The sequence below is a fragment of the Pagrus major genome, chromosome 5, assembly GCF_040436345.1.
Source record: "Pagrus major chromosome 5, Pma_NU_1.0".
NCBI lineage: Eukaryota > Metazoa > Chordata > Actinopteri > Spariformes > Sparidae > Pagrus > Pagrus major.
In genome coordinates, this window is record NC_133219.1 from 34,793,846 (window position 1) to 34,923,181 (window position 129,336).

At 41.0% G+C, this 129,336-nt stretch overlaps 2 protein-coding genes and 1 long non-coding RNA gene across 3 annotated transcripts; 2 read left to right on the forward strand and 1 right to left on the reverse strand.

The window, feature by feature from the left end:
* Positions 1-218: 218 nt before the first annotated feature.
* LOC140995703 (solute carrier family 28 member 3-like) lies at positions 219-13,730 on the reverse strand. Its single transcript, XM_073465780.1, has 17 exons — positions 13,662-13,730; positions 13,133-13,218; positions 12,884-12,975; positions 11,338-11,527; positions 8,985-9,129; positions 8,772-8,885; positions 7,529-7,606; positions 7,033-7,113; positions 6,769-6,849; positions 6,512-6,637; positions 5,685-5,815; positions 5,148-5,316; positions 4,829-5,026; positions 2,852-2,933; positions 1,558-1,656; positions 517-631; positions 219-336 (listed from the first exon to the last, which is right to left on the reverse strand). Exons 1-17 carry the CDS (start codon positions 13,728-13,730, stop codon positions 219-221), a joined length of 1,974 nt encoding a protein of 657 aa, XP_073321881.1.
* A 4,866-nt stretch (positions 13,731-18,596) lies between these two features.
* ntrk2a (neurotrophic tyrosine kinase, receptor, type 2a) lies at positions 18,597-106,445 on the forward strand. The gene is made up of 20 exons (XM_073466036.1): positions 18,597-19,106; positions 22,104-22,178; positions 24,351-24,422; positions 24,899-24,967; positions 26,468-26,616; positions 35,788-35,921; positions 37,822-37,954; positions 38,184-38,255; positions 38,438-38,665; positions 39,455-39,481; positions 39,962-39,973; positions 40,827-40,864; positions 41,008-41,107; positions 79,667-79,855; positions 87,036-87,166; positions 91,750-91,922; positions 92,162-92,317; positions 92,637-92,721; positions 102,874-103,032; positions 106,260-106,445. Exons 1-20 carry the CDS (start codon positions 18,850-18,852, stop codon positions 106,443-106,445), a joined length of 2,445 nt encoding a protein of 814 aa, XP_073322137.1. The 5' UTR covers positions 18,597-18,849.
* Positions 106,446-124,262: 17,817 nt separating this feature from the next.
* On the forward strand, positions 124,263-125,929 carry LOC140996514 (uncharacterized). The gene is made up of 2 exons (XR_012178812.1): positions 124,263-125,601; positions 125,692-125,929. It is a non-coding gene; the product is annotated as an uncharacterized lncRNA (long non-coding RNA).
* The last annotated feature ends 3,407 nt before the right edge of the window (positions 125,930-129,336 follow it).

Consider the following 129,336-nt stretch of genomic DNA (forward strand, 5'->3'; position numbering starts at 1 on the left):
TGGAGTACAAAGTACCATATTTTCCTCAAAATTTTAATGCCGTAGAAGTAATGCTACAGTACAACATTACTTTAGTACAAGTATCACAAAAACTTACAGTACTTTCAATTAATTTCAACCAGTGTAAACAAACAAACAATGCAACAAAAAGGAACAACTTCATTGAAAATGCCTTATATACATTACAGATAAAAAAAAATGTTTTTGTTCACAGCATTTCAAAGCACCAAGCTGCAGTTGAAGTGTGTGGGGGGTGTGAGTGAGCAGCAGGATTGCAAACTGCTCTGACTGAATCCTCCTCCGATCGTCACGTTCAGAAGCTCATACACCGTCACACTGCAAATAAAAACAAACACACACACACACACACACACTGAATCACAGCATCGCTCTTGTTTATCAGCTGTGCAGTGACGCTGATGTATTTATAACAGAGACAGAAATATCACCGCAGCTAGGTGAGTGATGCTGAGTACAGAAGCCATGAACAGTCATGGGTCAAACATATTATTATACCTGTTATATAGTTGTGTGCAGCAGGTGAGCAGTTGTGAGCTGCTGGTCAAATTGGTGTTATTGAAGTGTGTGCTCAGGAAATGTGGGCACTGAAGATCAGGGACGTACAACATACCTGAGAACCCAGAGAACAGAAAAACACACGAGTGACAGGATATATGTATTGTGTATATCTAATATAAGGACATTATAGTACACTTTGCAAACATTGCTACCACAATAATTAAACTGGCAATAGATAAGTTGTATGTTTTCTACTTGTCATTGTGAAGTAAATGCTTCAGAATGCACAGTGTAATGGCATAAAGGAAACGTGTCTGCATGTGAGACATTGTTTTCCCCGGTTGCTATCCCCAGGTAATGGTGGAACAACAGGAATAACTGTTGGAACGCTACACTGCAAAAGATGAAGGACCCTGTTGATGGAGGAGGCCAAGAAGGTGAAGAACGGATGGGCATTCACTCAATGGAGGGCACCACATGTTGTGTCAAAGTCTGTTTCCTCGCTGATATGCGTTTCCCTTTACCAGTGGGACCCGAGACATTTATTTCCACAGTAACAAAACCTGCCTGCTTATCAATACAACCGTGTGTTTAACACTGCCTTTTCATTGCACTGAAATCAGGGTTTCCAGGTCAGATTGGGATTCTTATGTTTGTTTTTTTTGCTTTGGACAGTAGCCGGGCTGTTAATGGTAGCCATGTTGCTGGCACCAACAATAATACCGCAGGGACACGCTACAGTAGGAGGGAGGAATTTGAAAAGTTGTCTGTTTCCACTTTAAATCAGTTTTTGAACTAACAGCAGTAACAGAGTGTTCAAGTTAATCTGCAAAATGTCACCAAAAGAGAAGCAAAATGACTACCAGGAGACCTAAAATAGATACTGTAGGAAGGTGGGGGAACCTTTACCGTACATATCTGAGCCCATTATCTCACATGTGACCATGGTTTAAGACCTGTATTAGATATTAAGTACAGTAATGTAACATTATACTTGGATAAATAAAATGATTGAGGCAAAGAAGGGTACACGGTCACCTGCAATACAAGCTGTCATGAAACAGGAGACACTGCCTGCAATCAGAGCTCTGAGGCCACAACTGGAGATGTCAACCCGTCTTTCTGGAGCCATGGCCGCTGGAATGAGAACAACTGTATGCTATAAAACAACAAAACGTTAACAGTCACAGGCACCTAACCGTAATACTGAGACAACAGGAGAAATAGCAATTCATTTATTCATTAATTATGCAATATGCGCATAAAATATGATTCGGTTTTATATATACGAATTAAAAAACAACAACAAATTGACAGTCATGATTCACTTTCCTGGGTTGCATAGAAAAAAGGTAGAATTTTACGATAAAATAATCAAAGATAAAATCATTCTCTTTGCCTTTTGTATCCACAAGCTGCTTTTTGTTTGACATTTTCTTTGGCTTGCAACTATATAATTAACACTTTCCTTTTTTGATTTAACACTTTTTTTCAAACACAATTTTGTGCTTGAAGGAAATTTCAGTTCAAAGCGCATTCATCAAGGACAACCCATTTATCTAACATGTCAAGGGTTTTAAAAATTATGAAAGTCAAACTATTTCATCTTGCTTCAAGTAGCCACAATTGCTACGCTGGAGCCTTTTTATATTCAACTCTCTTTCTTTTATAGCTATTTTGACTACTACTTTCAAATCTTGACCTTGCATTTTGCATTTCTTTGGTTTTTGAATAGACAAAACTTATTTCTACATCCTCTGGGGAGGCTTTTGTTGATTATACAAGGTCTTTTTTTAGTGCCACACTTCTTTTGGCATCCGTTACTTGACATGTTGACAGTTGCGATGAGTGCATTCAATTCAAGTTCTGGAAATTTGCTGATGTTATTTGTGTTTGAGAATTAGGGCTGGATATCTGAGTTCCCTTTTATTTTCCAGGCTATAAGGCAGCCACAGGCTAAATAAAACAGGCTTAACTTCTTATTCAGCCCACACAGGAACTTGCTTAAATGTAACAGATGGATTCCTCATCACTTACTCCCACTCTCGCCAGTCAAAAGAAAAAAAAAAACTCTTGAGTTTTCATCCTGTTTATTTCTACAGTACATGTGTGGCAGAGATGAGATCTCCTGTGACTGTGCTTTGTTTAAAACTGTTTGTTTTTTTATATTTGGGGTGATTAAGTGCTGAATTGTAATGATAACATGTTTACTTAATCAGTTTTCACTACCAAACTTTTGCAGCATATGGCACCAGCCAGCAATTTTCTGCACTTTAATTTTCCTCTTTGTCTCTCTGACATTACTGCTAACAGCTCAAGAGGTGGCACTCACACAGCGCTCCCACCGACATCCCCAGGGAGGAGAAGTTAGAAAATCCACACAAAGCATAGGTTGCAATGGTTTCAGAGTGGACCTAAAAAAGGAAACACATAAGTGGAAAAAACTTTGAAACCAACTTTGACACCTGTATTAAATTATACTTGTCACTGTTTCCTAAGTCATATGTAGCCGTTGAAGGCAAAAACACTGTAAGATGGTTAATTTCTTATGTTATGAGCCAATTTCAATATTTTTCACCAAAGTTGATCATTTCAAATAATATACGTATACCAACTTGTGTCATGCAAGGACTTGGCACATAAGCAATGCTCTAAGTCTTCTCAGATGGCGCACACCACTATCGTTCAAGGTTTAAGGTTCAAGGTTGCTTAATTACTACCCCAAAGATACATTTGTTGTGTCAACATGTGTGTCTCATGTGTGGGAGATTCAGCATTCCAAAGTTAAAAACAAGACATCAGACAATACAAGTTCAGAGGACACCCAGACAAAAAAAACAACGACCTGAGAGAAGGAGCTGAACTTCACTATTTAAAGGATGGGAACAGTCCTAAAATTAGAGCTCGCCTTACTCTTCAGCTGTGAAGAAAAAAAGATCTGATAGGTCGAGTTGAGACTCACCTATTTCTTGCTTACCCACTTGATATTGATTAATAGAGTTTAGACAGTTTCCTAAGGCTGATTTAAAGCAACAATATGTAACTTTATACCTTAAAATAACAGCTTCAAAATCATTCTGATGGTTCAGTGTCTTGTAGTAGGGTGAATGGTGTCTCTGTCTCTGTTCTGCACTCAGAAACTGTGGTGGGCGCCAAATCACACAAAATGCCAACTTCTACACAATGTTGCTTTAATTACCATTTACATACCTCCATTATTTTGGGGTGATCAATACCTCAAAACTTCTGGGAGTAAAATAATGGTGTAGTTACATACCATCAGGAAAGAAAGAAAATAAAGCATTACACAAAGAGAATATGTCTTTTGAAATGTTGGTGATCTGACTATTAAAGTAAACAACATAATATCTTCATGCTTAATTGAAAAACGACAACAAAAGTCAGAACGCCAAATGGCAGTAAGATGAAAATGTCTTATACTAAATTCTCACACTTAACCACATTTTACTGTACAACCTCTTGTAACCTCAAAAGGCTCCCTGTGGAGTTTTTGAGGTAAACAAACAATAATTCTGTTTACATTCACCACCCTCACCACTGTGTTTATCCTTGAGGCCTGACTAACGTGTTGACTGCATTTCTTCCCTCATAAAACATTTCCAGAGCAGATTTTTTAAAAGGTTTAAAACCTGCATTGTTTACATTCATGTTTTCTTACTAACAGTCTTTTCCTTCCATTCCTTTGCCGCTGGATTTCTGTGTTTACTTGTGAGAGTACACAATTGTATTGCTGCTGGCCGTGCAACAAATTGCTCCTCAAGGATAATAAAGATTACCTTGAACCTTGAACCACGTCCATCCTAATGCGCATACATGAGAGCAAACAAATTGGGACACGATCATACCAATATTGCTCCATAGCAATATTAGTGCTCCAAAAAACTCCACAAGGAAGTAATGTAGTGTTTTTCATTCCCGGTACTGGGGCCCTGTTCTATATGTTTAAGATGTCTCTCTTCTGTCTGCTTCAACACACCTAATTCAAATGATCAGCTCATCATCAAGCTCTACTGAAGCCTGATAACGGCCCATTTATTTGAATCAGGTGTGTATGGGCAGGGCAGAACAGGGGAAAAACAATGCTTTAATGGAACAATAAACTAAAATTTAAATATAAACAACTGGCCCAACAATAGTTGATTCTTACCACTAAATAATATTCTCCAAGGGGACCAATTCGTCTGGCTACTCATTTATATCTCATCCGTAAAAAGAAATAAGTAAAAGAAAAAAGACAATCTGAACAAAAACAAGTGTGAGAAAAAAACGTATGATGAGTGGTACTCACAGAAATAAACTGCTTTAAGTTGTTCACATATTCTGGCCCTCCTGCTTTCCGCCTCTTGATTAACTCCGACAATCTCTGATAGGCCACAAACTCATTGAGAAATGTCTTTATGCCGATCAGCTCAGCCACAATGAAACTGTCCTCCCAGGAAACACCCATCATGAAGGAGAGAGGCATGAACACATAAGAACAGATAAGCTGTAGGAGAGACAGAGACATATATGAATCAGTGTTATATATTATATTATAATATTTTTACAGTAGGTATATTAGAGAAAAGTTGGTGTATAAATGCTTTAGTGACAGGTCGTGGCATTACTGAGAAGCTGAGCTGTGGACAGTCCAACATCGCGCCCACCCAGGAGAGAGCAGCATCAAAAAAGGCCAACAGTGCCAGGAAGGCAATGAGGTTGACAACAATGTTGGCCACTAAACTCACAGCACTAGATGCACCATGGGACACTGCCTCTAACACGTTTGTACTCGCTCTGAGGAGAAAACAAAGTTTGAAATGTTATAAATATTTAATCTTCTCAACAGAATCTTATCAAAATAGCACCGTATCATCTGCATACTGGTGTTGATGTGTTAATGTAATTTGAAATATTGACAGTTAAGTTTAAGCCAATCTAGATAATAAAACAAAAATGTATTAAACAGATAACTTTTGGTTCATGGTCAGGTTTTTGGGTGATGATGTTTTGCACCTAAGATTTCTTAACAGTTTGACAGCTTGAAAAGTGTTCTCAAATACATTTGTGGTTTGGAGTCAGTGTGCAGGTTTTACCTTTGTCATCACATTTTGTATTATGTATACGTATGTTTACATATGTGTGTTTATTCTGTCATCTCCTACCCTATGTCCATTTTGAGATCCTGCCTGGCTGTAACTCTGGAGGTCTCTGTTTCAGGCCAGAAAGTTTTGGCGATGGCGAGGGAGGCTGGGGCGGACATCACCGATGCCGTCAACAAGTGTGATGCCTCAACCTCAAAACAGAGGTACATAGAACAGTGTGGTGTAAAGTTTGTTTACAGGTCCTGGGGAGTATGTGAAAAAGTAGCATAAAGCCTTTAGTTGCTCCTGAGGAAGATACATCTAATAAATGGGCTCCAGTGATGTCATTTGGTGGCTAAATTGCATTGTAGGTAATGTAGGCACCATGTTTTGAAAAGGAAGAAGAATGAGTGAATAAAAAGGCAATATCTATGTGTCTGCTGTATCGTTTTTGATAATTTGTTCTTAAATTGTCTATGATGAGTCGAACAGTGTTATAAGAGTGCAATGCTAGATTTGCTACATCGCAAAATTTTCAGGCTATATTTTAAACAATGTTCTGAAAGTTGTTTTTTGTATCATGTCATGCTTATTCTTATTCCTATGGCTTAGGGACCTTACAAATATCCCTGCTTGAAGTTGTGCTTGTTGTCATAACAATTACAAAACAAACACACAAAGTTCATTGTGTGTTGGGTTAACACCACTCAAGCTCTACAGTCACATCACTGACATTCCCAACCCAGCGTTGAAATGGTCACTAAAAGAGCAAATTGTTGATGAAATCAAGCCACAAACTGGACCTCCATCTTTGATATTTAGTATTTTCTTAAAATTCATTCTTAAATACAGGCTTAATTGTGATAACCTCAGTGATAAACCGTCCTCCCCTGCATCTGCCTCCTCACCCCGAAGGAGATGTAGGCTCCTAAAATGGTACCAGAGATGCCAGCCAAACCTCCTGTCATCACAGCATGGATCTCAGAGTGAGTTAGCTCACTCATGTATGGGGCAATCAAGAGAGGAGCCTCTGTCTGGAAGAGAGAGATCAGGACAAGGGGTAGGTTGATTTGGGACTAGTGGATTTACGGATTATTAATACTAATAATAATTGTATCCACCATTGATTTGTTTGTTGTTGTTTATTTTCTAAACTGTTGTTTACCTGTCCCAAGAATATATTTCCAGCTGCAGTCATCGATTCTGTTGGAGACGTTCCCATTGTAACCTGCATTATAAATCCAATCTGAGGAATAAATACAACCAAAATAACCAAATTGTGCACCCTCGTTGTGTCTTTAGAAGTCATCATTTGTCTTTAATTCCTTAATTCCTTTCTTACATCAAAGCTGCTTTAAAAATAAATGGTTTGAATAGTTGATTTGGCTTCAAATATTCCTGTGTGTATTTTATCCTCCCACTTCCTCACCTTGCAAATGAGCCAGGGCATGAAGCCAGTGTAGTAGAGGATGGAGATGACGGAGCTTAAGAAAACCAATATAGGCGTCACCTAGAGAAAGTCCATGGTCATCATCATTATCATCATCATCATTGTAGTCCTCACCATCATCCTTCGTGGTATATTTATATCCCTATACCCATGATTCTAACAGAATCCAGATTTCTGGCAGTAGTCGCTACGCTTCAATTGTTGTGGCACGTTTCCTCAATTTTCAGACTTTCACTTTTTTATTTTGGCGAGTGCAGTTGACAATTTTTTCTAATCATATTTTTCATTTTACCATCTAGTTCTGTTGCTTGAGCCAATGGGTCACCTGCCCCACATAATCTGGATTGTCCATAAACCCAATCAGAACTAAGTACTACTGTCCATGTAGAGCATTTTTGTCCTTATTTTTGTCAGTGCTATCATTTTACTGTTGCCTCAGTCTTGTCCGTGTGCATCATACTGCTGTGTGTCATACCTTGAAGACGAAGAAGTGGTCTGTGTAACTGGCACCAAACACAAACTCTGACCCAGCGTCTGGGTATGACATGAAAATCTGTATGGAGGAGATTTTGATTAGTTAGAAACAGAAAAAAATTGACTGGAACTGATTGTATTTTTTTCAACAAAACTTGTAAATTTTCCACCATTTACATTTTAAAAAATTAAGCCCTAAACAGTCATGGGTCAAAAACATTATCTCCTCCGTTCCTGTGATAACCAGTTAAATTATTATGACGGAATAAGAAATGTTGTTTTCCCAAGATAATGACATAATTATGATTCATAAGAGTGGACCATTACGTACAAACTGCTCTGTGGGGTGGGTTCTAGGAGTTTCAAAGCAAACAATATGAATTTTTTTATGGCTTTTTAGAGACCCAAATTATTTTCTATGTACCCATTAACAACTAAAATGTTCTGCTCAAATCAGTTGCGACACTTGCCAAGAGGCCATGTATGCTTGCTGGCTTGGCACTGCTGATCTACTGAACATTAAGCTATAAGTAATGAGAGGGAACAACCTTTTGTTTTCTTGTGATAACAGATTCATTTAGCCCGTTATATCTGCATAACATAGATCTCAAGAAAATGATCTTGTTATCTCGGGAAAACATTTATTTTTAGAGGAAATAATATGTTTGGCTGCTAATTGTTTAGGGCTTCTGTATACACTAACTGCATTTACCAAAAACAACAGATTTTTATGCTTGCAGAGTAACAGAAAACAAAAGAAGGGCGCAAGAAAAACAAAGGAAGGGAAGAAGAAAAAGGAAGGAAACGAGGAAGAAAACAAAAGAAAGAAATGGACAAACACGGAAGAAGAAATCAAGGAAACAATTAAACAAAAGGAGAAAACTGTCTTAACTCCAGCCATCTTATAACAATCATTCTGCTGCACTTCTACACCACCTGCTGTTCCCCCACCACTCACTCACCTGCTTCCCATTTCCCCTAATCAGCCCAGTACCATACAGTATTCTGGTTCATTTCCACTAGGTTCTGCCAGATTGTCTATTTTGCATCCCCTCTAGCTCTTCAGCCTTATTTATTCTTTCCTGAACCCTTGTCTGTTTCTGTTTTGACATCTTCTCTTTACTGGATTAAATATGACAAGGGTTTTTCGTCTGTTCTGTGCCACGCTCATTACAAATACAAGAAAACAAAACAAGGACAAGCCACTGAACAAAATCTGTTTGTGTGTGACTGTCTGTATGTACCTCTGCTTGTTTCCCAAGCCACTGCAGTCCCCCTAAGCCAAATGTGGTCCTGACGATCAGCAGGCCAAAGATAAACTGTAGCCCGATCCCCCAAAGTAGAGTTCGCCAAGACCACTGCAAAACATATGGTCGAAACACATGTGTATATACATGATCAAAGGTTTATTTGTCAGTGTGTGCGTGTGTGTGTGTGTGTGTGTGTGAATCCCTTACCCTGAATGGGTGTTTTGAGAACAGCATCATTAAGAAGATGAAGAGCAGCAAACCAAAGAAGGACACAAGCTGTCTGGTTCCTCGCTGGGCTGTGTCCAGTGCTAACCAACACACCACGGCCACCAGCAGTAACATGTATATAATCCTGGAGAGGACATACACAGATGAGGCGGGGAGAGGAAGGATGGGATGCAAGTGGAGAAAGGCAGAGAAAGTGTGTACATCTGTCATATGTGTAACATATCGGCAAGAAGACAGCATGTGGTGAAGAAGTTGCAGGGTGACAAACTTCATGTACTCAGCTGCTGCAAGGATTAGACTGTGCAGATACCCGCTCAGTCAACAAGATTGGAAAGATGGTGCCAGTTAGCAGTCGGCTTGGGGCAGCTTTATCAACAAATGAGTCGAGTCAATAAACAGTTTTTGTAAGTTTTGTAGTTGCAATCGCCCTGGTGCGAGATGAGATGCTATAAATCTTTATTAGGTGATAATTCTCGGTGCATTCGTGATTACAACTGACCCCTTTTATGCAGAAAACGTCATGTGATTCATTGTCAGTATGAAAATATTGATTATAGCTGCTTTAAAATTCTCTGTCTCCGCAGTTTAGTTTGTAGACAAATAAACAGAAAGACAGAAATAAAACATACTGAAGGTCATTAAAGGTGCAGTATGTAAGAATTGGCCACCTGTTGAATTCATACTCAAATAACAAGAAGGCAGCATCACCAGACTAACCGCTAACTGCTGCCAGCTGTAGGTTGAGCAGATCGAACCAGACAGGAAAACAGACAGCGGAACGGCATAGTGCATCCGGTCAGTTTTCAAAATAATACACCCGGTGCTGACTCAGGCTCTGCAGCGCAATGAAGTCGGACATATTAACGATAAATCCTTTCCATCCTAAAAGTTTTCCACATTTTATGAGATTTCTTCGGCTTCATCCGCTGTTGTTTTTTCAAAATTTTTATTGGTATATTTCTGTTTTGAGCATAAAACGTTTGAACTTAAAGGATGTACTTGTACTTGTACAGAATGTGAAGGAATGATAGTTTTGACATTATGGTCTCTATATATTGTGTTACAAAGCAAGATAAGCATGCTAACTAGCTAGCCCCGGCTAGTTACGTAGCCTACTCAACCACAGTAGATGCACAAAAATCAAGGAGAAATGGTGAAATCAACACGGTCTGAGCAAGTCAACAGCATCGGGCAGGCTTGACTCTCTGCTTTTGAAACGCTGCCAGTGGGCTATGAAGTCGCACACCAGGTAACAAAGACATGCCCAGTGGAACCGAGGGGTAAGACCGACCATATAGAGCTGAATTAACTGCATAATAGAAAGGCGGAGTTGGCCTTTAATGGCTGCAGGAATAAAAGAAGACTTCGTTTTAAGCATCTTGCGGTGGGGGCCTGAAGGAATGAGAGGTGGGTGAGAATCTTTAACCCCATGGTCACATCTTTATTAACCTAATTTGTTTAATGCTTGTTATATTGCTATAATATGCGTTATGTCTATATTGTGTCTTTGCTTCACCTTTTTACAGAGGTAACTGCCTCTTTAGTGCCCTCGAGCTACTGCAATTACCTAACTTAATGTGCACTGTGGCACACGGCAGTTCCTCTCACACTTTGCCATCAACTGCTCTTGTTTCCTTTTATGCTGCCCTGTTTGAATTCAGTACTCATGCTGGTTTCGCGAACAATGAATTTCCTCAGTCTGAGGACATCGTCGTTGCCAGGAGACCAAAAAAAAAAACTCAAACTGCCTGAACTTTTTTCTCGCAAATTATATACATTAGTTAAAGCTACCAAGAAGGATTTGGTGAAAAGGCTCTCTCCTAACTTTGATAAGGAAGGTTTGGGTCCTGTGAGGTTATATAAATACTTTTGATCTTACAGTAGCAGTGCTTTGTTTCATCTCTCTTCTGATTTCCTGTCTTCTTTCACACATAATAAAAGCACCTGAAAATACTTTAGATAATGTAATCTGTTCATAGTGTCCATTATTCTTTACAGATCCTTTATATTTCTAGACTCTGGTTTTCATGAATACATGTTATATTGCTAATAGACAACCTTAAACTGTAAAGTCACCTTATTCTTATACTGTTACTGCAATAATCCTGATTTTGATTGATAAATGATGATTATATGATGTATTACTATATCTACCTCCACATCTCAATTAGTTGTATCATACTGGCCTAAAAAATAAAATAAATGAATAAGTAAATACATAATTAAATACATAAATAAATTAATCAGACAGGCTCTTGTAAATACTGGAAATCTGTCTGGATGCTATTAAACTGATCATAGTTAATACATTTGAGCGGCGTCTCATTCTCACCATCTCATCCGGAGCCAGCATCTGCCGAGAAGATCTCTGATTGGATCGAGCTCCTCCCACATCCGGTCTCCATAGCGTTCCATCAACCAATCCCAGACCAGGAAGAATATTGTTAGCAAGGAGATGACCAGCAGCACGACGGCCCGGTTGAAGTTCAGGACACATGCTGCTATCACTATGGCAATGGAGCCTAGAACACATTTCGCATTAAAACTCATTATATTCCACTGTGCTGACATCAGTTTACATCAGTGAGTGACTCTAATAATTTATTATTTGATGCTTCACATTCTCAGGTTAAAAATACAGGATGATGTTCGTATTGAACACGAATCCATGAGGAGGTCTTGTGTGTAAAAGGATCATTTCACATTTAAAACTTCTGTTTTTATATTTTGTTTCAAATGAAACTGCGTGCTTTGATCTGTGACTGTGAACGCCCTCTGACTTAAAAAATACTGAATTAAAATAAGAATGCACAATTTTAATTGCAGTCTGTTTTCATGAACAGCTGCTTAAGCTGACCTGAGAATGTTTCAATTCCTTATTTAGTACTTATTTGATTAACAAATAATGAGTTGGTGATTGAGGAATCCAAAAGCATTGTCCTCGTAATAGATCCAAAAGTTGGAATGATGGTTTATTAGTTCCTTTGGCGGAGCCAGCGGTCTGAAAAATTAACTTTTCGTCTTCAGGAGTACTGAAAATTAACAAAACTTTTCACAACGGCGGGACCTGTAAAGATGGTGCAATTTTCTGAAAAGCAGACGTATCTCTAAAATATTTATAAAAAAGGACAAAGGGGTCTCTATTAGACTGACTTCAGAGCAACATACCAAGTTGTGTGAGGCATATCCAGCTGTACTTTCTGTTATTACCTTTGGATCAATACAATAGCTCCATACCACTAATTGCTGCACAAGCAAATGCATCAGTGATGAACACACACACATAGTCCACATGTGTTCTGATGAGCCACTGCTTGATTTTCTAATTAACAATTGTTAATTAACAATTGTTAATTAAAAAAATGTTCTGTCTCTATTTCTCTGTCTTTTACACACACACACACACACACACATCCACACACACACACACACACACAGAGAGAGACACACACTCTCCCTCTAATGTCAATACGCTCCGAGGCACAGAGCAGCTCCGCTATAACCAGCGCAGCTAGTTTGCAAAAGACAAACTTAACAGCCCTTTACAAGCCGCCCCCTCGCAGACGGAAAGTCCTAAAGCAAGAATAGAAATTGATTTTTCACTATAGGTAGATGTGGAAATTTAATCCTATGTGGCTGCAAAATCAAAAGTACCGAACAAAGAAAAATCAATTGTACAAGAACAGAGGACACACTTTTTACTCCAATAAAATGAAAATGTGATGAGAGACTCCTTCATGCTGCACATTTAAGGAGGAAGTTACACTTGCTCAGGTTCATATTAACACACTGTTTAGCATGCAGAGGCCAGACAGAGACCTGCAACCCATTTAGAGCCCCGAGTTACACTTTAACAGATGCTAACAAAGATACTCTACCTGCTGCTAAAACCAGGTGTATAAACAGGCGGATTTGGTCTCTGTGCTCTGCCAAACAGCTCTGGAATGCCTCCATTTTCTTCTCCAGCAAGCTGGGCACACAGAAAAGGGGGAAGATAAGAGGGTTAGATAAGGAGACGGGACGTAAATGTTACATCAAAGGGGACAGGAGAATGTCTGCTGATGAAGAAGAAACAAAGAGAAAACCTGACTGAGGAGTGTGTGTCTCGGTTAGAACATGAAGACAACCTTTTGTTCTGTCGGTCTGTGTTTTTGTGCACATCGTCCGCGTCTTCAGAAGTACTGTCCACATCAATGTGTATCTGATCCTGCTCCTGACACACACACACACGGTAGTATGAGGATAAATGATATTACAACAGGTTGCTTGCACAGTAACACATATTTACTTAGAATCTAAATACAAACTGCTGACTTGAAGCAGACCTTTGTGTTCCTGTGTGCACATGTGTCTCTGTATGTACAGGTGTGTCTGAGGGTTTGAAGCAGCTTACTTATCCTGCTGAGACTGAAGCACAGACCAACAAACTGCACCGTGCTTGTTTGGCAAACAGCTTGTGCAGCAACAATTTAGAAAAAAAACCAAGTTGTTAAAACTCGATTCCCAAAAATATTTCATGAAACTATTTGGATCTTTTTAAATTAGTGCCCTTCTGGACCGCAGGGGTTCTGAAACATTTCCAGTCCTTTTACAAACATGGTTATTCAAGAATACTTTGAGAAACAAGTCTCCACACGATTCACATATTTTGCTTACCTCTGACTCAAAGGCCACATTGTCTTTACCCATTTTTTGACTCTTCTTCTCTCTTTTGTTCAGCTCCATTCTTTTGCTGTTCGCTGCTGCAAGTCTTTTTTTTAAAAGACACCTGTCTGTCCTGCCCTTTTCCCCTCCCATCCTCCCTCCTTCTGTGGCTCTCTTTCCCTCCCTTTCCCTCCCTGCTCTTCTCTGTTAGTTTTTAGGATATGGTGGATTTTCTTCCATGAAAACACACACCAATGATTACAATCTCTGTTTGGCTAATGTCTAACTGTCATCAGGTTAAAGGCCATTATGGGATTAGCTCAACACACACGCACAAATGTAAGTTAAAGTACATAGTTGAGTCATGCAGGGGGGATTCAGTCGCAAACAGGAATTTGTTCGGCACAAACTCTATAAAACTGGTCCAAATAGCAGTCAGAAGCACAAGAATCATTCACCTTTCTATCATTCTAGCCCAGAAGAACCGTCTGTGCCTGTACAATGTACTAATGTTTGCAAGAGTAGAGATTGTCACTCTAAAATAAATTATTTTCACGGAAACCTACTCTCTGGAAATTAGTCCTTCCTCTGATATGGATGCATCTTGACAATTGACACTCTGTAGGCTCATATCCCAGCAGCCACTAGAGAGCACTAGTGTATAATGTCTCAGAACAACATGGCTGGTATGCAGAGGTTAGAACAGGTTCATGTGAGTCCACTTGATAATATTAATATATACTGAGTGACACACCAGGGGGCTATATTTTAATGCTATTATGTCCTTTGTAGTGGAAGATATATTATATATAACAAAACAATCAAGTATGGGAAATTAGACAGTACATGACCTCCAGTCGCAGTAGAATTTGACCTGCTAATCAGGAACACTCCACAGAGATTAATGTCATTTCACTTGCTGAAAATCCAGAGCAAGTAAGAGATGATTTAAGACATCACTCCCTTTCAAATGCAGAAGGACAGTCATCTGTCTTGCATTTGTTCTGTGGGATTTCCAAAACCTTTCCCTCATGGGAGTGCGGTATCAGTTTAGTTCAGACAGAAGACTGTCATTCAGTCATTTTTTAAATAGAAGAAAAATCAAACACCTCCCTTTTTCACTAAGGACTCATGGGGCCCGCTGAAGACTTATATCCACGATCACTTTGATGTAGCCAATCCAGATGTTAAAACAATTACTCAACCTGAAGCCAAGAACTTGAACAAAAGTGAGGACAGAGCTCTGAAGATTTTGTCAGACATTCCCTGCATCTCGAGCCAAAACCCTCACTGTTAGCAAAGGAAATAAAACACTGCACACTGGATCGGCTAGTGTGTTTGTTTTCTGTATACACTCAATGCGTCCAGTGTTTTAATCGTGACCCCATCTCTTTGTTGCTCATAGCTTTGGGGTAAAGCAAGATACAAGCCCCATTGTGTATTTTAGGGGCCCACATGAATACATCATAAAAGTATTCAATAAATTACTCAATATTCCTCCTGACCCTTTTTTGAACCTGAAGCAATTCTCATAAATAAACACGATATGCATATTTTAAAGGTGGTTGTAATTTGACACCAGGTAACTGTGATGCAACAACAGGTGATTGTGATGTTATAACAGGTAACTGTGATGCAACAACAGGTGATTGTGATGTTATAACAGGTGATTGTGATGTTATAACAGGTAACTGTGATGCAACAACAGGTGATTGTGATGCAACAACAGGTGATTGTGATGAAACAACAGGTGATTGTGATGCAACAACAGGTGACTATGATGAAACAACAGGTAATTATGATGCAACAACAGGTAACTGTGATGCAACAATAGGTGATTGTGATGTTATAACAGGTGGCTGTGATGCAACAACAGGTGATTGTGATGCAACAACAGGTGATTGTGATGCAACAACAGGTGATTATGATGCAACAACAGGTAACTGTGATGCAACAACAGGTGATTGTGATGCAACAACAGGTGATTGTGATGCAACATCAGGTGATTATGATGGAACAACAGGTAACCTATACAACAACAGGTAACTGTAATGCAATTACGGGTGACTATGATGCAACAACAGGTGATTGTGATGCAACAATAGGTGATTTTGATGCAACATCGGGTGACTATGATGCAACAACAGGTAACTGTGATACAACAACAGATGACTATGATTCAACAACAGGTGATTGTGATGTTTTGCTGAAATAGTCAAGAAATCAATTAATCAATTAACAAATAATATCTACAAATCCAATTATATTTATTGTTCAAGTGATTCACAAACACAAATGTCAGAAATTCACTCTTTTCATATCATTGTAACTTTAAAACTTTGGCCGTCATCTTTCAACTTTGGTCATCTTGGGCTTCCGTAATGTGTAGTGGCCATTTTCCACAATAATCTAACATGATATAAAACTCAAGCTTTTATCACTTCACTGATTAATTGATTAGTAGTTGAATCCACAGTGTGATGATGACAAGATGATGGTAACGGTAAAAAATACCTGATTGTGATCAAACATAAAGGAACAACGATCACACAGTCAGGGGCAAAGATCTTTACAATAAGAGGTCACGTTGCCAGGGGAACTGAGTGACGTCATGAGGAAAAATATAGCCTGGCCACCTCACCAGAGGAATCAATACAGTTTTCAATACAGAGGAGAGAATTCACCTATGAATTACATCAAACTTGTATAAATTTGTAGTTGTACAACTCAGATTTTTGTTATTTGTGATCTAATTTTATTTTGCATCATCAAATCTTGGAGCTGTTCCATGAAGACATATGACTTCTAGAGGACACAGATTTTCAGTGAGCCACAGCTCATTAAAGAAAAAAGCAACCCATCTTAAAAACTAACTTTGTTTTAATGAAGTCAGTGGATCGACTCCAGGAAAAAGCATCTTGAAGAGCCGCTTGTTTACATTTGCAGATGATGACTTTCTGTACAAACTCATCCAGATATAACACCAAACCCTGTCTATGTCATTTTAAAATAAACCAGTGGCATCAGTACGTACAGGATGCAGAAGCTGTGATTTGTGTTTTGCATTTATCACATCAAACATTCTGCATAATTTGCACAAGAAGCTAAATATGCATGTCATACTATAATATGCTCACAGCGCTGGATAAAACACATTGTGACTGTTGCTTTGTCTGCCGTTGACAGATGGTTAAAGGGGGTGATTACATGTTTAAAATGTCAAAGACCTTTAACGTAGGTTACCACCTCTGTCAGATTTCCGAAGGAACAGAGTAATTGGAATATTATGTTTGGGAGACAATGTTTTTAATTGATACGCCCACTCTGTTCTGTGCGTTCACTCCGGTTTCTGAGGCAGCCGTCCACCAGATTGGTTCAGACACAGACAGGGCTCCATAATTACACTGCTCTATTCAGCAGCACTGCCTGTGCGTCAGCACAAACGTCATATTGGATCTGCACATGGGGACAGGACATCGGAGAGAGGGAGAAGGAGGAGAGAGGAGAGGACTCCTCACAGCTGTGCTGGGTTGTTGCTGCTCACAGGCAGATGTCCTGTCATGCTCTGTCTCTCACATACAAGGTGAAGGATTGAGGAGGAGTAGCTCTGCTCTTCAGTGGCTCTAAGAAGACAGTCACTCAACTGTTGTGTTAGAAATGCAGGAGATGTATAGCAGCGGAGTGACTGGCATGCAGCCGTGCAGCTTCCACTCTGAGATGACAGATTATTGATTCAGGTCGGGTTTGGCTGGGAGCCCCATATGATTATGAAATATGGCCTAATGATTTAATAAGGTGACGCTTCGTCTAGTACACGCCAGCTAAAGACTTGATGATTGGTGATTGATCCCTCTTTCTTTCTTGTTCCCTCGCTCTTTACAGTGGAGGCACCATTCAGCTCACTCAGCATCAGAATAACTATTGGATAGTTAAATATGCTACAACACGTTGTTTAAAGGGAAACACAGGGTTGTTTAGACTGTTCACTCCTTCCTATTCCAGAGCATAAGACTGGAAATGTGGCACTTCTTGACTACCTAAATTCAAGATAAGGGCTCCTTCAGACAGCTTTGTTTTTCATACAGGTCTACTGATGAAACACCCAGCATAACAACCAGACGATAATGATGATTATAATGGCGACGACGGTGATGATGATGAGAATGATCATGGCAATTAGAGCCTGTAAATTGATAGCCCCTTATATCTCATTTGCTCGCATAATCTGAATCCTGCTAGTGGATAAATTAGATAACCCTCCTCATCACAGGAGCCTTCTCCACGTCTCCACCTTCCCCCGGACAAGGACGTTCACAACTAGAGGCAAGGCCGGCAAAGAGGAACTTTAACACTTGAAATACATAAAGGAGAGATGAGGTCACACACACACCACTCCTGTCAAAAGCCTTGCTCAGGTGCCCTTGAGCAAGACACACCTGTGCTCCTGCACCTGACCCTTCACCCAGACCTTCCTGGCAGCAGAGAAAAACGAGCATTTCCCTGAGGGGGGGATCAATGAGGCATCACGTTATACATGATGTGCTCTGCTGCTGCTGCTGCTGCTGCTGGTACCCTTCCTCTCTCCTCTCCCTCCTCATGGCTGCTGCCGCCATCCATGCGAGCTGCGCGCGCGGGACAGGGCGCACGGCACGGCACAGCACGGCGCAGCACGGCTCTCCCATCCTGGCTGTCATTCATGCTGTATCCACCCAAATAGGCTAACCACCACCACCACCACCACCACCACCCTCTCTCGTCCACACACAGAGAACATTGTGTCGAGGAGGCTCCGGTCAGCGCGCGCGTCAGCTGAGGGAGAGAGAGAGAGAGAGAGAGAGAGAGAGAGAGAGAGAGAGAGAGAGAGAGAGAGAGAGAGAGAGACTCCTTGGCACGCACCCGTCAGTGTGGCAGTGTGATTTTGACTGACTGGCTGACTGACGGGGGATTTGGAGGAGGCGCACAGGGAGAGAAAGGGACGACACACATTCTCCTGATTGTCTTTTTTCTTCCTCCTCGCTGTCTGTCATCGCTGTCACGGCCGATGGTTTTCTAGACCGCGCCGCCTGCATCCACCTTCAGCATCGGGATTTTACTTTATTTCTCCCCCTCCTTGATTGGCCGAACCGGGGCTGATCCCAGCCAACCTGGGCCGGGCCGCGGGGCTGTTCAGCGAGCCTTATAGCTGAAGTTGGCACCCGAGATGAGCGCCTGGAGACGCGGGAGCGGGGCTCTCTCCTCGCCGGGGAGAGGGTCTGGGTCGTGGCGGTGCTGCTGGTGGTGGTGGGTTATGGTGGTCGGGGTGGCAGTGGGCTCGGGAGATCCGTGGCTGTCCGCGGAGGCATGCCCGTCCTCTTGCTTTTGCAGCAGCAGCAGGATCTCCTGCGTGGATCCGGAGCGGGGTATCAACGCGTTCCCCGTCCTGCAGAGCGAGGTGGAGATGGAGAACATCACCGAAATGTGAGTGCACCTTCAAATCTTCACATTTATCAGCGTGGTCGCATTTTTCCAACACTTTCCCAATAAAGGAATGCCATCCTCTACCCCTCAGTTGCGTCTGGAGCCCGAACCAGCCTTGGTTTTCTCTATTTTCTGCACTAAAATTTTAATCTCACGCGTCTTTTTGAGGCGAATTCACATGTTTATGGGCTCAGATATAAATATATATATAGATATAATAAAGTGCTACTCATCTATTCGGCATGGGTTCGGCTCAGACACGCAGCATGTGTAACCTACATTGCATAACAGACTTATTGCCATCATGGGGCACATCAGTCTTTTCAGCAGCACGTTTGTGAAATGAAAGCAGCCGAGGTTGATGGAGTTTACCCCGACAATCAGACAAAGCCCAATGTGTGTGCGTGCGAGCGTGCAGCTACGTGTGTGTGTGTGTGCGTGTGCGTGTGTGTGTGGACGGAGACACGCACACCAGACACTACTGTCCAAATATTAGCACAGACACTTCCCAAGATGGCTCATATGAGTGTATTTAAATGAACCACAGACTCGCAGAAAAATCGATGATCAGGTGGGAAAAAAAGCGACATTTTTCTAGTGAGAGTCAACATTTTGGTTGTGTTTGTACACATGACACAAAAAATATATCTCAGTTTGCATTATAAATGTACTGTACCACCTCCTCTCCCCACTGCCGTTTCACGAAACGTCATTTGGCCTCTATAATAAAAATGCAGACGCGTCTTTGAGAGCATTTCTATCAGGGAGCAATCAAAACAGGAGATTAAAAAAAAATTATATTTAATTGCTGCAATATCTTTCCTGGCAAAAGATGAACGGCCTTGTTGATAATGACTTGTCAGGGATGAACTTGGAGAAGCCTTGGACGCCGCTGAAATGAGCACACAGCAATCTGGTGAAAAGCATCCACAGAGTGCTGGGCTAATGTAAACAGACAAATTACTCCAGACGACCTTGCCAAAAAATAAATAAATAAATAAATGGGAAAGATAGAGAGAGGTTATCGTGTCCCCTGTTAGTGTTAATTGGTTAAACGTCCTGATTTTTATGACATCTGCTCTGAAAAACACACACAGACTGAGAGAGATTACACTGGGCTCTCAGTGTCAGTGTAAAAACCCAAACACGGTTGTGTGTGTTATATCATGGATGTGTTTGATATTAAAGTCCAACTAATCATATTTAGTTGAAGAGGTGGGTGTGCTGCCTCATGATGATACAGAGGATTTGTCTGACTGGGTGTTGGCTCTCTAAGAAAACACAGAAAGTTGTTCTTACAGGTAGTTTAGCCTTTAATAATAGTAATAATAATAATAAAATGTACTTCACAGTACTGATATATCTGCCAGAGGCAATCTCAGGAGATTTAGGCTAATGGTGGGTGTAGTAACTCCCAAGATGAACTCCTCCCTGCAGTGAAAGGTTCATCCAGCCTGACCCCCAGAGCTGGATCTGTTCATGCACCCGAAGGCGTCATTATTCATCTTGATCTGGAACGCTGTCCGCTTTGGACTTTATGGCTGATTTACAGATAGTAACCTGCAGACAGTGAAGGAGTGAAGTGGTGATTTATAGTAGAATATGACAGAGATTGTCGTCAAAATGGATTTTTATTTATTTGTGTGTCATCAGAGCTCTTTGTGAGACTGTGTCGATGATGCTGCTCTGAGAGAAGGGTTGAGCTTTAGATGAAAAATGCTGACATTCTGGGTCAGCTGCTTTAATTATTAAAAGGCGCATTTTAAACTGGACTCCTGTTTTTCTTGCTGGCATTTTTTGCTTTATTTGATGTTGACGGCAGAGCTGAGGGGAGGTGATACGTAACAAAAGTCCCCCGCCCAGCTCCAGCCGGGGTCGTTGGTGTAACACAGTGTATGGTGTACGTGGTTCAGCTTCTAGACCAGGGCTGCCGAAACTTTTCTTTAAGGAGGGCCAAAAAGCAAGCACCTATTGTCTTAAGACTATGGAAGCCCTGTGAGGCAAATGAGAAAAAAAAATCTGGTTATCCATTTCCTAATTGTTTTCTTTCTTGTGTGTTTATGACTTAAGAAATGTATTAAACTAAAAATGTTTTGCCAGGATAATCTTTGAAGTTCCTACATTTTTTTTTTTACATTTGTGCCTCGGGGCTTCCTTAGTACTCGGATTCCCTGATTTCCTACATCCTGTGATCAAACTATAAGACATAATTAATAATTAGGGATCCTGCATGTTTAAAGAGTGTTTTAACTCATTTTATCATTTCTTTTTTATTAACTTTTAGTCTTTTTTTCCCACTAGAAACGTGTGGTGGGCCAAATCAAACCTTATAGTGGGCCGACTTGTCCTGGTCTGGACCCCAGAGGCCACCAGGACATGCCTATAAAATATTTTAAATTTTGCAGTTGGATGTTGTCTTTTCAATCCTCATTGGTCAACCTTTGTTGACTTACATTGACTAAAATTGTATTATTTTGGTGTAAATTCAGAGATGAGAGACAGCATATCATCTTGTATTTTATGTCATAATTAGCAAGAAAGAATAATCTCAGACTGACGGCTGTTCACTACGAAGGTCATGTAATGAATCAATAAACCGTTTTTCCTCAGTTAAACTCTATGCGAGAACATCATTTAATGACCTTGTGAGCCGAACAGTGAGACTGAGGACACAGAGCTCTGCGGTGGCTCTTACAGCTCAGACGTCTTCTATGATATTTGAATAGTGCACATAAACATGTATTTTATTAGCCCACAATCATCTCCTGCTGACCCTGTGACCGATCAAATGCCTTGCTCAAGTGCAGCTGACGAAAAGAGGAGAGAGATACCGGCACCCGACCCCCCTGTGTCCCATTTATCAGCTGTGTTTTTTTTCATGTTGAACCCTAATTATAAGGGCTTATTATGTTCCTTTGTCTTGCCCAAATGCCTCTTGTTTGTGCTCCCCTCTGTTTACAAATGAGCCTTCTGACAGACGCTTGTATCTCCCGACAGTTACATCACCAACCAGAGCAGCTTCTCCTCCATCAATGACAAAGACCTGCACTACTACAAGAATCTCAGGAACCTGTAAGTCTTTCATGGCTCATAACACTGTGGACCAGGGTACATATTCAAAGCTTTTGTGTTATTCTGTTGAACTGAACATTGGAAAGAACAGACAGCAAGGAAGAAAAATGAACAGTGTCATTACATTTTATGTACCTTTTCGCCTTATTATAGTCCGCTTCATGAGGAATATTGAATGCCTTTATTGATAATTCTTTGCTCGAGGCCATGCATTGTCCACGTCTGCTGCTTTACCATCCTGCTGTGTTAATGGCACTGTCCCTGGGTGTGTTGTGCTATGCATCTGTGTCTCATTTTATCTGTTAATCTAAAACAGGATTGTCTACCAAGCAGCGCTCTCTTGCAGGGTAATAATGTGTTGGGTAGAGACTACTTAATTTTCCAGCCAATATCCTGTTTGGTAGACAGATCAGGCACAAAGCAAGCTACGCACCACAAGTGTTTATGCTTTTAATTGTAGTTGGACCCCAGCGGGAACGAAACTGGGAAATGTAGGCAGGATGTTTGTTTGAACCCAAAACGACACCTGTCCCATGTGTCTGAGAGGCACTCTGCACACAGTCACACTCGGCGCAGTGTTAATTATTTGAAAGAAAACAGTTTTTTTCGATTGGTGAAAGGGAAATCTTTGCTCAGTCTCAGTTGTGTCAGATGAGATCAATCCGTCACAGAACATCTGTTAAACCAAACTTTTCCTATCAGATGATGATGTCGGCTCACGGCCTCACGTCAGCTGACGAAGGCCACACGCTCTCTGCACCTGGTTCTCACAGTGCTGACTAATGCACAGTATGTAGGAATATTAAAAGCACCTGACTCTTTAAACGTTTTTTCTGCACGTGACGAGCCTTTTTCTATTGAGACATCTGTTACATTTATATATAAAAAGATAAATGCGAAGGCGTCGCACTGTGGCAGAGTTGTGAATGTGGCTGAGCAGCAGACGGATTTTTAATTGGGTCATTTTGCATAAACTCCCCTGGATTACTGAGGGAAATCTTTATTTTTTATGGAAGGACAAACCTAAATTTATCAGATTGTCTAATAAAAAACAACTATGGTTGAGAGCCTTATGTGCAGATTAGTAAAAATTTAAAGACCCCTGCTTGCTGAATTATGTTCAGGTGCCATCAGCTGTAGAAAGGAGCAGGTTTACTGGTCTCACTGGAGAGAAAAGACTTTTGTTATCTGACTTATTTCCATGTCTCACCACTGCAAATGTATTAGTTTGTGTCTTATAAGTGCTGAACACTTGCATGACACAATATAGACAACAATGTTGATATTAACATAATAATCGTTTAAACAGTTACAACAACACGCCCGAAGATAAAAATGAGTTTTATGAAAGGATTTAAAAGAGGAGGATGTACATTATCTTCAGAAAGATGCAGTTTTGGTGGCGTCATTCATTTAAACACTTTAAAAATTCACTTTAATGACAAACCAGATGAAGCAAACAACACATTTCTTATACAGTCATAACCAAACAGCAGCTGTTTGAACACAATGTGTTTGATGTATTACACCATTTACACTACATTTATGAAAGAAGAAAACATTTTATTGATGTTAAACTTGTCAAACTTTACAAACAGCAACCAATATATGCAACTTCTTTGTCACCCTTGGAGAAAGTCCCAGGCTCCCTTAAGAAATCACTCCGTTTTGTGAGTTGTTGAGTTTGGAGGGACGTAATAAACTTTGTGAAACGCTGTTTATGATAAATTCTTAATTATTCGGGTCTTCTGGTAAATCTGGCAAATGTTATACGTTAAGTTCTGTCTTTATTTGTGTAGAAAACATCACGTCCTCTTTACTCACTTATCATTGCTAATATGATATGTTAATTCTGGCTTGTGTAACTATGTGGTACCACTTTCTAAAAAGATGCTTTATACATAAATTATAAGTTAATGTTAAACAATTTATTTATGTGTTATAGATTAGTGATATGAATTTGGGTTGCCACATGATGAAAAAGTAATTTTACTGGTGTTTATACATCATTTACTAGAAACTAAACCACATATGTTTTCTCAGACTTTGTGGAGAGATGATCAGGACCCTGAATTCATGTGTTTGCTGTTGTTGATGTGACAGCTGTTATTGATAATTGTGCTGTTCTTGATGAGCATGACAACGATGCTGCTGTGTCTGTTTTTGTGTCAGAACGGTGGCCAACAGCAGGCTAACATACGTGTCGAAGCTCGCCTTTCAAAGCAACGTCAAACTACAGTACCTGTGAGTAAAAACACGTCCTGTCTATTTGTTGTTTTCCAGTGACATGACAGCCACTGTACGAGTCATCTCGTAAAAAGTATAGCTATGTTTTATTGTATTCTTTAATTGCATTGTTTAGTGAAATCATAATGTAAAGAAGATGTGTTTGTCACATTATTAAGAGAAATGTAAACAAATGCTGTCATGGCTGAGAGATTGACGGAAATGACCTCTAGCTCAGGTTCAGACTGAGCAGGGTTTATAATTGATCTTGGGATCTTGTCAACATAATTAATATTTAATACTGATTATACTGATTGAATGTACCACTTAAGATTAATTATCACTATCTTTAGAGAAACGGAAACTGTTAATGAGAAATAATAACGCAGGCTTATTCGTGCCTTCGTCTGTTGTTTCTGCATCATCTGAACATTTTTCTTGTGGCATACGTGTGTATGATAATCTCGTTCCCTGATGTTTGGTTTAATTTCCAGGAATCTGAAAGATAACAACCTGTCATCACTGTCCTGGAGGATATTCAGACACCTCAACATCTCTTATCTGTGAGTTCAGAGCAGCCTCCTCTATCAGTCTGTCCATCTCCATGTCTGTCTGTCTGTTCTCTCTCTGGTTTACCTCCTGGTTATCATCACAGTCTGTATAAACATATTCATATAGCGTCTTCAGTGTCGCCTATAGATTTCAGATGTGAGGTTTGTAAGTTTGGAGATGGGTTTACTGCAGCCGGCAGCTTATTTATTTATTTATTTATTTATTATTTAGGCAAAAGGATGGAGACCACCAGGGCTCAGTGTGATTGGCTTTGACACATGTCAATAATGGCAGACATGCCCCCCAAACATATCCTTTAAGTCTCTCAAAACTGGTAAAGCGATGAGTTTTGCTTTGCTTTGCTGGATTTATAAAGATCAACAGATCATTGGTTTTATACGCCAACAATTATTTAGTTTCTCTCCTTTATAAAGGTACTTTACAACAACAACAACTTGACCTTACTCTTTGCACGTTAGCGTTACAAGTTCAAACAATATCCACCAGAAATAAAGATTGCAGAGTTAAACAATTACATTCCACCTTGGAGGGATAATAAAACAACAAAATCAGTTTGTTGCAAAGTTTAGTTTCTCAAATCTGTCCCAAGTAAACCCTCTCCCCAAACAAATCAATAAAGGATCCCTGATAAAGAACATCACTTCTGGGAGTGCAGCTGCAGGCTACCAGTATGTGAGCTGAGTCTTTGAAGAGTTTTTTAAGTTTTTCTTTTTTCCTCTTGGACCGCTGGCCTGTGTTGAATGGGGCTATTGCGATGTTGCCTTTGAATTCAGTGATTGAAATCGAAAGCTAATTTCGTGAGAAAATTTTCATGTTTTTTAATGTGGTGATACCGTTTGTCAACTCCAAGTGGACTTTGGGTAAATTCACTTATTTACTTAATTGTGTAGAGTTAGAGGAGAAGATCGATACCACTTTCCAATCCGATTGTTAAATACAGAGCTGAAGACAGGAGATGGTTAGCTTGGTTTAGCATAAAGACTTTAAACGGGGAAACAGCTCGCCTCTTTCCAAAGCTGCCCACCAGCACCACATTGTTTAATCTGCTCAAAAAACTCACGTGTAAAAAAAATGACACATTAATGTTTTACCAGGGGTTATGTGCCAGACTATTTCTTGGCGGAGTGTAGTGACTTCCTGTGGTTACTCCTCCCAGCCAAGTAAAAGTTGTAACAACTTGTTTTTTGGTTTTGAAAGTGAAATATAACATGTCAATAAGCAAGCTTTAGAGTCTCTGGTGGCTGCATTTTGTTGCCTTTGGACAGAGCCGGCTAGCTGTTTCCCCCTTGTCTTCTATCTTTATGCTAAGCTAGGCTAATTGGATGCTGGTGGAAGCTTTATATTGAAAGAGACAGACATGAGACTTGTATTAATGTACATCCCATAACTCTCAGCAAGAAAACAAAGGAGAGTATTTCCAAAAAGGTTGCTCTCTCACACCTGCTACTCACTGTGCTTGACTATGTGTGTGTGTGTGTGTGTGTGTGTAGGATCCTGTCAGGGAACCCTCTGCACTGCTCCTGTGAGAACATGTGGATCAAGCTGTGGTTAGGAGAGGAAGCAGACACTCAGGACCTGCGCTGCATTGAGGATGGAGGTGCACGCAAAATGCTGTCCAGACTGACACTGCCTAACTGTGGTGAGGACACACACACACACACACACACACACACACACACACACACACACACACACACACACACAGTAAGGAGCTGGAAAAGACATTCACAAGCAGAGTAAAGTGTTAAGCACCTGGAGGGAAACAGTAATGGTTTCCAAATCTTTGTTTGGATTGGGCGCGTTCTCATGTGTTTCGCATGTTTTTCCGACACATATGTTTTTACGTAAATGCATGGCTGGCTGTGTGTGAGTGTTTGCATAGAGTTTAACAAACGTGCTAAGTGTTTTGTCTCTTCTCGGGGGATGTGTGGGGGATGAACAGCTGGAGAAAGTGCAGTTTGTTGTTAAAACCTACGAGAATAACTGTACAAAGAACACCATTCATGCATTAACCACAGCCACTGCAGTAATCAGTAATATAGACCCGCCGGTATGTGAACTACAGCGAAAGATGCTGCACACACTGAATTTCACTTACACTGGGCTCTGCTAACCTTGTATATTGTAATTGCCCTCGACACTGTGCACTGCAAGAGGCTACGACGTCTCACACATGAGCAGGCAAACAAACGACCAAATGAACGCATGCATGCACACTCAGAGTGCACAGAGGGGCTTAAAAAATGTAGTTTGTTTTCTGCTCGGTGCCGCGAAAACAGGCTGACGGTTATCTCTGTGCTGCCGGGATTTTTCCTCATATGATGGAGCGATTAGCTGACAGATGGAGGAGAGAGCGAAACGTGTGACATACAGAGTTGTGTGCTGTGTGAAAGGTTATGTCATCTCGTAGGCTGGTTACAGTCATCTGAGACGTTCCCCTGTAGGTCAGTGCACTGGACGTTATAGAAAGCAGGAGGATATGAGGGGGGATTCGACACACGGATGACATCAGCCTCAAAAGATGCTGAGTGGAGAGAATTCACCGCATGCATCTCAGTAAAAATGAAGTGTTATGTTATGAAGACCATCTGCACTGTGTCCTGTAGCACCGGTGACCTGCTGTCACGCAGCAGACTTCTTCTGCTTTTTTCTCTGAATCATCATGTTTTGTCTTCAAGGAAATGAGTCTAGAAATACTCAGCTGAAACAACAATAATAAGACATTTCACACGTTTTATTTTGAAAATGTTGCATGGTGAATTTAGCAAAGAAACAATATTTTGTCTTTCCATAAGGAATAATGCGTCTACCTTTGTAGACCTTTGTTTTATTTACAGCTAAAGCGTAATGTCAAGCTAACCAGCAAGCTCTCCGTCACTCCTCAACAGACAGCCACAGACCACGAACCTTTTATGTACTGGCTTATGAGAGTGTTTATCAAGCTTGAATGTATAAATGTCAGCAGTTAATTGACGCGTTACCCTTCCCTTTTTCTATCAGTCTGTCTATTTTGGACTCTCATCTTTTCATAAACAAGTTCATATTACAGCTCGACCCGTCTGTGAAAGTCTAAGTCTGACCCGCTCTGATTCTCTGAGGAAAAATCGGTCGGAACTCAGCCGGGGTAAACAAATGAAACAGATTTTTCCGGGCTTTGGAACAATGAGTCCAGTCAGATCCAGTTTGTTACTGTAAAGTGAGAACATAAAGGAATCTGCATGTCTGATTCAAATCTATAAAACACACAATAACAACCATCAGAAAAAGCTTTATGCGTCTCAATTGGGATGTAATCAAATTTTTTCCTGGGACTCCATTTCTGAAATAACTGAAAATTGGTTGTTGACAGAGCAAATGTCCTGGTCAAAAATAGCTCAGGGCAGTCGGGACGCACGGGACGCACAATAAGTTAGCTTGCAGGAAGCTAACAATGTCACTGATAACTCCTATTGATCCGTCCCCTCTGCCTCCCTTCCATTAGCAGAGGTTATTTTTGGCATTAGCACAGTTACAGCAGGGCCCCTGGAGATGTGGGCAGGGGACCCCCTGGCAGTGACACACGAGGAGGAGAACATGGTGGAGCGGGGGTGCCAAATAATGCCCCAGGGCTAACAGCGATACACCAGAAGACCTCTCAGTCTGGCCGAGCTGCCGGCCTTTCGCTCCCTCTGTCGTTCTCCCTCACTGTCTTTCACCTCTTCCTCTCCTCTCTCTGTCTCTCCTTCTCTTTATTAGTTGTTTTCCATCTGTCTGTCTGTCTGCTCGCATGCGTGACTGTCTGCCCTTCTGTCTGTCCGAACATTTTCTGAGTGACATATGAGGACGGCACAAAGCAGAGGAAGTGCCCAACGATGCCCTCGGGCTGACACTGATCTCACAGGCCACCCGCATATGTCTCTCGCTCTCTGTTCCTCTCTGTGGACTGTTTACTGCCTGATCTCCACTTGAGAGAAGGGCTGGCACACTGTTCCCACAGCTGACCTACTCAAAACTTTACGAAAAACGAATGCAGTTTCATGTCCGTGCAACATGAAAATAAGTCTGTGGCAGTCAGCAAAAATCCCGGGGTTGAACCAGCTGTGAAAACACTCCCATGTAGTTGATTAAAACACTAAAAACTCTCTTGTTTAATTCTCCTTTACAACTCTTCCTTAAGTTGTCTGATTACTTAAGGGCCATGCTTGTTAATGTGAAGATCAAGAAATGTAAGCTTTTCCTACAATTGCACTCATCACACTTTAAGTTTCTGTGGCTAAAATCGGCTAAACGTACAAGCTGATCCGAGGATAGGTTATTTTTTTCCATGTGGAAATGACAACAGATGGATAATCAGACCTCGGCTGGTCACATCACAGCGCTGGAGCACTCTGTCTTCATCTGTCTCCCTCTCCGTCTTCCTGTCTGGAATATCAGGTTTTATTTACCTTTGTAATCCCCTTTTCTGTCTTCCTGCTCCGATTCATCCCTCTTCTCTAACATCTGTCTCTAAATGCACATATCTGTCGGTGAGCTCCTTCCTTTTAGTCCGCTGTGCTCTTACAGTTGCGTATGTGAAACACAGATGCAGCACGTAGGCACAGACCCAAGCAATAAATGGCAGCACAGAACGACCAAAAAGGCCAGATGGCTCCTGTGTCTGTGGGCAGTAGATGCTATTTACATGTGTGAATATCTATAGTCGGAGGGGGAGACCACTCACTTCACTTGTTAGATAACAGAGAATTAAAACAAGAAATACATAAAAGCTGTAATACTAAACTTTTAAAGCAACACAGAAGTGAGAAAGCGCAAAAGGAAATCAGCACAGTGCAGATGCGCAGAAGCAGATTAGGATCGTGCCCTGCAGCCCGGATGTTTTACGAGGTTGTTAAGTCTTAAAAAGTAATGGACGTGACATTTCGTGGTTTTCTTTCAGCCCTTCTGGATCCCTTTTTTAGGCCATGCTGTTGTCATATTAACAGCAAGGATGCAACAGAGCATAGATTTACATACAGTTCACCGAAACATCTGTAAGGGAAAGGTGGAAGAATTTAAAATGGGGAGGAAAGGTTAAACATAGAATACGGTGTCGTTTTGACTTTTTGTAAATTTATCACAGGTCCTTCATGTGACAAGAATGATGCATAGCTGAGGCAGCTCAGTATCACTGGGAATTACGGCCATGTTAGACAATCCTGCAGCTCGGGATTTACGTTCAATGCAAATGCAGGAGGTAGTGAGTATTTTATGTAGAGAGGTGGAGGGTAAGAGTGTGGAGGAAGGGGTGATGGATGTGTGTGTCCTTCCTGCAGCAAACCTCTAACCCTGAACCCTAATTTATTTAGTTGCCTTGTGCTGATATTGATAGTCAGGATTTTAAACATTGGACAAAAGAAATGTTTACATACCTCTTGATTTTTTCGGGAGTCTCCCTATGCTCACCCTTTTTTTCCTACAGATTTGTATCACTATAAATCAGGAGATTAACGAGAGATATAATCAAAGTATCTCAGTTTTTTGTGGGATGTGTGTCTTCGTACCTGGCAACCCAACCCAACCCAGAGGCAGAGGTCACACTCAGTGACTATTTTGCAAAATTGTTCAATGTCATTCTTGTCCGGCCAGCTTATCAGACACAAAATAGCTGATTAAATACAGTAAATAAACTTAAAAGGAAATAAATGCAGATAAAAGCATGAAATCAGGTTCCACAATAGCTGAAATGAAGCACTCCTTAAAGATATATGTAACATTTCAGCATTAAATGTCTATAAATGACTAAACCTTCATTATATATCTTGTTGAGTTATGTATTTTACATTTTAAATGTTCCCAGCAATGTTCAAACTCAATGACCCAGAGTCTGTTATTTTATTCAAGGTAATGGTTCCTTTCATTCGGTCGCCATGGAGTCACTATTAACTGAAACGGAAACATCAGAGGATGCGTCAGAGAGTGAGGGAGGAAGTCAGCCGTTATGACTTGAAGTAATGTGAATATAACTTAAATACATCCGCTCCTTCATGAAAATTTCTGCCATGGTGTTTTTTTTTTAAATGACGACAACAACTCTGATGATCCCACGCTGCTTATCAATCTACCTCTTTTGCTTTCATTTCAGGGAAATGCTGTTTTACGTGTAAGAAAAAACAAAACAAAAACAGAGTGACAAATTCAGACAAAGCAGATATTGATGGACCCGAGGACAAATTATCTGATGTTACAGTCTGTGCAGACAAGCTGACAACTTGACTGACAGTAATTTTAGGCAGAAAATCAATAATCTATAACTGATTCTGGTCTCAAAGCAGCTCATCCAGTCCTGCTTCCTCCCATTTGTCTGCATTCTTTGAGCAGAAATCACGTCTCGAATCCGTCTCATGATTCATTGACAGTCTTTACTGTGCTTGAACAACAAGAAAGTGAAAAAGCCAAACTCGGGGACATGTTTTGTGTGTTTGTGTCACTTTCCGGCACATTTCCCATCTTTCCCTGTCGTGTATTTTGTCAACGATTTCTTTTTCCGTCTCGCCTGCTTCTACCTCTCCTCTGAAATCACCACATCACTACAAAAAAAAGGCTGGGGCCTTACAAAAAATGTGAACAGCTCTCTAAACACCGATGTGGACGTGCCTATTGTGGCCTATAACAAGAGCTGACAACAATGACACCTCCAACAATGACGCTTAAGTATGCTGTGGCGTATTGTGCAGAGGTTTCAATCCGGAGAGCAGTGGATTTTTTTTTTTTTTTTCACTTTTAAATATGAGCTGTGAGCAGCTATTCAGCTCCACATCACTGCGGCTGATGCTGTGCTCGCAAATCACAGCACATTGGCAACCTGGATTCAGGGAGTCAAAGTATGTCAAGGACTGCTACGATCTTTAAAGCTAGTTTTTCATAGTAAAAAATGTTCTTTTACAAAAAAAAAATCAGATTTGTCAAATATTTGGAATGGCTGAATTTGTCCCCATCACTTTTTAAAAGCAAAAACGGGCAAAAAAATTAGATGCACCAGGTCATGTTATCAACAAATGAGATTAAATTAATTCTGATTTCTGCCATTTTTCCCGCTGTAATTATCTACGCTGACCTCATACAACCGCCCCATTAGATTGCCTAAAATCACATGTGCTGAAGACCATTTAAAAAAGTTTTTTTCTTTTTCCATCTGAGCCCTTATCACCCCACCACTTCGAGCACAAAGAGATGCCCTCGTTGGTAATACAAATTAAGAGAAAGAGATTATGCCTAAACTGTTACTCTGCACCAGAGCCTCACAACATAATAATAATTAAAAAAAATAAACAAGAAAAACAAACAAGAAATCCCTTCTAATGTCATTTAAAAAAAAAAAGATGTTCACATTTTTAAAATTCAAAATAAGCAGTTAAGATCTTTTAAGTGCTATAGATGAAAACAGAAGACTTTGCTCAGCTGTCACTGAGGCTGTGAGGACTGCGTGATAACAGCTGAATGCTAAGTGGACCTTGAGTTGGGGTTGTTATTTATTCTCCTCTTGCTACTTCATTTTTATTTTTTATTTTTTACATTGTCTGGCTTCTTTTCTTTTGTCGTGGCTGTTGTACATAGGGTTGAGCTAGGATTCGACTAAAAGAGTATCATCCAAGTAAAATGTGTCAATATCAGTACAAGGCTATGTTCAAGATTGTAAACAGCTTGTTCTGTGAACTGTTTTTTTACTCTTGTGATCAAAAACATTGTTCTGAAGCTGAATTTCTGAGCTGTTCTGTAGTTTTCCAATTTGTGTCTGGTGAATGTGAACATCAGCAACACGATGGAGATGAGAGTATGTTTAGCTTCTCAAGTTTGACAGCTGGGAAACACTGTACATCAACTTTGACTGCGTTTGAGCACCAAGCATCAATGATGTAAACACAGAGTCCACCTGGAGTTGTCCTGGAGTCGTCCTGCACTCTGTTAGTTCTGAACATGGTTGAGTGCAGCAGCTTGATCAGGGATGTTGTGGTGGAGACAGGTCTCTGTAAAGATGTAGGCACAACAATCTCTGATTTTCTGTTGCTTGGCCAGTCTGAGTCCCATTTGTCTATTTCATTTCCCTGCGACCGGACATTAGCCAGGAGCAGCCTTAAATCCAAGCAGGATTAGCATGACTCCCATCCTGGACCTCTCCCCCTTTCCCCCTGGGGCGGTGCTGTGGGTAGTGATCGTCTGGAAGTCTTCTGTTCTTAATCCAAAACCTGCACTTTCTTTCTCAGTGTTGATGAATTTATTTCTTTCATGCCCACGACACAATCGCCAGAATAAATGTTAGCTACTGTAAGTACGTTCTGCAAAAACCACAGATAAGATAACTAAAAGGTCCCGAACCTACCATCCCAAGGCATCAGTGTTTGACGAGCTGGGAATGAGACTAAAAAATAAAGATTTCTTACAACTAGGACCTTTAATGTTTCTTTTTGTTGCTACTTTAGGTTTGTTTAGGTTCAGTTTTCTATCTCTCTCTCGTTACAACACTGTTCATATAGTCTGCTTAGGTTTAGGCACATAAACCACTCGGTTGGTTGTAGGAAAAACATCATGATTTGGCTTAAATTAGCCTACCGGCTTTGTCGCCACAACAACAGCTGGACGGCTGGGCTGGTAACACAAATACAGATCCAGATAATGGTGTACTCGCTCTTCCCTGGTTGTACAATAGGACGCCACTGTGTTTCCATATGTTTACAACTGGCTGCAGGCGGGCTACAGCATGGGCCAAAGAACATAATACTGAAATCTTTCCACATCATCATGATTCATCTGTTGTCACAGACACAGGCCGGTCTACCATGCTAATTACGGTAAATTCCTCCTCAATCCTACTTGTTGATTCTGAACACATCGGCGCAGCTGAAGGATTACAATCAAACAGAATGTCATGGATGGTTTGACTACCTAAGCTGCGCTCGAACATAATTGAACATGGAAATAATTTCCAGTGTACTGATAGGTCATGACAACTGCACTCACAATCAAAACCACAGAGGTTTCCAGGAGTTTCATTCGGATCAGTAGGTTGTAGCTTCGTGTGTGTGTGTGTGATGTGACCTGCTGATGGCTGTAGTGGCAGTAGAAAGCTGATTTACCAAGAGCCTGTTAAGATATTTGGTTCTGATAGGGCAGCTGGCCTGCCACCAGTGAAATGACTGTTTTTTTGTGCGTCTCACGGTGATTGAGTGGGTTGCCGTGCTGATAAGTGGGTTGCCCTGGTGATAAGGATTCTGCCGACGGACAGGAGAGGAGAGGAGAGGAGAGGAGAGGAGAGGAGAGGAGAGGAGAGGGAGAGGGAGAGGGAGAGGGAGAGGAGAGGAGAGGAGAGGAGAGGAGAGGAGAGGAGAGGGAGAGGGAGAGGAGAGGAGAGGAGAGGAGAGGAGAGGAGAGGAGAGGAGAGGAGAGGAGAGGAGAGGGTTCGATAAGAAATCTGTCCACTTTTATCTGCAGTAGCTGTCGACACCCATTTCTTCTCCTCTCTTCTTTTGGTTCTTGTTTTCTCCCTTTTCATTTTATTCTCTTTTTGTTCTCGTCATCTCCTGTTTTGGTGTTGTCTCCTTGTTTCTTTTTCTTCTCTGCTCTTCTCCACTCTTTGTTCCCATCTTCTTCTCTTCATTGTTATTGTCTTCTCTTACTTGTCCTCTCTTTTTTTATTCTCTTCTCCCTGTTCTTGTTTTCTTCCCTCCTTTTTTGTGTTCTCTTTTCTTTTGGCCTTGTTTCCATTTCTTTTTCTTCTCTGCTCTTCACTCCTCTTTGTTTCATCATCACCTCTTATTTTGTTCTTTGTGATCTCATCTAATTTCTCTTTGCTCGAATCTCTTCTCTTGTCGTCTCCTTGTCTTATTGTTGTTGTCTTCTTCTCTTATTTGCCCTCTCTTTCTTATCTCGTTTTTGTTCTCGTCTTCACTTCTTTTGGTCTTGACTCCTCATTTCCTTTCTCTTCTCTGCTCATCTCCCCTCTTGGTTCTCATCTTCTTCTCTTATGTTGTTCTCGTCTCTTCTCCTTTTGTTCTTTTTGTCCTCTTTTCTTTTTCTTATCTCCTTATCTTCTTGTCTTCTTATTGTTATTGTCTTCTTCTCTTATTTGTCCTCTCTTCTTGTTTTCTTCTCTTGTTTCTTCTTCTTCTTCTCCTCTTCCTTTTGTTCTCCCCTTCTTCTCTTCTTCGTCTCTTATTTATCTTTCTTCGCCGTGGATGCTATTGGACGGGGGACAAGGGTGGCAAGACTTTGATTGAGTCTGATTGGTCATACTCAGGTCACCTCCTGGTCAGCACTGTACACACATACACACACACAAACAGACACACGCGCAAACACACACATGCACACGCACACACACACACACACACACACACAGAGTCACCAGTGTCTTTGCTTTGACAGAGGCTTCAGACTGTGTCCAATCAATTTAGTACTTGGGCTGCTGAAGACATGCACTAGTAATCAGTGTAACCATCACTGTGTTTGAACTCTGTCTCTTTGTCTGACTGTTTGATTGGGGTGAGTGTGCTTAAATGAAAGAGAGAGAGCGAGCGAGAGAGCAAGAGAGAGAGAGAGAGAGAGAGAGAGGGAGATTGAATTCGAGGTCTTTCTTTGTGTGTCTGTCTTTTCACTCGGTGGTAGTGGGTGTGTGTTTGCCTGCTCTTCCACTCTTATTGTCGAGCCTGTTACGTGCCTTGTGTTTCAACTGAAAAGAGTTGGCCATGAAGTTTGCTTCCTTCCCTTTTCTCTCCCTCCCTTCCTCCCTCCCTCCTACCCTCTCTCTCTCTCTCTCTCTACACCCTCCTCCTTTTCTCCACTCCCTGGTTGTATGTAGAGGTTCCCATGGCAACGTTGAGCCCATCCAGAGTGACATTAATGGAGGGGGAGAAAGTGGACTTGTCTTGTGTGACCTCTGGGGTGCCGTCACCTGAGCTGATATGGAACATGGTGTTGGTGTCCAACTACGAGGTTAGGTTACACCACACACACACGCACACGCACACACACACACAGACACACACACACACGGATGAGTAATACTGAATAGTTGCGTCATTCTTAACCTTGACACCTTTTAATTAGAATCCAACATTTGAATGCTGAGCAGCGTTTTTGTTTTTGTTTTTTTCATGTTAATTCATTGTTTAAACCTGGTATTTCCACACAGTTGTAGATAAAGATTAGCCTTCACTAATATTATTACTATTATACTATCTGTAGAATTAGATTTTAGTGGTGGCTGTGGAGGATTGTGTCCGACTGTGATGATCCGAAAACATTTCCTGACTCCTAAATTATTGAAAAAAAAAAGCATAGATGTAATTGATTAGAAAATTCACAGATGTTTTTATTCTAAGTGCTGTATCGTAGGCAATCTTGAAGACTTTTCACCTTTCATCCAAGAGGCGTCTTCAGTTCTGAAGTGAAGTTCATAACTGAAGAAGCCTCTTTGATTAGGAGGTGAAAGGTCTTCAAGAAACTGAAACAAGTCCAGTTGTCTACGATACAGCACTTCATGACCTGGATGACTCTGAACCTTCATCAACAAGATATTATGTTTCAATCAATATCTGTTGGCAATAAAACTTTCAAAAACAAGATTTTCACTACAGTCAGAAAACTGCTTTCTCTCCTGCTTGCCGCACACGTTTTAAGTGCCGACTCGTCAAATACAGCAGCAGCACGGTCAGTGGCCTCAGGCTTCAAACTATATTATCTACGTACACCTCTAGTGTCAGTCTTGCACGTGAAGCACTCCGTGTTCAAGTTAGCAATAATACTTAATATACATCATCCAGTTACACTTTCTAAATAAAGCTTGCTGATGGACATAATATGGCCTGTTATGACTTTTGGACTGTTATTAACGTTTGTCGCGGTTTGGTTGGTTTAGGCACAAAGCTGCTTGGTTAGGTTTAGGAAAAGACCATAAAATAACTACGTTCAGTCTTACTTAACTTAAGTAACGTAAATGACACAACTCACATCGTGTAATGTAAGTGACGTGTACCTACAGAGAACAGGCTGAACAAGCAAACTCACAGAAATGCCCTGACCCCAGAGGGATTTGAACCCTTCTTGCTGTGAGGCAACAGTGCTAACCACCTCACCACCACCACAAATAGATGCAATCATTTCTAAAAATTCTGAAGATGATTTTCTCTCACAAAATAGTATGTTTGGCTCAGTATTTGTTAGCGTTTAAGCTTTCAAAAACATGATTGTAATTGCAGTCAAAATACTGTTTTCTCTCCTGCTTGGCACACAAAGGCAGGGTTGCACCTGTATTAAGGGGGCGGTCTAACAGAGAGGGTTTACATTTACATTTATATGACCACAGCAACAAAACATCTAGTTAAGCTGAATGACTTTTATAGTAAATCGCTTTAGTTGTTAAAAAAAAAAGAGATCCTATAATTCATCAAGCATCAAGGAGTCATCCCTTTCATGCAACAACTGTAGAAAGATGTCAAAGAGTCTGTTGATGAATGCCTTTATTCAAATTCTGTTCAAGGATTTTTAATTTTTTCAGCTTCATTCAAAAACCTCCAGAGAAGCTTTGAATGTAAAAAAAAAAGAAGTTTGGATTATGTATGCCACATCACCACATTACTAAATTAATACTATTAATTGATTGAATTAAGTCTTGTAGAGCTGAACAATTAGTCAAATGATTGATCTGTCGGCAAAATTATGAAAAATAATTGTTAATTTTAGCATAAAATGTCAAATATTTGCTGGTTTCAGTAAAGATTTAAGGTTTTTCTTCAACACCACCATTACAGACATGCAGTAGTGTTGTCTGATCGGGAGATAAGCAATCTGAATCTTCCAGCTGATATATGTGGATGTTTTTTTACTCACTCAGATCGCGACATCGGGCCAGATTTCGGTGCTGCGGCTGTCCAACCTGTCGTCGTTGGACCACAACAGCAAGATCAGCTGCACAGCCGAGAACATTGTCGGAGAGAAAGAGTCCTCGCTGCTTTTGGACATACTTTGTACGTCTGACCTCTGGCAGGCCGCCCGAATTCAGTGTAGTTTATTATGTGAAAGTGAGGTACAGAATTAAAAAACAGGATTACAGGCTGGAGTACCTCATCTTTTAATCAGTGTTTTTGCATGCTCCACTACCTCTGAAACACTCTTTGGTCTCATCTTGCTTTCTGTGTTCTCTCTTTGCGTCTCTCACTGTTAACTCTTAAACTCTGTTTTCTCCACGATACTCAGTTCCTCCCAAAATCACTAAACTGAGCAATGCAATCCCAGACCATCACTGGTGCATCCCCTTCAGTGTGTCAGGTAAGGCCGACCTCCAGATGATGTCCTTCAGTGACACTTTGCTGTTAATCTTATGTGATTTGATGAAGTCACAGGACGAAATACCCCTAAATCTTAAATAGTGTCACCGTGTATGATAATAGCAGCAATGACTACATCAGCATGTGTTTGTGTGTTTATTCCTGTCTTTGTAATCTTCCCAGGAAACCCAGAGCCACAACTACAATGGTTTCTGGATGGTAAATCAGTGACGGAGGGGGAGTACATCATGACCATGATACATGACATCACAGAGAGAGAGTACCACGGCTGCCTGCTGCTGGACATCCCGACACACCTCAACAACGGACGCTACACACTCGTGGCGACAAACAAATTTGGGACAGACCAAAAGGAAGTTGACGCTCACTTCATGCACAACCCCTCAGATGGTGAGGAGAACAGACTTCCATAAACTTGGATGTATAGTGGAGCTTGGCCCAGCATAACACCATTAATCTTTAGTACAGATCCAGATAGAGGCGTCACTTTGTGTTGAAAAGTGTGAGGGACATAATGGCTCAGATGAAAAAAACATTTTCTAAACAGTCTTCAAAAACAATTTTAAGCAGTGTAATGAAAGGGTTGTCTGAGGTCATAGTAGATAATTACAGCGGGGAAAAATTGCATGATGGCGCATCAAAAATGAATGTTGTCAGATTTGCTAAGTAACATTTTAGCACATTTATAAGTAATTATGTTCTTGCAAAGTGATGGGGAGATCATTGATCATTTCTAAAAAGGGGTAGAGATAATCCACAGTGTCCACAGTGCAAGTGACACCCACACATCTGGATAAAGGGACGGATCCAGGGATATTTTCTCACTTTCTTTAACATTGTGAAATGTTTTTCAATATTCTCGTTAATCTCTCAGGGAGTAATGCATGGATCTTGACGAAAAACTCATTTCGTATTTAGGTGACTGGTATCTATGAGTGAAACAGGGCTATGGAGTTTGATATTGGATTAGGTTTGAGTGAATTAAAGGGGTCTGTTGGGCCTTGGTGGAGGTATGCACTCTACTGAGTGCCATTCTAGTTGTTTTAGAGTTGCCGTCACACATTGCAGTGAGTGCTTTAGACCATTTCCTGAAGAAGACAGTGGATAATGTCTATGAAATATTTGATCAAAGAGAACTTTTAATCCAATTAATTTTGTTGTTGTTGTCCTGATGTGCAGGAAATGAGAAGGAGCCTTACTATTATGGTGAGTGAAATGGATTTTAACATCTTTATCATTTGTACAAATCTATCACATCCAGTTTAGATTCATAGTGTATCTGTGTTTAGATATCAGTGTTTTTTCTGTTTAACATTTCATCATTTTCATCCTCGTCAATTGACACAAATTACATTTTAGAAATCTTTGTCTTTCTCTTTTTTCTCTCAAGTTGCTGAGGGTGCGTTACATACCTACACATCCCTAGCTAGGGATTAGGGCTGTTGTTATGTCTGATGTTATTTTTTCTTTCTGATGTTGTGCATGTCAAATATATGTTTTGTTTGTTGGTTTGTGTATTGTGTTTGTGTAGTAGTTATGGTTTTGAAACAAGCTCAGAGAGCAGGCATGACTGACAACATTTTTGTGATATGCATGTCGAATAATATACAGCTTAATTATGTTGACATGTTCTGAACCTAATTTGTCTTTGTCGTCTCTTTCTCCAACACCTCCTCCCTCCTGTAGATGTAAGCACAGGTACTGCCCACGCTCTTATTTCACTCACTCGCAGTTAAATTAATTAGCCAATCGCTATGCCCCACCCACTTTAGTTAACTGTTATGCCACTCAAGCCTTAAATGGGTTCTTGAGTTCAGGCAGAGGTACAAAAAATGAGTTCTGGTTTCTATCTGATGACCATTCATTTTGCCAGCTGAAAGGACACTGGAAGATTTTATCAGCTGTAAGTAGCTAGCTAGCCACGATCCCGCTGCTTTTCTTGCAAGAGCTGCCCTTCTCTACGCTTGACTTAAACCATTAACTACCGTGGTTCACGAGCTGTAGTTTCCCCTGTAAACACACCGACCTCTTCGACCTCCCACCTGGCCTTGCTCCTCTTGTGGCAAGAAGAACAGACTCAGTCCATTAACACTAGATAACCTCTGCACATACAGTTAGTAAACATCATGCTAGCTAGCTAATTCTTGTCTCATTTGTAGTGTGATCAAACAGTATCAGTATTGTGTTGAAAAACTTTGGCACGGAGTACCAGCACCACACAGCTGTCGAGGCTTTTGTCATCTGAAAACAACAGATGCAAGCCAATCAGAGGCGGAGTAGGGCGGCTCTTGCAAGAAATACAGTGGGATTCATTATAATGCTCTACAGACAGTGGCTAAGCTAGAATAGGGCGGTCGTGTTTGGTAGTGGGGTTTAGTGAATGGTCAAAATGCATCATATTTACCACCTTGAACTAAATTCACCCACTGAAAAAGCGAATGTTTGCAAGTATTTATGTATTTACTGTAAAGTGTATGCTATTAGATACTGTCCTTCATATGGCTGCAAAGCACAACTTGCTCTCCTTCTCTATCCATTCCTTCATCAACAGAGAGCCCACCTGTAGACCCACCTGAAGACAGAGTCGCTGTAAGTGTACCGTTGTGCCCCGTCTGTATCTCTTTGCGGATTGCGTCTGACTGTTGTTGACAATCTGTGGTGTAGTGTGGTGTATATTGTGCTCATTTCTTCATTATAGGTAACTTATAACTCTTTTTTTCCTCATTGTGCAGGTGTACGTGGTGGTGGGCATCGCTGCTGTCGCTTTCACTGGTTTCCTTCTCATGTTGGTTATTCTCAAGTTTGGAGGAAACTCTAAATTTGGCATCAAAGGTAAGACTCCTGACTGTTATCTGCGTGTGTGGCCTCCACCCTGAGGGGGAGGATAAATAAATTAATAAATTAAAGGAATTAATCTAAAAGAAATGTGATTTGTTGTTTGTGGATGTCTAGATCAAAGCTGTGGGCTAATAAAGTGTAACATGGATGGCTTCATGGATACATCAAAAACACATTTTGTGTAAAAAAAAATTGACGTGTTTCGGTACAGAGGCCAGCAGGAGACCTTTAACTGCATTGTGAAAAATACATTTCCACTTTCTTGGATTTAAAAATGATGCACTCTATATATATGGAAATTCTTGATCTCAGTGCAGATCGTCATCAGGTATCCATGAATCCATCCTGCTCAGGTTGAAACTGCTGTTTGATGGAGGGGTGCCCAGATCTCAGTGTTGTTGGTGAATAACACGCATGTCGACTTAACTGAACTGCTGTAGTGTTGTTGTGATGCAAAACTGCTGCGGTAGCCATTGTTGAAGCAACCCCTGATGCACACACGTACACACAGTTTGCAAGAACAACACTGTGTGACTTCTGCAGTGGCTACGACTAATCTATTTCCTGTTGTAGAGTTTGTCACGCTGACTTACTAGAACTGATCTGTGTCTGTTTTGCTCGTGTTGACGCTTGGCTGATGTTCTTTCATTCTTTGTGAACTAACGATAACAACACTTACATCAGTCCTCCCGTTTCTACATATATAACAATGTTTATGCTGTTTTTTCAAATATAGACACCTTCAGTTTGCTGTTAAAGAACTGTACACAGACATTCATCTTTTATTTCCATTTTCTTTGTTGAGAAAGTGATTCAAGCTGAGGAGATATACAGTAGCTGGGTGAAAATCCCAAAATATGTAAAATGCGGTGCAGGAACTGTTTTGTGTACTTTCCATTCAGTTGACTTCAGTTTGGTTGAATGAATACAAAGCAACCAAAACATCCAACGTTCTCAGGGAGTCATTTTGTTGCTGTTTAAAGATGCAGTTGTTTTTAGGAATAAATAACTTTTGGCACCGCTTGAATCTTTCGCCTCTGATGCGGTTCTGGAGGTCCACATTTGATATTCAAATTACAAAAACCACGAAAGTGAATGCAAATGTAGAGACTTAATAAATGTTGGCAACCATGTGTATGTGAATGTGTGTGTGTGTTTGACTCTCGGTTGCACTGTTGAAGAGTATTTTGGCAGTGATTGATTTATGGCCCCCCAGAGAGGAGGAGAGCGAGACAGATGGAGCAGCTAGTGTATACATTGTGTGTGTGTTTGTGTGTTTATGGTCTCGTGTGCGGTTTCTTCTTTCTCCAGGAGAGGTGAATGAAGTTGTTGTGAGGGAAATGATCTCTCTAATGTTTCCTAGCATCCCCCTATATATCTGGATCTGTGTGTATTTGTGTTCAAGCGTTTTTTGCATGTGTATGCACTTCAGGTCACATTACAGTTTTGCCCTTCTGATTGCTCCTCCTGAGCCTTCATCCTTCTCTCCTTCCACTGTCGACTTCCTTTCCCCCCCATGCGCCACATACATCCAGATGTATGTGCCCTGCAGCGTGTTGACATTGGGCTAGCGAGCGGAGAGAGACTGAGATAGTTTACCGTCAGTATGAACACGAGAGTCAAACAGTGAGCTGGAGAGTTGTGAGTAATCCACAGTTGTGCCCACATAACTGCTGTGTGTTAGAATCCTTCACATATTTCATATATCGGACCGAAGTTCATCTCAAACGGCAGAAATGTAACCGCAGATGGCAGCACGCTACCAGCGCTGATGAAAAACAAACAGCACTTTGTCATGGCAATGTGGTTTTTTCCAAATCATAAACACGTGCACACACACACACACACACACCCACATGAAGACAGTAAGTGCTGACGATGAGGATGAACTTGTGATTTGAAAGTGTGAGGAGAGCGTGTCAGGCATTGCAACGTATTGAGCAGGTGTGCATAAGAAAAAGCTCAACTCGCCTCAGTGACTCTGGATTAAATCGCTGTCCGTCTCTCTCCGAGCCGTCACTTTTGTACATTATTTATACTGACTGCACTGTTCTGCTCCTCTCTCATCAATAAACATGGGCAACATTTGGTGCAGGTTACTTCTCACGATCTCCTCGCTGCTGACAAGCACAGACAGCATGGCTATTTTATATACTGTCTATATACAGTATGTAGGATGTGTTCATGCTCTGGCAGGTGGGAGTAAGTACATATGGTTAAATATAAAATTAACCATATGGGTAGTGATAAGGTTGAGAGAGTAAATGTTGATTTAGCATTGCGGAAAATCTGGACTATCTTGTTTGTCTTAGCCCGTGATATGTAAAAGCTGTTTTATCAGATTGTTTGGTCACTTCGGGCAACAAGCTGTGAACACAACACTAACATATTACCATATGAAGTTATAGCTATCATGCTGGTGAACAAATGCTTGTTTATAAAACCAGCAGACACAAACCCTCCTTTCAACAATCCACCAAAACCACTCGGCAGCCATCTTGGCAATGCCCTGGCCAGTTATTTCTGGCTAACAAGGCCAGAACGTCACTTTTAATGGTCACTGAGACCTAAAAACTGCATGTATAGAATCGCCAGTCAAATCTGATAAAATACGCTGAAGAAGTCTTGTGAATAAAGTTCAAAACACCTTTTTCTCCACAGGTTATACTTTGACTGTGACTTATACTGAGACAGTGAACCAAAACACTAAAGTTTGCTGGCTGTAATCTAAGTCAAACAACACGTCCTCATACCTAAACGACGGAATAGGTCATATATCATCGTTATCAAAACAACATGGCCGTCGCAGCGTAACAGCACGTCCGACCTCCTGCCTATACTGCCTCTTTTGCAGCTGTAATAATTACTAGAGCCGCTAGAGGTCACTGCTTAACAACAAACATTACGTATGGGTCGTAATAAAAGATATTAAATGTCAGTCAATTGGTAAGCAGCCTTAGGTTTTTGTTTTAGGTGTTTTTTATAACCGGTATATTGTGTAGCGGATTCAAGCAACATTTCTATCCAGAAACAATGTATTAGCTACTTAAAAGTAAAAAGTGTCACAGTATATGGATTCAAACCAGAGGGACTCAAAACAGAAATTTCTCTCCTGTTTTAGTTGTGTGTACGTCAGCATCATTTAGGATCTAACCTGCTCACAAATGAGGCTAAACCTGTCTGATCAATATGGCCTTCTATTGTCAGAGAGAAGGCAAATCAGGTTTGGTGAGACTATTTGCGTGGTATGAAACAGGAGGAAGCAGCTACACCGTCTGAGTCTGGGTCCAAAATACCACAGCGAGGCTACATTTCACCTAACAAAATTTGGAGTTGTGTCCTGGATGAGTCCTCTTCGCCACAAATTGGCTCACAAGGACGGTAATCTTGTAAAGTTCAGGAGCCGGCAGCTGTTGTTATTGAAACTGGAGTATATAAAAAAATTAATACATGTGGAACGGATGTTTGTTAGATTAGATTTATTCAGGAAGTCTTTTTTGAAATTAAGAACTATTTTGTCAGAGAGATCAAAGTACATGAAAACTAAGATCTGGACCCTGAGGAACGGAAAAACTTGTAGCATGCTGGCTTAAAATTGGCCTGCAGGAAGCCTAAAAGTTTCCACAAAATCACACATAACGACCGTCTAACTGACGGCAGACTGCACAAAGAGAAAACAGATCAGAAAGTGCAGGCGGAGAGGGAAGGACGCGGCAGCTTGGTGCCCTCGAAGCACCTGTAGGGAGGGAAGCATCAACGTTAACCTGAGTTCTGACGCAGGAGGGAGACGGAAATGTCAAGACGGGAAAAAAAAAGGAGTGATTGAAAGTGGAAAAGAAAATGTGAAGTGGGGAACGTGAGCGATGGAGAGGAAGAGAGAGCGGATGCTAAAATTGACATTTGACAAGCCAGGAAGGAAGTGATAGACAGAAAGAGATTAAAAGAAAGCAAAGAGGAGAGGAGAGAGGAGAAGACGCTCCAAAGCAGATGTTAAAAACTGAAACAGAGCGAGGCAGAGAGGAAAAGAAAAACAGAGAGAGAGATGGAAGGAGAAAGTCCTCTCTTGTCCACTTATCAATGATTCATCATTAGTGCAGGTTTCAGTTTTCTCCTTGTTTGGTGGAGTTACACTCCTCCATCTCTCTCCCTCCCTCTCACGCGCACACACAGCTCCTCACTGTTTATCGATCAATATGACACCCTCAAGGTCAGCAGAGCTCTATTCCCGGCCTGAGGCACTATCGAGCATGCTCAGCGTACCCACCACCACCACCTCCTCCTCCTCCTCTTCTGCTGCTGCTTCCTCTCCCTGCAGAAAAAGCAGCTTTTGCCTCCAGCTCTGAGGTTTTTGACAAATACCGCTCACCCACTAAACTTTTGCAAAGGAAGCAAAAACTGAATGAGTTGAACCACAAAGTAAGAGAGGCTGAAAAAAAGCGATCTGTGATTCTGTTTTTGGAGTATCGAACCTCAGTACTTTCAGCGGACTGAAATGTGCCTCTGTAGTATCAAAATGTGGAATTAAAAAGCCTGGCCGGGTTCTTAGTCTTGGTATTTTTTGATCAATTATTTCTTGATTGAAACCATATGAATTGGTAAGTTTCGACTATATTTTATTCAGGCAGAGTTCTTGCCTGACTGCTTTGAGAGATGAAAGTTAACACATTTGGCCAAGTTTGACTTTTTTGGTTGAACACAACACACATTACAGCAGACCACTTTGTGGAAAAAGGAAAATTGAATTGATATGAGGTGAATAAGAAGAACAAGAATTATCGCCCCGTACTGAAGCCGTATACGTGACTCGAGCACGTTGTCTCTTATTTGTGTCCTTACCACAGTAACAACTTGTTTGAACCTCAGTGGGTTATTTAATGCTGCAAGTACTCACATTGAAAAGTAGACACTTGAACTGCTATGCAGTTTAATGCACAGTTATACACATAATGCACATTATGCAGCTGCAAAAGAAAATGTGAAACAACAATAAAAGCCATTGACATTATATTGTTAGTCCTTTGAATGAGCACACCAGTTTTATAGCAGGTTCGAACTCATTTATCAAAATCTTTGCTTTAAATGTAAGATGGGAAGATCAAGTCAATTGTACTGAGACTGAATGGTAATATAAAATAGAGAAAAATACCAGTCTGTTCGACTTGGTTGATGTTTTTAACTGTAACACTGTAACACAATGTGTCAATGTGTTCCCAGCAGTTCAGCAATTCATTTGGCTACTAAAATGTTCTCATAACCAACAGAACTGATGGCTGACGCTACAAAAATAAAACGCAGGTTATAACCAATAGTTTTAATCTCTTTGATGCAGTAGTAGCCACCGTGGTAATCAATTTTACTTTCACCGTCACCCAGACGTCATCGAGAACTACAGTATAACATTTTTGTTTTAACCTGCACAGCTCTTGTAGCCTTTACGGCAGACGCTACTCAGCCAGTCAAATGTGTGTGTCGTGTTAAACGTTGTGATTCGAGTTAGACAGATACACGCAGATGAGAGACGAGATGAGATGCGGATAAAGTAGACAGCAAAACAAAGCTTTTAATCAAGAACGGACTCTTAAACGTTCCCTTCCCACGGGCAGTTTAAAATCAGCACGATGCATTTATGTGACAGGCGATTATTACAAATGGCAATGTGATGCAAACATACCCGCTCAAATCTAAACTGAGGGAACAGTAAATAAAATTTTTCTCTGAATCCCGTCGTTCAACATAATTTGATGGATAGAACAGACGGCCCTGAATGTGCTGGTGTTTATTCATTCACTGAATCGTGTTTTTCATGGCACAGTTGTGTTTGTTTGCAGATTTTTAGCGCTGAGAGCTGGAGGAAGAAAAGACTAAACGCCTATGGCGGATCCTGAGGGCAGTGATTGTTTGAAGAGCTGTGAAAATGGAAAACTGCTCTTTTCCAAAGTGAAACGTTGCCTGAAGACCTTGTCTGTGCACTTTTTGTACGCATTACACTTGACAAGCGATTGTGTTTTAGTGCACAGTTTCACATTGACGTCTGGTGTGCACTCATCTTGAGAAGGACATACTTTGAGTTCAGGTTTTGATTTCATCATTTCAATCAGAAAAACACTAAATATCAGTGCCTAGTTGCATTTGTGTGGTGTCTTTACTTATAACATAAATGGCATCTTCTTGTTGTTTTTTAAATATTTTTCAACAAAACACCGCTCACCATGTGTCCGGTCAGCTCTGCTGGTGTTTAGCTTTGAGTTGGCTGCATCCTTATAGTGAATAACATGACAAAAAAACAAAAACATCATCTTCTAATGAGGGAATAGGACCAGTATAATCCTCACTGCCCAGCAGGCCACTAACATTACAGCAGCCTTACAGCTTTATAACAGTCTTCACTGTTAGCAAGCCAACTGCTGTTTGCTAATCAAAGTTACACAAAGATGCCAAGATACATTTCTGCAGTTTGAATTTGTTTTTCACACGCAGCTATTATCGTTATCTTCCAGTCTTTCCAGGAAATCTACACACAGCAAACACACACACATCAGCGAGGATCCTGCAGCAAAACAGACAAGAGGCAACTTATTAAAACCTGCATCCAGTGTACTAATTGTTGTTTAGTTGGCTTCAAATGAGGCTTAATGTCCACACAGTTTCTCTTGACTTCACCTTTAGTCCAACATCACCTCAGGCATTGAGTAGCCACATTAGCCGTGCAACATGCTCGTGCCTAATTCAACAGGCCGACCTACAAAAATAACAATCGTTATAAAAAGTTATTCCACTGGGTCTTGACATTCTCAGATGGGGAGATGAAGACCTCTGTGTTGATTGTTGCCTTAGCTTTGTTGTGGCCCTTGTCTTGACAAAAACATCCAGGTTTCATGCTTACAGATGTTGAACGGCAGTGGTTTCTCATTAAAAATATCCAGGGAAAGCTGTCTAGTTTTAGCATCTTCATATAACAACGACAGACAGTGAGGTGGGTGGGACTTTCATTTAAGGTGGAGGGCAGTCCTCCAGCTCGACGTGGTGCCGTCTTACACGATGATGTAGATAAGTTACGTTAACGGTGGACTGCTGACGAAGCATCTCAGGCAGTAAAGACCAGGAGCTCTGCTTTCTACAGGAATGAATAACTGTCTTTGGCGTTGACTTTTTACATGCACATTATAAAAAGGAAGGGGACAAATCCAAGAAGCATATGTCCCCTTTAATGTATTTACCATGTATGGCTCTTTAAAGTGTTTCCATTGTGCAAAACCTGCAAAATATATTTAATAGGCATCGTAGAAATGTGACAAACACACCTCTCGCATCGCCACACATCTCTGCTTCAGGTTTTTAAACCAGAGACACACGGCAGCTGTTTCAGATACTCATTAGAAAACGGTTTCCTGAATAAACTGATTACAGGAAATGGAAGCAAGTTGAAATCATTAGCTTTTATTGTGATCAAAATGCCGCCTGTGATTTCCTTTTCTATTACTTTTTTTAAGATATGAAAGCACCCATGTGTGAAATCAGACAGAGAACAATAAAAAGCCTTAATGGTCTGTTTTGAAAAGGGAAAGCGTTGGTGGTCAGAGAACATGAAGATAGTGACGATCAGCTGGTGTCTCTCTCTCTCTCCATTCATCTTTGTCATTTCCTGTCTTGTATTGGTCAGTCTGACCTTTGCGAACAGCCAGAGCAGTGAAAAATTAGATAGCTGAAATTGGAAGTGAAGCGAGGGAACAGGACATTATGTATATGTACAATCTGTGCAGATGAAATCATCGCAGAGCAGCTGAGGAGGTAGAATTTGTTTCCATTTTGAAATACGAGGGCTTTTTTAAAAATCCGATTATTCTGAAGCACTTTAAAATGGTCAGTGTGACCTCATTTGATTTTGCCATATATGACCCCCCCGCCCCATGCGTATCGGAGAACATAAATTGACTTAAAATGGTCATGCAAGGAAATCAGGGCCTCACAAAGCTTAGTCAGCACACGCACCATCTACATATTTAGGACGTTAAAGACACTAAAGTCGGGGAAGTGAGGTTTTCTGGCGGCAGCTGTATTTTATTAATGGAAATCATTTTCCTTTAATGGCATTTTCAGATGGCTGGAAGCAACGGCTCCACCGACATGTAATCGCTGCATAAACATCACAATTTGCCGCAAAATGACGGTTTATAGTTAATTGTTGGAAAGTATTTTTACATGGCCTATACCCAAGTGTATCCTGATATTCCCTTGGCAGCGCAGTTAATATTGGCGGTGCATCCGTTTCCTCTAAGTACCACTGAACTCTGAGGAAAGAAAAATCTTTGTGATTCAATTTTCTGAGAAACGCAAGCAGGTTGTGCCAGTGTTTACATGGAGGCCAGCGGTTTTATCATAACAAACATTCCATCTAACAAAAGCAAGCAAACGGCTTTCATCCACCACAGATACGAGGCAGGCAGAGCCTTGTGTTGTGTATGCACGCGAGACCTTCAGCTACTTTTGATTTCGGCGCACCGTTAAGCTTTAATGGTTCTGAATAGACAAAAACACACTCTGCAGATCCTTTTATGAACTGTGGCTGCACACAAAAGAAGTGTACTAGGGTGAGAATTATACCGTGTATGAAAGCGTTTGAGTTGTAGTTGTCACAGACTCACGAAATCAACTGAGTTATTAATCAGTGTAACAGTTAATATAGTACACTTTAGGATTTCTATGTATTACTTTCAAATACATTCATAGCATTTGAATGCAAATTGTTCGGGTCTGACTGAGTTCGACAGCATTTCATCAAGATTTGAATCCATTTATCATCTTCAGCTTTCAACAACATGGAACAAAAAAAACTAAAATGCAAAGATTAATGCGACGTCTGTGCTTTTTGTTGCCTAGAAGGCGCTTCTGTGCAGTGAAGTGCAGCCTCATTTTTTAGACTCCAACCTCGGATAAAAACTAATATTCAGATGCGTTTAAGATTAATTATCTGATACGTTTACTCTGCACATCTTTTTTTATAACAGTTGTGGTGGTCATCTCAAAATAATCAGGAAATTTGAGATTCCAATAACTTCGACTGCCCTATAGCAGCGACTGACACACTGATGTTAATTAGCTGAAGCTGATACAGTTTGCAGCTGGGGAAGTTTGTTATTTATATCAGTGGACAAGGGATATTTTGTTAAAATGTCCAAATGTCCAAACTTCTTTTAGTGAAGATGAATTAGTAAGATCACAGTGTAGAAAAACTCAAGTAAAAGTCATGTAAATGTTGCACGAGGAAAAGTAGAAATGTACGATAACAGTGGAGCCCTGTTCTCCAGTCTCTCTGGGCTGTGTTTACTTTTCTTTAATCTTCTTTTAATCAAAATTAAATAGTTGTTAAAGTGGCTCTATGTAACACTTTGTAGCGATCAACATGTATTAATCACTTTTTAATTCGCCTTAAGTGAGCAGATTGTGACGTGACATGAAAAATGAAACCTTCCCCATCTCTCTCTCTCTGCCTATACAAGCCTGTGGATGATTTGTTTAAGTTGTTAAAAGCTGTGGATTTCTCCGTGAAGGACTCGGGTCGGATTTTCCGCGACAGCCCAAAGGAGGTGACTTTATGTACATTGTCAGGTGCCTCGTCTCAGTGCCTCTCTCCAGTCGCTAACGTTTAGAAATGGAGTTCACTAACGTGAACTAACGGCCGGCCCAACACAGAAGTTGCACAGTCCTTGCAGAGTCCTTTTAAGTGCTTTAAATGATAATCTGAATGTGTTAAGTTATCAGTAAATACAGCCTTAACATAAATATTCAGGTGAAGTACCTCAAAATTGAAGTACAGCTGTCCAAATGTGATAATGTGCTGGTGTGTACTGCCAGACTGAGCCACATCTCCATCCTGGCTGCTGTCAGTTTGATTCATATCACATCTGTTGTCAGGAAGATTAAAAGTTCATTCATTTTTTTTTTGTTATATACATTTGTTAAAGTCAAAATCTAGTTTAGTCTTTGTTGAGTTTGTCATCAGATTCAAGTCATCAGACCGAAGACCGTTCATCAACATTCGTACTGCGTTCACGTATACATCATGTCACTGTGATTTTTTCTCCTCAGTCGGTTTGAAAGTGTGTTGTTGTTCAAGGTCCCGCTGATCGCTCAGTAAATGTCACTGCTGCCAGACAGTGTGTATATGCTGCATCAATGTGCCTTTTTCTTGGCAGTACAGTGAATGTCGGTATGATCGGGTCTATGTTAATAAGGCTTTAGCTATCGATCATCACCTAGTCCAGATGCACTCCAGCGGCCAAGAGACGGGCATGAACACGCACACAGAAAAGTCCCCAGTTTTCCTGAATATGTATGAGCATTGGCAAACATGCGTGCCAATATCATTTACTGTGTCTAGCTGCTGTTGTGTTGTGTTTATTTGTGCGTCCGTGCAGCATTTTCTGCACAGCAGGGAGGGAGAGAAGAAAGAGAGAGAGAGAGCAGCACTACTGAGTGATTGGGAACAGCACTATAACAGATAGAGGTTTTATTGATTGATCAATTGATCGTTTGCCTGTCCAGACTGAGCCAGGATGATGCCTCTGTCGTCTTGGCCCAGCCTTCCCATCACTGCTAATGCTAAGTTCAGCAGGTCTGCTCTGCTGTATGTGTGTGTGTGGGGAAGGGAAATGGTAGAGGTAGGGGTGCTAGACATGCAGAGAGAATTTAAAAAAGAAATGAATGAAGGAGCAGAGTCCTCTGTTTGTACGTAAATGTGCCTGAGAGGAAGACTCAGTTCAGTTTTGTGTTTTTCCTCGTACTTCAGTACATGTTTATACCTGTATAATGTATTCCAAAGTCTCTTCAGAACAAACAAATCTCCTTTATACTACAATAAAAGTGCTTGAAGCTCCAGTGAAGAATAAAAGCAGTTAGATGTATCACCATGTCAATACACACAAACCAAACCACAAGCAGCACAAAGCTAACAGAAAACAACCAACGCCTTTCCTGAGAACTTACCGATTAAAACAGATGTTTTTCAAAAATACAATCAAAGTGATGACAAAAAATATGTTCTTACGTTGAATAATAACATTTCAGTTGGCGTTGCATCAAAGACATTGAGTTTTTGGTCCATAATCTGTGAGTTTTGAACGAGATATATTTACAATGCACTTTCCAAGATTGTGGATGTTCAACAAGACATCAAGGCAATATTAACTTTAAAAGGTTGAGAGGAATTTATTAGGTTGCTCAGGTAGTGGGCAGTGGAGGGACTGGGGCTCACGATGGTGCATGCTGAGGCTTAGGTGGAGGCACAGGTCAGGGAGACTCGGTGAATCCACATTAGGATTAAGGCAGCAGTGGTGCATAAGGCAGGGTGGAAGGTTGGCTGTGGAGCTGGAGCACGGAGTTTGCACAGGAACACACTTAAAGAACAAAATTAGTCTCATAGGAGCACGAGAATACACAAGAGTCACAAATGGTCGCACTAGCAGTGTAGCCATATACCACGAGGATGAGCAGAAACAATCTGGCAGCGAGTGGAAAGAAGACCTGAGTATTTAAGCTGGCATTGATGAATAGCTGCAGGTGTGAGAGCGGCAGGCACTCCAGCCATCCAGGAAGGACACGCCCAGCCTCTGCAGAGCACCTCTGAGTACAGTTAAGACACAGAACAAGGCACGAAGCACAGAAACCTCCTCACAAAGTCCAAATCATGACGAAGACTGCCTGGACCAATGCTGCAACTTCAGTCGACCACAGACAAATGCATCTGCAGGGCTGGTCCCCTCCAGCCAAAAATCATATGTAAAGATCTGAACGAATTTTTGATGAAGTAATTTGCAGGATTACAGTGAGGGGATTATCTTTTTTTGTCATGTTGATGTTGAAAGTCTCTTTACTAGTGTTCCCCATCAAAAGAGGCTACCTGCATAACTTAAATCAAATTAAAAAACACATTTTTTCTCCAAATTGGAGATAAAGTGATGGAGAGCCCATCTGGTCCAAGTTATGACTGTTATGTTCATATATTAGTTCATATAACCTTTAGAAAATCTTTGTAAATGAAAACATGAAGTGGCACAGTGACATTGGTGCCATATAATGCTTGTTTTAATTGGAAAGCTGATTAATTTAAATTTGTTTTGATGGGAATCACATGCCACAATTAAGTTAAAAAAAGGATTACAAAAGGATTAAAATCCCAGACACTTGTGTTTGTGTGTGAAGGATGCAGAAAAAGAGCAACAAACATTTGTTACAGACGGAAAGAAAATGTGACGAGTAGAAAGAGAGTCTTTGATTTGTATATGTTTATGTCTGGCAGAGAGAAGACGACAGTGTCAGTCACAGTCCTGATTGTTTTTCCTGATGCATGAGCTCGTGTTCGTTCCCGTATGACGTGCGTTAATGTTCAGAAACAAACCAAACCATCCGGAGACTACAGCACAAACTGCACGTTAGCAGCCTCGGAGAGCAGCCACTTGGATTTATTACTGTGTTTCTTAAAGTCCACTCCACGGTCCAGTGCCAAGACCTACCGTTTTGCTGAGCTGTCCAAGGGTTTCTTAGCTGACATCAGACAACTGATGAAAAATGCGAGCAAGCGAGCAGGAAGCAGTCTGAAGCCACGGGAAAAAAAAACAAAACGTATGTCCTGAGAAGATGCTGATTAAACAGACAGATGGCGCGCAGAATACAATGAAAACAATGAGGAAGAATATGTGTTTGTGTATGTTTGTATGAGTAATCCTCATTGCTTAGTATGAGTGAAAAAGCACATTTCAGTCGCTGCATATCACACAAATGGATTATGTAAATCATTTGGGCTGAGTACAGATAGGTGCATGTTAGGGCTGCAAGTAATTATTTTAATTACCAAATCCATCCATTATTTTCTTGATTAAACAACTAATTGTTTGTTTGTATTAAACACCTGAAAATCATCCAGAGCCCCGAGGTATTATAATTAAACTGCTTGTTTAGTCTGAATAACAGGAAAGCCAGAGATATTTGGAAAACCAGTAAATATTAAGGGCTGATTTGCTGACACATGAGGATTTTGGGGTATTTTACTCCAAAGAATCGTTTCAGCTCTAATGCAAGGTAATATAACAAACTGCATTGGTTTAAAAAAAAAGAAATGAATGATGACATGATGCAACGAGGCCACAACTGATGACCTGTGTTATTTTGTCACAGCTGTAATGTCTCCTTGGGTGGCTGTGGCGGTCGTCAACTAATCTGAGGGCTGGTGGTCTGATCCGGCCCCTGCGGTCAACGTGTCGTGAATGCTGACTTGTGTTGGAAGGCCTTGACGCACCAAACTGACAAAAAACTAGCTGCATCAAAGGCTGACAGTTGTGTCAACTCACATCTCCTGTGGCTCGGCACAAAAAGCTGCACTTGAACACATCCCTAAGACTACCTGCAATGCCCAACAAGCTTGTACGTCCTTCGCCTGTGTGAAAGGAAATACGTCTTTGCCAATACACAAACCGTTGTTATGATTAAGCAGTATTTTTTGACACCACTCTCCCTAAAATAGCCTCTTCTAAGCGAGAACATGTCGGATAAGAAGTTGCAAGTGGCACCGGCGAAGAGACAGAGGAGTAAAAGAAGAAACCGCGCTAATTGGGTGAAATCATGAATACTACAGGGACAGGCTGAAGGGGGTTTCCCTGATCCGCTTACCTGAACAGCCAATCACAGTGATTTCTCTCCACCGTTGATTCGACATGCTGAATTGACCAAACAGCCGTCCACTTCCACTCGAGCCACTGATGCTCACTGACACCATCGGCCTCATTTGTCAGGGCCTTTAAAGCACTTTGAGTTGTCAATAAAACTAGAAAAGCGTATAAATGCAGTCCATTTACTGTTTGTATACCATTCCTTTAAGTCAGTCGGACTGCAACGAGAAGCATAATTTTCTCACCACCTTGTCATAATCTGATCCAACGTGTGTGAGACGGGTGAACGAAGAAAAAGAGCTCTGAAAGAATGTTAAATCACCGTTAAGTGCAGAGTAGATTTGTGTTGGTTCCTCAGCTGATGAAAGGTAGTTCAGTGTTGAATGTTGACACTTTTCTCTCTCTCAGGACAGCTTGATGAATAGTCTGAATGGAGCCTTGTGGTGTGTGCGGGTGTGTGTGTGTGCATGTACAGATGTGTGTAGACGGTCTGTAGCGTGACACGGTCGACTTCCGTTGCCCGTTGCATGCTGTTGCCATGGGAACCTGCGTCATCGCCAACCTGTGCTGCTCCAAAACTAAATCATTATCACTAGCTGAGTCTGGGAGGCGAGTGAATCACTACCTTCATACGCACGCCACACCTGGGACCGACTAAAAGTCAGCAGTCGACGGTGGAATGCGAGCAGACGCAAGACGTCAAATCGTAAAGCCCGAGTTCATTACTGCATCATGCCGCCTCTTTTTTTTTTTACTGGCTTTGTTTATGATGTGAGTCACAAATGGAAACATTTTTCTCTCCTCCAGGAGGGACTGACGATGATTGGCAGCCAGACATGACTTGATGAGGATTTTTTTTTTTAAGGTTAAAATTGTAACTTAAAATCTGGGCGGTGTGCTGCTTTGAGGTACCGAGCATCAAAAAGCTGAAACATCAAGTGCCAAAATGTGTTTCTTTTGAAATATTTAACAGCCAGTCAAACAACAGGCAGCTGCTGGTATAAACAAAATAACAGGTGCTGTTCTATAAATAGAAGCATGAGGGGAAAAAAAAAATCAGTCTGCACACTGTGACCAACGCTGCAATACTCCTCATTTGATTTTATTTAATTTAATATCTCACAGCGCTGGAGTTACACAACTGATCAACAACACACACACACAAAATTGCTGATTTTATTTTTATATCCCTATCAGGCCCACTGTGAAGGAACCATGGCTGAGTTTTAGATATAAATCACGACATCCAGCCAGCTTCACTTCTTGAATTTTTCAGGGACAGTTTGGTCCTTACAGAGCTGGATTGAGGTCAGGTTATCATCTCCACCAAGGAGGTCATGTTTTCAACCGTGTCTGTTTGTTGGTTGGTTTGTCAGCAACATTACACAAAAACTACTGAACAGATTTCCACAGAACTTGGATGGAGGATGGGTCCCGGCCCAGAATAGACCCCATTAACCTTCGGTGCAGATCCGAATAAATTTCGAATTTTTTCTCACTTTCTTTAACAGTGTGAGCATTTTTCATTAATTTCACAGTGAACTAGGATGGCTATCTGTAGAGTGAATACCAGCCACATACCCAGCTCCATGCATTATCCCCTGATGGTACGTGTCCACAGGCATCATTTGACGCGAGGGGCATGTACCGCTTCCCAGCTTTGCACGCTTGAACAAAATAGGCTACACCCTCCGACAACCACGCAAACACTCAGTGGCTGCATCCAATTGGACGAACGCCAGTCATAGACCAGGTGTTCCAGGACTTCAAACAGGGCCAGCATGGCAGCTCGTTTGAGAAACGTTCTCTTACATTACAAAAGGCAGCTGAGCAGAAAGATGTTTCTCAAGACATTTTAGGTGAGAAAGAAGACAAACCAACAAATAAACGCACATGGGTGAAAACATAACCTCCTTGATGGAGGGAATAATGCATGAAAAACAGGAACATTTAGGCAGCCGGTATCTATGAGTGGGTACAATCTGATGCGGACCCTAAATTATGGTTAAGCAGTTATGGATGGTTTATGATTAAGAGTTATATACGGGGCTGTCAAGTTTGACCTTGGCTTGGTTGACTCAAAAGAGATTGTTGGGCCTTGGCGGAGGTATGCACTCTACCGACTGCCATTCCAGTTGACTTTTATTCTGAATTGTTAGTTTGTAGCATTGACACAAAGTTAATATATGACTGTAAGCTCTTGTCTGAAGCTGCATCTTTCCTGGATTGATAGAGGTATTTTTGCAGTTAAGAAGTTGGACCCTGACCCAGTTCTGTCTCCGCTAAATGCATAAACCATCACATGGAAACCGTCTGCGATACCACTAAACCCCCGTGATGTTACATTCCTCTGCTGTGTCCTGGGAATGTTAATCCACCAAACATCCACTACACCTACACGGTTATCCGTCACCATCACTGTATTATTTGTGCAAATTAGAGCCGCAATTCTCAAGAAACTTTCCTCGAGGTGGATGTGATGTGGGTGTTTTGTCTTGTGGTAGTAAATTGAGTGTTTGTGACAAGTTTGTTGTTTTCTTCTTGGCAACTCTTAAGTCCACTGCAAATCTCCACATTTGTCTCTCATTTTTTCCATAAAACAGAAATGATAAACCCAGCTGAGGCGGGAGGGCAGGCTGTTGTTTTTGGCTCGCCTCACCCCGTCCTTTATCATAAAGTGTCAGCTGCCTGGAATGGTTTTCTCCTTTACATTCCCATGCTGACAGACGTCTCAGCCATTACTCGCCTGCTCTTATTTTATTTCCACTGTACAGGCCACCTAATTACACATCCCTCCTTCCTCAAACCTGCAGAGTGTGGTAGCGGAGATATCGCTCTAGTGACAGGGCGTAACAAGCGTGGCTGCCGTTACAGTATGATTAAACACAATCCGAATGTATCCCTCAGTACTGTATGTTTATTCATTAGAGCTGTTTTCAGTCAGTAAGCAGACAGATGCTAATAGAGGATGAGTATCACCACAATCCCAGACTCTTTTAACCTCTGGCCCTCATTAGTTTTTGGAGAGAAGCTAAAGGAATTACACTGCACCTCCTACACTAATTATTGAGAGTCCAGTTTAAGGACTTTATCCCCGACCGATGTAGAATTACATCCATATTAAATCCACGCCTCGTCATTTACTTGTAATCTAAGGTTGTGTTGGTGGTGAGGTATGTTGCAGGTTTAAATTTAACGCTGTAGTCTGCAGACAGCGCTGAAGTTGACCAAAACACATTTTTTAATTCCCATTCATGTCTGATGATGAGGTTTTAAAACTTTTATAGTGCTCTACAGCCTGTATTTCTGTCAATCTGTGGCTTTTATGTCAGTTAAATCCCACCATTCATTTTCCAAAATAGGCCATAGGTAATATATAGGCCCCCCACTGAGGTAATATATCTCAATGGGGGGCCTAAACAGACCAGAGTTTCTGGGTGGCAATCGATCAGGATGAGGTCTGCAGTGTGTCAGGGACAGATTCAGAATGAGAGTGAGCCCAACCTGGGTGCCTTTCCCCACCTCTCTTAAGCCTTCACAAAAGGGCGTCGTCACACCCTGATTGGCTGGGAGGGGAATGCCTCAAGCTGCTTCCACTCATTCATTAGGAGCCAGTCGCCCCACCCTGCGCAACAGGTGATTTTGTCTTACACAATGGGACTTCTACACAATAGTTTTGACCTCACAATTAAATAATGAATAAATAAATACAACAAAAAAGCTACCACTTCTGTGCTCTGCAGGAACAAAACACTAAACTAATCTGCAGGAGCCTAACAAAAGATCCTCCAGGAACCCTTTTTTTCATAAGGTTCCCCGGGATGTTCCTCTTGTACCCTCACTTCTAAATTTAGCTGGTTCCCTGAATATCTTGAGTTCATTGAAGATCTCCTGTGAGTGTAGAGACTAAAAGCAATTCTATTGAACATATCTCAGGACTTCTTAAACTCTTTCTTGTTTGACAAAGGTTTTTTTCTTTGTGCGTCACGGCACGAGTACAAGAAAATCACCTTTACTGGTAAACAAAATGTTCAGTACCTGCATGAGTTGGCATACATCCCCTCTCAAACACAGTGGGAGACACAAGGCAAACATTAAGTGTTGTCCAAATGATTAGAAGCTGTATTTCTGTTGTGCTAGCTTGGCATTTGTAGCGCTGCAGCAGTAAATCAATAGAAACACAACCCCCGAAGACATAAAGTTACATGAGCTTGAATTAAAACTACTGCTGTGACACAGCTGGACTCTGCCGGTTATATACCTTATTTCCATCGCTCCCCTTGTCTGTTTGATGTTTTGCGAGACATGACTCACATCTTTCTCCGACTGCTTTTCTCACGCATAAACTCCGGCCAGAGGTTTTTTGGTGACATTTCTCATTTTCTCTCAGATATTTGGAATGCATTTAAACCTTAATACCACATCCAGCAGAGAGGTTTTATTCCTCCTGGCTGGCTCGGCCTCCGTCGTAAACTGCCAGGTTGGTAATGTACACATAATCCTCCCAACACTGATAAGGCTGTTATGTTTGGCTGGCACGGACCCTCACAGTGACATGCCAGGTGTTGGTATCAGCCTGTAATTTTACAAAGACACATGCAGCTGATTATCTGCATCTGAATTATATCCTTGTTTCTTTACACGAAGGATGAAACAGTTGGATAAACAGCCCGTTGTGCTGTCTGGTATGAAGGAGCATTATAAGTAGGTATGAGTGAGTCCATTGATTGTGGCGCAGTGGGAAGGCTGAAGACTATAAAGTAAAGTTCAGATGTGTGTGTGCGATCGATGAGTGAATTTAGTTCATGCTTTGGTAAAAGGTCAAGTCACCCCGACTGTGAGTAATTTTTTTTTTTTTTTAAACAAATAAGCACTTTACCGGGAAAGTTCTCCGCTGTGGATCTGTGTAAAATATCAGAGTGACCTTTGCTGCATGATTTATAAATGAATACACAGACAGAGATAGTGGAGTGTGTGCGCCAGTTACACTAATAGATTTACTCACGTACGAGGAGGAACCTTGCAGATGATGTTAGTCTAGGATGCTAGTTAGTCACACTAGGACATACTGATCAAGGCGTGCTACTAGTTTAGGTAGAATTATCCAACACTTTGGTCCAGACTGAAATATCTTAACGAGGGGTCGACCGATGTGGCTTTTTCAGGGCCGAGACTGATACCGACTATTAGAAATCAATTTGGACTGAAAATAGTTACTACAATTGGAGGCTCCGACCACGTTTGAAATTACAGTTGAGGCCCCGCCTTTGCATTTAGCCAGGGTTTTTTGTGCCTGTATTTCTATATACTCCATATATTATATTCTATCGCCAGGCAGACTGACTACAAGACCCTGTTTGCTTCTCTCTTGTAAATAACATTAGGCTAATTTACTAAACCTCTCTCTTCTCTAATCCTAGATTTTTCTTAACCCCCAAAACTCTTTACTCACAGTACGTAAAGCTCTATGAAGGGTGGACAAACAATACAAGGATATTAACATGTAGCTCCATTTGAAAGACTGAAGAAGAAAAGGAAAATGGTTTAAACGACGAATTTCAAGCACATTGCAAAAAAACCTTGTGTTCTTTCTCCACCCATCCTATTATTATTATTATTATTATTATTATTATTATTATTATTATCATTTATGTTATTATTATTTTGCAGTTGTGTTGTTTTCTTTTGTTACAGTTGTTTTGTTTTTGTTATTGTTTGTGTTTTTTGTGTTTCCCTTCAGGCTGTGCATTGTTTCAGAACATCCCTGTGGAGGTGGTCTCACGCTAACGGAGATGGACACACAAGAGACTAAAAGAAAGAGAGAAAGTGTGCTTGTGTGTGTGTGTGTTTATGAGTGTGTGTGTGTGTTTATGAGTGTGTGTGTCTCTGTGTGTGTGTGTGTGTGTGTGTGTGTGTGTGTGTGTGTGTTTGTGGGAGACAAAATAGGAGCGAGAACATAGAAAATGAATTATAGATGGATAGGGGCACGTCCGACCGACAAAACAAAAAAATGAAGGGAATGGCTGCACATACACACACAGACGGTGATGGTCAGGTGTACGGTGTCCATTATCAACCTCTAAAGGTAGAAGAAGCAGGGAGAGCTTTGGGATGCAGCAGCCTGATCAACCAATCACAGAGTGCCTTCAGAGATACATAAAAGCCTCCGATTGGATGAATTATTCAGATCGGAGGGACAGAGACAGCCATTAACCTACATCTTCCCCAAATACACACATACCAACCTCCCTACGGACCCGACCTTCTGGACCAGCACACACACACACACACACTCCTGCAGATTTAGGCACCTTATTGAAGTTGAACCCACTGAACCCGTCGGTGCTTTCTCACACACACACAATCCTTACTTTGTAAACAACGCTGCGTTCAGAGTCTTGTTTAAATTCAGACCACCCTCCCTGTTTAGACCCTGTGTTACCCGGTATAATAATACCAAATCCAAACCGATCGAAAATTCAGTGACTGCACAGAGTCTCTGTGATCCTGCTGAACTGGACGACCAGAGCAGAGCAAAACAGTTGGCAAAAGTTTTGAGGCTCATTAAATTGAGTAGCCAAGTCCACACTGCGAAAAAAGTGTCTGTGAAGAAGAACAAACAGCGATTATGTTTGAAAGCGGCAGCAGCTTTTATGTTAGCGTTAGCTTGCGCCGCTGCGAGTCACAGTCCCAACAAGTAAAGAAGGTGTTCAGAGTGCATGTGAGAGAAAATGGCTCACTTCCAATCGCCTGGCTCTTGTGTGCAGTAAATGCTTAAACGTACAGGAGTTGGGCAGTTTTTCTGGAAGTCTTTTACCACGGACTGTTAACGCCAGGAGTGGCAGAGCACACCACTACTGTTTGGGAGGCACAGCGCTCCCAAAAACTGCTGCACAACCGCCAAATTAGTTTTGCAGGTATTCAGCACACCTGTCAAAACATCCAGCACATCCGCCACAAAACAGATTTCTTTTCCCTCCCACTCCCCTGCCAACAGCTCGGTTATGGTGGAAAATTTGTGTCTCTATGAATCAGAGGACGCTGGAAGTGTAAAATCCTCACAGTGATAGATGTTTAAGATGTTACGTGCTTGCTAAACACCTTGTCAGTGTCCTACAGAAGAGGATTAGGGCCTCTGTGAAATAACAATGCATGATGCAGAGTTTTTTCTCAAAATTCTGACTCTAAACTCCAGAAAGAAGTCAGTATTCTGAGATTAAAGTCAGAATTGACTCCCAAAATCTCCCACTGGCCTTGATTCTCCTCCGTAGCGTCTAATACTGACACTCACACTGTCATAAATTGAAGTCTCTCTGTTAAATTAATCATCGGTTGCTCACCACCCACCTTCCCTCTCTGAAAGACAGCTTCGGTCATGCATGCACATCTGTCTATAGCACACGTGTGCACGCTGTCACACAGGTGAAATAAAGTAACCTTTATACTGCACGCTGCTAAAAAGCTGAACCGCATTTGACTTTTTATAAAACATCTTCAACGTGTCCACACACTGACATGAGCCAATACAAAGCTGTACATCTCAGTTACATTATGGAGACAGATACATGCTTGTATCCACGAATGCACACATAAATTAATAATTACACGCACATGTCAAGTGCTTAAGTGCATCACATATGCGCGGCACATCCAACATGTCCTGTAGGTAGAGTTTTACTGCGCACAGTCCACCATATGTGCACATGTCAAGTCAGGATGTGTCTCACACACACACACAGAGAGAGAGAGAGAGAGAGAGAGAGAGAGAGAGAGAGAGGCAGAGCTGGCTGAGATTGAGGTCAGGGCAGATGCATGGGGAATATTTGATTAAGAGGGCTACAGGGTTAACTAAAAAACACTTTCGCCGGTGTGGGAGACTCACAATGTAAGAGGGTGCAACCTTTTGTTTTTTTATCCCAAACCCCAGACAGTCAAACTGGTCTGCAGATTTAATCTGGAAATAAATAAATAAGAAATAAAAACAAAACACCATCTCGTGTTTTCAGCCGGCTGATGTTTTTAAATCACATTATCTAAAGAGGGGGCACTTGAGTAGCCTCTGCATCCATTAATAAGACAGAAAAGGGGGCTCTGCACTTTCACTGATGCACAAAAACTCACATTTGAAGTGGTGTTCATTGGCCATCCTGCGGTACGTTAGCTGTTCAAACTGCACTTAGTGTTTATACTTTACATTTACTTCAGTTTAAGGGTTCATTTCGTTCCTGTTTGAAGTGATTTTGAGAGTGTCTCTAAACTACTTCTGTTATGGTGGTGTTCTTTCATCCCGGGGAAATGATGAATTAGTGTAACAATTTGCTGTTACACTCCCAGATACACTCCCTAAGCTTTCTGAAGCCTTTGCGGTGTGAGATTGAGTATAAGAATTAGGAAGCTGACAGCAAAAAGAGGAACATTTTATTGGTTGAACTTTCACAGCTGGTTTAGTTTTGTAGGTTTAGTTTCTCGTGTGTATTCATACAAAAAAAGATTAAAAACGGCTCATTATTAGAAGAAAAACCCGCATTACAATCCCTTTGGGGCTTAGAGAAAGAGAAAAATAATCAATCTGCCAAAGTGCTAATTAGGCGTCAGAAACCAAATGACATCAAAAACCCGCCAGCGTGAAGAATGTTTAGAAATGCAACAAATACAAACAAAAGGTGAATAAAATCAATTAAAACAGCCCTGAAGCAATTAATGATAAAAGTGAATGGAAGGGGGAGATTGGGGAGTGTGGGTGTTTTTGTGTTTGTGTCTGTGTCTGTGAATGCATCAGTATGTGTGTGTTTATAAGAAATAAGGAAAGAAAGACTGTGTTTTCTATAACGGGGGGATAACGTCAAGGAGACACATTATACATCTGTGTCTGAAATATTCAAAAATTCAATCCCTGTCTCCTAGAAATGATGTTTATGTACAATTAGTTAGCAACAGCAAATATGTTTTGAAGGAAACACAATCACAGCCTTGATTATGTGCAGAGACAATGTTTCTCTGGCTGAATGTGGCACATTTGTGTCCAGAATCCTGTCTGTGCTCAGGTTCAGGCAACTGTTTTTCAGTTAAATGTTGATAAAAAAAAATGTAATGTCTCAAGTGCTGCCAGTGCTCTAAACATAAAAAACGTTGAATAATGCTGCAGTCATTTTCGAGTGGATGCAAAAACTGATGTTGGGGTTATTCCTGGAGCATCGTAATTAATGTTGCTGCAGGACCATTATTGAAACTGACCAATCACGTGTTTGTAAGAAGCCTTGCAAAAACACGCACATGTGAGAAGTGATCCTTTCAAACACAGGTGTAACATTGTGAAAGCGTCTGTTTTAACCCAAGCCATGTTTTTTCTAAAGTATTTTTGTATTCTAGTTCCCTAAACCTAACCAAACAAAATAACTGAGATGAAATAATAAGTGAACAGTGTAACAATATGTATCAAATGGTACACAAACCCCCGGTGGGCGTCCCGCCGCAGCAGCTTGCCCCAGATGTGGTTTTGCGTTGGTACTGTTGCTTTAGGATGTTCTCAAAGCATTTTTTGAGACTTGCCAAGCAGTTCATCAACAACGCTCCCTCATTATGTTCAAAGGAAACATGATTTGGTCCTTGTGCTACTATTTGCTGTTGGAAATTGTCTATAAATGTAATTTCTAAGAGACAAGGCTGCAAATATTCAAGCATCATCGGCAACATGAATGTAACTTTTTCACAGTCAATATACAGTTTGTGTCTGTTGCTCTAAGTGTGAACTTTAAACTGAAGCTATGTTTCTTTGTTTTTGTTTCGTGTAGTCCATATATTACAACCAGATACTTAACAGTGAGGATTTTTTGTTTGTTTGTTTTGCATTAATTTCAGAGTTTTATCAGCCAGTGGACAGTTATATATCGGGAGAACAGTCACGTGGATCAAAGCAGCTACCAAATGTGACATGACCAGTAATTAAACTTTAATGGGTTGAACACCAGGCTCATAAACAAGGGGAGATTGTTTGACATTTTGAGAAATACACTTACAAATAAGATAGAATATGTTCATTAGAAAGCTTTAAGGGGGCTGGTAGGTCATCAGTCAGGCTAGCTGTTTCCCGATGCTTTCAGTCAGGCTAAGTTAAGCTAAGCTAACTGTCTGTAGCCTTATATTATATACATTATATATATATATATATATATATATATATATATATATATATATATATATATATATATATATATATATGTATTATATTACATAATTTTAGATTTTCTTGAATTGTTCTGAAGATGTTTGATGCTAAATGCTAACACTGGGGGAATATGACAGTACATTATAACACATTTTTGACCTGGACGTGAATGTTATTTTGATGTTTTATCTTTATTTTATTTGTCCTTTTTATTTACTTTGTACATTCTGATACACAGTATTATTGTTTTATAACTCAACTGGTGTCAAGTGCCTGTTTTACCTTCATGTGTTTGTGACAGACATACCTCATTTTTCATGTGTCTCCATCAGGAATGGTATGTCCATCCAGCATCAGTATAACAAGGATGACGTTAGGATACAAAAAAACATGTTATAAGTTATGTCATATTCAGTATAAAGGCAAGCTGAACAGAAATAAAGCTTAATTTGGAGTGACAAGGACTTTTCGGGCCATGATCCTCCTTCATAAATGTATTGTGGCATTAAAGCTGCGTTCAAGAGGCTGTTCTGTATAATTGCTTAAAAGGCTCATTTGAAAAAGATATTTTCCTTCTTCAGAAGTAAGACAGGGGTTGTTGTGTTTTTTTTTTCCAATAAAAGAAATCATTCATTGGTGTCCCTCGTGTGTAAATGTGTCTTTTTCATCTGAACGTGCACGAGCTTTTAGGTGTGCGTCTGTGTGTCGCTGTGTGAGTTTTCCTTTAGTTATCAGTACAAAAGGCTCAGTCAGACACAATAAATGAAAAAAGGAATATATATCTGCGGCTATTCTGGCTTTTGAAATCGACGCCAAATCCAAATCCCTTTTTTATTGTACTTCCTCTTTTCCATAAATCATCCTTTCCTTCCGTGCCTCTTTGACTCCGTCCATCTCTCAACTGAAGGCAGCAAAATGTTTCAAGTCTTCGAGGCTTTTCCCTTTTTCACTGCATGACTGTGAGGATTTTTCAACACTTGGGGAGTGTTCTGCTCACAACGTCCCAGTCTAATCACAGTACATATCTGCTCTTCTTTCATCCTCGTGGCATTTAGGAGTTTTTACATAATGGGATGGGTTAGCCTTGGCACTAAGTATTGATTGATGGATTTGTGGCAGCATCAGAGGAATTATACAGATCCTTTACTTGTATAAAAGTTACAATACCACACTGCAAAAAGTGTTCATAGCTGTTCTGAACTCGAAGGTGTAGTGTAGAGTGAAAAGCATCATAAAGAAGGGGTGAGGCGAGATAATTGTTCAAATATGGAGATAGAGGTTCACGTTTTCAGTTCCATTCATCATGGAAACTGACAGAAAATCACATGAGAAGTGACAGAAATAGTCATGTAAAGAAGGAAGAAGCGAGAGAGAAGCTGAAACCTTACCTTCTTTCTTACAACTGACAAAGTGCAGCGTGATGTGGCCGTGAATGTCAGATTGTTCAACTTACAAATTGTATTTTACTTGAGGATTTCCATTTAATGCCAGAATATACTTCTGCTCCACCACGTGTTTAATTTTTTACTCTTTTATTTGACAGCTATCATGTTTGAGTTTCAGTTGAGTTTTTTCCGAGAGACATTTCCATTAAAACTTCTTACGTGGCTTAATTTAAATAAATGCTTCAGGCCCAGAGAGTTCAAATTATTTCATATTTCACAGAAAAGTAAACATTAGAGAAAAATCTAAAAAGTAATTACAGTTTATTGTAGCAGAAGTTTCTCCTCACGTGACCCTTTGGCAGACACCCGACCCCCAAGTTGGTTTTAACCACATAACAGTAGCTCCACATCGAGTATCTACAACAATAAAATGCTGCTTACACACTGATGCATGAACAACTACTTTTAGTTTTGGTAATTTAAGTATATTTTGCTGCTAGATCTTTAAAATTGTGAATGCAGGACTTTGTAATGGAGCATGTTTACATTGGTGTATGGCTACTGAATACTTCTTTTACCACTGTAAATATTATACTAATAGTTTATCATAACTGATGCACCCTCGAACACCTGGGCAACCACTGTTGTTCTCATTTAAATATGAGTTTCTTAGCTTTTCAGTGGCAGCATACGTGTTAGAAAACACTTTGGAGAAACAATTAAGCCATCGCTTTCTGCAGCATTGATTCATCAAGTAAACCTGCATAGATTCTTCCTGTGCATCAACGAACAATGGTTGAAACAAAGATACTTTTGTTGTCCAATGGAGAATATATTTCTCTGAAAAAGTTACTTGTGCCTCAGTGTCCTCTGTTATGATTCAATAACCGAGGGTAATACTATAATAACTGGATGTAACTTGCTTAGGAAAGGTCAGATGTAGACAGGACTTCATGTGGAAGTCTAAAACATCCAAGTACATCTTTTGAAATGACAAACTAAACTTCCTCGGGTTCTGACTGAGTTCACTGTAGTTTGTCATATTTTATAAGATCATCAAGTAAAAGTATAAATTCTCACAAAATAGATATGCTCAAATAAAGAGCATCAAATTAGTAAAGTTGAGTAAAGTTAGTAAATGTTTTTTCCACCACAGCAGTTAGGATGAAAACACTGAGATATAAGAGTTATTTAATATGCATCATCGCTGAAGACTCAGTGTTCAGTGATGTTTGTTGACATTAGATAAAAAGATGAGATGTGACTCAGTTTTATGAATATCTTCTCTATGTAATTAATTATTCGAAGCATTTTTTCTCCATATTGATCTGATGCTTGGTGGTAATTTTCCTGCCATGACGGTCTGATTATATCACAGAAGCAGAAAACACAACAACACAGTCCTTTTTTTCTCACTTTAATTTCTTTCTTTGTCACTTTCTTCCCTGCTTCTTCATTTTTTCACATCTCTGATTCTCTTGACCGCCTCGCAGAGCTTATACTTAGATCACGGACTTGGTCTTCCAGTGTGTGTCATATGAGAAGGTGAACGTGGGTTGAATATTAAAAATAGAAGAGATCAGACTGAGGGGGAAGAAAGAGAGAGCAAGAGAAGAGGATGTGGGAAAAAAACAAAAAAAAACAAGAGGATGACGAAAGAAAGTGGGGTGGTAGACATGCATGGAGATGAGAGAGGAGATACACGACGCGAGACAGACGCAGGGAGACGAGGAAATGTCTATTTTTACCAGTGGATGGTGGAGGAAAGGGGAACGTGATAGGCCTCCGCATTAGGCTGAAGAGGAGGAGGATTTTTGGCTTGAACAGGCAGAGTCATACGGACATTAAGCTAACTGCAGTGTCGAGGAAATTCTACCCATCTACTGTATCCAGCTCTCCATTTCTCTTTCCTTTCTTCTCTGTTAGTCCTGCTTCTTCCTTCCTTTCTTTCTTTCTTTCTTTCTTTCTTTCTTTCTTTCTTTCTTTCTTTCCTTCCTTCTATCCTCCCTCCCTACTTTCCTTCCTTCTTTCTTTCTTTCCTTCCTTCTATCCTCCCTCCCTACTTTCCTTCTTTCTTTCTTTCTTTCTTTCTTTGTCTCTCTCTCCTTCCTTCCTCCCTTCTTTCTTTCTTTCTTTCCTTTTTTCTATCCTCCCTCCCTACTTTCCTTCCTTCTTTCCTTCTTTCTTTCTTTCCTTCCTTCTATCCTCCCTCCCTACCTTCCTTCTTTCTTTCTTTCTTTCTTTCTTTCTTTCTTTCTTTCTTTCTTTCTTTCTTTCTTTCTTTCTTTCTTTCTTTCTTTCTTTCTTTCTTTCTTTCTTTCTTTCTCTTTCTTTCTTTGTCTCTCTCTCTCCTTCCTTCCTCCCTTCCTTCCTTCCTCCCTCCCTCCCTACTTTCCTTCCTTCCTTCCTTCCTTCCTTCCTTCCTCCCTCCCTACTTTCTTTCTTTCTTTCTTTTTCTTTTTCATATTTTCATTCAAATGTTGCTAAATCCTAATTGGTGCATGAACATCACCCTTATTCCAGCTGACCCCTGTTTCACTGTAAACCAATGAGTTCATCTCACTGGTTTCACACAAATACAGAAATCTTATTGATGCATGATCATTTCCGCATGTCGTCGGCATCAGGCATGGGTGTGACGTCTGTAGTTCATCTTATTTCCTCCAGTGAATGTGCACACTTTGAAAAGTATTGCATGTCTGCATCAGAATTGACATCCTTTGCAATTAGGTAGAAAAACTTTTGCATACATCAGTTTCAGAATCAGTAAATCGGCAGAATGAGTTGGAATATATCTCACAATGTTGTGTATCTCACATGGGAAATCACCAGAACTACAGCACTGTTTTTCTGAGAGAAAGAAGCTGATTAGCAAAACAATTTGCGACTTTTGCCTCTATATTTCCCTCCATCTTTCAACCAGCCTCTCCTCGAATCTGAACCTTGCTTCTTTTCTGCTCTCTCCTCTGTCTGTCTTTCTTCCCTCCATCTCTCCATCCTTCTTCCTCCTGGATCGATAGATTACTTCCTGTGTTCAGCGGGTTGACAGCACAGTTTAGAGACCACGGGGTTCATGTTACCAGTCATCTGTTAGTGTGAGTGTGCAAGTGTGTGTGTGTGTTTGTATGTAACGTGAAGGGCTTAAGGGGTCACCGAGACCTTTGGGGTCAACAGTGGCAGCAGTTCTGTCTTCGCCCTAAAGCCTGAGTGACTGGTCCACTGACTGCTGACTGCCTGGATAAGTCACTCAAAGGAGGCAGACTTAGAGGGATTACATGAAGATCCATGTTGCCTAGTTATTTGTAGTCATATATTCTTCATCAAAAGGCAAAGTTATTATATAGCAGCAGCCAAAGTTTCTGCATTTGTGCCTTTTGAAATGGTGAAGAATATCTTTAAAATAGATCAATTTCGGTCAGCAATTCAGTCGGCAGCAAGAGCCAAGAAGGCTTAACAAGAGCTGAACTCTTGCCTGTTCAATCTGCTGTTTTGCCAACTTGCGCCTGGTATCCAGGTTGTCCATCACCACCTCTGAAGTTTATCTAAACCCCATTTTTTTCAACCAATCTCACACTCTGACATCAAACTGACTACATGGCCAATAAAGTAATCTCCAATCATGAAATCCACCATTATCTGCTAACAACTGGTCCCGCCGTTCTCTCTGGGCACAAGAGAAACCAAGCTGTTTTAACAGACTGACTGACAGGCCCCAATGTCCTTAAATCCCATAAAAGCCTCTCTACATCCATCGCCCAGAGCAAGGTGCTGCAGTAAATGGCTTCAGTTTGTCTGAGGTGTGCCCAGAGAGCCTAAAGGAGATCAATACAGTCACTCACAGTCATTGTTTTAACTCAGATCCAGTCGAAGCTCCTGCCATAAAACTCCTGCTCCACTCCGCATCCCGAACCCCCGGGCTCCCACAGCAACACTGGTGTCAGAGCAGCAACTTAAAGAGCTGAAGATTGGACTGTCGATGCAGACATATTCATAGCTGTGTCACATATTGATACCAAATAAATCATTTAAAAATAAAGCCCAATCAGAATAAAAATGCCCAGTATGTGACGGTCTCAATTGGAAGAGACCAGTCTGGTGACAATGTTACAATGGTACAGGGCCCAATAGTCGATGACTATCAGCCATCAGCAATGGACGATGGCATCTTCGGTCGGCTCAACTCTCATAAAAGCTAAATCTGATCATTTCTCTCTTTGTCTGTTGTTGCCACAATCATTTTCGCCCAACAGACGTTCCTCTTGGACAGCTCTAGCTGGTAAATTGCCTATAAAAGTTAAAAATGTTGTCAAATAATTGTTGCTTTATCAAAATGACGTATCCTATAACTTCATTTTTTATCAATTGCCATCATGCTTCTGGCAGATTAGACACTCTGCAGCTGGCAGAAGCACAAAGTCAAATTCCTATAATATTTTGTAGCATGTAAACCTTATCAAATAACTTTATTTAGCATCCATGTAGATCAGAATGATTTCAATCAGTTTAAAAACAAAAACATTGCCATCCCAGTTTCAGTGTGTTGTGTCTGGAGCTCGTGCAGCTCAACCATCGCTCATTTTCTTTTAATTGATTGTGATACATCTGTTCTCACTCTACATACATTCCTGCAATAATAAGTCCTGCTGGTAAATAGAAAAAAAGTTACAAAATTAGAAACATTATAGCAACGAGACAGGTGTCCAAACATTTCATCACCTTTTTATTTAAACCACAGCTCTTAAGTTTCTATTATCCCCTCGATTTTCCGACTTTCTTGTCAAGGTTGTATAACTACTGTATGTCGGCGAAATACATCTGCTCAGTTTGACCAGGCGTTTAACTCCCAGCGCTCAACATAAAGCTCTAATGAGGCAGGCTGTGTGGACGAGAAAGGTCATTAATTTAACAGTGTGATTATTCATGAACTGTGCTGTGATTGGGTGGCAGTATTGTCCAACCTCCCTTGACAGAAACAGCTGTTCCAGCAGACACGGGGCAATTTGTAGCGAGACACAAATCTGATCGCAGGATCACACCTACGGTCGCAGCAGTTCTCGAGGTTGAATGACTTACTCGTTAACTCGGAGCATTGATTTCATGCTTTAATGCTTAAGCTGACATTCCAGTTTCAGGCAACTTTTATTAAAATTTTTTTTAAAAAAACCTTTCATAGTTCTGGTCATGATTTCTTTGGATAATAGTAACACTGTACCCACGAAGAACACTTCTTGGAACATGGCACATTCATTTCATTTAGGGTGTGTTAAAACTGGATGAAAAGCCTCATATACGTATAAAATTGACTTACGGATTATTTTTTATCTTAAGTATGACTTAAGTAGAAAAACACGTATAAGTAGTTATTTATTTGACCTAGAAATGATCCTATTTCCAAGCAAAGACTAGACTTGAGTTAAGTGTATTTCCTGCTGGTTATGTTGGGGTATTGCAGTTTGGGACAGGTGTCCAGTGTGAGTGTTTTCGAACAATGAGTTTGTTTACATGCAAACTAATAAACGGATCATTATCTGATTTATGGAGTTAACAGATTGTTCAAGAGGTCATGTGAGCAGCATAATGTGATATGCTTTATTGGATAAAAGCTGTTATCGGATTATGAAAAATCAGATAAACACACCTAGTTTTTTGCCCAATATTACGTTTTATTCGGCGCATGTATCCGTTTTTTCTTTGTTTTTTTACATCTGTGCATGTGCAAACACGTAAAAGAAACCAGATGCTGTTAAAACGCGAGCAGTTGCGTTTTCTGCTCATATCCATAACGTGAAGAAGGAGAGCATTATTTTGCAAACCTAACAAATCCCACTTAAGGTCAGCCCTGACTGGCGGAGATGCCATGATAAGCGACGTTATGTTGATAGGATGTTTTTAAAGAGAAAAACAGTCTTACGTCACGTCACTGCTTTACTGAATCATGTAAACTCTTCTTTTCCATTATCACATTTCTAAAGTGCATGCAAACACGTTAAATCAGATTATTATCATAACCTGATTATTAGTTATCAGATTTTTGTGGTCATGTAAACATGCTCAGTGTACAGCGGTGACACACTGGCCCAGGATACATGTTGGGCTTTATCTTTCAGATCTTAGACAGACAAACAAAGAAACAACAACATAAAAACAAGAACGTTTTGGTTGGTTTTATTTTGTGTTTATCGAGTTTGAATAAAGTGTGTTTTGCACATTGTGTGGACAGTTATTTTCCTGTTAATGAAAACGGTTTCAAATGGTTTTCTGAGTTTATTTTGTTTACTTATTGTACTAAGAAGTCTCCGCTTGCATCTCTACAACACAGTACACAGATGTCTTTGACGTAACACCAACACTGTTGTTTCTTCACATTCTTTTGATCCTGGCCATATCTTACATTCAGCACATTATTTTGGTGAGTCATAATCAGGTGTCATAACCGGTGTACATCATGGTTGAACTTAGCACATAATAGTTGATTTGTGAGGTTACTGTGCTCTAACCAGCTGGTGCATCATCATTAAATCATGCATCCACATAGAGAAGAAAATATGTCTTTAAGTGAGTTCACTTTATCATCCGTCTGGCAGCAGACAAAACGTTTTTCGGCTATCCGGCCTTCAGCTGACACACTGATGAAGGCCCCGGATAGCCTAAAAACGTTTTGTGTACTGCCAGGCGGATGTTAAAGTGAACTCATTAAAAGACATTTTTCCTGAGCGCGACCTTCAATTCTTTCTACAAACTTTGCAAATAAGACACAAAGTGGAATTGACAAAGTTCAGTTAAATAATCTTTTTTTTTTTTCGCCCCACAAAATCCACAATTTATAATAACCCACTTTAAATTCTCCACATTCATTCCACCACACGGACGTCTCTAACAGCTATCACAACACAGTGCCTCTACCTGTTATTAAAAAGACAAATAGACCTGAAAACGGTGTCATAACCGGCTTTTTTTAGTGCTCATCCTCCCGCAACCCACAGCTCCGTCATGACCTGAACTTTGAAAGCGAGGGGGGCACAGTATTTTATTGACTGTTACACCAGCGTCTCTCCACCAGACTGCAAACAGCTCCAGTCTCCCCCCAGTTTAGACATCGGTTCCATGTCTATTAACAGTGTTGGGTCATGACCTGACCCCACTTATACGTCACCTCTCCTGCCTGTCTATCTCTCTCTCCCCACCTCCACCTCTCCATCTTTTCATCCCCCTTTTACCAAGTCACTCCCTGTGGACCCTCCACCACTTCTCACACACACACACACACACACACACACACACACGCATGCATGCAGGCTCTTGTTGCCCCTTGGCTTAACCGTATTTATAACGATCTGACCCTGGGACCTCTCTGTGTTAATGATCTTCAGCTCCTCCCCAACACAAACACACACACACACACACACACACACACACACACACACACACTGACAGACAATAACCTGCCCTCTCCTGTGCGTCATGTTTGTTTCTCCCCTTTGTTACCTTGAGATCAACTCACAGTGGTAAACATTGCATGTAATTAAACAAGCTGAAAAGCCCAAAGCTTCATTTTCTTGAATGTAGAATTTCACCAGTGGGAGAAATTTGGAATCCATTTTCTCTTTTGAACAGCTCGTTGTGTCGGACTGCCAGCTGTATCGCTGCAAAATGGCTGCCTCTCCATTAAATAATGCCGATACAGATCTCAGTTTGAGGGCAAAAGCATCGTTCATCCAAGAAAGTAAAATGTAGGCTTACCTCTTGGACGGTGTTTTTACAGTTGATGGCGGGCGGCTTTATACACGGAATTAAGAGATCAGATAAAATATCTCAACTTTCTGCCTTTGATTATTGAATGCAGCTAATGCTAAATACCAATTTATGTGATTTCATTTGTTTCAGTTAAGTCTTCTGTTAGAAGATTTACCAGATGGTAACTAAAACTTCTGTTCAAAGTAACACTTTTGATTTGAGCTTAACAAATCGACCCAGCCAGGCTGTCTTTGTCTTTGATGCTCTGTGTTTTCAACATGGATTTTGTTGTTGTCTTCAGCAAAACAAAATCGTCTCTACATGTGTTGATTTGAGCGTTTTGAGAGAAACGGAAAGATTAAACGGCCACACTCAAACAAAAGGATTAGCCTTAAATGTTTACTTAAAGTATTTTAATTAGGCTGCATGAGTTCAATCTTAAGCATCACATTTAATTAGATCATGTGAGTCAATTAATTAAATAATTAGATGTGTGATTTATCAGAGCAGACAGAACAAACAATTTGACATGGATTACTTGTATGTACAGCATAATATTTAAAAAATAACTACTTGAAAAACACATTATGTTAATGTAGAAGTTCCTCTTTACTTTATATGCACAGTAATAATCGAATAAAGGGTGAGACGAGGGGTATTCAGTTGGTTTCAATCTGCAACCTCATCCCTCGATGTCACTAAATCCTACACACTGGACCTTTAAATTCAACATTTAACAGTTGATAATATACTTTTCGTCTTCATTTTAGGCTCTAAGCCTTTAGTTTTCTCTTTTTTACCCTCATGCCAAATATAATACAACAAAATCCACATTCTTCTTCTACTATATACTACTACTACAGGTTAACAAGGTTAAAAGTTCATTAATTTGTCGTTTAACAACACCAGGGTTGTAAAACGAAACTGAGTTTAAGTCCCTTTATGCTTTATATAATGGAGTGTGGAGGATGAGTCTTGAGGAGAGAAGCTGCTCTGTAGTCTGGTGGTATGGCAAGAGATACTTCTGTATCTACCAATAATAATAGTAATAATAATCGAGGGGTTTTAATAAGGCAGAAATTGGTTTTGATGCGTTAAAAATGAGGCGCAGTTCTGAATTTCATCAGAAAATTGTAAAAAGCATTTGGCCCAAAGATAACAGGGTATAGAATATTTTTCAATCCACTCCAAATCTTGCTTTGTATTCATCTATTGCTCCCCCTCCATCACTTCTGAGGGTCCATTTATTGAAAGTGATACATTAGCATAAAAGTCTGATCCTGGACACAGAGATACGCTGCTGGAAGATGTTTCAGCCCAACACGTCAGGACACACACACACACATTTACACCACATATAAGCCTGCACACACAAAAAACAAACTATTGTGCTTCCGCTGTCATTCCTTTTCTCTCTCAAGGCCTTTTCAGTCCTCACATGAGTCACCGACACACACATACTGCTGGTTTAGACTCTCTCTCACACACACACATCCTCACATACAAACAAACTCTCTCAGTTTCTCGCTCTCAATCAAACCCTGTCGGCGCGGTAGAGCCTGATATGAGGCCAGGGACAGAGGAAATGAACGATGTCAACCTGTGTTATAATTCAGCAGGACCGACCACATGAGAGGGAATACATCTACTGTACTTTGTGCACATGGGAAATCAATCTCAGCTCATAATGCAATGTTTGCAGGCTTGTGTTCGCATCTTGAAGAGGTCTAGAGACGGACTGTGCATCAAGTTCACTCCCTGTGTGTGTTTGTGTGTGTGTGTGTGTGTGTGTGTGTGTGTGTGTGTGTGTGTGTGTGTGTGTGAGTGTGTGTGTGTCTAATTCTCAATAATTCTTCTTTTTCTGTCGGGACCCATGCTCTAACTTGTCTCTGGTGGTATTTTTCCTCGTGAAGTGCTGATGAAAGACCAAAACTGGATGGAAGCATCCAATTCTGCTCTTAAGAGATCCTTATACAAACACAGACTGTACATGCACACACAGATTTCATTGTTCAAGTCAAGTAGTTCACACGCCTAAATCGAAAAAATAGATGATATCACATTACTCAAAAGTTTTTATTAAAGTACATTTAGAACAACACACTGAACAGCGGTAATTATTTAACCCTTTCATGTACCTGAGAGATTAAGATTGTTTACAAGCATTGCAGATTATCATGAAGTATACCGTGCATTAGCATCGGAAGCTTATTCTGGGAAAGGCCGACAAAAAAAGGAGCTGTAACCCATTTAAATTCTGGTCTGTTGGTACCGTGAAAATGTCACCGCTCTGGCAAGTTTTTCTCATCTTTGTAACCTTGTGAGGTTGTTTGCTATCAGGGCAGAAGCAAATACATACACTCTTACTCCTGCATGCACAAGCACAGAGTTTTTCTTTTTTCCACAGTTGATTTTAAAACAAGTTCTCTTCAAATGAATCGAATCTCCACTATGATTTGATCATGCTATGGTTAAGGTTTGGTTGGGTGTAGACACACAAAAAAAGACTTGGTTAGGTTAAGGGAATGATCATGGTTTGGGTTAAGATAACTACTTTTTATAGGTCAAAGGAGCTTTGTCACCATGGATACAATAATAAACATGGAGTTCAGGTTATGGGGCAATCATGTGCTACGCTTGAAATAGCAACATTGGCTCCATACGGCTCTTTTGAAGCACTTCAAGTCTCTGGAAGGACAAGATCACAAATTGATTTGAAAAGACTTTATTTACATCTTTCTTTAAGCCTAAATCTTCACTGTAGCTGCTAAGATAAAAGCGTGTTTAAATTGTCACATGGCACCTGAATTTTCTGTTTTCCCTCCAATAAATAAAGACAATCCCACCATAAATGAATGCAGAAAAGGTATTGCATAAAACATCACCAGAATGCAGGAAATGAAGTGTTTGATGCTCAACATTTTCCAGAGCGAGGTCTCCCACTTAAAGTGCCCACGCCAGTGTTGAAGCAAAAACATGCTCTTGCCTGGAGCCAATAAGGGGCTATTAGACAAATCAAATCAGTAACTTGACTATTGTTGTTCCACAGACAGTGGGACACTTTACAACTTTATAATGTATATTTGAACAGAATGAGGATTGTGGATTTGTTTTCCATCACTTGAATTGTAGTAAAATGGCCAATTACAAAAGGAGAAACAACCACAGTGACCACTAATGCTCACAAATGGGCATGTGGATATTGTTTAAAACATACCTACAAATGTACATACATAAAAAGTGAACCTATCCTTTAAGTGTGGAAATATTACACCCAGTGATGTTACAGTTTGGAATTAAGACCCACACAGTTTTATACATGCGTGTTTGTCTATATGTGAGAGATGGAGCGTGGATGTGTGCCTGTATGCACTTGCAAACGTAGCTGCTATTTAGCGATACAGTCTGTGCGAGAGAAAAGCTGATATTGTTTGCTTTGGCACTCAACCTAAAGACACAGACAATTAGCAGCAGTGTCATGAAGGTGTGCCGTACCTAACAAACTTGTGAACATCGGAATTGGCTTCACGGACGGTTTTCGCTGTCCTAATTAGAAACTAATAACACCTCCGTTCTGTTGCCAAAACAAGCCATTTTTCTATAAATGGGTTGGGCTCGGTGTCTGACTCATGCCATCCCACCTCTCTTCTGTTTGCTCCATGATGGTACTGCACTTCAGGAAGGTCTGGTGTGTGAAGCATGAATTCTAATACGCAGAGTTAGTGACAGAACTCAGAGTCTTGATATAGAAAAGCGTATTCTCCGGAGATTTTTCCACCAGATAATAGCGCTACAACAACTGAGAGCCGTGAATCTAGATTTCCAACTTCTTGGCTTTTACTCCAGCAGGTTCCTAGATTACTGGCATTTGTCTTTTTGAAGGCATACATTAATTCCCTTAGTTACCCTCCAGCTTTGTAGAAATACACTTTCATCTCTCTCTTTCCTTGACTTCATCGTGAAATGCTGCATAGCCTGACCTAAAAAATAACCCAGCAGTCAAACATGAAAACAACCACAGTTGACAAAGCACCTAGTGCTACAGGCTTTCCCCTCTAATGGGGCTCTAACGGGCTCATTTTCCACACGCGGAAATTTGCAAATTTGTTCTCATCTGAACACAATGACCCATGTAAACACTATGGAAGCTGCTGCCTACATGCTCATCATTCACATATCCTACAAACAATACTCTAACTTTGACAGATGCTATTGTCAGTCCTCTTCTGACTTCCTACAGAGCTGTTGCACATTACACCTACTGTTTTGGCTTCTGTAATGGTGCTCACAGTCGGCACAAGAGTCTACCTTAGTTTTGAGGAGGGGTAGTGAGGGTGTGGCAGGTCAGTCCTACAGTACTGTCTCGTGTCAATGTCACAGTAGATCATCATGCTTTGGCCCAGACACTAGAGTGCTCTGTTTGCGTGATAAGCATCTGAAATACAGTAAGTGGGTGTTTGGACTGGACAAGGGAGGGCATGTGTCACACAGGTGAGACATGAAAAATGATCCAGAGAGTCCAGTTAAAGTAACACATCCATTATCTTGAGGACTTATGAGCAATGTAAACACTGAACTGTGGTTTTTATTTTCACAAGGAAGGATTATGGATGTAGTCTCCATGACATTTCTGAAGAGCTATCTATCTATCTATCTATCTATCTATCTATCTATCTATCTATCTATCTATCTATCTACATACACACACACTTCCCTGCAGTTATCATTAACTGAGAAATGAATCAGACCAAAACTATGTTTTTGTAGAGTGTAAACATGTTTATCTTTGCTATAAAGTTGTCCTTAATATGAGGTTTTATGGGGATTTAGTTGCTTTTGGAGCAAGCCTCAAGTGGTCTGCTGTTTTTGGCACCTCCAAGTTGGCTTCATTTTTTTAGCCCTGCAGGTTGCTGTCTTGAAAAAAGTAGTTTGTTTGGTGTATTTTCTTTGACCCTGTCTGAGAGCGAAAATGCGTACAGCTTAGATGCAATAACTGATCAGATGTGGATAATAGTGAACAATTTTTAGATAATCTGTTCTTCATCCTGGTCATTCATGTTGTTGCACTTATTTGTATATATGATAAGAATTTATTTTCTAACCTCCACACACCAAATGCTGCATATATTCAGAATTTTTCAGACTCTGTCCAAACCTCCGACGAGCACTTTGGTCTTTGTAATGTTGTTTCAATTTCGCAAGTCACTGAAAGCTTCGAGAATGAGGAGTGTATTCAAGTGTAAAACACTTGAATACAAATCAAGTCCATTTGGTGGCTTAATTATGCTCTGCTGCTTAAAACAAACTTATCATTTGCTTGCAAAGAAAGCAGGAGAGCTTTTATGATGGTTATGTTGCAACAGATTTGGCTTCGTTGAGATTTCTCATTTTATAACTCATGAGAGGGCTCTGGCAGTTATCAAAGAACCAAGGTTCTCCTCAATCTCTGCTTGTAACATATTAACAACTCTAATCAACCTCTTGGGTCCTTATACAGTTAACATGGCCAGGTGTGCTGACATGTTTTTCCGTCCCACATGTAAGACCTTAACAGTCATGATAAACATAAGATAAATCTAACCGTCCCTCTCTCTCTCTGCTCTCTCAGGACCATCTTCGGTGATCAGCAACGATGATGACTCGGCCTCTCCTCTCCACCACGTCTCCAACGGTAGCAACACCCCTTCCTCCTCAGAAATGGGCCCTGATGCGGTGATCATCGGCATGACCAAGATCCCTGTGATAGAAAACCCTCAGTACTTCAGGAGCACAAACAGCCTCCTGAAAACAGACACATGTGAGTACAAATCTTTAATGTGTACCCAAATTTTCTCTCCTTAAAATGCAGATCAATCTATTATGAGCTACATTTTAAAGTATTCGAGTGAACTGTACTTGTGTGACATGCTACAGCAGCCTCCTTCCTGCTGTCATGGCAATGACCTTGGAGCTGCTGAGAATAAGCTGTCATTTCTTAAGGGGAGAAATAGGAAGTGAAAGGCCATTTTCTATGTGTAAGAGTGTCCCAGCCAGACTGATCTCACTGCCAACACATCAAATACAGCAGCCTAGTCGGTGGGCATACGCTTATAAGTTGGACACCGTAGGTACCCGTCCAGCAACACTTCTTGAAGCGCCGCTCCAGTGCAGTAGTATGAAGAGCAAGGGAGGTGGTTGGGATGGATCATTCACAGGACATTCCCCCGGCAAGCCAGGGTTAGAGTCCTGTTTGTAACCAAGAGTCAAGGGGGATTTGTTTTTAATTAATGTACTGTTAGTAAGTTAACATGTCCAAATGATGTGACTTATGTCTTGTACATCATATGACTTAAGTTACGAGTTAAGAGACTGAATGTAGTTATTTTAGATCAAAGTATGATTGAGTACTATCCCAAAAACTTTACCTAAACGTAAACCAGTAGTTTTTGAGCCTAACCCTGACCAAGTATTGTTTCTGCCTCAACCTAACCAAGTAGTTTTTGTGTCTAACCCTAACCAAATTGTTTCAGAGCCTAAACCTAACCAAGTAGGTGCCTAACCCTAACGAAGTATTTTGGGAGCCTTACCATAATCAAGTAGTTTTTGTCCCTTAACCTAACCAAACTGTGACTGTTTCACAATGTTGATAACAGTCCAAAAGTCAGAATATGTCATAAAATGTGAACTGGTTGACCACAAGCCTTTATTTTGAAAGTCTACCCCGACGTTGCATATAATGCATTATCGATACCTTTACACATCAGGAGTGATTATGTGTTTGTTCCAGCATAAGTCCATTCATAATTTCTGAGACTTGCATGTCTCTTGTGTGTGAATCATAAATATACATCACCAGAGTCAAAGGTAGCAGCACACACAAGAGTCTGCGAGTCACTACAGGTAGCAGTATTTTTCTCTGAGGTTGACCAGCATCAGTTTAAAAAAAGAAAATAAAAAAAATAAGCAGTAAAAATTCAAGAAAGCAAAAAGACAGAAGGGCAAACTGGTCAAAGAAAGTGGAGAGAAGAAAGAGACAAACAAAAATAGAAGCGGTACATTAGGATAACAGGAGCAGGTGGAGAGAGAGAGCAACAGTCAAATAGACAGTCAGGGAGCATGCAAGGCTATTGACCTGGTCCATCAACATGGCATTATGATTATTGGCAAGTAATAAAAGCTTCTCCAGGCTTTGGCCTTGGGTCGCAATAAATTATGGACCTGCATGTGTGTTTGTGTGCGTGTGTGTGTGTGTGTGCATGCACCATCAGGCTCTTTCCGATTGCAAGGTTGAGGATGTAAAATGACGGCGGATTGGGGCTTGACCTCTTCAGTCCAGCGATATAACAAAAAGATAGACTGGGATTTACAGCCTAAAGACAAGAATGAAAGCTCTGAGGATCGATTAAAAAGTCAATAACGTTCTGCTGTGCATGTGTATATGCCTGCGTGTTTGTTTTTAATATATTACGGCCATTACAGCTATTACTCGGTGTGCCTCTTTGACTCACAGACAGGCAGCATAAATTCTGAAAGTATCTGACCGATTATTTGGCACACAGCCTTTTCAGACTCGTACAATAGCCTTTGATGGAGACTGTTTGGCAAAGTGGCTCTAGGTTTGCATGCCAAGAACTGAACTCTTTTTAAACAGCGGTCTTAACCAGCTTGTGGCCTGTAATATCGACATCAGTGGCGGGCACACGTTTCTGCCTAAAAGATGGCATAGCCCTCTTCTTGGCAGCAATTACTCTGCAGAGATAATTGACCTGTGTGTGTGTGTTAAAGCGGGAACTGTTAGCTGTGTTGCAAAGCTTCAGTTGTGCAGCGTACCTCTGAAGTGACACCTCATTAACAATAATAACATCAGAGGAGTTATAGTTGTTGGGAAGTGCGTCACATGGTCTATTAAAGAGTTACAGTAAACCAACCCTGGACCTGCTCAGTTGGTAATTATTGTGTTTACTGTTCCCTAATCAATCATTAGTAGACACAGTATGACACAGGCTGTTAGCATGCACGTCAAGCAACTGAAGCAGGGCTGTAATGAGGATTTCAGAAATACTGAGGTCATCAATCTAGGTGCCATCAACAAACCCATCCAGAAACCAAAAAAGTCTGTAATTAATATTTTAAACTGCCTACAGACAAGGTCTTTTTGCTTTTATGTATCATGAGGTAAATGTTGATGGCACAATGTAATGACTACAGTACACTATTGGCATTTTGATTAGTTCCTGTAAAACCTTGCTTTAACTATGCTATTTTGTCTGCTACTGGGCATGGCATCACTGCTGATCCAGTCAGGCTGGCAGCCTGGCACCACTTCTGTCTGCTTTCACGTATCCATTATAGACCAAATGAATGAATTAACTTGTTTTGTCTGGTGTTTTTGGTAATTGCCACTCTGAGGAAAATGCTGCTGTCTTTGCAACAGCGGCGCCAACAATAATACTACTTGGAAATGAATGCTTTATTTATTGAATTAGGTGCTCAAGTTTTATTTGAATGAAAAGGTTCCTTTGAGGAAAATGGATCCGAATATCATCAACTTTTTATGAACTGAAGTTAGCCAAGATTAACTATCTGTAGGGATTTTTTTTAAGGTCCTATATGTAAGAAAGTTAACTTTTGAGTCTTATTCCAAACTTACAAATAGAACATTTAGTTCGGCATCAAAATTTGTCCTTGAAGTGGCAGATTCCCAACACTTATGATCAGACTTCTTTCTGGAAAATTTCTCAGGAAATATGATATTTTCTGACTTATAAAGTAAAAGGTTACATTTTATTTCCAACAAGAAATCAGTTAGCTTAGGCTACGTCCATGATAATATGTATCATTTTAAAATTGTTGTAAAACAAAAACAATCTCCCTCTTCACAAGCGTTTTAGCACCAGAGATCATCAACACGGCATTATCAATCGACCATTCACATGTACTGACCATGCACGTACCAGTTGGCTTAGCATAAAGTCTGGAAACAGGAGGAAATTGCTTGCCTGACTCTGTCCAAACAATCTGTAGAGCAAGGTATGGCACCTAAAACCTAAAACTAACACCATATTACTACAACCAACATTTAAAACTGTATGTTCTGGTTTAACAGGAGTATTTCTTAGCCAGGTGCAATAACCCTGATACAGTAACTAGCGGGAGGCTAGCTGCTTCCTCTGTCTCCAGTCTTTGTGCTAAGCTAAGCTAACTGGATGCTGGTTCCATATACAGCTACGTATTTACCATAGAGACATGGGAGTGATATCAGTCTGGAAGTAGCATGGAAGTGAATGCTAATATTTTCCAAAATGTCAAACTATTCCTTACAGGAGCCAGATTTAAACATACCGTGTCTCAAAATAGTGGACTTAAGCCTATAAAATATCAAGCATAAGTAAGTTTTTCATTGTGAAATGTCAAACCATTCTGGTTTTAAAAATGTGTTCAAACCCTCAGAGAAAAATACAGCCAGTGAGCCTGACCTCAGTGTTCACAGTAGTAGCTGCAGCCCTGAACTGAAGGAAATAGTTTTCTTCCTTCATCTTTGTTATGTTACACCTTCCTACTGGCTCGTTGTAGAGTGTCTCTCTATTTTTCCATCCCAGCAGATCTTCTGGGGTTTGTATTTCATTGTATCTTGGGAATGAGGATTAACATTGTTCTGGAAAATGTTATTCACAAGTCAACACGTGTGTAGAGTATCTGAAAACATCCACTTACACAGGCACACACACCCATACACACTAAGCTTATGAAAATTTAGGTCACAATTAGCTACACCTCCTGATAGGAAGGCATATTGTCGGTAGCTGACTAGAAGGAGATGTAGTGGAATAGAAATGGCAAAATTAGAGTCATGACATTAACTAAATGAGGAATTTGAAGGAGAAAATGTTTGCAAAGCATCTGTCAAACACAAGTGTGACTTTGACCTATCACATTGTGTGGTTCAAACTACCAAACGCACAATTTCCAAGCAATGTTCAAGCTGTTTTATGTCAGCGTCCAGGGTCATGGAAAGATTCTGGGCAGATGAGAGAAGGAGGAATGGAAGACGAGGCAGATGGCAAACAGGGAATAATTATGTCCCGAGACATTAATTTCTTTGGTTGTTTATAAGATGCTGATTAAGGAGATCCGTGCATTTGAGAGGTGGCTCTATAGGGAGAACGTGGAGAAATTGGATGACGGAGGGAAAGGACAGATGGAGGAAGATGGGAGAGGAGGTGGTTGATGGGACACGTTATTCCTCTTGATGTAAATGTTGTCAGCACTGTCATAAACAAGTGATGGAGAAAGAATGACGGAGCAGCAGAATGGGAAAGAACATGTGCCGCGATGTTAATGTTTAGGGGATGTTGATTAAAAAGTGATAGGTTTAGCAGCTGAGGGGGATGGCAACAGGGAGGAATAAATGATGGAACACAGAGATGCTAAATAAGGAAAGTGAGAGTAAGATAATGAGACTGGATGGAGCGATGCTAAATGAGGGAAAATGAGCGAATACGATAAGCATGGAAAACGGGTACTAATTAAGAAAAACATCAGAGAATATGAGCGCAAAGTTTGGTAAATGGGGAATAATATTTCTGTAGATCTTAATTAAGGATACTTATTGAGGAGAAAAGGGCTGATGTGCAGCACTGCACATACAGATACAGTTTAATAATGAAAGAAGGGTGGAAGAAGTGATGTAAAACTGGAAAAGGCAGACAGCTGGAGAGCAGAATTCATGAGTGGTATAAGGCCATAAAAAATAACATAACTTAATTTCGTAAGTTTCTTGGTTGCTATGCACAGCAATTATAGAAAATAAGTATACGAGTGCAAAATTAGTTGCAGTGACACATCATAAATCCAACAATAAAGACACATTAAAAAGAAACAGCAGAAAGGCGGTGAGAAAACACCACATCTTAAGATAAAAGTAAAGGGAGATGGGTTGGTCTGCAATTTATTTGCTATTTTCAAGGGTGCTAATTAAGGAGACGTTGTGTCAGGTGTTTTTATGCTTATTGCAGCCGCAGGAGGAAACGGTGGGTAGTTGTCTTGCGGGGAGTCGTGGGTGCACTGAGATCTGTGACCTGCTGCTGCTGTGTTTGAACTGAAGACAATCATGTCATGAGGAACAGACAATACATACAAACACTTTGAGCAACACTGATATTCAACCCTGTCTTCTTTAAACTTTAAAACCTCCGCCAAACAGTTTATGTTTTCAGTTGGGTCCATTTTTGTTTAACATTGTGTTTTTATGACATTTAGCATGGATCTTGATAAAATAAAAACAGGGTGGCTGGTATCTGTGAGTGAGTACAATGTGGAGATCTAGCTGATTTAAATATGTTTACGAAGAAGGTACTCTTTTTTTTCATATGTTACACAGTCACAAATAGGAATAGAAACCTGCAACTATCACCACATACCTGCCAACACTCCTGATTTTCGTGGGAGTCTCGTTATTTTTAACTCTTTCTCCCGCTGTGCTCCTGATTGTAATTTCTCCCATTAATCTCTCAGTTTCATGGAGTGATACAAATCATACGGGAGTGTCTCAGTTCTCATAGTATATGTGTCGTGGTACCTTGCCACCCCACCCAGAGGCTGAGGTGGCATGTGCAAGCGTCCTTGCCTGACGTGTGTCACTGCGAAAGCCCTCTGCTCAGTTTGCACACACATACACGTATACATAGCTAACAGTGGACTATGTATCTACACTAACCAAGAGGGGACCTCTGTTTCTGGTCATTTTGAAATAACAAAAATAAAATAGAAAATTACTTTTAAGGTCTTTTCCCATAATATCACTTCAAATGTGATGGCTCCTCACACAAACACACATACACATATTGCATTGTGGGTATGTTCTCCTCCAACACAATCTTCCACTGAGAATTAGATGCTTTTGAATATGTGATGCAGACCAGCAGCTTTTTTTTTTTTTCTCTCTCTCTCTCTCTCAGTCTGTACAGTATTGGGTTATGGAGGACCTCAGCAGCTTACTGTAGATCGATGCAGCTTCTGAGAGTCTTGCTGGGCTTTAATGTGATATTCTGAGTGGACAGCTTTTCTTCAAATGCGCCTCTTAATCACATCACAGATAAATCTCAGCTCTTGGTGTCCCCTCTCTCTCTCTCGTGTGTGTGTGTGTGTGTGTGTGTGTGTGTGTTCAATAAGTACCCATGTGCATGTATTATAGGATAATTCATGTTTCCTTGCATGCAGACAGTTGCACATATGGCCTGCAGTCACAAAGACGGAGCTTTGCTAGGTTATAGTAAGGGCACCATGCTGTTAATCACTGTAGAATAAAACCTTGTCTCATCGCCATGGTGAGATGCCAAATTTTTCTCAAAATCAGCTGGCATGGAGTCACAAGTTACTTAGCAACAGGAAGCAGGTTTGCCGACTCTGATCTAACTGTGGCTGAGCAGAAGGCAGGGAGAGATTTACACGACAGTAAAAACTGAATCAAATTAGTATGACAAAACAGAGCATTTGACTATTTACTGTAGCATTCATAAGAATGATAACATAACATATTTATGCAACAGAATGTACTCAAACACACGCTATTGATTCCTGTAATGATTCATCCTCTGCCAATTTACTTCGGCGATAAAGAGGAGAAAATATGCACCCAAGAAAAGAACTGCACTTTAACAAAACAGTACGGAAATTACAAAATCTAATCGTTCACACTTCAGAAAGCATAATTCCTCGATAGAGTTCGCACACCCTGCAGCTATGTTTTTATATTCAAAAAGAAGATCGATCTCCAAAATAACTATTTCATTTTGGTTAAATCACACAGACAGGAGAACGGCAAGTAACTGACTGCTGATTAATTTAGTTTATTTGACATAATGTCACAACATCAGGCATCTTGTTTATGTCACTTCATGTGAACCAACATACATTCATACTGTAGTGTTTTTTAACCTAAATGAACATGATTAAAGTGGATTTCTCCTCCTCTTCTCTGTTTTTCTTCTATTCACCAGTCGTCCAGCACATTAAGAGACACAACATTGTGCTGAAGAGAGAGCTGGGAGAGGGAGCCTTCGGAAAAGTCTTCCTTGCCGAGTGTTACAACCTCTCCCCTGACCAGGAGAAGATACTGGTGGCTGTCAAGGTAATGGGAGGGCTGAATGGTCTTATATTTTACTTTTTTTTTTTTGCCTATTTTACTGAAACATCCCGAGAAATACATTTGAAAAGCAGAGAAAGGATTTTGTTATCGTGCATATTTCATGGGACATTATTGGAAAGTTATTTAAAAAGACTTCTTAAGAAGTTTTCTCAATCTCTCATACTTTTTTCCTACAGTATAAAAAGAAAAACTGTTCCAGACTTCCTGTTTTGTTTTATTAGTTCTATTGCCCTTAAAATAAAAGATTACAGACTGTGGTTATCTAAGAAAAAACTGCTTTCTGTGCCAATTCCTTATTTCAACAAAACAGAAACTTTATTTTTCCTAGTTCTCATATATCAAAGACCAGATTTAGAAAAACAGACAGACAGTAAAAAATACCATCTAGCTGCATCACAAAGAAACCATTTCAATTTATGAGGAACCTGGTTTCAAAATGAGCTATTTTAAGAATCCCTCCTCCTACAGATTGATTGATGGCATCAAAATAAAGCCCTAATGTCATTACTGAAGGAGAAGTTATTGCTTTCTCTACTAAACTTTGCAATGAGAGCTGATACATGAGCTACATGTGAAACATTAAACAGTTGACAGCCAATAATCCTATGTTGCAGAAATGGATACGTGGCATTTTGAAATGAAATCCTTCACATGGCGTCTGTATTTAGACATCTCCTCGCCTCCATTTCCTCTGCTATTGTTAGAAAGTCGCTGCTTTCAAGAGTTTCTCTTGAAGGTGTAATTACACTCAAACCGCCGACTTCCGGGGTCAGATTGAACGGTTTCCTCCCATCACATCTATCCGTCCATCCATCTCTCCATCAAGGATGCCTTCCCTCCTGGTCTGCGGTGAAACAGGATCTGATTGGTGAAGAGATTCTCATTAACAATACATGACCTGTGAGAGACCCCCCTCTCCTCCCATCCTGCTTCATTTCCTCTCTCTTCCACGCCTCACCTCTAACTTTCACCTGCAGTACTTTTTCTCTCTCCTCTGCAGCCATCATCTTTCCTCTGCCGTCGTTTCTCTTCCTCCACCGCCTGTTTCCTTTCGAGCTTAGCTGTAAACCGCTTGCTTGGCCGCTGATGTTCCCTGCCAGCTTAGCTTCAGCTCAGTCTTAGCACTTTGAAGAAATATGCACCTGAAAATCCCAGGAAGCTGAGGTGTTGGTTGTAGAACAAGATGCTGCGCGTTGCCGAATGCATGTCAAATCTAGTAAAACATTATATAATCTGCGCTCAACTTACACTTTGAATGAAATGTACTTCTCGAACTGTCACAGGTGTGGTTGCACATAGACTTAATGTACACTTGATGAATCATTTAATCATTGGAGTCAGTTCATTGATTTCACGCTCTCTATTCATCAGATTTTTTCTTCAATTAGCTAATGCACCACCTGCTTATAGTGCGCTCTTCCTGCTCTTCTTGTATTTTCGTCAACCGGCGTGACTCACTGTTTCTCTCCGGTTGTCTTTTTCTCCGCCTTGTTGCTCCATCAACAAAGTGAAATGCTGGTGGTAAACAGGTTTTTCAAAGAAATGATGACATTGTCTTCTTTTTTGGAAATTTCACTTCACAATGAGGATGATCCAAAATAACAGTTTCTGGAAGGAAATGATGCAGTTGATTTTTTTTCACCTCTGCCAAGGAGGTTATGTTTTCGCCCATGTCCATTTGTTGGTTGGTTGGTTTGTTGGATTGTCAGCGGAATTACAAAAAAAAACTTCACAGCGGATTTCCACGAAACTTGGATGGAGGATGGATCTTGGCACAGAATATACCCCATTAATTTTCAGTGCTGATCCGGGTAAAGGAACAGATCCAGGAACTTTTTCTCAATTTCGACATTTTCATTCGTTTCACAGAGAATGATCCGTGGATCTTGATGAAAACAATCAGGTGCAACAATCAGTGAGAACAATTTGATGTTGATCCAAGAAAAAAAAATAAAAGTAAAATCTGGATCTAGCAGATTTAAATGTTTTATTTGCTATTAGATTGACATTATTTAATTAAAGTTGGACTGTTGGGCCTTGGCGGAGTTGTGCACTCTACTGAGAGCCATTCTAGTTTTTAATCACATTCTCTTAAAATGCTGGGAGCACCACAAACAAAATGTCTGTCAGCATCATGACATCACCTCCAGGTAGTAGTGCTGTGGTTGCAGATTACTATACGATACGATACGACACAATACGATACAATACGACACGATACAATACGATACAATACGACATGATATGATACGATACAATACGATCAATACGATCAATACGATACGATACGACGACCTATACGTGGGTACGAGGTTTACAGTGTTGTCTAAAATCAAAAACTGTGATTTGGTTGTGTTAACCCTTTACATTCTGACAGACTTGGGTAAACTTAGGACACAAATTAATGAATCAAAGTAATATAAATGCCATATTATTGTAGACGGGAAACTGAAATGCCATGGTATATTACCAGTTTTATTCTGATATATTATTTCTGATACTGACATTTTAAATATGGAATCTTTTTGCACACTGATTTGCATCTTCTTCTCTTTTTTAAGCATATATTTATTGGCTTTATTGCAACACACAAGACAGCCACACAACAACGCAGAAAGAAAGCAATGAAAGAAAAAACATAGAGGGACATGTTTGACTTTCATTTTCTTCATTCATCATTCTGCTTCTCTTCCATCATTAATATACTACATGAAGTACGTACAATAGTATTGTAAGGTGTATTTTTCTAACACCACACCCTTCCCATCATTGTTCCTCATATGTAATTATGTTGCACTCTGTCATGCGTCCTACATTATAGAAACATGTACAGCACAACCTACGCTCACTAATAGAGCTTAATGGTCTCGGTGTTAGAGTTGACTATCAATCATCCAGTCAGCCATTATACTAATACAGGTTTTGTACACTGTTACTGTATATAACTATATCCACTGCGGTGCCATCAATCACAGGCTCACTTTAACACTCGCAGACACACAGAGAAATAAACATGGGCCTATACACACACACTTACAATACACTTCTGCATGCCATCAATCACGAACACATAGCTCTTTCCATAACATTTATTTCACACGTGAAAACGTGAGTCACTACATTTCCGAGCTGGAGGTTGTTGATTGCTTGTTATTTGTCCTGGGACCTGAATGTGTGCGCAGACGAGATGACTAACAGAGCAATATTATGGCTTTCAGCCTGGGATTTAATGCAGCATTGAGACTCAGAGCGTCATACATTGATGTTTCTGGCTCACAGGGAAGTCTCTGCTCTCTTAACTTCCCTGAATTCAACATTATTATGGTTTTCTCAGCACTGTGATGAGGATTTGTTACAGTGGTCGTTTGATGAATTGCGCAGGTTGGTAAGCTGATTGACCATTAACAAATCCATTCATTTCTTAACCCTTTATGTTTTTATCATCATTATGACGCACATCCTCTGGAGCAGGGGGCTTCTCTTACTAACCCAAACAACTAATGTCGCCACACTAATGGATACTGAAAATGTCTCACAAAGACATGAAGCTCAGCATGTGAGAACCCATCAGAGGAAAGTCAACCCAGATTTCCCGCACATTTCTGATATCACATTTCAAACATACAACATACAGTATCCATACTGTAATAATCCACCATATAATCATCATGTAGTATCACGTTACAGCCTGTAATGTTCATGAACCGAGCCTTTGTTTTATGATGAATGATTGGTTGAATGTAGATGGGTGGAGTTACAGTTTGTCTCATTTTCTGGTATCTCGGCGTTCTCGCTGAAAGGTCGCAGGTCGTTTCCTTCTTCCTGAGCTTTCTTTGTGACTTCTCCTTGTCTTTTAAACCTATATTTGTAATCAGAGCTTCTATCTGTTAGTACACAGACAGACAGACAAAAACACACACACACACACACACACGAAGGAAAGCGAATGTATATCTATGTCATATACTGTAGGAAGACGATCAATTATTCATGGAGGACAAGAGGAATTTTCTATATTTTTCTTCGTTTGATGTGCAATGAATAGAAACCCTGTATCACTTTCATTTCCTGCAACTCTCTCTCTCTCTCTCTCTCTCTCTTTCACTCACACACACTCACACACACACACTCTTGTCCATCGCTGTCACAGATGCTTGTGTTACACAACCTCTATGACACATATCCTGATTTATGGAAAGGAGACAAAGATTAGTTTCAAAAGGAATCAGGGGGAACATAATGAATGTAAACAGTGTAATGGTTTACATTAATATAAAATGTCTCCATTTTTTTCCTCCACTGCCATTGTATCAGTCACTGCTCGATGCCAGTAATTTCACACTGTGTGTGTGTCGAGTCGCTGTAACTCACTTTTACAAGGCAAGACACTTGCAAATTCTTTTTTTCCAGTGGACATCAGCCAAATGAATTGGAGCAGACTGGGTACACTGTGAAAATGACTAATTGGCAATAGTGTACGTGGCATAATGTGTGAGTTTTTCATTTGTCAGTTTATTAAAATGTCACTTCTGTGTGTGTGTGTGTGTGTGTGTGTGTGTGTGCAGACACTGAAAGAGGCCAGTGAAAATGCCAGGAAGGATTTCCACCGCGAGGCCGAGCTGCTGACCAACCTTCAACATGAACACATAGTGACTTTCTACGGAGTCTGCGTGGAGAGCGACCCTCTCATCATGGTGTTTGAGTACATGAAACACGGAGACCTCAACAAGTTCCTCAGGCATGGATATATTATTTGTTGCATCAAAATCTCATCAAAATGGCAGCTTGTTGTTGAAGAAGTTGGAATCAATTGACAAATCAGATTGTACAGTCGGAGTTTCCTCGGCTGTTTAGAAAAAGAATCAGGCTAAATCTTCTAAATGCTCCCTCTTAAAGGACTTGATACAAGGCAACACTGCTCAAGAAATAACACACGACTCCAACAAACAATAACCAGGCACACCTGTTCCCTCACAGGGCTCACGGTCCAGATGCAGTTCTGATGGCAGAGGGCCAGACCACCAGACCTGTGGAGCTGACCCAGTCTCAGATGCTGCACATCGCCCAGCAGATAGCATCTGGCATGGTCTACCTGGCATCACAGCACTTCGTGCACCGCGACCTGGCCACCAGGTTTGTCCCTTAATACTACACTCTGTGTTTATTTGTATGGCCTTGATGAGCTCGTCATGTACGGGGACATTTATTCAAACCCTTGTACATTTCCTGGAATATAGAAGTGAAAAGACACTTGTCTGAAAAGCTTTTGAATGTAATAAAATAGAAACACTTTGTCGTCCTTGAGATTTCAGAATGAGGTTATACCACACTTGACAAATGTAATCATTTCAAATGCACAAACATATACGGTCCCATCATAATGGCCAGCTCGTCAGGTATTAATAACATACTGTATATGGTAGAGGTTAACTTAGTGTGTTTTGTCCAACAGGAACTGCCTGGTGGGTGAGAACCTGCTGGTAAAGATCGGAGACTTTGGCATGTCCAGAGACGTCTACAGCACTGACTACTACAGGGTAGGTGTATGTGTCGATATCTTTTCTGGCCCTTCTTTTAGCCTCCCTCCTCCCTGCTGCATGGGTCCCTCTCTGCTGTTCCCCTGCATGGGCATGACTGACGGACTCCAGCAGAGTTACAGTCAGACGCTTGCTGTGGTAGGTCAACTAAACTGAGTGTAGGGAAATAAAAGTGTAGTGTGTTACGTATATAATTACATGGACTGAAGGGGAGGGATGATAAGTAGCATGCCTGGTCGGGTCATATACTGTGTGTAAAATAAGGGCTGTTCGTTAGGATAATAACAGCAGTATTTTCAGCCACTGAGGTCCAATACACACCAGCTGTTGTTAAGACTTTGTAATTTGCTCACTCTTCCTTTCTTCAGCAGGAGTTCATTTTAAAATGTAGGATTCAGCTGTAAACCAGAGATAACCATGTAGCTGCACGACAACCTCCGAAAAACGACTTATTAAAATTGAAAGAATCATATCAGAAAATTACCAGAAGAAGTCATATTGATAATTTATAAAGATCTTTGGAAGACAGGGTTTTGGCATTTAAGGTTTTCAAACATAATGTACTATATACATTTTAAGACTAGCTTTAATCAGATTGTGTCACAATTTACACAAAACGAGCCAAATACAAGACACACAGAGGCTGAAAACAAAAGATAGACTTTAATGAGCTGAAGTCCAAAAATCCAAAAGCGTGAAGAATAAAATGGCAAGCAAAAAAAAACTGGCAACAAAAAGCAGGTAAAGGAAAATACAAAAGTAACACAAAAACTGATGGCAAACCAGAAAACCACGGGGAACAAATCAGGAACACAGGGAACACACGAGGACTGGGGAACAGGCACAGGAGACACAGGACTGACGCAAAGACGAAAATAGACGGCTTAAAATAGGCTTAAATACAAACTAAACTAACGAGGTGATGAGGTGCAGGTGGAGAGACACTGGGAACAGGTCAGTGCTAACGAGGCTGATGTGAGAAAGGTGAGGAGCACAGGAACACAGGAGGGAAACAGAACAGGTGAGAAGGAAGTAGAAAGTGAGCACCACAGATTTATCGAGACTGCAGAAAGTACAGGTACTCTGGAAAAAGCAAAGGGAGATGAATTAATGAAAGAAAGATGTGGGTTCGCATTGTGTACGTTGTGTTTTGCAGGGACATTTAGCAGCTCTGCTATGATTGTCGAGACAACTCAGGGGTACAAGAGGCAGCAGAGACTGTGTGGTTTTATTCACTCCATACAACAATCTGTCACCTTTCCAAAAGGCCAAAATCTAATAAATCACGCTGATTGATTGATAGTGACTGTCCGTGTTTTCCTGCCCTCTCTCACGTCCGCTGTGACAAACTGACGAGAGTGACAGTGACAGAGAACTCAGAGGAGGGAGGAAGAGGTAAAGAAGGAAGGAGTAGCAGACTTTTTGGACAAAATCTTAGCAATAACATCCAGAGAGATATCAATGATCTATAAGCCGTTGGATTGATGTAAACCTCAGTAATAGCATTGACTGATGCTTTTATTTTTTATGTAAAGTCATCAAAGATCATTTTTTTACTTTGCCAATGTTGCGACGTTAGCGTTAGCTGTCAAGATTGAACTTACCAGTTATGCTGCTGTCTTCTTGAGTAAGAACAGGAGCCTCAGACGAGTAATCCTCAAACCCCACATCCAGACCGTAGCAAGTCATATACGCCAGTCGTCGCTCTCCCATTGGATCATCCATAAGTCTGTCTGGGCCAGAACCATTTTTGCCATTTTGAGCCCTGAAACGTTAGTAGGTTAGCTTAACTTCTCCAGCAGTTCTTGATTTGGTCAATGGTTTGATGGATTCCTGCTTCATTCATCTTTTCAAACAGTTCTTTAAACAACTTGTTGTTATGAGCCTTTCAACCACTGAGGCGTTCAACCACCTTTAACTCCTTTAAGACCTCCAACGAATAAGTTGCATCAGCCACAGACCAGTTTTGTTTTGCTCCCACCATGTTTTTGCGCCTCCAGGAATCAACGTCACCTATGCGTTTACATGGTTGATATTTTCCTATTGATCGGATAATCAAAGATTTACACCACTCCTCTTGATCTGATTGAAAATTCATTCAGATCAGGCCAGATCGGATCAGTCTCGTCCGACTGAGGTGTTTACGTGAGGCATTTTCATTCTGATTGGGCGTTTATTATGATAATTAGTGATAGGGTCCATGTAAACGCAGCTGTTGTTGATGAAAAACAAAAAAAAAAAGTGCAATTACAGGTATATTTTGAAAATATTCAGTAGTTTAATAGACTTGGTGTGCCACTTTAAGAAAATTCCAGGTATATTTGTTCAGTTTTTAACGATTAGTCTCAGTCTCCCCGCACGTAGAAAACCTTTCATGACCCCAGAGCTCAGCCACAATGTTAAAAAGGTAAAACAAGATCCACAATGCCACAATCAATCTGTATTCCAAGCGCACGGAAAATTGACTTTTCATCGGTCTTTCTCTGAACACCGTAGAGATTAAATTTGGAATAACTAGTTTGGTATGGCATCAAATTAAAGATGTTGAAAAGATTAAGGTCTCTCCTCTGTGGCTCTCTTTTGTACTATCTGGGTGACGACACACAGCAACCTCTCCCCCACCCTCCTCCTCCTCCACCTCCTTCCTTTCACCCCTCCTCAATAAAGCTAAGCGCCGAGGCTGTAGTCATGGCAACGGGCGAAGGCAGCAGCGGCGACGAGCCTCGGAGTTGTATCCAACGTTTCTCAGGAAGAAAAGTAATCAGAGAACTTGTGTTTAGTATGCTGAGGCGGTGCGAGAGGAAGAGAGGGGGGGGGGGGGGGAGGAGAGGAGATGGAAGTGTGGGAGACGGAGGCAGGGAGATGAAAGGAGAGAAAGAGCTGGTAAATAGAGAGATGGAGGGAGAAAAGGGTGGGAGGCCAAGGGAGGGTGAAAAACAAGACACAAATAAATATACAAAAAGGAGAAAAAGCAGTAATGGAGCGATAAAGGGATATACACATGCTGAGGTAGGCGAGGAGAGGTCTGCAGACGAGGCTGTACAGTGTACAGGAAAGACAATAACAAACACAAACTGCAGCTTTAGACAACCACGATGAGGATATCAGGGACGGAGACAGAGACACAGCAATGAATGACAGAAAAGGACAGAGAAGATACAGTATGGTGGGAGGTAAAACACAGTGATCCAGCAATGTTTTAGCATCCAGGAGAGCCTGAGAGGTGTGTGTGTGTGTGTGTGTGGGGGGGGGGGGGGGTGGTTGGTGTAGGGACCCAGTCATGCTCTTGCGTCAGACAGGAGCAAAGATGAGTCATAGAGGAATCAGAGCTCCCCCACTGCTTGTGTGTGTGTGTGCTCTGTGTGTGTGTGTGTGTGTGTGTGTGTGTGTGTGTGTGTGTGTGTGGAAGCAGAGGCGTAGGACTGAAGAGGCTGTGGTGACGTCATTGGATCCACTGTTACACAATGAAGCTGACAGGATGCCTCAATTCAAACCTTGAGCCTTTTACATGCTGTGTGTTTGTGTGTGTGTGTGTGTGTGTGTGTGTGTGTGTGTGTGGCTGGACTTCACCTGCAGCTGAGGAGAGTGAATACGCACACACACAAGGCACGTTTTCTCCCTAAACTGATTTCATGCCCAAATGTGTGGGATGAGGAAGAATTAAATGTCTGCTCGGGTTTTGAGGTCGACTGTTCTGCGCTGCTGACACACAGACCGAAGAAAAACACCGGCAGCAAAGCACAGCTAAACAATCGCTGCAGAGTAATTTGGCTGGTGTTTTTTTTTTTACAACCCATCTCTAGGTTCCTGGCCAACACAGACAAACAGCATCTTAATGGAGCACCTGGAGAGGCCAGAATGGAGCGATTATCTGTGAAGGGGAGAGTGTGTGTGCATGTGGACGGACAAAACACTGCTGTCTGTGTGACAAGACACACATCAACACAGAGACTGAAAGACAAATACTGACAACACATATTCAAATGTGGAGAATCATTTCTCTGTGCAAAAAAAAGTGAAACAGAAATCGTCAAAACAAAATTTAAGTGATTTCCATAAACATTTTATCACCTTCTGTATAATCTTATTTTATCGTTTCTAGTGTTATTATTATTCATTGTGTTATATCACTGCCAAACCAAAACCACATACTAAATTACATGAAAACACACATAAACCCATACCATACATATAAAACTATATTAAAGTAGACAGAAAACAAGCAAACAAACCACATAAAAGCACAAAAATTCATCCTTATTTTGTTAGATTCACATGTGAAATATGGCTGTCAGAAGACACATCCTCATTCTTCTGCCCTCTTATGCATATAGATCGTCTTTGAAGGATTTACTGGATTTACTAACTCTAATATTCTTACCCTAACCCTAACCAGCCAACTACCTCATGCCTAAACCTAACTGATCCAACAAAGGCAACCAACAGGGGCAGAGGAGAAACAGGTCTTAGCAAGAAAAGTGGTGGGATCCATATCAGCGCAGTCATTCCCAAACTTAAAAAATGCAGCGGCCTGATTTGAAATCAGAAAATCTTCTGGCGCCCGCCCAGACTTTTAATCACAACTCTGCTCCCATCATAAGATACATGCCGTTGTTGTGCCACTGTCTGTTCCCCCAATCAAATTATGTTGTCCTGCTTTCAGAACTGTGTTTCCTCTAATGCCACCTACTGACCTTAATTTCCACCGCTGGTTGCAGGTTAAGGTCAGCAGTTTGGCACACGATTAGTCAGCACAGTATTCACAAATGGTTGTGCACAATACTTTTAAACAGCAGCAAGGTCGAAGGAGTTGTGTAGCTGTATGAGGTTCCCTCATCGGTGCTAAATACTCCTGAGACTGCGACTTCTTCACCCTTGTCCCATTCATGCCACTTGCCATCATACTTCGAGCTTCACCATTCTCAGTTCTGCTTTTTAAATGAACTGATTTATAAATGGTACAAAAACTAATTCATCATCAATCGGCTCAGGTACATCACAACCCTCCAGTGTTAAAGAAAATGCATCCACCAGAGTTCATTATCGCTCTCTCTCCATGTTTTTCTCGGCATGAGAAAGGTATGACATCCCACTTTTCATCCCTATTTTCCTCTTTTGACTGTGGTAGCTCTGTCCTTCTGGATGGTATTCCTATTCAGCTCTGATTTTGATTGCCCAATGTACTGTAGGTTGTACTGTAGGCATTCATTGACAATAGTAGACTCCTTCTGAGTGCTTTGGCCTTCAGATACATAATAGGGCAGTCTTTACATTGGTATTTGAAATATGTAGCTTGGTGTGGTGCAACCATTGCTCCTCCATACCTGCTTATGTTTCCCTCTTAAAAGGGGAAATGGTCCACGGCCTCTATGGCTTCCTCCCTGAGCATATTGGGATCGAGGAGTTTATTTTTATTTAACATTAGTGTAAAAATATAAACTACAAGGCATTGTCAGGGACACAATGACAGAGTCCAGGACTTACTTCCATCAGTCCATCCTCTTCACAACAAGATGGAGGCAGCCGTTCAACTTCCAAGGCAGGAAACATACAACCCAAAATGTGTGTCCTAAAACTGGGACTTTAATGTGACACTCGTGGCAGCGTCGCTAAAATAAACAACAGCATGTTGTGTTAAAAAACCAATATGTCAACCATTTTACTCTGTCTGAGCCCATCAGGAGAACGAGCTCCAGGGAAAAAAAATTAAACCAACACACACACACACACACACACACACACACACACACACACACACACACACACACACACACACACACGATAGACACACAGATAGACACTGGCATTCTTGGAAAGAGTTTCTGTTTCCATAGCAACACCGAGGGCAATTAAGGTAGGGTTCCTGTGTAACAAAGAGTGGGCGGAGTTAGTCACATAAGTCCCTCCCACACTCCCATAATGCTTTCTTTTTCAACCGGTGCAGCTGCCATGGAGACCGCAGCCTCCAGGAGGTCACTACAGAGATCCCACAGCCCTCTTCTGCTTTATTTTGCCTCTTTTTTTTTTAAGGCTTTCCTGGAACACTCAGGCAGTGGTCGAGTTGAAATGATGCATATTTATAAGACAGGGAGGGAGGGAGGGAGACAGACAGGCGGTGAGGGAAGGTGAGAACGAGTGAGACAGACTGAGCAGAGAGAGCGAGAGAGAGAGAAGGGAACAGCAAAGGAGACAAAGACCGACGACAAAGCCGCTGACAGCAAAGAGAAAACAGAGAAAGAGCCGATGACAGAGAGAGATGCGTCGTCTCCACTTCACTGAGAATCTCTGAAAATGTTTGGTCTTCTACTGTAAACGTGACTTTCTTTATATTTGATACTCCTGCCTGACGACAAGACGATTTAATCTGAGATTTTCCCTTCCTGCTTCTTCATTTGTTTTCTTTTTCAATTCAGGCTTGTTAGAGTCTTTTTGAAAAGACTGCCCTCCTCTTCTCTCTCTGAAGGCACAGCACTCACACAGGCAGTTAACAAACATTGAAAAAAATGTCTCCCAGCAGTTGAAGGGCCCGATATTAATATTTTAGACCATCAGGGGAAATGATCAGCCATGATGAATAAAACAAAAAGACTAATGTAATGAGCAGGGTCAGACACATCAGTGCACAAATACAGTCAGTAAACCATCAATATAGATTAGAATAAATAATGACTGTGTCCGAAATTACTTTCACAATTATTTACCTATTATTGATTACTATAAGATATGTCCAAGCTGGTAAAGACTTAAGTGAAGTGTAACTCTGTCGCTTGGACATATTTGTTGTACCGTCCAGCTAAAACCATTTAAAGAAGTATTTCACCACTGGAAGGATGGCCCTTGCATAAAATGGGGCTGTCTCTGCTACACACACATGTTTTTTTAAACTGGTGCTACATAACCAAAGAAAACAGGGGAAAGGAGATGTGGTATTCCCTTTTGCTCAAACGATGGAAAACCTACAACAGCCAGAATGCACTGCGCCGCACTGGGCCGATAAACACAGTTGGGCATTGCTTGGTTTTGGCTAGGAGTCCGTTTTGAGACAGGAAACAGTAAGGCGACTGGTGATGAATGGTAAATGGATGTCAAATGGACTTGCTATAGTGCTTTTCCAGTCTACTGACTGCTCAAAGCGCTTTACACCATATCAATAACCGTAACAATATCATATTACACTAAAATATACCAGACAATGAACAGGATCGCGGTTTATATTATGTTATATGATCCTACAGCTGCCAGATGACATGTTTCAGGCTTTAGCTGGCAAAAAAACTGGGGAGCTCTGGGCACAGGACAAATGAAGAGGAGTTATAAATTGTGCAAATGCAATAACGACCAAAACTGTAGCGAAACAAAGCTTGTTGAAAACTCACATTTAACTGAAATAAACAGGAAGTTGTTGTAGCAACATAAGCTGTAACATAACTTCCACAGCAATAAATATATATTAGATTAAATTAAGTTAATCCTTTGATAATGTAGCTATTGTTTGTTTCTGTAACTGGAGATACATGCGTTTCAGAGTTAGCAGTAGGTGGACACCTGATAGAGCAAACTTTACTGATGTGATTGCTTCATTTTGTGTAATGTTGTTGGAATAACAATCTTAGCTAATTCGTGGTACGCTTTGCTTTGCTGCATTTGTGTGTCCATACCTTTTTTCACTCTTCGTCTAAATACCATAAGCGAGCTTAGCCGACGTTAGCTTTGTCAGTTAATTTAGTGACAGCTTTTCAGTATTGTAACGGGAAATATGTGGTGCAACTCGTTCACCACTTAACTCTCCAGCTACGTGAAGTGAAACATAGCGACTCCTCAACACAATGGAGCAAACTATGGAGTGAACAGGGAGTCGAGAATCTGGGATCTCAGACACAGAAAATGTGTTTTGACTGACACTAACTGTTACTATAATTGCAATTTTAACAAAGCGTCATAATTCTGATGTCAACATAAAGAAAAGGTGCATGCTGCAGTATAAATAGTGTTGTATAGTGTGTATAATGTAATGCGTACAAACCATTTGTTGTCTTTTTTCCACTCTTACATTGTAACCTGTGTGCCACACTGTTATGGTAATACTGCACTCCATTATGGTCCTGCCAGGAGAGCATATTTGAATTTGACAGAGAGAGAAATGCAAATAACAAACAGACAAAGCAGCAGCGAGACAAAGTACCACAGGGAGAAAAGCGAGCGCCTGGTTATGAAGACTTAGAGCTGCAGAGATGGAGGCGGATATGTTTCCCCAGGCGTACCAGTGAACCTGATGGCTATCTATGTGGCCGTGTACATTTTATTACTCCATTAAATAACCCACTGACTAACAAAGAAACAGACCAAGTGTGGGTACCAAGCCATTAATAACAGGCATAAACCTCAGAAAATGGATTGTGCTATCTGTGTGGAGCAATGGAGCGCAGATCGGTCGCTAGATTCATGCTCGGAGGAGGAGGGGAGGGGGAGAGGGGAGGCAACGTCAGTACACAGTGTTAGGCTTCATTCACTTTCACTTTGAGCAGGTTAAAAAGTCAAGCACCGGCATATCTGCTGTAATATGTTTAGCTTCAAGGGGAATTTCAGTATTTTAGTCCAGTAGATCACCTCAGCTGGCAGCCATGACACGGCTGCAACGTAATCTTTTGATCAACTACGACCGTCCACAAAGTTACGTCCGTTAGAAGTGCTAAAGTGTTAAAAGTGAAGTTGTTGTTCCGAGAGTCTGACAAAATTATGGAAACGACTCCTCAGAGACCTTTTTGTTAAGCAATGATGAAAACACAAGTGTTGTTCAAGGACAAGCCTTGTTCTGAAATCTCGCAAGGTGAGTTGACACAGTTGTTGCCACATCTAGATTCTCAAAATCAGCTAAATATTCAGCCACGACTTTGGAAATAAATTCTTCCCGGCAGTTCCTCTAAGTAAACTCTAAACTCTGGTTACAAAAAGGATCTTATCATTTAACAAAAAGGTCTCTGTCTTTGTCAGACACTTAGAATAACAACCTCGGCCTTCCAGTGGCAAAAACAAGCACTTTTAACGGACGTAACTTTGACTGTCGCAGTCACATTGCAGTCGTTGAAACAGTGGCTGCCAGCTGATTCGATCTACTGGACCGATACCAAAACTTCAGGCGGGTATAAATCATTTACACAACAAAACATGTAAATATAGGACCCAGGTTTGACCCAGGTGTGTGCTTGATGACTCAGGGGCTCACTCACCTTTTGTCACTTTGATGAAAGATTTTTCGCAGTGGGAGAGACATGAATCATCAGTGTTTGTGAACGGCAGAAACAAGCAAATGAATGCAACAATCAAACGGGCCCTGAAGGCTCGGTTCAGATTAGAGCTAATGAAATGACCAAATGTCTCTCAGAGTAGCTGTGAGGTTAGCTGTCTGATTTCTGCTTACTGCGATTTAAGTTTAATTAAATTGTATTTTAATTAATTGAATTTCAGTCACGTGGGACAGGAGCATTACGCATACTCCATACTGCAATAGTTTACACTCTATCAGATATTTATGTATAATTCACGACTGCTAACTTTTTGCTGACGCACACAAACTGGCTCATACTTTTTTAAAGCAAACGTTTGACTGTTTACCTGATCCTGCAACTTTTATTTTGCTTTGGGATCAGTTGTGTCATCACATTTATACTGTAATTGTGATCAGCAAACTATTAATTATCAGTTTCCGTGTGAGCTCAATGGCATATATGAATAAACCCTCTTTCTAGCAATTCATACCCTTAAGTTAAATCAAATTATACAACGATCGGGAGTGAGGTGCGCTACAGATGTTGCAATCTACTGTGCCAAATCTCAGTCACTTAAACGCCTCAGGCAGCAGTTTTGAGGAGTGAAATATTTGCAGCGCTACTTTAGAATGTATTGAAATTGAGTGAGTGAAGCCTTGTGAGGAGTTTAAGAAGCTGCGTGACCGTGCATTTTAAATGCATGATGTCGCAGAATAGAAATTTAAGAGAAGAGAAAAGAACAGAACTGACTGGAGAGCAAAAAGATGTCCGTCAGGAGATTTGATGCAACTGAAGATACTTAACAACTCCCTGCAACTTTATTTCTTCTGTTTGCTGTGCACTCCACTGACTTTTTACTCTCTCACTGTGTCTGCTGTGCTCACAGGTCGGAGGTCACACCATGCTGCCAATCCGTTGGATGCCCCCTGAAAGCATCATGTACAGAAAGTTCACCACAGAGAGCGATGTGTGGAGTCTAGGGGTCGTTCTCTGGGAGATCTTCACCTATGGAAAGCAGCCTTGGTACCAGCTCTCCAACAACGAGGTACAGAATAAATCACTTATTCTAAAATGTCACTGTTTTTATTCTGAACGCGCCGGCAGACACAAAATCAAAGATGCTTTGAACAGGCATCCAACTAGCGGAGGTAATTGATTCAACACAATGTAAAATCTTCACAAAAAGAATCGAAGTCAAAAGTATAAAACAACACAACTTGATTATGTAAATGGTACCACTGAAGCACTGTCAGCTTAATAAGTGATGGCAAACAAGATGTTGCAGCCCCGAGATATGAGCGAACAGCCCCTCAGTGAGAAATAAAACTAAATATTTGATCCGTTTGGCGTGCACGTTTCTCATAGGTACAGTAAACATCGTGTGAATGCTTTGGCCTGAGTTATCTCATCATATGAAGTCAAGGCAAATCATTTAGAAACTCAGTAACTTGTTTATCATTTCATTGTATCTCGGATTAATCCTGAGGTACGAAACGGAGCAGGGGTGTGTTTTTCACTTTTCTTTTTTCAAACGGGCTGAAAAATGACTCATATTTTTGTGTTTTAGTTTGTTTTTTTTTACTCCCTTTAAGGTCGTTATGTTTCCATATGTTGGTTTGTTGGTTTGTACACTTGTAAACTACTGAACTGATTTCCACGAAACGTAAATGGAGTGTGAGCCTCGGCTCAGAATAGACCCCGTTAACTTTTTGCGGATCCAGGAATTTTTTTTTTTATTCACTGTCTTTAACGTTGTGAGACGCGGCATTTTTCAACATTTTTGTAAATTCAATAAATAATGAATCTTTATGAAATTCATCTTTGGTACAAAAGAGGACTGTTGGGCATTGTTGGAGGTATGCGCTCTACTGAGTGCCGTTCTAGTTTTGATTTATTTTTTATAGAATGGCTCAAAAATGTTCCACGTTCTTTGTCCTGGGTCTCAAAGAGTTTTGTAGGGTTTTTTGAGGTCTGGATTTAAACCCTATTGTGTAGTAGTTTTTCTGAGATTTTTATATTTGCACTCATCATACTGCCACAGCTGCACAACAGTTTCTCTTGGAATGAAGTTCTATTTTATTTTTAACAATAAACACTCAGTTTATTAGGAAATACTCTTAAGGTTCTTTTGTTTGTTTGTTTTGTAACATAATTAGAAATAGCATTCTCTAAAAGCCCAAGGTGACGTCTCCATATTGCTTATTTCCCCAACAAACGGCGATGAAAATGAAAGATATTCAATCAAGATGGAAAGGAAGCAAATAGAAGCAGAAAATATTATAATATTTTATTATATTATATTTAGCTTATATTTAGCTTAAACAATTATCACAGAGTTATAAGGTAATAATAGTTGTCATTCAAACTGTTCACATGCAGTAGCACGCCTGTGCATTAGCCAAACATGTTTTTAAACTCACAGTTAAGAGTTAAATTTCTAATTTTAGTGGAGATCTAAAAGTTTCCATACATATCAGGCTGAACCCTGGAGGAAATCTGTCAAAATGATGCACAGTGTACTCAGAATATTTTTTATTGAGCGGGTCATAGGGTCACATGGGTTCTTGGTTTTTAAACACAAATCATAAAGCTGCAAATTAAAGCTGGAGCAAGCAGGGAGAGAATATTTAACGAGATGATTTTTACTATTCAAAGCAACAAAAAGCACAAAATATTAAGGGGTTATGTCTAAATATTTGACTTATTATTACATACACTTACTGAAATAACAGGATACCAAATCCCTCATAATGATACACAGCCAGTCAAACATTCTTCGTCTTCAGAGCGTTTCAGTGTAGATAAAGAGGAGCTGTTCTGTATCAGCCAGAAACAAACAAAAAAATAACAACTGAGTAAATTTATTAATAATTCATAAATCTTACAAACCTTCCCTTTACTCCTCTCTCTGGGTCTTGACCCAGTTTCCGGAACAGAAAACCCATCTCGCAGCCCTTCAACCCTTCACCTTCACCTTCACCCTCAACAACCTCACGATGAACTCAACTCTGGTTACAGCTTTCTGACCGTGGCAGCAGCCCACTGTTCTCCTGACTCACTCTGGTTACATCCAAAATTAACCTTTAGCCCTCCTCCACGGTCTTCTCTTCCCGTTTACATCTTTTAAAATCTCTGCTGGTTCACAGTTCGCTCACCTTCTGACCCAAATCTGAAGCCCACATATCTTTTACACAGGATATGGAGTCTTGAGATATCCATTATTTATCTGCTCTGACACACTGATAACAGTAAACAGGTAGCCGCTTTATTAGCAGGATGTTGACACTCTTACAAACTGGAATCATTTAGAGATACTGAGCGATAATCTTCAGTTAATCTTTTGAATTGGATTCGTGGCAGTTTTCTGAAAACACACAACAGCGTTTTGGAGTTTAACAGAAGCCATTAACTGGTATTCATTCCACACACACACAACAGGGTGAATTTAATGGTTGAAGAAATTATAAAATGCTTAATTATATCACAAGCTATTAAGGATGTAGATGTTTCCCAAACTGCTGCCAGAGAATAATATATTACTCATACTAAAAACTGAAGACAGCTCTTTTCTGTATCAGTGTATCTTTCTCCTCCCATTTGTCCACAAAATATCCCAATCTCGGAGTGTGCCAAAACAGTACACTTCCTCTGACGCTGCCACTGAAAAATTTGGATTTGTCTACTCCACTGTCACCACTTCAATTAATCATTTATTTACCATGACATTGTCACTGTATGCCTCTGCAGTGAGGTGAGAAAACTCAGCCCATTCTCACTATCAGGGCTTCAAATACAGCAGCCTGGTCGGTAGCCCTACGCTATTTTATGCCTAACCCAAACCAAGCTTGTTTTTTGCAAGACCCTAACCAAGTAGATGTTTTTTCGACAAACCATAAAAATGTTGTTTTTTTACCTGAACCTAACCAAACTGTGACGTTATAACCATCCAAAAGTCATGATATATGTCATACAATGCAAACATTGTGGCAGCACGCTTTATTTTGAAAGTCTAACTGTATTATTTCCTTTCACATGAAGGGTTAGCTAGAGGAGTAGGAAGAGCATCATAGTTTGAAGCTGACCAAGCTGCTGAATTTGACGAGTTTGGAGTGAGAACGAGTTTGAAAACTTCATCACACAGGAGCTCTGTCATCTTCACTCGAGTTTTGAACATTTCAGCTTGAATCCCTGCTGTTTTTTCTTTGTTGTGTAACAGGGGTCCAAGACTAACCGCTGATATCAAACCTGATGTCTATCTTTCTTCCTCTGCAGGTGATAGAGTGTATAACCCAGGGCAGGGTGCTGCAGCGCCCGAGGACCTGCCCTAAAGAAGTATACGATCTGATGCTGGGCTGCTGGCAGAGAGAGCCGCACATGAGACTCAACATCAAAGAAATCCACGGCCTGCTCCTCAACCTGGCCAAGGCCTCGCCTGTATACCTGGATATACTGGGCTGAAAGCAGGAGGAGGACGGAGGAGAGTTTTGGATGTGTGTGTTACTGTATCCAAGTATGTCTGAGGTTGCTTGCATGTGTGTGTGTGTGTGTGTATGTGTGTTAGGGTGGACACGGCGACACCTGCAAATGACGTGTGCAATGCTCGTGCAAGTGCGTGCGTGCAAGGTGCCGCTGTACAGGATGTGAAGCTATTATCAAACTCTTAAAGGCAATCAAAAAATTCCTCGACCCATCCCCAATCACCTCGTTCCTTCCTTCCTGCCAATTTCCTCTCCTTTGTGCATCTCTACTCCTTCCCTCCTTCCTCCTTCCCGAAGAGACATTTACTGAGAGTGATTTAACTTTGGAGAGGGGGGAAGAAAAAAAGCTTCTCACTTTTTTTCCAATGCTTTAAAAAGTGACTGGGGCTAAATTGATGAAACCTGATTAACAGGACTTTAAATTTAGAGACTCATCCCTCGCTGCCTGTCGGACAACAGGACTCGTTTCAACATCCGGAGGGGGAGGATCACCAGAAGCTTCGATTCTTTTTGCCTGTAAATATGAGACTGTACGACGGTGAGACGTTTCAGAGGAAATGGCTCTGTGGAGCCATGAAGACACTGTGTTTCCCCCCTCTCTCGCCCTGTCTGTCTGTCTGTCCGTCTGTCCGTCTTGCTTGTCTGTCTCTCCGAACTGTAACATGAGTATTATTGTCAACATTCATCCAACATGGCCTGTGGGAAATAACCTACACAGGTGATGATTAACACACAAACGGTGCATTTGACTGTAACAGAATAACAACGATGGGAAAAGTAAACACAATCTGGTTTCCTGCCTGTCAGGTGGTTGGCTAATTAAAAAAAATCAAAAAAATCACTAACAATTCAGTGCCTGCTCGAGATGAACTGGACTGCTGAGGTGAACAAATACTCCAGGAGGACGGCTGAGGTATTCTACTACACTGTAAATCGTGAATGCCAAATACTAGAAATGTAAAAAAAAAAAAAAAGTTTGATCTATCTGGCAGTGATCTATGTTATCTCCTCATGCAACAGACATGATTATAAGGGATATATGCACTCATATCTGCAATTCACCACTGCTTTCCTGTTCCGTATTTACTTTACTCAGGCCCGGACCGCTCTGTCCTACACACACACGGTAACGTGATGACTACTTCCCCCCCCCCCCTCAGAAAGTGACAGATGCTTCACTCGTGATGTCAAGCACTCGTGTCGGAGGTCAATTGATTCACTTGTCCGCAGCTGTGCGACGATCGCGAAGGCTGAGGAAGGGGAGGGTGTAGAGGTTGCTGAGGAGGGAGGCTGGGTTTTTTGAGTGGTCAGATCAGGAGTGTGGGCGGTGGCGCTGTGGAAGGTGTGGTTCATTTGGTCAACCCCATATTAAATCATCAAGGCTCTCAGCACTCAGACATCCTTGAAAACCACATCTGCGCTAGAGGGGATGCACACAACACACACATGCTGTATACCTTATCCCGTCATCCCTCCATCTCCACACACACACACACACTGAAAGACACTCAAAACGAGCCGAGAAGGAAATTGAATTGTGCATGTTTTATTATTTGAGCGGTGCAGTGCTTTAGCCGGGCCCCGTCCACTGTAATGGTGTAATGTATATTTCATTACAGCCTAATGGGCTCCATTAGCACAGTCTCCTCACAGACATTCAAGACTTATTGTTTTATGGCTGAGAAGGAAGGAGGGATGGAGGGATGGAGAGGAGAGGTGAAGGAGAAGAAAAACGTAGAGAGAGGGGAGACTGGAAATGGGGGAGCAGTGGAGAGGAGAGGTAATAACGCATATTCGGAAGAAATGGGGAGGAAGGGAGAGAGTTCAGAACGGGAGCAATGGGGTAGAAAGGAGAAGGAGAAGGTACGAATGGGTCATGGAGGGAAAGATGAAGGAGGAAGATAGCGGAGTGAAGAGAGGAGGTGTGAATGTCCTCAGGGAGAGGGTGAAAGTGAGCATCCATCATTAGTGCGGCCCGCAAATGTTCTCCACAACTTCACGCTCCCGTCACATTCCTACAGCTGGCCTCAACCGCACGCACACACGAACACACACACACTCATTTTTACTGGCAGTCCACCAACAGCTTACACTGAAGATAAACTCAATAATGTACCACACATCGCCATTATTGAGAACCACTTCACTCACTTACAGGACAGCTCACATCTCTGGTCAGAAGTCTCACGGACGCTCTGTATATATACACACAACAGCTCACATGCATGCGAGGAAAACACATTTAATGTTTGTTTTTGGCATTTAACTGGAGCATATTTTACTCTCTACAGACGGTCATGATCACTGCGGTTTCACTGACAGCCATTTTAATTCGATGTAAAACATCAATCTGGAAATATAAGTCTTATTTGTTTATTGACAACAGCACTTGATGGTATTGATGTTTGTGAACTTGAAAAAAAAATGTTGATTTTATTGATTTTATTATTTATAAATTACGAAACATTTTGTACATTTCTTTCTATATCTAAAGTTGCCTTTTGCAACAACAAACTGACTGATATTGATCACTGGTTTAATTGATTATGTTATGATAATAACCTTGAGTGTTTATGTATTTTTATGTCAGGCTCCCTCTTAACAGCTACCTAGCCTGTACTCATGCGCTCTACAGCAGGGATGGATGCATCACCGCCGTCCGCCACATTTGTAGATTTAGTTTGACATGTTGTTAAATTATCGTCACCTGTCAGGGGTATGAATGCGAGGGGTTAATGGCTGCCGCGTTGACAAGGCAGGCTAACAAGGTCCTCGGAAAATCCATCCCTGCTGTAAAGTCGAGTAGAGTTTGCACTGAGTGAGCACACTCAAAACTTTGTGAGCCACACAATTACTCTGTGCAGTAACAGAGGGCAGGGTGTGTGTGAGGGCCTGTGTGTGAGCAGCAGCGCATTTCGAAAACGCCTCCGATGTCAAAAGGAGTGAGAGCAGGTCGAAGTGACGTCCCAGCTGGCTGCACTGTGTGCGTACGTACCTGCTGTGTTTTCTTCTTTTTTTTTAGAAAAAAAAACAAACAAAAAATAATAACGAAAATGTGTCGAGCTGGACGGCGGTGATGTTTTGACGGAGGAAGAAGCTGTGAGAAGGGGTGTTTGTTTTGATGAAGACTTGTCAGTAAAAAACGCAGGAGCACTCTGCGAAACTTCGGCTGTCTTCGCATCGATGCCTCGGATCAAACGTATCGGTCAAACAAAGACAAAAAGGAAGGAGGAACAACAACAACTGCTGTATGAATGGACACCTCGGAAACAGGAGGGACTGACAATCACAGACTTCTCTCTTTCTCTCTCTTCTTCAAGTGACCTACTGTAAAATAGACTATTCAACCAACTTTCCTCTTCTATGCTGCCTATACTGTACGTGATAGTCTTAAACTTTGGTCTCTAAAAAGTGCTACTTTTTTCCTTTTTTTCTCCTTTTTTTTGTAAAAATGAAATAACAGCGAGAGGAATGAACAAAAATACATGTACAAAATGTGAATAAGCTGCTGAGAGAGATAAGCGTCACAAAACTGCTGTGTCCGAGACTGTGTCGGTATCTAGATTGTACTATTTTCTTCTTTTAGACTTAGAAGTGGAGGGCAGAGAAATGCCGTGGCTACACGGGATACTCACAGATACACAAAATGACATGCAGCTGCCCACCGGGGATGCAGAGCGGCGTTTACTCATCCTCCCGGCGGTGTGTGTGTGTGTGTGTGTGTGTGTGGAGAAGGCTGATTGGGCGTCAGGAGGGATTCAGACTGTAGCCAATTCTTAGTTCAGATGCACTGAGACTCAACGAGGAGGAATCAGGAATTGATCTGTTGTCGCTGTTCACCAATTCATGATAAATGACTTTACCCGGTCACGTCGGACTATGGCAGCTAAGATTTATGGAATCACTCGATTGCTTTATTACTGTCTCCAAAATCAGCCTTCTGCGCGACATAACCTACTAAAGCCTGCAGAAGTATATCAGCAATATTAATGGATATTTTTTCTTTTTACCTATCGCCTCACCACAACACAAAATACTGGGCTGAGTTTGGGGCTAAACCACGTGACTCTGCTACCCGAAGCATATTCCACACACAGATAACACATCGCGACTTTGAGCGTGTTATGATCCATATCGCATTTAATCCCCCACCTCGCTCTCTCTCACAACCCCCTCACATCACAGTCTAAGCTAATAGAGCTGAAATATCACAAAGGTCATCTCTTTAAGATCACCTTTGTGCTCAGATGCTTCTGGAGCCCCAACGCCCTGAAGAATGTGATACCACGAAAAATGCTTCTCTGCAAAAAACATTAAAAAACAAAACAAACAAAAAAAAAAGACGAGGAAAAAATGAAACTGTGATTTGCTATATGCAGTATTTTCAGTGACAGTATTTTTGGGTTTTGTGCTGTTTGTCTCTGTGTTTCGAGGGTTTCGCTGCTGCCGCCGTGGTAGACAGAAACAAAAAAGGATTTTGGATGTTTTGTGGATTGTAAAAGGTTTAAAAGTAGGACAGGGGGATAAAAACGCTGTACGGTTTCTGTATGTCACTGTTTCTATGCCTACAAATGTAAGAAAACATCTGTATTGCAAAGCACACAAGGTTAAATTAAAAGCTTGGAAATGCTCTGATCGATGCAGCTAACTGTCTGTCTTTGCAATTTGGGGTTTGTCAACACACACACAGAAACACACACCAGAGGGGAACTTGTACAGTCATACAGTGAGTCATGATGGCAATGATGATGATGTGATTTCTCTCTGAACGTGGACCAGTCTGTCGTGATACAATGTAATTAATAAAAAGTGTTATGTCACATCAAAGCTCCTGCAAGTGAATATACTGAAAAGTTACATGTGTGTGTGAGTGTGTGTTTGTAACCAGGGGGGAAATTAAGCTAGGGGTTTTGTAAGAAAGAAAAGAAGTACTCAGGCATGCTCGGGGTGGAGTGAGAGCAACAAAAAAATACGCTAAATTGAATTCATTGATAGAGCTGGAGTGTTGCTACATCTCTCCCCTTCTATTAATCCCAATATAAATCCAGTGTCTTCAAGAAAAGAAAGAAAAACTCTTGCTTGGTTTGCAGATTAGGAGCGAGCTGAGGGGCTTTTTGCAGCGAATCGTACAAGCAAATTGGACAGGAGAGTGCGTCTAAATCCCTGATGCAATTAAGCAACAGCTGAATTAATATGTTCTTCTCACAGAGAGCACTGTCCACAATTTATCCTTTAATAAAAACGTCACTGGGAAAGGAAATGAGAAATGCACGAGGCGGCACAAAATTCACCTTGTTGTGAGAGTGTGCGTTTGCAGGGGAGAAAAGGGAAAAGACTCGGCGTACTGTGTGTGTGTCTGTTGTTGAAAACGAGCAGTAGTAGTGCTCTCCTCGCTGCACAGAGGAGAACTCCTGCACTCAGCACTTCAACCTCATAAATAACACTCTTAATCAACGGACACGCACACTCACTCACGCTGCTCGTACGGATCAGGGAGGATGTACGAGTCGTACGTTCTGGGAAGACAAACAAGGAAGAACTGCTGACACTTTTTCTAAGACTGAAGGACATGCAAACAAGATTTCCTGAGTTTTAAATCCGGCTAAACATCTTTGTCACCGCGCCCTCCCCCTTCATTCTCCCTCAGGACAGTATTACTACACACTTGATCTCAATTAATACACGCTTAACCTCAATAATTGAGATCTAAAACTGTTCATCTTGGGGGGAAAAAAGGAACTGTAGGCGAGACCAAAGCACTCAAGAGCATATAAGTAATTTCCTTTAGTAAATTTAATTAATTAAAACTGATTTGCTTTAACTAAGTTTTAAGCAATACTAATTAGGTTTTTGGCAGCTTGTGAAGGCTGAAGTTTGGGATTCAGGCAGCCTGAGCTTCAGTGTAAATACGGTTTGACCCTCGGATCATTGAAGATATGTTTTCAGATGCATAAAAATGTAATATTGATATCGTGTTAATGCTACATGGGGAAATATTGCATGAGACTCCCTACACTCGTATTTTGAGTGCAAATTTGCCAAAACCGAGACAAAACACACAGTTTACATGAGCATTTTCTTTTTTCAAAGGTGGTCCACACAGTAATCGCTTAAGTAAATCAAATCATTTATTAAAGATAACTCAACAGAAGAGAACTAAAGGCTAACTTAACATAATCACAACCTAAACAATACCAAAATGGATTGACCAAGCAGGCACCAGCCTTCCAGGAGGAAGAGAGAGGGAGCCATCTTGGAATCACTTGGCTTATAAAGGCTCAGGTGACGCCAATCCCTCAACGAGGTGGGTGGGGCCATACCAGGGAGAACCTGAAAAGAGGAGCACAGGCAGGAAAGGGACAACAGATGCTGGCCTAAGGCCTCGGACCGTCACAATAGTTATAGGGATAATATCGTTATGAAAACTCTATCGTCATTGTATGTGCATCAAAGGTTTCAAATGTCCACATCACACCTTCCTGGCAGGCTCACAGAAGGGACAAAGCAATATAAAATCACCAAAGAAAATAAAGCAAAGTGCGACCAATCATCTCCTCCACTTCATAAAACACATACGCGGTTGTTGTTGCCGGCAAACCCATTGTTTTCTGATGGCACAGCGCTCCTGGCGAGCACTCCTCTCCTCTCCTGCAGCAGCTTCGTGTTTTTCCAGCAGTTTTAAGAAGTTAAAATATTCTCAGATTTTCAGCACAGAGTACAGACTTCACTTTTTTCATTAGTTACATTTGATTGCCTGGTTGCGCATGCAGCCCAGCTCCACAAGTGCATTTTGAAGTGATTTTGTGATTTTGAAGCGGCCACTTCGTGGTTGGATTACATTTCTAGATTCGCTGCTCCAAACCATAATTGGGAGACTTCTGGCTAAAGGCTATCATCACTTCAGCGTGTCTTGTACCTGGTAATAGCTGTTCAGAGACTGGACCGCCAAAGTAATGTTGCATGAAAAAAGGACTTTTTATTCCTCCTCTGTGGTAGCGAACACAATACAGAGCCGTTCAGTAGCCAAGCTATTATACTGCAATGTGATGGCGGGAGCAACGCCACCCTGTCTTTAACGTTTGGGTGGCATAAAACCCAAGGCCTCCCCAGAGATCCCCAATATCACTCTTATATATAAACTCAGATTTGAGGTCAGCACAGGGAGTCTTTCAGCAGAATGTGAAAGCAGCTTTCATACGTCAAACACTGCACAAACATTATTCTTCACAGTGAAGCTCACACATCACATTAAATCACATTTTCAGGCCCTAAACAAGGTCTGTGAAAGGATGCTTTGAGCTGCACAATCGATTTTGTCTACCTTGTCAAATGTTGCGTGTTGGAGACACAAGTGCAAACTTTAGCCTCGTGGCCGCAGTAATGGAAACGCTCCGTTTACGTCTATATCGTCCTCTTCAGGTCTGACATTCATGACCTCGACCGTTGCATAAGAGGCTGAGGCGTGGTCGTTTGTATATTTGTGTAATGTCCTGAGTATTTCCGCCTGTGTGTGATGCATGACATTTACATCAGTCTCCTGAAACACACATCACATTTTTCGAAGGCTAAGCTGTTTTTTTTTTCTTTTTTTCTGTCAATAAAGGTTTATTATTGCCTCGTTCCCTCCTTTGCCTCCCTGCCATTTTCATAATTGCATCTATTTAGAAGTCAAGTAAAAATGTAAAGCACTTCATATTTAAAGTGTCAAAAGGCTGCAACATGTAATTTATGAGCATAAGTGACAACCTCAGCTTATGAGAGAAGTTGATGTACTCATAGAAAAGAGAGAGACCTTGTGAAGGGCTTCACTGACGGGAATCCCATCTTCAGGATGGTCAGGCAACAAAAACGAAGAGTAAACATTGATAAGGAAATGGAACATAAACAAAATTGAAAGGATAAACACAATAACAATGTGTCAACAACGTCAACATCGTCCGTATCGAACAACAAGGTCATGACAGGAACAGCAGCCGGTGCCGAGACATTTATGACCAAGAGGGAGGAAAAGTCAAAGACCACAGAAGATCCTGACGCTGCCCAATCTGTGGCATCATGATATAGGTGGAAAAAATCCTGAAGGGGAAAATAATAAGCATTATGTTTGACCACAAATAATGTGGAAATGATGTAATAGCTGTTTGAATGTACAGCAGAAAAGCTTCCACTACCTGAAAACATTAAAGATGGAATTCAAAGCTCAAATAAGGTGATAAGTCGTCTGACTGGACTGAAACCCTCCAAAGACAATATCTCAGCTCCTCTCAGCAAAGAGAATAATGGCCGCCCAAGAAAGAGGCTTAGTGTCTTTATCAAGCATGCTGCACATCAAAGCCTCAGTAATGCCGTTACTAACTATAGCCTGCCTCTGCCTTAATACTATACTATTAGCAGTAGCCTCATCCGCAGAAGATCTGAAAGCAGCATAGAGAACAACTGTTGCTCAGAGGAAATGTGTCATTATTACAGAAACACAGGCTTGGAAGAGAAAACACACAACATTGTTTCAGTGGAGACAAAGACGAGACGATGCTCGGGCTGCCTCGTAATGACGTGGACCAATTAGAGATGTTTTAAAGAACGACAGGCGATCATTAGTGGTTAATCCCCTCGCTGCTGCACCTGTGTGATGACATCATCGGCACCACAGGGAGACGTGGGGAGGTGGATGAGTTCCCCGGAGTACAATACGATAATGATTATTGTTCCCTGCTGCAAACAGCAACATACTGTAAAGCAGAATGATTTTTCTTTCTGTAAAATATTATTTTGTTTGAACAGTGTTCAACTGAAAATAACTTGACTGTGTTTACTTGTGTCCTCACACAAAGAGGAGGTGAAGGAAACTCAACTTTTTTCCTTTTGGTTATCACTGAAGGTCAACCTAACATTAGCTAGCTGACGTTGCGCTAGCCACCAAATCTAAACTTTAGCTCACCAATCAAGAAGGAAAGTGGCCTCATCAGCGTAACGCTCAGCCCTCGAGCCTCCATCGGTCGACTCCAACACGCAAAAGTTGAGCCAATGTTCACCCGCGTCATGCTCCGTCCTCTGTCGCTGAGCATTTGTTCATCAACCGTTAACTAAGCCATTTTCGCGTTGTTGCTTTTTTCCATGAACTGGCAGCTACCAAGACTGTTGATCGCTGATGAAACACAGATACCACGTTACACCAACGATGTTGCTGACATGTTGCAAATAAAGTTCTTACTTTTGGCAACAAAGAGCCTTTAAAACAGATAAATCTTGACGTAGGTAGAAAATTGTAACACTCCTCAAATCAATACATGAACCAAAAGTAAATGCCATACCTCCATCCCGTTTTCATACAGCTGAGGCTTGACTGCTGCTCTTTTTATCATCTTGTGTCCACCTATTCTGCACTGGTTTAATAGCACCCAATGGGAAAATTAGCGCCACTAACCGTTTATTGATGAACCAGCTCCTAATATATAGCATCATATAGAGTGCTGCAGGGATGATGTATTTTTCTAGGCTAACTCAGAACTCAGTATCGTCCTGGTTCCCTCGACAAAAAGCCTGTGGGATTAAGTTAATGATACTTAAATTTTGTTCAGAAAGATAATCCTCACAGATGAACATCACTTTATAATTTTGAAGCGTAAAATGAAAATCACCAAAAGCAGAAAGCTAATGTTGAGCTAACATCCTGGTTGCATGATTTCAACGTCTCCACCACCAAGCTTCCCACTACGACTAACTATAAACACTCACTGATCAATTAATGAGTTGTAAACTTGGAGTTAGAATAGATGAGTCTCCGTGTTTGCAACTTGTTAGCAACCACCTTTTTTCGTCGTATTTTATGTTGTAGAACATAACCTGATAATATTTCAAGCTTGTGTTAACCACAGATCTTAATTCGGCTTTTAACAGAAAACTCATTAATAAAAACTGGAATTGCAAAAATTTGAAGACTGAATTTGGCACTTTATTCACTAGTACTCGCTGCCTTCACCCTATTATATATTCTTACCCTAACTGAAACCAGTCTGACTACTGTGAACCTGACCAACCCAACCAATGGAGGCAACCAATCAGAGGCAGAGTAGGATGGGTCCTGGCATGAAAAGCAGTGGGATCCATAATATCGGAGCCGCAGTGGATGGAAATGATTAATTCCTATTTCCTTCTGCAGATATTTTTAAAAATTCAGTTAAAATTTGCGCTACGTTAGGATGAAAATGATCCTTACTCATGACTGTGGCAAAAGTGCTTTTATTTCTTGCCTGAATCAAACCACGAGCTCCAGATGTAAACCCGGCTCTCTGGTGACAGTGTACAGCCATCCTCCACTTGGACCCGCTCCCAACGACTTGATTCTGTTACAAAACCATAAAGCTGAAGTTGCTGCCACTGAACATAATCCTGGCAGAATCCACATTTCCCACTCAACAAATGTGTAGTATGTTAATGTAATTTTGAGGCGACAGCTTTAATTTTCTGTTCTCCTGCCAGTCTGCTGGGGTCATAATGAGGAGATTTTCCTTTTCACAGGTTTTCTGTTGGATTGTTTAATTACTTGAGGTGAACGCATGAGGTGGTTGGAAAACGACTCGCCGTAATGGCGCACAAACAAAAAGGATTAGATACAGATGCAAATATTTGGACGGCTGAACAAACACAGTGATGATTAAAATCAACACCTCTGCAGCTCCCTCGAGTCATTTCCAACGAAAAACGGCGCTCTAAATACACGAGAACACTCCGTCCCGGAGGACGCCATCAAAATGGAAAACACAGGAAAAACAGGACAACCTTATCAACGAGAGCCATTCCTCATCTTATGTCTCTCCCTTCTCCTGCAAGAGTTTCCTGTTCCACCGAAACGGAACAGCCAGTGGCTTTATCAAGATTTATGAGCTACATCATCATTGGAAATATAAGACACTTGTTGGGGCACATGGGGAGATGGGAGAGGAGGGGGAGAGAGTGGAAGAGACGGTGCCGGCTGGAGAAGAGGAGAAACAGGAGGAGGAGGAGGGAGTGAAAAACAACAGAGAAGGAGATGAAGAGGGAAAGACAAACAGAGGGAGATAGGAGGATTCTGGTAAGAACAGATGTCTAGACTTGATCCTAAAAACCATCTTCGCTACTATCTTTTATGCTCCCGCTGTTTTTTCTCTCTAAACGTGCTGACATCCCATTTGAAAGCTGTTATCAAGTGAAACACTCGAAAAACAAGCACAAGTGCAGCGGAGATAAAGGGGCTGAATAGACTGGAGACAAATGGAAAATGAGGTGAATCTCAGAGTCCATCAGCAGCAGCTGTTACATTACACGACCCCTCCTGATGGTGCACTTATTTCTCTCACTTCACTTCTTTTTTCTTTTTTTTTTTGTCCTCAGAAAAACAATAGCACGCAAAACAGACAGAAAGCTGGCACAGAAACAACGCAGAAAATCACAGAGGCGCTAGTATATGTAGCGAGAGGCGCTGGGCCGAAAGGTTTACGAGCAGAAGAGTGAGATACAGCAGACGGTCGTTAAAGTCATAAAGTTCTTCAATATTTTGCTTTTTTATTTTTTACGGATTGAAATGAGAAAGCGATAACAATCTCAGGTCTGCATTCAGGGAAAAAGGTCTGAAGCCAGGAGACATTTAGCAAGACTTATAGCCTATTTTTTTTAAAGGAGCAATTTGTAAGATGTGGCCGGTATTTTAGTTTAAGACGTTCAAATAAATGAACAAACATCATCAAAAGAAGTGAAGAAACAACAGCGTTGACGTTAGAGACATCTATGTATTGTGTTGCAGAGACGTCGACTACTGTACAGTAAGCATGCTAACCAGCTAGCCCCGGGCCGTCCTGTCTCGTTATATCACTTTACACTGGGAAGAGGTGACGGTCTGATAGCCCCTGTGGTTTCAGGTGTTAGCATAATACTGGAGTAGCATCAGGTTGTGTAAGCCCAACGATGGAGGTATATCTCGAACCGTCCTTTTGATCCATTTCACACTTGGTAGGTTTGTTGCTGAGGAACCAAGAAAGTTCAGTGTCGACTTTGGTACAATCTGGACTCATGCAATATCAATAAATATTGAATAAATAGCGGACACGACTCTGTGCAGCAGCTGGGTTCGGGCTTCAGCGCTCTGGCTTCATGGCCCTGCAGACTGAAGCTGGGCTCACATATGATCCCTCTCACATGATCTCATGGGGAAGTAGACGTAAACAAAATGGAGATTAGTGGTGAATCAACGTTCTGTCATGACGCCTTGCAGTGAGAGAAAAACAGGCAACAGGATAAATGAGTCTGGATGAGTGCAGAGACGCGGTCAACTGGAGCTGAGATTTTAAGTTTCTGTCCACGGTTGTATGCCAGTTAACGTTAGCCTCAAGGGCGAGAACATTTACCGTTGATTGGCAGCACTGTCAGCTGCTCCAGGACGCCTCTTTTATTGGTTGTTGTGGTTCTGACTCAGAAAGTGCAGATGTAATCATCCCGATTTCAAATCGGCTCATGACTGAATCTGTAAACGCATCACATCTCCATTTAACTTGTGCCCAACAGCATGTTTTGAACTGGCACCACTAATTTTGGTTAAAAGCTGTACGAGCTGATAAAGCAGATGTCGAACCACAAAGGAAAGATGTGCTCCAGGATGAATTTACTCTCAAAGCAGTTAACAATAGCACATGGCTCATTTTGCTGAGACAACTGACTGAGGAGAAAAAAAATATGTGGGGACACGATTGTGTAAGAGAGTTGGAAAAAACAGGAAACTCCTGTAACAACAGTGTGTGACAAAAAAACATCCATCACTGATATCAGTAATGATAACTGATTAGAGGGGCGTCTTTGATTCTTGGAAGTGAACATGTGATGTGACTGAATGTCTGAAGACACTCCTGATTGGATAAGATCTGATGACCAAAATAATAGGAAAACAGAACAGTGCAGAAAGGAGATTCAGTGATGCAACTTTGACATTTGGAGGCCATATCTAAAACTGTAAACAGGATGTGCTGTATAGTTGCTTGTTAAGCTAAATCAACAGTCTCTCCAGGAAGTTGCGATATTTCAAACACCAGTTCCTGTAAATCCTGCACAATGCCGATTATTTTTTCCATCCAATCACTCCAACTTTTCCTGGAAATTTGACCAGTCATCGTAATGATGTGCTGTTTGGACTAAAAGTGCAGAATTCACTGGGATTGGGGACATCGCAACTTACTGGACAGACTGACTCAGTGTTTTCTTGTACTGTGGTTGCGCGCAATAAACTCTTTAAGTGGACTGACATTCCTGTTACCTCTGAGTGCTCATTGAGTGTCTCTTCAAATCTGAGTGTTATCTAGTTATTCTAATAGTAGCTGATAAAGAGGGAAAAAAAGATCCACACACTGTGCTAGTAAACACAAAACTACCAAACAATGTGTGTGTTGTACTATGACTGTAATCATGTATGAATCTAATCTTTTTTTTATTGTCAAATCAAAATACAAAATAACTAGAAGGTAACTCAGAGAGTGCCAAGGAGTTCTGATACCTGTGAATGTGGATTATTATATGGAGCCATTGTTTTTCTATAACTGATATGTTTTGTCACTATACTATTTATGGCATTTATTCCACCATGGCCAAATGCCCTATCTTGCAATGTGTTAATGAAACTGAAGAAATAATTAGTGACGATTGGGATCCACTCCAGAATTTCATTGGTTCTTTCACTGCCCATACTACGATACTACACAGACCAGACTGAAAACAAAGCCTCCTTCAACATGTACAGACTTAGATAGCTTATAAGCATTTACTGCGAGTCATGCATTGTACGTGTGCTAAAACTCTCCTTTTCTACACTTTTTAATTTGGCAGGTGGTTACATGATGGCGGCTTTTTATGACTCTTTTATCTCTCTAATCAAAAAGTCAACGGAAACTAAAGACTGGTATTTCCTTCATCTCCTTCAGAGGTGCAACAAAATCAAACCTTTCGATCAGAGGTCACTAAAACGCCGGTTTATCAGTTAATCAATCCGTTACTAGTGAAGCAAGTAATGCAGGGTCATGGTTTTGGTTTTTGGTCGGTTATTTCCTGTTTTGTTTTGAAGTCTTGTCACTTTTATTCCCTGCTCACCTGTGTTCCCAGTGTTGTTTCCCTCCTCCGCAGCCTGATTTCCCCCCTAACCTGTCTCACATCAGCCTCGTTAGCACTGCCCTGTTCCCAGTGTCTCTCCACCTGCACCTCATCCCCTCATTAGTTTAGTTTGTATTTATGCATGTGTTTTTCCCTCGCTCTTTGTTGGTTTGTCTGTTCTCGTCCTGGTCGTCCCGTTTATGTCCACACGTCTCCTGTGCTCCTGTGCCTGTTCCCCGGTCCTCGTGTTTTCCCTGTGATCCTGTGATTTGTGCCTCATGGTTTGCTGGTTTGTCCTCAGTTTTTGTACGACTTTGGTGCCTTCCTTTGCCAGTTATTTTGTCACCTGCCATTTTATTGTTCACAATTTTTGGATTTTGAGTTCTAAACCGGCCTGTCTCTGTGCGTGTCTGCGTTTGGGGTCCTCACCATTTTGCAACAGTGATGTGCAGTATATATATTTCTCTCAATGTTTCACTACTCCTTTAGAAAATAATGCAAAGATTTGCATTATAATATAATAATTATGATAAAAAACTTTATTCCTGTAGCCCCTTTTTTGAGATACAAGATGCTTCACAAAATATAATATCATACAATATAGTGTGAATCATAGAGAAATAAAACAAAAGAAAATACAATAAAATAAAGGAATTCAAGAACAGTAAACAAGAAATGAAAAAAAAAAACAGATAAAATTAAATATAACAGACATTAAAAAAAACAACAGTAGGCATTACAACCAGTGAGCTAACCAAACTAATTCCTGTTTTCTGATGCCTTCATTTTAACTTTAATTCTAACACACCTGTTCTGCAGCGATTGGCTGAATAATTTATCCCACTGATGTGCAAAAAAAAAAAATCCTTCATCAAAATTCAAACGGTGGAGTGCTTGATAAATGCCAGCCCTCATTATTTTGCAGCTTGTGCCACCTTTAACGAGCTTAGCGTCTGTCCACTGAACAATACGACACAGTAAAATGACTGCTGAGCCGTCTGCTTCAGCAAATCGAATCAAGTGTGTCTGCGACTGCCTGATTTTCATATGATTGACTAATTAATTGATGTAAGTGACGCAAACTAAGCTTAATCAGCTTCATTTGCCCTTTTAGAGATTTTAATGATAACTGTGTGTTTCCTGTTGCACACAGAGACGTCGGATTCTAGCAATGATTGGGAAAAAAATTATAAAGTGGAGAGAGACGGAGGGAAGCGTGGGAGGAAAAAAGAAGAAATAGATTTCTGGCTAATAGGTCGAACACACTGATGACAGAAAGAGAAAGAAAAGCAGGGAGCGACAGAGGGCTGAAGTGGAGAACAATCGAACAAAGGACAAATAGCAAGAGAGAAGTAATAAGCAGAGCAAGAAAATAAGAGCAAATTCAAACCAGGTGCAGACAGTGCAATCAAGCATCGGGAGCCAACAACAGAAAACACTGGGGAGCCTGATGCAGAGAGAGCGATTGAGCGAGCAGCAGATGAGAGCCAGTGAACGAGGGATGGGCTTTTGATGGAGTCTCATCTGGAGTGTTTATGACGAGGCAGCGCCAGCAACGTAATGAGTTGACTGATCAATCTTTCCTCCTTGCCCCGCTGGATCAATAGCACTGTTTTGACATCCTACATTAAGCTCTAACTAATTGCCAGATTGCTAAATGCTTTTAAGAAGCAAGAAAAAAAAAGAAAAAAACATATCCAGGCCAATCAATAATGCAATCACACCAGTGACTCTCCTGTACTGCCAAGGGAGGACGGATGTGCTGGTGTTTGTTTGTTTGTTTCGTTGTTGTGAGTGCGGTGAGGGATAAGAGCCAAACTGTTACCTGGTTCGTGAGTGTTTGCAGGAGTGTGTGTGTGTGTGTGTGGTGTCGGGGCAGCAGGGAGTTGTGGTCAGGAGAAGAGAGCGGTGGTGTATTTGGGGTTTGAACCTTGGCGGCCTCAGCGGGACAGTTAGCTGATTTAGTTCACAGCTCCGCGGCTAAAACCACCAAGACTTTAAAACAGCGCTCACTGACAGGAGAAATGAGCTGCAACAGCTTGCATTTAATAATGGCTTTGAGGGTTTGGATACAGCCAAACTGTCTCTCGAGTTTGTAGTTTTGGTCGTCTTTTTTATTGGTTATGACAACAGAACACCAAAGACAATCCCGAGATGTGGGGAAATGCAGCATCACTACAATCGAGTAGTCAGCTGATCAGTAAGGTTGTAAACAAGCCGACAGACGAGTCAGGAGGTAAAACTGAAAGTAATCTCACATAATAATCCCTCATTTCATCATAATCAACCAATAACAAACAATTCCCTACTTTTAATGGCTGATGCCAATTAGACAACCGGTAATTTCTCATTTTTGTCTTTCTAACCTGTAGTTTAGGCAAACCTGATGGTAAGAAATGCTGAGATGTAGTGAGCAATGATGGATGATTTAACATTCAACAGCTTTGACATGAGATGATTGAGATTTTTCCCTCCTCTCTGAATCCTTGTGGAGCATTTATTGCAAATGGCAATCATGTTGTCTTCATCTAAAAACGTAAAAAAAAAAAAAATAATAATAATAATAATCACGTCCACACCGGTGACGACATGTTTATTGCCGGATCACCAAACTAAATTTAAGGGTGCATAGATGCAAGTCAATGAAAGAGATTTGGTTTAGCGGCTGTAAATTCACTGTCAAATGTTCCTTATTTTTATAATAACTATGCTTTTTCTTAATGTTTAGGCATAAACGTCTTGGGTGTCCATCACATGGGTTAACATAAATAAAGAACTAGTGTTAAAGTCCTATATTTCATGCCTGCATGTGTGTTTATGCTCAAGGTCCAACATGTTTTTGTCCAGGACTAACGGGGTCAGAGAAAGCACCGGTTGACAACATCAGACGACAATCTCCTCTTTTTCTCCACCTTTACACAACGGTGGGGGTGAAAGCCCTTTATCATGAATTTTTCAGACAAGCGGTGCTTCTCAGGCCGAAGAGGCTCTCCTGTACAGTTGGTTCATGCATTTTTAATGAGGAGAAACACACCGGACAAAATGCCACAGATTTAAAGTGCAGGTACAAGGGTGGCTGACCTTGTGTCTTACTATTTTCACAATTCACACAATCCTTTTCACACAGAGCGACTCAGGAGCCAGTGATGAATCATGAGAGGAATCGAAATGGAGGCCCGGGAAGACGAGCACAGAGGGCAAGAGAGAGGAAGGGAGGATGCACATGCACAGCATCCTCAATTCAAAGCCAACATGAAAAGATTAAAAAGAAATAAAGCATGTATTGTTTTGTTACGTGACGTGAACTTAAGTCATGTTGACATTAATTTCAGGGATGCTGATTGTAGGAGAAGCTAATTGCATGCAGATGATGTTGTGATGGCAGTGATTAGGCTTTAATTGCGAAACAACTTAGTTTGATTTTTTTCATTTTTAATATCGCTAATGAAGCAAATTTCAATTTCAATGCCAAAGAGGGTGCAATAATACAGATACCCATGGTTGTGTTTGAAGCTGAAATCATAATTAGGTTGGTGATTAACTACCTTGATTATCGATTTAATGGTTCAAAAAACTCCAACCATTTACTCTTTCCACTTTCTCAAATGTGATTTGCTGATTTTCTCTTTCTTAAATGACTGTAAACTCGATATTTGAAAATGTCATCTTTGACATCTCTTACCCAAAGCACTGAATAAAGCAGTGTCATGGTTTTGGTTGTTGGTTTGTGTCTTGTTGTCACTGCTCACCTGTGTTCCCAGTGTTCTGTTTCCCTCCTGTGTTCCTGCTCCTCACCTGTCTCACGTCAGCCTCGTTAGCGCCGCCATGTTCCCAGTGTCTCTACACCTGCACCTCATCCCCTCGTTGGTTTAGTTTGTATTTAAGCCTGTGTTGTTCTCTCACTCTCTGACGTCCGTTCTCGTCCTCGCTTTTCATTTACGTGTCTCCTGTGCCTGTTCGCTGGTTGTTGTGTGTTCTCTGTGTTCCTGATTTGTTCCTCATTGTTTTCTGGCTGTACGTCATTCAGTTTTTGTATTTCTCTTTGTTTTTTTTGTGTTATTTTTAACTTTCCATTGCCTGCCTTTGTGTTGTTTGGTCTTTGTATTTTGGACTGTGGATTACAGTTTACATAATTAGAGCTTGCGATTCGTTATTTTGAACAGGCCGCCTGTGTGTCTGTCCGCTAATCGTGACAAGCAGGAGCAGGAAACTGATATCACCTGCCCCTGTCATAATGATAACTTAAAATATTATAGATACGGTTGGCCGTTCCATTTTGTTCGACCTTTGTCTTTTCACAAATCATCAACATTAACATACTCAGATATGATCAATAACAGTCAACATAAATATTTCATTTTGAGAGAATTCCTCAGTTTCACTCCATGTACTTAAATAAACATCTGCCTTCATGTAGTACGTGCACACAGACTTTTGAAATTAAAGCTACTACAAGGAGTTTTTAACTGGTTATGAAACAGTCTCAATTGAATACCAATGCATCTATTTGACATTCATCAGCAAACAAGACCATCAGCAAGAAGATTAACAATTTCTGTTTAGTTTTTCTTAACACTTCCCACCAGGTTTGCGTGCAGACTGGAAAAACCTGTGTTTTACATCTTCCCAGGCAAAGGTACAGTAAGTAGTACATCAGCCAGTTAAAAAGAAGCAGAAGGAGAATTATTCTTTAGACAATTAAATTTTTTTTGGTATCATATTTTGTGGTTTTGACGGAGGAAACACTTCCACTTTTGTTCACAGGAGCCTCCAAAATCAATGAAATATCAAGGTTCCTCAAGTACCTTTGAATTTCCTTCTATGTCATTCAACATAATTGGACATTTTGTCATGATTTAGAGTTTTAGGATGGATTTTCTGTGCTTGGCGTGTTTTACCTTTTGTCTGTGTGTTTCAGAGGTGCTGGAATTTTCTGTCTAACACACCTGCAGAGAATCTCATCAGCTCCAGCTTAAATGCTCTGGGCTACTCTGCATTCGTTGCCAGATTGTTTTTGTCTCACCTACACGGTAGATCAGACCTTTGAGCTTCTAGAGAATTTGTATGCTTATGTTTTGCTCTCCTACAAACCTAATCCTGTCTGTCCTCGTCTTCTCCAGTGTGAACTCGTCTCAGTCCTCCCTCCGAGCCTGCCTACCCGAGCTCCACTCTGCACTTTCAGCACAGAAGGCCGCAGCTCTGCCACCGAGTCAGCAACCCAAAATGTCCAGCATTCACCCGAGCTCGACCTCAAGTAACCCCTCTGCTCACGAAGCCTCCCTGCACTCAGCTCCTGCCAGCTATTCACCTGAACTATTACCTGACCTCCTTTTTGTCAATAAATTCCTTTAAACCTTCCCAAGTGTGTTGTCCGCTCTTGGGTCCTGCAAAACACCCACCGACCTGCACACATTTTTCCGACATGAAACTTTCCCAAAACACCTGCACACCACCACAAAACAAAGAAGAAGAAGACGGTGCTGGATGCAAATACGAGCATTGTGCACAATTTGTTTTTTTCAAAACTTTTGTCAGAGATAATCAAACTTTTCTGGACTCTAATTACATGAGAAAATAATTGGCATAAGTTGGTTGCAGCCCAAGATGTATTATTTACCCCCTTTTTTTTTACTCATTCTCTAAACTATTATTCTCTGCTACTGCACTCGAGCTAATTATATTATTTCGACTGAGAACAAATCACAAATTTTCCTCCATTAGGGAAGGAAAGGATACATTCAAACACTGTGGCAGCGCTACTGAGAAGGGAAAAGTGACTTGCACATGGGAACGTCGCCAGGAGGAAAGATGGGAATTTCTCTTTCATCATTTTTCTCCATCAGAAGTTTTAAATCTGGGGATTTCTCTCCGTGTCCACAGGCTCATTGCCATTCAGCTCTTCTTTTGCTGTTCGCTGCTCCCCTGTTTTTCTTCCTCGTCCTTTTCCATGACGTCTTCTCCATTTGTCCCCTTCCTCCTCCTCCTCTGGCTCCACCCATGTCCCGACCGTTCATCCTCTCCCCTCGTTCCATATCTCTGCTATTAAAACAACTAAATTATTAATCCTAAAGCGATAATCAATCAATAACACTCTTTCTTAGAGGGATAGACCGCTTAATAATTGACTAATCCTGAGGGGACCTCTGCCCCGAGTGATTATATGAGCATGTGTGTGGGTGTGTGTCCGTGAGTGTGTATGTGTTATCCCCGTTAGAAGGGTCCATCCATTTGCATTTGTGTGCACCTGCATGTGCTTATTGTTCCCTTTGATTGAGGCGAGTGTTATTGAGGTAGACTGGCTCTGATGAGGGTCATGAAGGACTAATTAAACCCTTAACTCTCATTTCTCGAGAAGCAGGAAAAGAGTCGTTAGAGGATGTAATTAGAATGACAAAGCCACAGGTGCAAAGGGGTAAACAAACACAAAGCACGCCACGTCACACGATTTTTTTTGAGACAGTTCGGTCATTCATATACCTTTTTTTTTCAATCTTTTAAACCTTTTACGCCACAAAAGCAGAGTATGGAAGGAATCTCTGCAGAGATCTGTCTGGATATCCCTGCTCTCAGCCTCCGTCTCTGCATTTATACGTTGTTATCCGTCCAGCTTTTACACAGAGATTGTCCTCATCTAACCTGAGAACAGAGCACTTACAAAACAATGTACTTGCTACTCGTGTCCAGTGAAGCCAGACTCTCCAGATGCTGTGCTGTGAAGGATGGAGGTCCTTTTGAATTCCTGAAAAAGATTGTAAGTAAAATTAATACTGTGCATGTTTTTAATTAAATGTTTTCACTTTACAGACACTGATTATCTCATTTATCACTTGTACCATTTGGTTTAATGTGCCATTTAATTCAGCTTGTGACATGGATGTGGTTTTATAGCTTGGTTTGTACTTTACTGCAGAGATGGAGAACATTTGTCATTTAATAGTGAGCTCCACACAACGGCCATTACTGCTGCACTTTAAAGCTGCTCTGATCAATACCTTTATATTAATAATAAAAAAGAAGACTTTATGTGATGTGCTGCTCGTAAAGAATTGTCACATGAGTCTGCAGTCCCCTCAGCTCGACAGTGTTTTAGCATCTTTCATTGTTTTGGTTTAGTGTCACCAGCCCGGTCGCTAGAATAAAATGTTGGAAGTTAACAACTGGTACGTTCACATTTGTGTCATAGTCTGAGTTGTGGTTTTGATATTTCCTGTTTTATTTTGCACTTCTGCCCTCATGTGTAATGTTTTTGCTTTTCATTTCCTCCCTTTGTGTGATTTCCTGCCCTTTTTCTGTGTTCGCCTGTGTCCAATCAGTTAATCAGCCCTTTTGTATAAAGTCTGTAGCTGTGTCTCAATTCAGGGGCTGCATCCTTCGAAGGACCCGGCCTTTGTGGCCTTCGAAGGCGAGTCCTTCAGAGAGACCTTCGAAGGCCGTGTCAACCGTTGTTAAATGGGACGGTCTAGCCTTCGGAGCATTTCCTGGTTGCGTCACCAGATGTTCCGGCCCCTTACCCTTACGTCCCGATTTCTGCCGCCCAGGCCCGCAAAAGTGACGATCTACACCACTTGATGTCGCCATTTTCTTTCTTCTTTTTCGGGCGCACAAAGGATCTTGGGATATGGGAGGCTGCGAAGGATAGTAGCGGTGCGTCCTCCAAAAAGAGGGAAAAGAAGGCTGCATTTGTGGGGTGCATTTGGAGGAGCCTTCAAATTGGGACGGCCTTCGCGCGGCGTTGTGACGTAATTGGCCTTCAAATGCGTCTTTCGAAGGATGCAGCCCCTGAATTGGGATAATTATCTACTGACCCCCATGGCGTTGGAAAGGCAAGTGAAGTTTCATAGTCCACAAAACATTTCTGGAGCTAAACAGCAACACTGCATTGCAGCATTCTCTTGAGCTGAAGTTGATGGAGACTTGTTTTAAAATGTTAAAAAAAAAAAAAAAAAACAAGTGGAAAAAACATAAAATGGCAAAAGCTTGTCTGGCCCAGAGATCCCAAATTAGTTTGATAAGACGTTGTTTACACCCTTTTTAAAGCTGAAATCTTCGGTGCAGCTGCTAAGATAATAGCTTTGGCACAACCTTCTGAAGTGGGTGCACAAGCTCGACCGGGCGTCAGGATTGTAAATATTGTTGAGCCGTTTTATGGTGTTGATGTTTTTTTGTTTTGTTTTTTTACCTTTTTTTATATAAAACCACAACCTGTCCTGTCGTACTTTTGTGTTTCTCTACAGATTAAACACACAAGATACGACATGTTGATTCATATATTTCACAGGCTAACTAACTGTTTCCCTATGTTTCCAATCTTAATGCTAAGCTAACTGCCTCCTGGCCCCAGCTCTATACCAACTATTCCTTTAAAAACAGCTTAACAACTTGGATTAATTTTGTATATGCCTTTCCTCATTTGAAGAATAAACAATAAATCCAACAAAGATACCGTTTTCATATGCAAGCTGGCGTGTAAATAACGTCAATAAACCGTGACCCAGCTCTGGACGTTGTTGTCAGCTCCACGTATAGTATTTCACGTTCAGTGGAGCTTGTTGTATTGTACACGCACACTGATGTATTGTGGCTCCTGTGAGTCTTCTGCTCTTAACATACCAAAGTGCTCCAAAGCTCTTTCAGTCAGGAATTCTCCCCTCATCCAATCTGTGCCTTCTGCATCGATAACAACTCTTCTGTCAATGGCGGCAGCCGAGTAACCGCCTGCCTGCCTCAATCCTTAAATTACCTCCTAAATCTTGGCGGAGGGTCAC

Bases quoted from the DNA above. Each gene is read 5' to 3' on its own strand.
- LOC140995703 (XM_073465780.1), bottom strand. From the start codon at position 13,730: ATGGAGCTGAACAAAAGAGAGAAGAAGAGTCAAAAAATGGGTAAAGAC. The intron at 1,657-2,851 runs GTGAGTGCCACC...TTCTCATTCCAG, and splicing joins GATGTCGGTGGGAGCGCTGT to CGGCCATGGCTCCAGAAAGA. The intron at 337-516 runs GTATAATAATAT...TTTTATTTGCAG, and splicing joins TGCACACAACTATATAACAG to TGTGACGGTGTATGAGCTTC.
- ntrk2a (XM_073466036.1), top strand. From the start codon at position 18,850: ATGAGCGCCTGGAGACGCGGGAGCGGGGCTCTCTCCTCGCCGGGGAGA. The intron at 40,865-41,007 runs GTAAGTGTACCG...CTCATTGTGCAG, and splicing joins CACCTGAAGACAGAGTCGCT to GTGTACGTGGTGGTGGGCAT. The intron at 87,167-91,749 runs GTAATGGGAGGG...GTGTGTGTGCAG, and splicing joins AGATACTGGTGGCTGTCAAG to ACACTGAAAGAGGCCAGTGA.